Raw genomic sequence first — 116,617 nt, 5'->3', positions numbered from 1 at the left:
AAGGTCCCACAAAAATTTGAATTATATAGTCAAATCCATACAGTATATTGGAATTAAATCATGAAAAAATGATCATTTCTAGCATTTAAAAATGTTAAGTTGTTAATAATTCATCAGTTCTTTAATAATTATCAAATTAATAAGACTTAATCATCAATAAATCATCATAAACATAATTAAATCATTAGCATTACAGTAGACTGGAATCTCAATATTGGAATCTGATGAATTCATTTTTTTACCTGGCTATCATGGCTGTTTTAAAGTAAAACTGTTCCCACAAAGTTGTGATGGCATCAGCTTCCATGTTTGGGAACATAAAGCTAGTTGGCTAGCATCTGATAATTCAGTTGTTATGTGGTTGTAGAGGTGCTTTATTTTCATTATATCATGGCCTGCTGGTTATGAATGCATGACTTGTCCTCACCTACAGAGACAGCAGTGTGCTGTTTTCAGTGTTGACGGTGCAGTTCTCTGTTGTGATAGTGGAGGTAGCGCCTGGTGCAGCAATAAATATTCATTTAGATCAATTCTATACATTTACACATTAACCAGCTTCTTAATTTGTGCACCACAGTTTATTAAAAAAAATGTCCTGGCTATACTTTATCCACCAGTGTAGAACTGTGAAGGCAGAAATTATAATGCATTAATGGAAAACTCAGTGGCACATTTCCTGTAACGGTTACTGTTACTCCAGAGGAAACGTTAATGGAAGCCTTTTTCTGGCTTCTACGTCTCAAACTATTGTTTGGATTTCAGCGTTTGTTAGGTTTTTCTACGTTTTACCTTCAGGGTCATGTTTCTGTTCTTGTCAGCGTTTTGGCAGCTCTCTCTCCACTGCTACATCTCTCTGCAAAAGGGCTTTCCTTACCCTCCTTACACCGAGACACGGGGGTGTGGGGTATGCTAATGACCCATTACAGACACACGCCTGCCAACTGAGAGTGATCCTAACTGCGTACGCACGGGGGGAAACTGGCCGGCACACACCTGATTTTGCATATGGACGTATTCTGAGCGCAAAGTAAGAACATTTCCATGCACATCATCAGTGAACGAGGACCAATCTCTCTTTTGTTTTCAGATTCTGCTCATGTTTCATTTATTAAAATAATTAAGGAACAGCTCAGATGATAACTGAGAGTAAATACTGCTGAGTGCATGCTTGTGTTAAGTAGTGTGCCCTTACCCACCTGTAGCATGTAAATCACCTCAGGTTGAACTCATGTAACTGACTGTTTCTTTCTTGTATCAGTTAAAGGAGCTCTTGCTCTGTTATTCATGTTAAACACCTTGGATTTAATAATCCAATAAATAATAATAAATTCATCACAGTTCACATTAGTTTCTGCAGGAAGTGCCCTCCTGATATCAATTTGTACTCCTTAAATTTGATCAGAAATCGGTCACTTTTCTCTAAAGGTTACTCCCTTTTGAACACGGATATCACTATTCATATTTTTAGGCGCCCTCATTATGAATTCAGGAATTTGTCCACACTGCAGCAAATCAGCAGGTGATAGAAAGCTGACACTGAGCAGGCTGATATTTCATGCATGACTACGTTGTCCTGACTTTCCGGACGTACCACTGAGTAGGATCGAATGTGACCGCCAGACAGTCACATTTGATCACAATTTTAAACATTAAAAAAATAATAATTATAAGATCATTTGTGCCGGCAAAATTACTTCACATTTTACACTTCAAGGGATGAAACTCCATCTGCAACATTGGAATTGATATATTGCTAATAACCACACTGTAAGGAATCACAAGCACATTATAACAGGAGTGCATGATAGCTACTAAAATCATAGCATGAGACAATAATCTCAATGTGCAACCGAATGTATATGACATTCAAAAGAACAGGATTGATTGATGCTTGCCTGATGATTATGTTATAACAAAAATCAATCTATTTCTATTGGGATTATAATCTGCTGGTAATGTATCACAATCACTTGCAACTAGGGTGTTACCAGCATTCCCCCACTATTTTCTCAACATGAGACTTATAGCAAAAATATACTGCCTATGTTTTGTCTTTAATTACGGATATTAGTTATCACTATTAATATAGTTACTTATATTAGGTATTGCACAAAATCATCCCAGGCTATATTGTGTACAACAGACATGATTAGTTGCTGTTTTTTCTTTTATTACAGAGCCACAGAAACAACACCCAGCAGCTGCTGCATTATTACTTGACTTACCATCTTTTGATTTTTTTTTTCCTATATTAGACTCTCTTCTGTTGGTTTGCATTATTTGCTTGTTCAGGGGTTGAGATCAGAGGAGGGATTATACAGCAGAAATGAGAGGCTGGTTCCACATGGCCGACAGCGTGTCAACCAATCACATTCAAAGAGTGAGGGGTCTCTGTTGATCCGTCTCACTCCTGTCCCCCCCGCCCCACACACACACACACACACACACACACACACACACACACACACACACAGGCCAGAAGTTGGAAGTATGACATGGAGGTGTCAAGAGAGGATCCTGATCTTTGACATTTCAGCCATTCAGCTGATGCCCTCACCCAAACCCAGTGTCGCTGCAGACGGCCATAAAGGGCACAATATATAAGATAGGAGACAGACTCCACTGAATGGGCGATGATTTGAGGGTGAGCCTCTGGTCATGAGATGTGGTGAAGGTTCATGTGCTGAGGGACAGAATTAGGCTTTCAGTAATGGCTATGACTATGATTAAAGTTAGGATTAAGGGTGGACGGGGGTGGGCTGAGGTGAAAGCGGGTCAGGGCAGAAGACTGCGAGGCTCCTAATTGGTGATGAATCCAGAGAAAAGGGCTCGGTGGAGTTTTAAAGAATAAATCTTGTTTGTAGACAGCGAGGTGAAGGGTTGATGAAGCCGCGAGGCCTGCGATGACGGAGGGCACGAGTGGGTTTGATAGGTCCAATAGGTCAACTCCTAACGTCTAGTCGGCGTAGATGATGAATCCAGAGAAGGTGCTGTACTTGTTGTTATTGCCGCCGTGCGCTTTGCCTCCGTCGAGCTTAATGTAGACCTCGTCTCCTGGCTCCAGATGCAGCACAGCGCTGTTGCTGGCATAGTCGTAGTTCTGGTCAGCGTCCTGGGCGATGGCACTGGCACGCACCTGCAGGGAGACACAGAGGGACACTCAAGGATGCACAAACAATATGCACAGAGTTAATGTCTCAACACACTGAGCACAAACTGGTGCCAAGTCAGCACAAAGCATGGGTGGAGATTTCAGGGGGGCCAGGTAGGACACATCCCCCCTCAGTGCTGACAAGAGCAGTAGTGGGGGGGATTGTACCCCCTCGGTAATAGCATGTCATTCATGTAAATAATAAATAAAAATACACACATCAAATTGATCTGTGTATATGTTATTATTTGATCAAGAATCCATTTGTCTATTGTTTTTGTCCCCAAAATTTGTAAGTTTTTCCCGCCTTGTTGATCTCCCAAAATGCAACTATTTGGCCATCAGGAACTGTCTGTGAACTGCATGCATGGGGTTGGGGGTGGGGGCTCCATCCCCTGTGCCCCCCAATGTTAAAGTGAAATTGCCAGGCCATAACATTCTTTTGCTATGACAGGATCATGTGACAACAGCAGCAATCAGACACAGAATTTAATCTGTTTGTCATGTTGAGAGGTTAGTTAACAAGGCAAGTAAACCAATTTTGGGGAAGGGGTTAGGGTTAAGCAACTGAAACCAGCATTAAGGTTAGACACCTAAACTAGTTTGATCGCTGATAAGGTATGGTTTTGGTCGTATTGTGATAAAAGCTTTCCAGTTAAAAGGAAAAACAAGAACAAAACATCTCTGCTGAAATAAATCCATCTGTCCCAGCAGAGACCTTGTTGTAATGAGTTGGGCATTGAACCAGGGTTATTGTAGTTCAAGGTAAATGTATGCCCTTCCACTTCCTTAACTGCCACACTTAGTTCCTGTTGCACTATTTCAATATCAAACTACTGCATTTTTCTAGTCTCCGGGGAAATAAATCAGTTCCAAATCAGACCAACTCGCTTGTTTAACAGTAACAGGACTGAATCTTAAAGTATGCATAATGGATCAAACGTATGCACATTTGGATTGAATTGAAATGGCAGCCTGCTGTTATTAGGAAAAAATCGAGGTCTATCTTCTTATTCAAATCAGCTGATAATACCATTCCCCTGTCTCTGCTGCATTTTACAAATGATGTTTAAATGGGTCGATGTTCAAGGTAGTGGTAGTCTAAATTTGTCAATCATTAAAAAAAAATAAATAAATAAAAACACACAAGAACGGGTTTTTAAAGTCTCACAAACTAAGACATGGCTCTCTGCTTTTTATTTGTCACAGCATAAAATGTTGGTTTTATTCCAGTGCTGTTTTGCCGTGCGTTGTGTGCAGTTTGGAGTGGCATTAGCGGGCTGACAGACAGGAGGAACGAGCTCGGTGGAGCGACGCTGTAACAGCGGTTTGGCCCCCGGGGGCCACGGATTAGATCTGCTGCTGACAGCCTCCGTGCAGCCTGATGAGAGACCTCAGGACACTCTTATGGATAAAACATAGAACGTAGCTGAGAGCAGAGGCATAGATTGTTCCATGAAGGGGGCTGTTGGTTTTTTAGGCTGTATTAGACTTTAGAAATGTCATGAAAAGACAAGGAAGAAGAAGCAGAAGAGGAAGAAGAAGAAGCAGAAGAAGAAGAAGAAGAAGAAGAAGAAGAAGAAGAAGAAGAAGAAGAAGAAGAAGGATGGTTTAGACTCATTTATTGACAACATGTCAGTGTGAAATTGATAGAGTTCTTTACAAGCGTATGAATTGGGTCTCAATAGGGTTTCTTATCATCATCTAACAGTTGTCACTCTTGGTTTGATGTAAGTGATGAAAGCTTATTAATACAGAATGCATAATCTATACAATAACTTTATAGACAGTTCATAGTCTACATGGCCATCTAATTTATACAGCTCATCCAGTAATTTGATATTGACAGTTTGTAGTCAATACGGTCAGTTTATACAGATGATTCATTCATTTTCTTTAGACAGTTCATAGTCTATTGAGTAGATTTATTAAGACAGCTCATATAGTTGGTTTACATAATAGAGTTCATAACATATATGCTTTCTATCTATATACACCTATTCATAACTGTGTGTTCATATTCACAGTCATAGGAGTGCTGGAGCCTATCCCAGTGTGCACTGGGACAACCTGAACATGTCGCCAGCCCATGACATGGCTCACACCTAGAAAGACAGACAGGCTCCCATTCATATATAAGGGCAATTATAGAGTCTTCTATCAGCGAGGCTGGGTGTGTTTGAACAGAGAAGAACCTTCAAACACCAGGCAGCAGTGACCAGAGCTCAGATTTGAACTTGAGCTTGTGTTGGCATAGAGGACAGATCTACAGTCTACAGTCTATATAACCACTTTATATAGATTAAAGTCACTGTAGTAGCTTTATATGTGCAGTTTATAGTCTATACAGTCACTAAATATGTACACTTTACAGTCTTTGCACTTCATATATACATTTTATAGTTCAGTTTATATGTACAATTTATAGTCTGTGTTCATTAAATGTATACAGGTTATAGTCTATATAGTCACTTTATATACAGATTTTAGTCTATATAGCCACTTTATATAAAGTTTACAGCCTATATAGTAATTTTAAATCTATAGTTTATAGTCTATATAGTCACTTTATATAAAGTTTATAGTCCATGTAGTCATTTTAATTATATAGTTATGGTCTATATAGTCATTTTAAATTCATAGTTTATAGTCTGTATAGTCACTTCAAATTTATAATATAGTTGCTCCCCTGGTAGCAACTAATGGGCATCAGTTTGTACAATAAACGATAAACAACAGTCTATATGGTCGCTTTATATGAAGTGTATAGTCTATGTAGTCACTTAAAATATATATTTTATCATATATGGTCATTTTATGTTTATAGTCTATATACTCACTTTATATACAGTTTATGGTCTAGGCCTATATAATCACTTCACCACATATATATACAGTTTATGGTCTGTATAGTCACTTTTCAATTTACAGACTATGTATTCATTTTATGTATACAGTTTATAGCCTTTATAGTGGGCTTATATAGACTACTCGTATGGGCTGTTTATACAGACAGCTTATAGCATTTACAGTGCAGTGAGTTGATCCAGACAGCTCCCAGCCCTCCCTCCTGTCCTCCCCTCCCTGTGACAGCCTGGCCTCTGGTGTGTCCGGTCTGGACTGCTGGGGGATCACCCTCTCCATCAAGACGGCACAGTTACTGATGTGTCATAAGAAAAGTTCCATTTACATAAATAAAGTGATTATTATTATTTTGTGTCACAGACTGAAAGCACGTCTCCTCAGGCTCTCCCTTGCCCCCTGATGTCCTGCCCCCCTTTAGACGGGCCATAATTTGTATCACCAACACATACACACATACGCACGCACACACACAATGAATGTTGTTGAATATTATTTATTAGCTTAATATACCTGCTAATTGGAGTGAGTTTTTTATTTTATCGTTTAATGTGGAATTTTTTGTATTCTTCGCACTCGGCTACCTAATTGATCCTTGAGGAATGTTCTTATTTTACTGTTGCAGAAAGTGTAAGTCGCTCTGGATAAGATTCTCTACTAAATGTCAAATTATTTCATAGTCAGTTTATATAGTCAGGTAATAGTCCACGATCAGTCTGTGTAATCAGTTTAGTGAGACTGGAGGGGTCAGGTAGAAGTAAAGCAAATTAATTGATCTCAGCAAAGCACGCGCGTAAAATATCTCTAAAACGAATACAGCCACTGGAGGCGACGTGAAATGAATCCACTTTGAAAACATTCATCAGGATTCCATTTTTCTTTTTTTATTTCTTTCTTTAAAAAAAAAAAAATCTGTGGATCCTCTTAGCATCCTGTGCGTAACCAGAGAGGTGAATGTGGTGCGCGGCGCTGCGCGCGTGTGTTTTATTACCTGGTTGTTTTTGCAGAGATCAGCCCACATGCTGGTGCCGTCCCCTCCGCGCATCAGGACGTGGTAGGTGAAGAAATAAATCCCGGGGATGGAGCAAGTGAACTTTCCCGTGGTCGGATCATAGTGGTTTCCCAGGTTGGTCACCACGTCGTCGAATTTGAGCACCTCGTAGCCTTCATGTTGCTTTTTAAGCCCTGCGTAAAAGGCGATTTTGGGCACGGTGCTATAGGTGGCGGCGCTGATGGCTCCGGCGGCATTGGGTCCTGGAGGGCCCGGTAGACCAGGTCGGCCCGGTTCTCCTTTCTCCCCGGGTGGCCCCGCTGGACCAGGCGGTCCCGGCTCGCCAGGAGGACCCCTGGGACCCGCTTTCCCCGGACGACCGGGTTCCCCTTTCGGACCTTGGATAAAAGTGGGTAAAGACTGGACGAGGCTGTTGTCTCGGACCGTGTCCGCGGTGGCGGTGCTGGTCGGGGATTTGGTGCCGTAGGGGTCACACACCATCCTGCAGGTACCGAGCATCTCGTAGTGCGCCGCCGTTCCAGCTGAGTTGACAAGCACCGGGATGAGGATGACCAGGACCAGAACCATGACGACCCCCAGGACTCCCGCCGCCACCAGCCGCTTCCTGCCGACCAGCCGCGTCAGCGCAGGACGATCCTCTTGTCTGCTTTTGGGTGAAATCTTGCTGGCTGAAGAGGTAACCCTTTAGAGAAAAAAATGTAGCAGAGCTACTCTTCACCTTGTTGGGAATGATAATTAACTTTTTAGGGCCAAACCCCCTTACGCGTCCTTTTTCTTGGTCCCTCTCCTTCCACACTTTTTCTGCTGATGTTTGCTTATTGAAGTCTCACTCTGAGTCTAAAAGTTCAGCCCTTTTACAGGCTGCCTACCAGCTCCCTGATTCCAAAAGCACTGGATTCAGCATCTCTGAGTGGCTTTAGATCCATACACCCAGTCTGGTCCCTACTGATCCACAGGTCTAAACCAAAACTGTAGAGCCCGGAATCCTCCGTGATTCAACCCGGTAGATCTTGTGTCTGATATATACCGCTGAAAGAGCTTAGAGACACACCAGGACGAAGCTTAGAGAAAAGGAGAGCGAGAGAGAGACTGAGGGGGTGGGGTGTGGGCTGGGTGGGAGATAACGCATCGTCTTATAAAAGATGTGGTAGTGCCACCACCCACACCCAGACTGGCCTCTTGGATTAGGGTTCAGAGCCATAAGCACAGAAAGAGATGAATAGGCCTGTGGTAAATATAGAAAGTTACTCAACACATAGATTATTTGGAGCTGAAAGAAATCAGAGTAAAGCACACAAATGCCCCTTTAGTAAGGATTCATATCATTTAGCAGAAAAAAACAGGGGCAGGTAAGTGGTTGCTGATATTAATTGCCGGCGTTAGAAACATTTTTCAAAGTCATTAATTGATTCATATCTCACACTCAAAGCAACAAAGCCATTTGTCTTCGGCATCAAGACAAGGACGCGGAGGGAATGATGCTGTATTGATGGTATTAAAATCAAACTAGCCTGGCAGAGCCTGGCTTCATTAGGCCTCCAATGTCCACTCACCGAGAGTCCCTGAAAATGAGCTGCAAAGGTAACAGCAGATCATTGGATTGGCACTTCACTCAATAGCGCAGCACTGAATGATGAATTGCTGTGAAGCGCTTACAAGAAGCACAGATACGCTGCGAAACTGTGTGACACACAATGGAATAATAACAAATTATAAGTAAACTCAGGGGGTTTCAAACTCGGTCATGTTCTGGACCCCCAAGTGGACTTTGAATAAGCTGCGGGCCGGACCCCCAATTTGAAGTCACTTTGCCCTGTGGGGACCCTGATATTAAGAGATTTTTTCTTTCATACGTGTTTAAAATCTGACGTCATTCCAGCATCACAGCACATTACTGTCATTATGGGGACGAAAATATATGGAAAACCCAGAAAAATAGTTTTTCTTTTACTTTTTTGGTCGAGCAGCTACATACCTTGTCTTTGTAAAGGTTGGATCAGCCTCACACACACACACGCTGCTGCTCGCTGTGCATCAGGCCTGCAGCGGATGACCTCATCAAATTCTACTTTGTCATGGGATTCAGGAACAAGGAAATCCTGCTGATTTTAGTGCAGAATCACAAGATTGTTTTCTTCTGAATTGGCCCATGTCACGGCAATGTCTCTTCAAAGTCCAGATGCTGATGAGAAGATTGTTTTCTGATTTTTTTTTTTCATAAATTTGGCTGTTTGTTTTCTCCCTACAATGGCCCTAATACGACATCATATATCATTTAATAATAGTTCTAAATATAGCTTTACTGTATTTTTTAAAAGTATATATGCTAATTTCCTAGTAACTTTCTTTGTCTTTCTGTCTTTCCTTCTTTCTTTTTCTTTTTGAATTTTTGTTGACAATTCTTTACTGATGATCCAGTATTTTTTATTTATTTATTTATTGTTGATTTGCTAAACACATTTTCCCCCCAGCAAAGTCATGTGATTTCTTTCCAAAGCATGGGCAAAAGCAATGAGTAAATTAGCAGAAAAAAGTGATATATTTAAAAGTGATGCTGAATCAGATTTCTTGCGTTTAAATGTGCTTCTTGTGTCGAAATGCTTGGGAAAGTGCTCAGACAAACATTTAAACGCTTCCTCATTTTGATGAGGACCCCCTGGAAGACTGTTAAGGATGCCTAGGGGTCCTCGGACCTCACTTTGAAAAGCTTTGTGCAGCCAGCTGAGTTCAAATTGAGGAAATTTGTGCACACAAATACCTAAAAAGGAGTTATTGTGGTTTACAGAGTTAAGTGCAGCTCTGTTGCCACCTGCTCTTTGTGGTGCGTACTCTTCCTATAGGGTTCTAATGAATAGCAAGAAGAGCAGCAGCTGTGCATTAGTAGCTCATCCAGTGGTGGATGGGGTCCTGGCTGTTCTGCCCCTGTGTCACCACCCTCATTAAAGTGGCACAGTGCAGCCCCCCATAGACAATCAGGGCTGCCCTAACACACACTCCACCTATAAATCACCCGGTGAAAATCAATGGGCTTTGGTTAGCTGGGGACTCGTGTCCTTGGAAGGCGTGAGATGAATCGAGAAGAAGCAAGAACAAAACAGGAACAGCATCCACTTAAAAAAAGGGGGAAGGTGTGGCGTCTGAGAAAAAGCAGCAGCACCACAACAGCCTGAATTCAACAGGATCAAATGCCGGAGCGACAACTGAGAGAAATACCGGCTGATGGAATTTATTCAATCTTATAGTAAGCACCGGGGTGGGGGAATAACAGTGATAGTTGCTAAAGGTCACCGACTCATCCTTTGTTTCTCATAGCTGACTGGTATTGCCTTCGCATAATGATGCATTTCCGTGACCGGGTTCATTTTTCAGCCCAAGCTTTGCCTTTCTAATAGACTCTGACAAAACAATTGAACAGCAATAGAGGATGAATCAGGTTGCCATTACTCTAGATTTCATCCGAGATGGATGGAGGGCTTAAACTAAGGCTATGATAACGAATGGTCTATTCTTTCAAGAAACTTTGGGAACCACTCCCTCTGTCTTCACACAACTTTCCTGAATTTTCCTCCCTCTCTGCTGGTCAAATGACACATTTGTAGAGTGATGGGTTGTATAGTTATCTGGGCGTTATGTGAGTCCACATGGTGGTGAAAACTCCTCATTAGTTGCTCTGTGCTCTCCTGAGCTGCTAATCCACAAAACTGGATTTCTATCTCTCCATGCATTTCTACAGCAAAACATGTCTCAAAATAACACATTTAGCACATAAAGGAACGCGAAAAAAGGCACATTCTGCAGAAGTGCCCTTTAAGTCCCTGCCTCTGTGGTGAATCAAAAAGTGTTTTACATAAAATTCTAGAGGGGGGGAACCGGATGCTGTTATTTTTCCTCCCATGTCTGCAGTAGGAAATGAAGCTCTACATGTTCGGTCAAGTCAGCTGGATGCTGTTAGCTTGTCACTGTAATAAGAGAGCAGGAGCAGCATGGCGTTAGAATCCAGATGATGATGATGGGGTGAGAAAGAAAGGGAAGACAGAGGAGTGCAAGCAGGATGGGTGTGTACAAGTGTCCTATGGCGTGCCTGCCTCTGCTCTGATGGCCAGACAGATGTACCCGCTGAGCCCAAAAGCCTGGTGTGCGAGCAGGATGAGCAACTCTTCTGCTTTGACGCAAACAAACACACACACACACACACACACACACACACACCTGGTTTGTACAAAGCTTTTCTTCTAATCTGCTTTCATATAACATTCATACCCACCAAAATTAAAACAATACAGTTTCATAATATTCTATGAATCAGGTGAAACATGAGGTGGAGCTCATGTGACTGGATTAGATAGTATTCTGACATTTACATAATCCACTGGAAATTAAGGGTGAAGGTCGGTAGAGTGGAGGAGCAGATACAATTATATTGATGTTTAAGTCCCAACATGATGTTAAGATTTATCCAGGCAATCCACATTGCAACTTCCGTATCGCATCAAAATAGGCCCCCCCCCCAAAAAAACACTTTTAACACATAAAGTGTGAACAAAGTGGACTATGACAGTGTAAGAAACAGCAAGCCCCGGTACCCATTTTTCGAGGAATGAAACAGCTCTTTTCTTGTTATTCTCCAATCGGAATTGGAAAATAGATCTGGGTAATAGCATCTGAGGGAAACGTCTGCATAGCCTTGCACCAGGAAGAAACAACCTGATAGAACCTCCACAAATAATTGTAATTACATGGAAAAATGGATGGGACTTGTTGTTTTGTATATTGACATAACTGACTTTGTTCACATATGTTTATGGGCCAACAGTGTTATTTTAGGAGCTGTTTAGCTACACTGTGGAGGTGATGGAGATAAGCACCACAGGGAGCAACTAATGTGGCTATTTCACCACCATGTGGAGGCTTATATCACCCAGGTAACTGCAAAACTCAACACAGTTTGATTTTGATTTAAGAACATATGAAGCATGAGGAACCTCTGGGTATCAGATGCCATCATGTGTCATCTTTTTGACCATAAACCCCTCGCATTTTGCTGTTGTTTTTTGACGTAGTTGGTCCGAGCTACATTCTCACATTCAGCAAACTTCTCTTCGGTTCTCGAGCGAGGACAAAGATGTGAGTTTTCAGGTGTCTGAATGCACTTATTTGCTGCTACCTGAGTTTGAACAGCACTGGTCTCACCCAGCCAAATGAACCCAAGGATGTCTTGTTACAGAGTTCAAATAAACTGTGCCAAACAGGCCTGGGGGTGATGCAGCATTGGAGGAGAAGTCTCTGCTGTGGCTCCTAAATTAATGGAACATGACTAAGTACTAAGTAGTATTAATGCTACATCTCCCTGGTTCAATGATCAGTGCCAGCACACCGTATTCAGAAAAACCTGAAGACAATGTGTGACAAGCCTCTAGTTAAGGATTTCACCGGTTTCCTCGGCTTTTATGTTCATGTGAAATAAACAATAAAAGGCAAAAATGGAAGTCCAAACAAAACTGAATGCTTTATTAAAAATGGTTAATAAAGCGAGCACATGGAGCTTACAGTATACTGTGGCACATGATAAAAGCATGAGCAATTACAAAAAGGATTACATTCGTTCATTTTGAAAGAGGCTGAAATGTGACGGACAGCTCGCATGGCTTTTAAAAATAACTCCTTGGAGAAAATCGAGAATTGAGGCTACTGTTACTTTGCTTTGTCCCAGATAAGAGAGAGACAGTCAAAGCAGTGCAGAAAAGTGGAACAATTGAATCGAGTCAAACACACTGGTCTCAGACATCAGTGGAATGAACACAGTAATGGGAGCTGTAATTGAATTCAGTTCCTCGCTATTAGGGCTACTAGTGGTAATTGTATTTGAAGGGTTGTAGTTCAGGAGACTGCACTTATATCCCAGTTGCCAGTTTGCGAGGAACACCAGTGTCCTATTGTTGGAATGTACCTGTTCTCTTTTGCTAAACAAGCTCTTGGATCTTTTGGGCCAAGCTGAATGCCATAGGGCAAAGACAGGGATACTGAACACCACAGACAAAGGCAGACTGAGCATGTCTACTTTGGCAAACAAGGCAGTTAAAAATGAACCAAACAAAGTGTGTGTGTGTGTGTGCGTGCGTGTGCGTGCGTGTCTATGCATGGGTGTGACTTTACAACCCTCCCCTAGAGGCGAGGATCCAATAGACAGAGCAAAGCCCAAACTAACCCTCCCAAATCCCACCTAGAACTCGGCCTGGTCACAAGACACACACACAGACACGTACACACAGACACTGCATGAGACGGCTTCATGGTGTGTGTGTGTGTGTGTGTGTGTGACAGAGTGTGAGACAGAGTTGAATCTTCTGCTGGCCCTCGGTGCTTGTTAGAGCAGCATGAAGGGGAAGCGGAGTTATTCTAATGGAGCTTGGTTTAATACTGTGGAGCAGACGACCATCAGACAAACTGTTTAAACACAAGCACAGATGTAAAAAAAAAAAAAAAAAAAAGGGACAAAATGTAGAAAAGGTTACGACAATGATTTTTTTCCATTATTTCTAAAATGTGTTTAGTTAAAAATCATCACAGGGGATAGCTGAATGAAGGCACAATGAACATTCAATAAAGTTATTCGTCAAAAGAAAAACAACAATGTCCCCCTTTTTCAACCGTTGTAACATTTTGGACGTTGGTGTGAACTGGCTGCTGGTTCTGATGGATGTCGGTCCTGGACAATTAACTTGAACTGCTGCTCGTAAGGCATCGTAAATAGATGAGGCAAACTGTGAGTGCATGATAATTACTGTAATCAGAGCAAGATATGATAAACACAATGAGCAAACATTTAAGAGGCTAAATACTTTCAGAGCTGCATTATGCAAGATTTTATGTAAAACTCCAGGCGTCTAATCAGCCAAATCATCAAGTGGCGCTGTAACAGAGAAGAGTGCACCAAATGAGATGCTGTAGATTCATCCTACTTGACTAAATTAAATTCTAGTGTCCATAAGGTTGACTGGTGGGAAATCCTCTCCGCACAGGAAGTCCAAACTTCACAGTGAAATGGAAAAGTCTCTTGAACAGCAGTGAGCGAGCGCTCTGTCCAGAGAAAGCTAAACTCACCAACGTTACATCCGTTACCTCTCGTGTCCCTTTGGTATTCTTTGGTAATACGCATCAGAGACTGGCAGGGCTTTGGCGGTTTACTGACATCACCTCGCAGGATTTCTATAAATTCTCAAAACGTATCCCTCTGAAACCTGAGCAAATTCACTTGATTTCTTTCAAAAACATGGGAAAAGGCAATTAGCAAATTTGGAAAAAAACGCCAAACATTAGCAAAAAACAAAACATAAAAACGTACCTGAAAATTAGCAATTTTTTTTTTTTTTTTTTAAATTACAACAAAACTATATTTAGAATTACTAAAAGTATACATTTAAGCATCAGATTTCCTGTGTTAAATGTTTGGGTTTTTTTTTTTACGAAAAAATGGAAAGAACGGTGTTCAGCAAATTAGTGAGAAATAACCAAAAAATAGCAAGAAATTAGCAAAAAGTTACCCAACAATTACCAGACAATTCTCCAAAAAATGAAAAAGAAATAGAGTGAATTTTGTTAAGAGGGTGACATAAAACGTTTGAAAAAGGCTGCCCCCACGCTCCTGGGTTTCCTCAGCAGTTTGGGGACACCAGCATGTGAACATTGCATAGTGCAGCTTTAATGACATGATATATTTCATGTAAAGTTTGTCTGGTGATTTTCTTATAATAAAAGTGTAGCTCTACGTCTAAAGGATTTCTAATGTGTCACAATGCATATGAAGTAAAGTGTTATTATTAATCACCTGTTTATCCAAGTACTGGAGGCAGATGGAGCCAAAACTGATGGCCACTGGATAAGATGAACAGGTTACATTGTGTGTAGCGCCCCATGAAAACAACAAAGCATATGGTAACAAGAGGAAGTGAAGCAACACTCCTATAACACTATAGACTTGCAATAAACTCTTTGATAGATAGCCAACTGGTACAAAATGGGTGATTAATAAATAGAGAAAAAGGGGGGAAAAGGCACATGCAGTGAGGTCCGGCTGGCTGAGCGGGCAGTCATCTCCCTCCTCATGCTCTCATCACTTGTTCTTGGCAGCTAGAGGCTTGCGGCTAATCTTCTTGCTCTTGTCGTTGCTCTTCTTAGGAGGCTCTGGATTGGCTTGCATGTGCCGACCATAGAGACTGACAAGATGGAGAGAGGGGAGGAGGAGAGGAAAGAAAAGGACAGAGAGGAGAGACTGTTTTTAACATACACAGACAAGCATTTACCTCTCACACAACCAGGTGTGTAGACTGTGTGTGTGTCAGAGATGAACATTTCAGGTTGATGTAAAACTTAACCAAAACCAGATTTCTAAAATCCCTGCAGCTTTGCAGTGATCAGTTTGCTGGGTTGATTCAGACGACCAGTTTTGTAGCAGTCTGATTGGCTGATCACTGATCCAACGGCAGATTAAAATGATGCTTTTTTTTTTTTTGCTGTTGCCAACAGTGGAAAATTCGAACTTGGGCTGGGCAACATATTGATATTATATTGATACTGTTATATGAGACTAGATACTGTCTCATATAACAGTCTATGATATTGTCATATTGTGGTAGGATATGTGTTGTCATTTCCCTGTTTTAAAGACTTCATAACAGTTAAGACATGCAATTTTCTGAAGTAATTACACTGTCATTATTCTCTCTAAGTGATTGTTAGTCAACAATCTCTTGTGTAAACATTTTGAGAAAACACCAGCAGTCATCCCCACAATATTGATATTGAGGAATTTGGTAGAAAATACTGGAATATTTGATTTAGCTCATATCGCCCAGCCCTAATTTCGAGGTGTGATAAACACAGGAGGAGTTTTCCTATGACTTACTAACATGCTTAACCGTGTGAAAATAAGTCCTGTTTTTATCCAAATGTGGTCATTAAGTTACAGTGATCTTGAAAAAGAAAGAAAAGGTTTTATTCCAATACACGTGACTATTTCTGATCATACAGGCTATTAACTGTGTAGCACAGCTCACATTTTGGACAAAATCAATAGTAGTGATGGTAGAATCTTGGAAAATGAGACCTAGGTTCAAAATAACCAGAATTATCCTCTAACGAAAGAGGACTGACTCATCCTCTATTACAAACAACAATATATTCAATTACAGCTACTAAGAATATGATCAGGCAATTCAAACAGTAACAGGTCCAATCACCGATTACATACTCAGGACATCTATCAGACAATTATAACTGGTGGGAAATTGATCAGTGCCTTCCTGGTCATTTGAGGCCAATTTCTCTTGACAAACTTAAACATTTCTCTGTTTTGAATAAGCTCTCTCTCTCCCAGCTGAGGACGATCAAACCAAAGAAAAAGGAGGAAACACAAAGAGACAATTATCTCTGAACTGGGCTGCTCTGGGGAGGAAGAGGGGGGAGGAAGAGGAGGGAGGAGGACAGAAAGACAGGGCCTAAAGAAGAGTCCTTTCCACTCCGCTGAGCTCTCCCTCTTCTGTATGAGCGAGAGACACCCATGGGAGTGAGAAAGTGACAGAGAGAGAGAGAGGGAGAGAGTGAGAGAGGGAGAGAGTGAGAGAGAGCAAGAGAGAGAGAGAGAGAGAGAGAGAGAGAGAGGGAGAGGGAGAGGGAGAGAGAGAAAGGTGTGCGGTGCTCGTCCACCACTGTGCTTAACAGTAACTGACACTAATAAGCAAACCGCTGTGAATGTTGACTAAGTGTCCAATCATTACTGACCAAGCCTCTGCTGCTGTGCCTGTCTGTGTGTGTGTGTGTGTGTGTGCATACTACCCCATACAGCGTGCATGAATTTTTGAACGTAAGGTTACCTGTCTAAGAGTGACGAATGCTTTTGTATATTTTTGTGCACCCTGACAGAGAGAGAGAGAGAGAGAGAGAGAGAGAGAGCTCCAAGTGCAGAGAAGGTAAATGTCATGTGGCCTATTTTGTTTGAGCAGTTACTATTTACTAGAGTTACACTTAGCTAGATGCATGTTCAGTTAGAGAGTAGGAAATAAAACACACACACACACACACACACACACACACACACACACACACACACACACACACACAATCAGATCATAGACTTATTCTTCACCATTCTACAGATGAATTTTGGTCAGAGTTGGTTTTTGCAGTGTAATACAAAATTCCAGACTTTTCATCACCCTAAAATCCTGAAGGGGGGGGGTTGTTGGAAGCGGAGGTCACGTGACTGCTGGATTAGAGATCACAGGAGCACACTCCCGGGAAGCAGGCCCAGGTGTGCTAATTGGGCAGCTGGCACAGGTGCATTAAGTGTCCTGAGTTGTGTCCTGTTTGCACTTCAGGTGAGGAGGTTCCCTTTGTTCTTTATTCCCAAGCGCGTTGAAGACGAACCCACCTAACTGCACCGTGCACTGACTGAAATGCCTAAAGAGAATAAATACTGTCAAAGGGAACCTGCTCATTGCTTATCAATGACGTGTCCCACACTCACCCAACCGGGCTGCCATACGTTCAGCTTTTTTGCTTACCGTATTTCCCCAATTAATCGCCCGGCCGCAAATAGCCGCCTGGTTCTTTTAAACGCCTGGGGTCTGCACCCATTTTGCGTATTAAACGCCCACCCGAATAACCGCCGGGGCGATTATTTCCATTATATTGAGTGAGTGATCTGTCTGGAGAAAGATGACCTCACTGTTTGATCATGTAAGACAATTTGATAACTACATAATTTGCCTCTGTCAAACAAACATTACAGCACTGTGGCCATTTGAAAACATTTAATAATGTCAGCCAGTTGTTGAAATGCTGTTGTCGGTTAACTTATCATAATATTAACTAATGGTGGCATGATAACATACTCTGCGTATTTTCTTCCCTTTCATTCCAATATTCTCATGCATACACACTGAACACACAGCCTGGCCTGCAGTGGCTGTTAACCACTATATGGCCCCAGACACGCCTGACAGAGATCTGCTCTCTCCTGAGTGCTCTCTTCAAGTGTTAAGATGATTTTAGGCTGTCTTTGCTATTAGTTACTGGATGTCATAAAATTGTCCCAAGTTTGGCTCAGTATTATTTTCTACATCTGAGCAATACTGTGAAGGTGAGATCAATTATGCCTTTCTCAAGGAAATGAGAATAATGGATGCCTTTATGCCACTGTGACTTGATCACTGCATTACCCTGCTCACATCTGAGCTGATTTGCAGTGGCCCACAGCTTCAATTACTCCAAAAAGGCAGCCACTCACTTGTCAGTGAAGCACAAACACAGATTACACTGATGCTGATGACTGTGAACAAACCGTGAGTTACATCTTATCATGCCCTCTCTGCTTTTCCCCCTAAGCTCTGGAGCAGCCTTCCCCTACGTACTGGATAGTTTCATTCCATTAATAATTTTAAATACCTTCTGAAAGCTCATTTTATTATCCTCTCTTTTTTATATTTGTTTAGGTTCTCTTATTTTTATCTTTGTGTTATTCTCTTGCTTTTATTTGCCTGCTTTAGTTCTTTAGGTCTAATTTTCTCTACGAGACACAGTATATCTGTTGCTTTAATTTTCTTCAAATACCTTTAGTTGATTCTCTGGTATGTCCTATAATTCCACTGTATGGTCTTTTATCCCTTGTAAAGCACTTGTAAGGTGCCATATTAAAAAGACTGATTGATTGGCTTGTTGGTTGATGTCAGCAAACAAATACAAAATAGACACACAGACACACAGAGGAAGTGTGCAGACAAATCCACACAAGGGGAAGACTGTCAGTCTATGATTGAAGTATTTCCTCTCTGGGAGGATGGGAGTCTCTTTCTGCCCCAGCCCCATGTCAGCACTCTCTCCTGAGACTAAAAGCTGCTGAACTCCCTTCTTCTCTCCACCCCACAACAGCCACACCCATGGAGAGAAAAGGGAGAGAGAGAGAGAGAGCAAAAAGACACAGAGAGATAGAGACAGAGAAATCTCCCCGATTCCTGGAGAGCTTCTTGTCCAGTCAGCCGAGCCATTGTGTCCCAGAGGAGCTGGTCGGTTAGGGTCTGGGCTCTGGGTGGCTCCTGGGACCAGCAGAGTGTCTACAAGTGGCAAGGCCCTGAGAGATGGACAGCTTTTAACTCAGTATCTGTCAGCACTAACTCTACACTGAATCTACTGGTTGGCTCTGGAGCACAGCAAGCCTCAAGGCAATAAAATAACAGACAAATCTTGTGTCTGGATCTTCCATCATACGTCCTGTCACTGCTTATGGATTACCCTTCATCTCCAAAAGGTAACTTTTCAACAAACCTGGCATTATTTACTAGTCGAAACATAAAATGCTTTGTTAATGAGTTGGAAGACATGCATTTCAATACAGACTGCTTTGCCAAAAAACAAACAAAAAAAAGATTTAATTCAAAAGAAGTGGATTTGAGTTTTTGGCTTTCACTTTTTGAATTTTGAACTTTTTGAAGCCTAACAGACCCGACCATCCAGCAAGGTATTCTCTCTCAAAAGGACCATGTAAACCTTTGATTCAAAGGTTCATCGGGGAGATATCACTAAAAGTCGAGTCAAGTACACATGTAGGCATTGACACAACCAGGTGAGACTGTTCAGTGTTTTACATAATCAGTGCAATCAAAGAAAAAACAAGGAAAAAGAGAAAAAGTGAACTGATAGAAAGCAGACAGATGGGTGTAAAGAATGGAGAGAGGAGCTCCTGTATAGGGATCAGCTTGTGGTGACTGATTGTGAGCTCCTTTTAAGAAAAGTAGGATTACTCATTTAGTCTATAAGTTGCCAGTGCAGCGCACTCGCTGCTGTCATAACAAGCCCAAGTGTTAGCATAATTGTGGGTTTGCAGCATTGATGGATGAGTCTAGGAGAGGAGGAGGATATCGAGGAAGAGGAGGAGCAGAAGAGGCCCGATCCATTTATGTGTCATAAAGGGGGTAAAAAATCAATGTGAAGAGAGGAGAATAATACAGCCTAATTAATGAGTGTTTGTTGGACTGGAAGTTACTTCATAGGAGGAAACAACTAATTGTGGATGATTTGGGGGTAAATGCCACCACAGGGAGGGCAAACTGTTTAGCAAAGACAAGGGATTTATGAGCATGACCAGAGGGCAGTAGCTATCAGAGGATCCATAATTGTGAATCCACCTGTGCACTGACTGAAGGTTCAATTACCATGCAAGTACAGCCTGGCACCAGGCCCTGATTCACTTTCACTGGTCCTAACCATTCAGGAGTCAATCTGCAATTCAGAGTCTCCATTAATGGTGGTTTCACAGAATACAATTCTGCTGGGGCCTTTCAGTATCCATTGCTAGCTTGAACTCTACAATGGACATTACTTCCAAATCATCAAATCAACAGTACCAAAAAGTCAAGTCGCGTTTGTAAATAATATAGAAGTTATATGCATATTTGAGACATGGCTCATTGCAAGCACGTCTCAAAGGGCTTGACGGATCATATATGTAACATACCACATTACATTATGTACACTATGGAGCCTGGAAAGTGCAATGAGAGGAAAAAAATATTTTCAGGTCATGTTATAGTTAAGCCATGACCTATAACGCGTTCCCTCAGTTTAATTAACTCTGTCCCACATTTTAGTAAATTTGTGGCTGCTTTACCATGTACCTGGGATGCTGGTATCCTGGAAGAGGATATCCAGTTACTGAGAAGGAGGCGTGACCCAAGAGGTTCTCGTGGACAAACGTTGCAGCTGCAGTTTTCTTCTGGCAAAAGGGCAGGGTACTTCAGACTTATCTTATGGCTACAAATTAACTAAATTGAAAGAGCAAGTTACTTAAATTGAAGGAATGATTTATATCTTGTGGCCACAAATGAACTAAAACATCGCCTTGAAATAATTTTTTCCTTCTATCATGAGAGGAGTCACAAGCTGTGTTTGTGTTGGAACTACATTAGCTAACTGATAGAACACATCCCAAGCCTATATCCACTCAAAAATGCATTAAAAAATAGCACAGGTGCATTTTAGATAACTCAAAAAAAAAAAAAAAAAAAAAAAAAGACCAACAGTAAAAAGGGCTGCCAAAGGCTCAAACATCTAACTTGCATCCAGCATCCACCACATAACGTAAGTTGAAATATATTCAACTGGAAAGCTGCTTATTGGCATATAAATCTTGAAAGGAATTAAAAAAGGGTGTTGCTCAGTACTTCAAATATAGAACTTTGTTTAGTTTTGTTTTTAAATGCATCAATGGATTAGTTTATTTTTGTTAATTTGGATCAATCAGAGCAATGCTTGTACTAACACATTAGTCTGTTGGAGGTCTGCTGTCCAGTACCACACACATCAGTATGTGTGCCACAACTATGTTAGGCTGTTAGCAGTCGTCCTGTAGCAGTGGTGTGTCAGTATGTACTTTACCACAATCTGTTGTCATTCTGATGGGTTATGTACAGTCACTGAGATCTGAAATAACCCTGGGATTTTTGTTGTTTTAGTCTGAAAATCTTTGAAATGGTGAAGGAGAGGAGATGTTCAGTCCCATGGGTCACGCTGGCTGAGCTTTTGCCTTCTGTCACAGTCTGCTGTACACTGGAGGGGCCAGAGCCCAGGAGGAACATGGCATATCCGCAAAGCCACACAAACACACACACAGACACTAAGGCTAGGCGATAAATCAAATTTCATTTTCAATTACAATTTTGGCCCCCGATGATTATAAAAACAAGATAATTGAGATGAAGCCATTATTGTGCTACATTCTGTTTCACAATGATGTTCTTGTTTTGGTCTGTGTTGTAAATCCAGCACACCCCCTGCCTTTGCAGGGGTGTGCTTTCACCACTCCCTAAAAGCCCAAATTCACTCTCATCCAGGCTGTGGGATGTTTATATTTAAAGCTCAAGAAAATCCATTGTTAAAAAGACAATTAAAAAAAGTTCAATACATGCATTATGTTTCCAAAGTAAATTACTAATGGTGTTAAATAATCTCGATCTCAATATTGACCAAAATAATCGTGATTATGATTTTTGCTGTAATCGAGCAGGCCAATACACACCCACCCACCCACACACCCACACCGACACACACACACCCACACACACATACTCTAATGAGCATAACATTACAGACAACAGACACTACAGAAAACAGTTCTCCTTACAGATCAACAAAAAGATTTCCCATTTCTTTTGAGTGTGCTGTGTGTGTGTATGGCTTTGGTGATGAATTGTTAAGGCCAATTAAATGCAGGAGTAAGAGAAGGGAGGCAAATGGATTCAGATTCTGGATGATGTCTTTATGGAGCTCTGCTATTCCACACGGCTTAATTAATCATGGCAAAGCTCGGTGTGTGTGTGGTGTGTGTGTGTGTGTGTGTGTGTGTGTGTGTGTGTGTGTGTGTCTGTGTGTGTGTGTGTTTGTGTGTGAAAAGAGATTGAAAGTTGGTATTTGCTTCCCTTTGCCTTTGTGTCTTTGTGTGGGTATGTATGTGCACAGCATTTTGGAGTTAAAGCTACAATGTGTGCGTCTGTGAGTGCGTGTGTGATAAATGCACAGGGAGGCCAGAGGCCATTGATCTGATATGGGCCTTCCTCTCCCAGCCGGCTCATCTTCACTAGAGCTGCCAGGCAATTTAGTAGCTTTCTATAAAGGCAGAGCAAGATCAGCAGGAAGAGGGGAAGAGGAGGAAGAGGAGGAAGAGGAGAAGGAAGGGAGGAGCAAAGAGGATGAAGAGGAGAGGAGGAGGTAGTAGAGAAGGAAGAAGAGGAGAAAAAGAAAGAGGGAGGAGCAAAAAGCATATGACAGAGGAGAGGGTGGAAAAAAGTAATAACAATAAAGATAAAAAAAAAACAACAACTAAAAATTTTTGCCGTGTGCGAAGGTTCTCTGTCCTCAGCACTATGTACACTTCCTGATGGTCAAAAAATACAGTGAGAGATGCATGTGTGCATCTGCCCAAGTATATGTCAGTATCTTCCTATCCATACATAAAATCAACAAAAAACTTTCCCCCACACTAATGCATATTTTCTTGTACCACTGGCTTCATTCAGTCCCCGATGAAGAAAGCTTTACTCACAAGCCTCCATGGTAAACTTGAATTCCAAAAATGCTAGCTATCTCTAATCCAATTGGAAAAAAAAAAATCTGGCCTGTAATTTTATAGTTTTATAACAGCAAAATCCTAACAAAAGTTTTTGGCTAGTGTTTTTGGAATACGAGTTCACTATGAAGGCATGCGAGTAAAGATTTCTTTGTCAGGGACTGAAGGGAACAAACGGTGAATACTTGATAAAAAAAAAACATAAATGTGTTTTACTGGGGGAAAAAAAAATCCAAGAAAAGCAGTACCCCTTTTACCACCATCACATCAGCTCAATCCCTACAAGTGCTGACCAAACCTCTAAGATTACACCAAGAATTTACCTGCAGTGTACTTAGATGGAAAACCAAGAGTGAGTGTCATTGTGTAGCTGTAACTTACTGTAACTGTAATTGGCTGCACGGATGAACCTACATCCATGGTCTCCTCGGTCTACTCCAAGGAGTTAGACACAAAAGCAAAGTTTTAGACCTCAATCTGGTCAGCATGCATTTTCACAGTAGACATAAGCTGTTTCTAAGGAGATGACTGGGGATGTCCCAATCAATTGGCCAATAAAGCTGCCTTGCCTTGCCAATTGATCATAATTGGCTGATAGATGTTTGGTAATTGGTGATCAGCCGTTCACCGTTAAAGCTACCTGGTCATAATAGTTATGTTTTTGTGCCACAGGGCATAATACTATTTCCATTGTTTAATAGGAAACAATTCTATCCATCTGTTAGGACTCCACAACATTGACCTTCTTGATTTTAATTTCTGTTTCATGGCATATCCATTTTACTGGGGTGTCAAAGTAAAGAGAGACAGGAGCAAACTGAACGACCATCCAACTAGGAATTGCAAGCATGAAAATTGGGTGTCATTTCAGATCACTGGTTTTTCTGATTTCAATTCAAGTAGTATCAGCTCATGCAAAAATGGCAGAAAACAAATTGCTTTTTGTGGTTTATGACAGTTCTCAAACTACTTCAGTGTGGTTGAGAGGGCTGTGGCCAATTTTGTCCCCCTATGAAAAGTTAGTGAATCAGAATTATTCTGAACTGACAGACACATGTCCATGATTTGCAATTAACATAACACCATGGCCCATTCCCTAACATACAGAAAGTGGAGAGCTGAAGCAGTGGAGAAAGCAGAGCAAATTAAGTTGTAAAAAGAGAGGGGAACTAAAAAGAGGAAAAACTGACAAAAACCTAAAGCTGAAACTGAAACAAAAGTTTCGGAGGAAGATGCCAGAAAAGGCATACTATTCCACAGAATCTCCTCTGGAGTGGCCACTGTAAAGAAGAATGAGGTCTGGTCTGCAATAATGGAGTCACTAAATTTTGCATCTCTTGAGGTGGCTCAAGTTACCAAAAAAAGAGGTTTGTTATTAAGGTTGATGCCAAAAGGAGAATAATGTACCAAATAAAATAAAATAAAATAAAATAAAAAAGAAGGAAATATGTAGGTAAAGAAGGAAACAGGGGCCACCTGATCTGTCAGTCCAGAATGAAAGGCTTGTAGCAATTATCTGGAAAACTTCCAAGGAAAGAGACACCCAGCAAGGACTTTCACCTGGTGGTAAATAACATATATAGCCTGCATACCTGTTACCAAACCGAATAGAAAATCTGTGGAACTGACCAATAATGATAAGCCTATTTTCACTGGAATTTAAAAAAAGTAAACCAAACTAAATAAGGCAATTAATTGGTGTCACATTCCTATATGAAAATCGAAACATAGTTTATTGGTAGTTAAGAGTAAGGAAAGAAGGCGCAACACCAAAACATATATATTAAATGGTTTTTAATGCTCTCTCTGCCCTCTAAATAGGCTTTTATGTTTATATCCATAGTTCTATCTTGAACTCTACTAGGTGGACTGTCATGAAGTTTGGTGAGCACATTCATGCTGCCCAGAGGATGAACCCTGTCAGTTTGGGTGACTTCATGTCCCTTCCCTCTAGTGCCACCATCAGGCTTATACACTATATATCAACATCTGTTGGGCGGACTACTATGAAATTTAGGGAGCGTATTTATGGTACCCAGAGGATGAACTCTTGTCAATTTTGGTGACCTTCTGACTTTTGCTCTAGCATCACCCTTTGGGCAAAAATGTCAAATTTGATATTTCAAAATCTGTTTGGAAGATATTAAAGAAATCTAGTGAGCACATTCATGATGCCCAGAGTACGCACCCTGTTTATTTTGGTGACTCCATAACTGTGTATATATTAGAAAATCTAATTAATGACTGATGATATTTGGTGAATGCATTCATACTCCCCAAAGGCAACCGTAGATGACCCTATTGATTTTGGTGATGCTATGACCTTTCCTGTAGTGCCACCTTCGGGCCAAAATGTCAAATTTGATATCTTAAAATCTATGGGGCAGATTTCCATGAAATTTGATGAGCGCATTATGCTACCAACAGCAAACAGTTTGTCAGCTTTGGTGGCCTCATGAACTTTGCTCTGGTGGCACCCTCTGGCCAAACATTTGACTTGATTTATTTTTTAATGTAGTAGACGGACTGCTGTTCAACATGTTCAGTAGATTCATACTTCCAAAAATGAATGACCTTACTGGTTTTGGCGAGCCCATGTCCCAGTTGATTACTGGATGGAATTAAAACACTAACATTACATTTCCTAACCATATTCACAATCAAGACTCCTAACACCTTATTATTCATCTGGTCAATGTAAGTAATCTTATAACAGTTCCTCCAGCACCATCCTTAACTAAAAGTACATACTCCCATTTCCCACAACTTGCATTCCCCCTTCATACACCACACTACCGGGGCACCATCGGCAAAACATCCACTTGCTTTTTACTGACTTAGACTTTTTTGTGAGTTTTTATATATATATATATATATATATGTATGTATTTTTTTTTTTTTTTTTTTTTTTTTTTGGAGCAAGGCCTTTTTGTAGCAATGTTAAACAAACACTGATATGTTAAACAAAATATTTTTGGCCCTTCATGGCATGAGTGGACACTATTTGTGTGAGCACATGGACACAGGCCAAGTGCAGCACAGTTGCTCCTAGTAGGCAAAGTGTCTGCGCTACACTTGACAGCTTCTGTTTTTTTTACAGGTTCCATTTCTTGAGGGTATTGTTGGAGAGTTAACTTCATCCACACTCACTCTCTCTCTCTCACACACACACACACACACACACACACACACACACAAACACATAGCCTACGACAACAGCACTGACTAATGAGACATGGTCAGACTGTTAAATAATGCAAATGGTTTCCCTCATTTAGCCTTTACTAACTACTGATTAAGGTGGGAGGAGAAAGACAGAGAGCAGAGGTGAAGAATGGAAACAGAGAGGATATGGGGAAAAGAAATAAACAAATGATGAGAGAGAAAGAGAAAGCTATGTTAGAGGAGGAAAAAAGAAACATGGAGGGATGAAAAAGATATGGAAAAAGAATAAACAACAGTAAAGATAAAGAGTAAGAGAGAATATAAAGAATAAAAGTGTGTTGTTCCCCTTTAATGAGCTGTATGATGGATGGGCTGCTGGCTCTCGCTGGTCCATGAGAGGCTGGGGGCCCTGGCCTCCCTAAAGCCCCCATAACGAGAAGGGATGGGATGCTGCTACCACAGGCACACGCACGCGCACGCACGCACACACGCACGCACACACACACACACACACACACACACCTTCACTCTCACAGTCACACACAGGCCTGCCTTACATATTCCACATATGTGGAGATGATAATTTGTCATTTAAATGTTACTGTTTTTTCAGATAACTCTGGGTATTATCTGGTATCTCTATCCAATGTAACTGCTTCGGTCACAAGCCACTGGGAGCTGGGTTTGTAACAGGAATGAGAAGCTGTTTTGGTTGATTTTGAAATAAGTCTGCAACAAGAGTCTGGAACAGGATATATCTGAGGGATTTTTTTTTTTTTTTCTGAAAAGGACTCGATCCTGAAGTGGCTCAATACTCTCACTTCCATCCGAGAGGCAGACGTGAAGTCTACATCATTTTTTAAATATAGCTGCATCTCTGCAACCTTTGATCTGTGGTTTTGATTCTATTACCAGTATTACTATTTTGTGGTCACTTATTATTATACTCTCCCTTCACTTACTACATCATCCAGGAGCCCTTATTAAGCCATTTATCCCCTAAAAAGGAGAATTACATTTAGTTTACATTTCCCGCAATCATTTTCAAAGCCTCAATATGCAATGTGTGCAACACCCCAGCTGATACAAAACAGTTCAGAAACTGTTTTGTAACTATTCCCTATCGCCAGACTACAGTGAGCCTCGAGGTAACATGGACCATGTTCACAATAAATAATTTGTTGGTGTGAAATTTACAGTAGCTCAAAATGCTGTCTCAGCTAATAGACGCCCCAAATGAGAAGACACAGATGTGACGAACTGTAAAGGAAATGTTTTTGAGGGTTTCCTGCCAGATTTCCATTTCTTCACTTGGGCTGCAGGTGAATGACAGTGGTCATAGCATAACACAGCACACACATTGATTTACTCAACTAAGGAATGATGAAACAATGATAGGACAGAAAAAACTTGACAATACTGAACTGACATTTAATTCTCACTGTGATACATGATCTAACTTGGGTAATTTTCAACTCTGCAGGAGTTCTCATTCTGTACCAAAATGAAAGGCAGAAAATTCTGAAGGTAATCAAATTAGCCCAAATATGTCCTACTACATTGTATGCAGACATCACCAGGGATAATGTGGAGGAGAGGGCAATCTAGATGACTGGCACAACCTTAAAATAAGACCAGACTTCAAATGCTCCACAGCTGCTCAGTCATTTTACTCATTGGAACGCTCTCATCTAACATCATTTTTATTTCTGAATTTAAAATCAACTGCATTGGATACCATTTAAATTTCATCAGTACTGTTGATGGTACAAGTTTGATTATAACAAATAATTAGTTTTTTGTTTCTTGGACTCCTGGCAGTTGGTGAAAAAGCTTAAGTTTAAGAAGAGTTTTAATGCAATTTTCTCATACAGAATCCCCATCTGGCCAGTTGGTGACAAATTTCTGCACAAGGCAGGTGTAAAACAGAGACTGAGATTGTCTTTGTTAGTTTTATTATAAGCCTTTGTAAAGGGGTCAGTGCAGTGTCCTAGCAATCTGACTAGCTGACTGACAGACAGACAACAAACACCAAGTGTTCGGTGCAAAACAGGTCATACAAAGGTCATACAGATGGTGAGGCTTATTCAGACAGTAACCAGACAGTTCCTGTTCTTAACCAACATTAGATATGAAAACTAGACAGGAACTGAGGCTTAGATATAGCGCCTCTGCTGTGTTCTTAAGGTGTAAGTGTACAAAGTCAAAGGAGTACAGTGGATTTTTCATTCTATCTCCCCTCTTTTGATCATACTTGACCAACTAAAACAGGAAAATTTCACAACACAGTATATACATCATGTGAAAACATCAGTAGTGTTAATTAAACTAAGATTCAAAAGTGGAATTCCTATGACAACTGCTATAGACCCCGATGTCTGAATGGCTGCCATGAAGGTCTGCATTCCAGCACTGAGCCATTACACTGTCATCAAGGACCACAGATGAAACTTACCACAGACCTACACCCTAGGAGAAAGCAGCAAAAGTATGTTTTTCAAAACATGGCAGAGAAAACAATATGGCAGGCCTGCACACACACACACACACAAAAGAGAGTAACTTTTCAGTAACTGATGGGTGCAATTAACAAAAATCAAGGCTTTCCCTATCATTAAATGCATTTTTTAAGTTGAATGAACAGGAAAACACATACACACACACACACACACACACACACACATATTGTGTTATATACATATATATATTTGTGTACACAATACTTCAGCTTTTGTCCCGTGATTGCTGTGTTTCACCAAGGGCAGGGCTCAGCCCCTCTTAAACACACACGCACACGTGCGTGGGCACACACACACAGACACACACACACACACACACACACACAGACACACACACACACACACACACACACACACACACACACACACACACACACACAGAAGCAGTGTGCAAACAAGAGGAGCTCAAATCTGACATGATGTAAATGCTGCACAAGAGCATACGACTGTAATTGTCCTGGCAATATAAAACAAGCAAGAGACTGACAAAGCCCATTTAGATAATTCTATCAGACTCCTCTTTGCTTGCCCAATCTCAATACATTCATTAAAAATGGACTTTAAATACAACCTTTTAATTCAGAATCAGCTTCAGGAGCACACAGCTCTAACCACCAGCCCAATCCCCCTCCCCATGTTAAAGCTTTGTTTTGTGTTAACTTGGCTTCAGAGGATGTCAGGGAGCGGAAACAGATGGGGCAGGGGAGCAAGGGTTGCGACATGAGATGGAGGCTGTAAGTCGGCTTTTCTCACATCCCTTTCCATCACTCCTCCAAAACCCCCTTCCCTCTGTGATAGCTACATGCATGTGAAGACCCAATCACTGCTGGGCCCCTGAGCACCCGTCTCTGTTAGGCATTAATGCGTGAATATAATTAGACAGCAACTGAGTGGGACCACATAGTGCATTCAGCAGAATGTACGCCAGGCCTGGCCAAGCAGAAATGGCTGGGAGTGAGACGGAGAGAGGAGAGAGAAAGAGATACAATATGTTAAAAAAAAATGTTTTAGTGTGAGGCTGATGTAAGCTCGAGAAAGTGTTTAGGGGAATTGCTGGGCAACCTCGGTCCTACATTACACACAGCTGTCAAAACGTAGATTATTTATCCATTTAAGAAGTTAAAAGGTAGTCTAACCCAAGTGAGAATAGCAATACCAAGCACAACAGGACAGTTAGTAGCATACTGCATCTTTACTAAGGATGCAATATTTGAGCGGCAGATTCAGAACTGCACATATCCTGAATGGCCTAAATTTTTGTTACATCTTGAAATCAAACCAATTCAAAATCTTGGAGGTTATCTTGACATATCAGCTGGGTCCAGGACTATGTCAAAAAGATGTGGGAAAATCCAGCTTTAACATCAACCTCCATATGCAAGTCCAACCTTTTACCATTAACCTGACTGGGTGACATCAAACCAGGTAGTAGCTATCTTAATACAGCTTTGAAACTGTGGTGCACCGCTAATGGAAAGATGAAAACAAGTGCCAAAACTGGCACTAAAGAAATGGCCAAAAGTAATTTTCATATTATGTTGCAATGCAAGGTAAATAAAACCATACAAGACAAAAGTGCCATCTGAATCAGTTAGCAAGAAACCTTGACAGAGAGCCAGGCTTGTGTCTTGAGGTCACTGCTGAACTAGAGTGATCGAGATAGAAACCTTGGCTTTGGCCTTAATGACAACCAGACGCCTTGATGTAGCCACTCGGTGGCTTACAGAAGACTACCTGTAGTGCTCAGTTCCCTGTGGCTGACAGTAGCAGACTGTGGTTATGCTGGCACCAAGTGGGAATTTGTCGTCCTGAATGAATGAAGCATGGTTATGCTGAATAAACAGGGTGTGTAACACAAAATACTATCCTTGTTTAAAAAAAAAAAAAAAAAAAAAAAGTCTTAAAAAGTTAAGACTCTCCACAAAATTCTGTTTTGTATACTGGGAAAACCTGTTTTTTTTTCTTTTCTTTTTTTTTTTTTATTTTGAGTGATGTAGGCCCAGCTGAAGCCCAGTCTTGTTTCTGACTGATCACTGTAAAGTCAGAACCAACAGGTGAATATTATTCTGTATTATTGTACTTCCCCTCCAGCAAAGTCAGGCACGGCAACTCAGCACTTTAGAAAAGCACTGAGTCAGGTCTGCCTGCAGACACACAGACACACACACTCACACACACAAACACATCTCCTTAATAGGATGCTAACTGGTTGTTAATAATGAGACCTAATAGCTTCAGCGGTCCCTCTTCTGCTCCACATGGAGGTCCAACTCCATCTGACAGAGTGGAGGAGGAAGAAAAATAATCTTGAGATACAGCTGCATGGTAGCAATGCGTTGGGGTTCACATGAGGAAAAGAGAGGTTTGGAGCATGTAGAATTACAGTTATGCAGTTGGACAGAGCAATTTTGTTGCAGGTCACAGATGAAATTTTACATCTTGTCTTAAAAGGTTCGTTGGTTTAACAACACCTCTTGTGCTTGTGAAAGATAGTGCCAAAAAGTACAACACTGGAAGTCTTTCATCTTGCTTGGTATGAAAGCACTTTTCTAAGTTAATTAATTTTAACAAAAGTTACACCAAGGTCCAGTTTGAAACAGTTGCTAAGCTCATTGAGAAACTTCTCTTCTCACAGCTCTCTGCTTAGTGCATATAATCCCTTGGACGTCTTTCGGTTTAAGGTCAGCTCAATTAGAGATGGAATCACTCTTTCTTCAGCCAACCTCACTACATTCACACCCCATTATAGCCACTGAACATACAGTAGCTGCTTTCTGTCATACTTTGAGCCCCTCTCACTTCTACAGCTAATAGCACATGAACTGGCCAATAAACCAACCGCCTGTCAGCTTGATCCACTTCCTGCAAAGGTGTTCAAAGAAATGGTCCGATACTACTGCTGACAAAGAAAGCTGATTTTAGATATTGCTGTGCCTCATATCAATTTTAAGTTGCTGCTGTTGCATGCTGTGCCCCTTTGCTATCAATGAAATTTTCACTTACCACCACAAGGTCTGCGCTTGATCTGCACTTGCCCAAAATTTAGGCCCTCTATATAACTGGGTTTTCTTCTGTGTGTATTTTTTTTGGCAATTACTTATTTTTTTTGCCAATTATTTATCAGTGTATAAAAGACTTTTGCAGCTACATTTCTAGCCCCATGCCTTCCCACACACCCCCTCAGGTATTGTTTGTGTGTGTGTGTGTGTGTGTGTGTGTGTGTGAGAGAGAGAGAGAGAATTCTAAAAGTACCAATTTCACTCTGATTTGGACAAGGCAAAAAAGGTGAGAAAGCAGCCTAAAACTACTGCTTCAAAAAGAGATACAGTACAAGGGAGGAAAAATTTACTTTGAACCAAAGTTATTTGATAGATTAATTTTCCCAATGATGCCCTTATTCTGAGAGGAAACCAGTTATCAGCTAATTGGTAAGCAGACAAGCTCTATTTGCTAATTGTATGCACAAGCCTGTGTGTGCGTGTGTGTGCATGTGACACAGAGCCAACAGCTTTTAACAGCTGATAGCTAAGGTCTACATTATGAGCCTACAATTTGTATGCAGTGTTTCAACACTACTGCCAAATAGCTATCCAAATTTGCAAACCTGCAAATGCAAATGCAAACCTAAATTAATTTTTTATTACTCTGTAATAGAAAGTAGAATAGCTAGATATATTTTACTGTTTTGGTTACTGCCTGGTTCAATTCTGCTTCCCTGGCCAGGTTTTATATCGACCATTATAAAAGAATCAGAGCAGAGGAAAACCCCCTTTAACCACTTACTCACCTACCCAGTGTAATGTGGTTCATTTATTGCTTTCACTAACCCCCCAAAAGCCCTTCTATGAGCCAGGAAAAACCCTGATTACATTAAGAAAGGCATAAAGCAATGAAATTGAAGTTGTGTCTATATCCACCACAAGTGAAACACAAAAAAATCCAAGATGGGAGAAAAAGTTAGAAGGAAGAGAGCGAGAGAGAAGGATGAATAAAAGATGCTGCATGGTGGAGCAGAGGAGGGGGTTTTAGTGTATGTTAATGTATTATCAGTTAACGTACATGTTCCCGGCCTGTCAGCTCTCTCTGTCAGGAGAACAAGATTCTTGATGAAATATGCATGACAGGTAACCCCCCACCCCTCCACACACACACACACACACACACACACACACACACACACACACACACAAAGGATCAACCGATATTGAATTTTTGGACCAATACTGCTTATTAGTAAATCAGGACACCAATAACAGACACTTTGGGCGATATTCATTAGCAGTAAATATGAAAACTGCACCATCAAAACTCTTAGAAAGGCCAGCACAAACTTTGCTTGGAATTAACAAATGTATATGTTAATATTAGCATAATAGTTAAAAATAAATAAATAAATAAATAAATTACAGGAAAATTACTTTTATCAGATTTGTTTTTTTGTTAAATAATGAATAATGAATTCAGTTAAACTGAAAGGAAAACTCTTACCCTTCTGTCCTTAAGGCAAGCAAAGCACAGGCAACACACTATAACTTTTCTGTCTTTACGTGAAACTTTCACAAATTCAGTGAAAAAGGAAATGAAAACCATATTACTGGAAACTCTGCCCAGCTGGGACTGATAATTGGTCAATCCCTAAAACACACACAAACATTCACACCCCTAGTGTTTAGAGAGAGCCAGTTTCAAACATCCACCCTGCTGAAGTGTCCTTGAGCAAGACAGTGAGAGCCAGCTGGAAGAGCTGCTCTGTAGCTGACTCTGACCTCTGACCTTCCTGTTGGGGAACAGAGGCATTTCCCTACAGGGAGCAACAGAGAAGTGCAGTATCATTATAAATATTTGGACGTCTACACTCAAGATTCAGCCCACTAAATTAGACACTGATGGTGCAGACAGATGTGTGTGTGCGTGTGTATGTGTGTGTGTGTGTGTGTGTTGACAGAGTTGGAAGGTGAAGGACATGTAGTCAGGTGTGAATGAAGCTGCGAAGCCAGAAAGGATCTCTATGGGATAAAGCTGTTAACACCTGTCCACAGACAGATTGTTGCTAGCTGTGCACACACGCGCTCGCACACAAACACACACACACACACACACACACACACACACACACACACACACACAGTCTCCTCTTTCACTGTCACTCTCACATACATCTTTCTCTCTCTGACACACACATTGTCTGATAAAACAGCGTCTCTCTAGCACACATTCTGTCTGTGACACACACACACACACACACACACACACACACACACAGCCTCTTTTTCACACACACAGCAGTATGTGGCAGACCAGCTGGCTCCAGCAGCTCCTATCGGCCTGCAAACTATAAACCATGAAGGCTAGTCACTGAATCTGGTCGACTCCTCCGATGAAATACTCAGCTCTAAAATGTGAGGAAGCTGAGCTGACATTGGAACAAATTGCTTTGCCCCACTCTACTAAAAGTTCTCCGGCAAAGTGCCTGCTACGTCTCAAGCATTTTCATTTGCTGTCCTTGTATATGGAAGAGGACATTTTCATCTCTCCCACTCCTGAGGTAGAACGATGGGAACTGACAATCCTGAGATCATTTAAACATGATTTTAAACCAATGAGAACACTGACCTGGAATCGAGCACAAAAATGCTTAAAACATCATCTGATGGTCCATTTTTGCCAATGGGGAAAAAAGGAAGACAAAATAAATTATGCATATAACACAATTTTAAATAGTTTCTTTTGGAAAAATAGAAATACACACTCTTTCAAAAAAAAAAAAAAAAAAAAAAAAAAAATCAGCCATGGTCTTACAAAATGATCGGCAGCACAAAATCACAAACAAAGGTACTTTTTAAAAGGTAAAGGGATGGCAGGATAAGACACACTATTATTCATATCCATATAAACAACATCAACTTCAAACACCACTCTCCATCCATCAGAGGCATGCAGAGCTGTTTCAGGCTCTTCACTCTTCACACCTGGGCTTGAAAATACGGCTCAGACATGGGTTTGGACTACATAAATAACTTACTTCTTCTGGGCCATGTCATCACTGCTTAAAGGGATACGACCGGCTACTGGAGACTTGGATTATACAACATGACAAGTGTGAGCTTTTCAAATTGAAAAATGTATCATATGCTATACCCTCACCTTCTCAGGGATGTATTGTATAACAATTTCAATCACTAAAATTCCAGCTCTCACATTTCCTGATATACTACTAGGTGCAAATTTTAGACTGAACACTATATAAACAGGTGGCCTGTTTTTTTTTTTTTGTTTTGTTTTTTTTGTTTTTTACCTGTATTTATCTGCCAATGCCTCTAATTATACCTGCATCAAAATTGAACTAATAACAAACCTATTGTTATAGGTTAATAAAACACATGTGACTATAAACTATGTACTCAAGACATTTTAATACTTCCTAAAAGGGTTTAATTTTTGAGAATCCTATACAATTGTAAATACTTTTTACAAGGTTTTGTATGTGTGCTGCTGTTTTTTATACCACTGACTGAATGAGTGAGAAAGACATAAAGCAGAAGTTACAAGTGTGTGTGTGTTTGTTTATGTCTGACATGCCACAGTGCAAAGTGATTTATCATAAAGTTAGAATGAGGATATTGAGTAGCTGAGCTTTCCATCATCCAGCCTAACAGCTGCTGAGAAGGCACACAGATGAGTGATCAATTTGATTAGCTTGTCAATTCGCAAAATTTAATGTGGCAAAACTATGAAAATTTTTAACTACAGCACTCAGAAAATTATTAACATACAGAAATCTTAAGTTAAGTAGCTGATAAGTGACCACTTCATACCAAAGAACAATGAGCAGACGAGAGAGGTATTAAGACTGAATACTTGTGACTTCAGCTACCTCAAAATGGAGCACTTACTCCCTGCTGTTTTGGAAACACCTCACTCTTATGGTAATAACTTCCTGTGCAGAGAAGATTTCCTACTGATATCCATACACAAGATACGACAGACATGTCACATAAAACTAGAACAACCAGGGCTGTGCTTCCCAGACCCTGTCCCTTGGAACCCACTGCAGCCTCCATGAAGAGGCTGCAAGAGGCTATGTTCGGGGAAGAAAAAAAAAAAAAAAAAAAAACAGTCAGTAAATCAGTTAGGTCCTGTTCAGACCTGGTGTTCTGTTTTCAGATGCATCCAGATTGTGTCTAGATTAAGCTGAGACAGGTTGCAGTTCACACCTGGCATTACTATGCATCTTGAGTGCCAACTCGTGTTTGGATACCGCGTCTGCACCCTATGTGCATACACTTACCACATCACTTCTGTTCTGTTCCTGTGCCCATGTGCAAAATCAAAACAATACAAGACGGCTTCCGCCACAGAACGTTTCACGCGCTCTTACTTCATTTTTTTGGACTTTTTAGATTTTGCACTTTATATACCACTATGTACCAAACCAAATTCCCTAAGTACCTCCCAACAAGGTCATTACTAATTCATGCTATCAGATGTGGTGTCACATCACTCTGCGTGGCTACGCACTCGCATTTTTTTTCCGAAAATATTTAAATTAAAATTACAACTCATTTTACATTACAGTGATGTGATGTGTATACGTAATAACTGTTGTAATTAAACAAAATTAGGTCAAACTTTTTTGGTTTTAAGTTAAGGACTTGAGCCAGTTGGGGTGCAACTGCCTTTCAGCAAGGCTCTTATGAACCACCACAGTTTGGGATCACTAGACTAGGCGGTCCTTCATTGTGGCCCGGAACAAATATGTGTTCACATACATGTAGATACTTGTATAGAAAGGCCCAACCAGGGACTGGGGTCGCAAACTAGCCTCGGCTATAAACCCCTTACACAGTGCAACGGTTTCATGTTTTTATAACTTGATACATTGGTTTTTGTATTGTCCCTGTTAAATAAACATACATACATACATACATAAAAAATAAATAAATAAATAAATAAAACTACAAAACATATGTGGACAAACACGTCTCAGGCCACCAACGAATGTGGCTTGAAGGATTAGATTGTGCACTTGTGATCAAATCGCCAAGGACAGCTGTTAATGCCAGGTCTTAAGAGCCCTTTAGTGACAGAGGGAATATAGACCTGTTAGTATGGTACTGTGTCTTAATTTGACAACGTTGTGGTAAAAAATTGGTATAATGAAGAAAGCAGTGGTTGATAGTAGTTGGCGCTGTGTGTTGTGGTAGTTTTATCAGAGCTGGACTTCAGTAATGCACAACCTGCAACAAATTATCGTCACAACATGCGGGTGAGGAGTGAGGACACGCTTTATCTATGAAAAAGCAGAAAAACATGAACACACCCCAAGGAGGGTAATTTCCATACATGCCCGTACACATGTATGCACACACACACACACACACACACCAACAGTGTTGGGAGTGGAGGGGATCAGTTCCAGAGTGTGCTTCAGAGCAGCAGTTTTAAAGCATTCAAAGGGAGGATTTACAGCATCTTCTTCAGCCTGGAACAGAAATAACATGGCTACTATCAGAGTACAAGCCCCTGACACTTTACTCTCCACTGGAAACAAATCTGCTAATACTGACACCCCTGCTCTCTCAAACACAGACAAATCAAACATCATACATGTCCATATAAGACATCATAAAAATACACACATCGCACCACATGCAACTATTCCATTTTTTTCATTAGAGGATTTTTACTCACTGCACATTAGTAACTCAGTCTTTTATATTTGTTTCAGTCTTTGACAATATGTTATTAATGCAGCTAACACTTTAATGAGCTACACAGACTCTGTTCTAGAAACAGTCAACATTATTATCCATACTTTTTTTATCCAGACCATATGAAAGAGCTTCACAGTATGCACAATTGGAAGCACTTTTCAACAAGCACTCTTTTTTTTGCATGTATGGAACACAGGATGTGCTGCTTCTAGAAATCAAAGCCCCATTTCTTTCATCTTGGTCTTACCATTCTCATACGTCCCCTTTGAGTGTAGAATTAATTCCTACTGAACTCACATTCAAATTGAAAACACTGAGCAACCCAGTGGGAATGCTGCAATTGTTGAAAACCTCGCTGTTTTAAAAAGCTCTGACTGATTCAGTGCTATTTCTTATTCTGACTGGTGTCAATATGGGTTTTCTTTCGAAAAATCCGACTGCTGATTCCTATTGTTTATTCTGGCTGGCCTGACAGGTTGAACAAGCTTGTAGTGCTGCTGTAGTTAGCCAAGTCACACCATTATTACTTCAGTCTTTTTTTTTTTTTTTTTTTGAAGGTTTGCTTGTGGGCTCATCACTCTCAGATCTGCTGTTTCAGCCATTTTCATCAATCTGGAGAAAAGTCAGAGGCAGGATTGAGTATTGACAACGAGTAATACTAACAATTCAGTGTTTGTCAGCACTGTCAATAATTCTGAGTACCTGCCCCAGGCCTAATAATTTTGCATAATTATTTTATTTTCAAAGTTGAGTGATTGGATATTAATAGCATATGAGGGCAAATTAATTATTATCTTCAGGAGTGAGTGGTTTAACCATTTCTGTGATGTGTGGGTTTGTTAATCCCAAAGTCATAGCTACTGCCACCCAGCTTAACCCCTTAACATTCTGTCTCCTGTGTTATTGTGGATCTGAGGCTGTAGTGGGCTTAGTTAAAGATATCATATGCAACTGGACAATGTAAGAAATACATATGCCATGCTATGTTGGCAAGGGGGCTAAACATTGCTCCAAAGTCAGGCTAAATGTTGGTGAAGGGAAAACTGGCATGGCCATTTTCTAAGGAGTTTCTTGACCTCTCACCTCCAGATATCTGAATGAAAATGAGTTCTATGGGCACACATAGGTCTCCTCTTTGCAGGCATGCCCACCATATGCTAATCCCAGTTTGGGGCAAAAACTAGGCAACTGTTTGCTTGTTTTTATGTGGCCTACTTTAAAATGGTGTGTTTCTGCATACTGGGGCCTAAACCCCCTGTGATGATGTTTGCCCTTATAGTAGCCATTTCACTGTAGTGAGACCATTTTTGAAACTTGACCTGATCATTGTATAAAATGACCCATTGTGACCTCTAGGATAATCACAACCTCATGAAACTTTACAACCACAAACTAGAGAGCAAAGCCATTCAGAGGACGTATGGTTTTCTAGGTATACTGACAATAAGGGTGGTCGTGTGGCCAAAAATGATTACATTTGCACAAAATCTGTGTAACAAATGGTATCAATTCAAAAATTGCAGCAATAACTTATGACATATAACTGATTATGGGAATGGCTATTGTATGCTTCAATCAAAATGCTCTACCCCTTGTGCAGATCATAAATAAAAAATTAGTATTAGTATTAGTATTAGAATTAGGTGCCTAACCAAAACACAATTTTATTACAGATTTATGACTATACTGTACACACAGTGCCGAGCTGCATCTTAAATTAATCTTCAGGTTGCCAGCTTTTGGATGATGTACAATTCAGACAATCCTATAAGAGGTTAATTCTCCAGTCCAGTCTAGTTTTTGCCTAGTTTGTCAACACGAAGACTCATCCCATCAGAAACCAGATGGTATATGTGATGAATATCCAGATCCACCTTTAAAAGAAATAACCCTGAGCAAAGGAGCAACTAGACCTGGCATGACTGTGTGTGTGTGTGTGTTACTGTGTGTGTAAAGGGCAGTGTCCTATGATGCGTAGTGGTTTTAATGAGATTTAAAGGTTTTCCCAACAAAGAGAGAGAGGCACACACAGATATAGATCTACTAAGAGAGCAGGGCATAAATGCACACATACGCATGCATATGCACACACACACACACACACACACACACACACACACACACACACACACACACACACACACACACACACACACACACACACACACACACACAAAGACATTCAGAAACACTACAGTTCATATCATTAAGGCAGGCTGCTGGTCAGAGGAATGTATTCTCTAAGGGTCCAAAATCAAAATGAGAGATTCAATAATAGGTTTATATTCAAAATGCTGCAATCCAGTGTCAAAATCCATCGTTACCCCAAGACTCACGCAAAATAGCCCACAATATGCTCAGAAATTGAGCAATGGATGGATGGACAGACAGACAGACAGACAGAGCCCAATCCATAGTCCCTTTCCTCATCTTTGCTCATGAAACACAGCCAAATACTGGACCTGTTTCTAGAGGGGACACCAAGGTGTAACAATGTTTTTCTTAATATTAATTCATGAAAAAATAAACACAGATTACTAACAAGGACAGGACTGACTGGAACAGAACAATTGTGACTGCAACAAAAACAACAAAGGCAAGACAATATGGAGCTCAGTCTCTTCATAGGTATAGCTCCACAGTATCAGTATCAACACATCTCACCACCAGGGCTTAGTTGCCTCTTATCCTCCATTGACATGGACATGTGTATGCAGCACATGCTTATTTTTTCTGGCATGCTTTTTTAGATTCTGTAAGGAGTCTCTGTGTGTTGTTACTAGGTCAACATATTGTTTTTTGTTTTTTTGTTTTTTGGCCTGGTCATCATTTTTGCAAGTGAGGCCAACCAAGATTACTTAGTGTCCCAAACTGAATCAATCCATCCATGAGTAACATCCTGTTTCTGAAATATGCATGTGCAAAAATCGATGTCGAGTTTGAGGCCACTGTATCTGGCAAGCTAGATAGACAATTAAGTAAGTTACTACACTGATAATAATAGTAAGCTGTAAAGGTGTGCAGGGATGTATTCATTTACACTGAAACCCAAAAATCTTAATAGCAAAAAAAGCTGGACTCATCACCGTTAGATGTTTTATCACTCTGGCAATAAACATCATAGACCATCCGGGGCTGTATGCCCTTTTTGCTGACATCATCTCACAAAATTTCTTGGAATTGAAGTCCTCAAAATTCAATTAGTTACCTCGCACTGTTACTTGAGGCTACCCACATGCTTAAAAATGCTTAGTGCAGCTTTAAGAACCTTTGTGCGGTTGATCAGTCAGTGTAGGAAAACCACCTGTCTTTACAACTGAGCAGGATAATGCAGATGCAATGAAAATGACTACGAAGACTGCATGTGTGTGTGTGTGTGTGAGTGTGTGTGTACTGGGGACTTACTACTTGTATGTCTCTGAGCGGACGTACTCAAAGACATGGGAGACACCAAGCTGGAACTGGTCGGCGATGGGAGTCACCCAGGGATTATTCTCTGCTTTAAAGACCTGCTTTGGGCCAGTCAGATCGAGGTTACCTAGGGAGAGACAGACAGGCAGCGAGAGAGGGACTTTAACTGATTTAAACTGAATTACTAAATGATGACATACAGGCAATAACCCAAGCTGACAGAAATGTGAGATGAAATTGAGACAGTTTCAGCTAAGATGCACCTTCATAATCAAAGTGACAGCACCATGTGATCATGGATCTTATCCCTATAGTATTTCTGTATTCAGTAGCTCCCTAAAATGATAGTGACATACAGGCCACCACTTCCCAGTGGGGCAAGCATTCTGTGAGAAACACTAATGCATCTACCAATTCATCTAGTTAAATAAATATGGTTTTGAGTTTTTTTTGCAATGGATGGGCCAGGTGTGTGTTCCAAAAGTGTAGTATAAGCTACCTGGTAGGGCTGGGCGATATGGCAAAAAATATTATCACGATAATTTTCCCCATATTGATCGATATCGATATTTATCACGATATATAATTCAATAATGATGCCAGTTTGAAGTATCCTGTATCCTGATAATGTCTGTCACCTGAAGAAACCAAAAGATGTACTAGTTGAACTTAGGATATAGTTTATTAACATAAAATTATATAGTACAGTGTAAAGAACAACACTGTAAACATGCAAACAAAAAACCCAAAACAAAAAAGTAAACAAACAGGTCATAAATAAGGCCCTGAGACATTTAAATACTCAACTGTAAAATAAAATAAAAGTGAATAAAAATAATTTTGTACAGTGGACTGGTTTTAAATCTCAAAATGTTGGAGGTAGAAATCTGAATAAAAGCTTGAGTGCAAAATCTACACATTCACCAGTCTTTATACTATTTTTGAGCTGGTGCACATCAGACGACCTATTTTTTAGGCCGGCTTTGTCTGTGCGTTGTCACTTTTCAAGTAGCCAAACCACTTCCAAATTATTGACATTGTGTGTCCTTTTTTATCCACAATTTCTTCCGTTTTTGATGATAACACGAGTTCTCCTTCATCACCGCTTTGCTGCTCACTTTCACTCATTTTCCCCTCTTTTCGTTCCGTCCACAGCACGCTCTTTTGCCCTCCTCACCTCGACACACTCACCTCCGCACCAATTAACCTTGCAGTGAAAAATGGGCGTGCATTGTGATGCGTATCACCCGTGCCACTGACTGACAGGCGTCTGTCACCCTTCTGCTGTATGACACAGCATATCGAGTAAAAATGACCATAGTTTATCATCGTTATCGACTCACTTTTTATCGCGATGACGTTTCGTCATCGTTTTATCGCCCAGCCCTACTACCTGGTCTATGCTTTGCTGGGGAAAACCCTGGAAACTGATGCTGGAAGCAATGTTGATGAAAAATATTTGTTTTTCCTCCTCCAAAATGGGCAACATGTGAGTCTGGCCAGGAGGGCCAGCCGATATTACCATATAATGCCCATTCATGATAGTGTATGTGATATTCTATAAGTGTGTGTGTGTGTGTGTGTGTGTGTGTATGTGATGTCAGTACCGAGCTCAGGGGGCAGCACCGTCAGTCTGTTGCCTTGGATGTGAAGCTCCTTCAGCTGAGCCAACTCTCCGATCTCTTTCGGCAATGAGATCAGATCATTGTCCCTCAGACTCAACTATACAAGCAGACAAACATGAAAGGAAACACTTAACACACAAACTTTCAAATATTTAAAAAGAAAAATCTGAAAGATTACACTAGTCCACGCAACAGGAACCTACCGTGATTATATTTTAGGTGAGTCAAGATAAAGACTGATTCTCATGCAATGTGTTGGTGTATATAACATGTCTGTGATGCTGGAACTGAGCACAGCCTGCTACAATTATCTCTTCATGATATCATGATATCATGAAGGCTTAAAATGTGTAAACTTAATGTCGCCTGCCAAAAATATCCGAGCTAATCTACTATGCATTAGAGAATGCATCTTTCCAATGAGCAACATTCATGTCTTCATCCATTTTTGCAGGTTGGTCTTAATGAATATGCAATTTGGGGCATGTGTACAACTCACTATCTGTAGCTTGGTCAGCTTCCCGATGTCGGCAGGCAGAACCTCAAAGTCGTTGTCACTCAGATAGAGAGCACGCAGAGTAGCTGAAACAAATGCCCACAGTTCCCATTAGTTTGTGTGTGTGTGTGTGTGTGTGTGTGTGTGTGTGTGTGTGTGTGTGTGTGTGTGTGTTTGTGTGTGTGTGTTTGTGTGTGTGTGTGTGTGTATGACAGAGTGACACAGTATGTGTCTGCGTGAGAGAGAGAACTGAACAGGCTGGAATCTGATCAATAAAACCAGTCACTGCTGATTAATAACGCCTTACAAGCTGGACAGGAACAACTGACACACACACACACACACAAACACACGGGTCAAACATAGATTTACTGCCGCTTGTCTGGCAAGAGAAGACAGTGAGATGTCTTCATAAACACACACAAAAAATCGGAGCAGGTCAAACAACACTTATCTCTGTCTCTCTCTCTCTCGCACACACAAAACCAAGGCTGCAGACACAGAGCTAGTAAACATTAAGTATTTTGACAGTCAGAGGACCTAAAGCTGTTGTCTTCTTTAACTGCTTTTACATGAAACCAAAGCAAACTGAAGATTATTTGGAGTCATATTCATCTTTTAATGTGAAATCCATATTACACTGTAGAACTTCAGCTTACTGTCCAAATACATGCCCCACTGACTACAGCACAACATTAAATGTAGCAATATTGTTCACATAATGGTAAAAAATTACACACATTAAGTAGATAGAGAATATGTTCATTTTTATATTTACTCATTGTATGCCAATAGGCATCCAGCACCGTGATTATATGCATTGAGGCCAATTACGATGACTTATGGCAGCATTTTCCTGAAACCTGCTAGAAGACAATTTACTTCAGAAAAATAGAAACTCAACATGAAACAAATTCAAAGGTTTACTTCGTCATTTTTCATAAGAGAATCACTAGTTTGATAGCAATTCGTGGTGGAAAAAAAGTGCGGGCATGTAAACAAATTTGTGCACAAGATTGTAAGGTGATAAACTTTTGTGTGTTCATTGTTTTTATTAAGATAGCTTTTAGTCGAAAAGTTTCAGCACTATTGCATGCATTGTGGATTTATCTATGATTTCATTTTTATACATTTTAAACTTAAGACCACTGCAATATCAACACTATCAGGAGTACTTGCCCTAAAATTTAGTATGCATCACTTGATATGGGAATGGAGCTATGTGCAATGAATAAATGGGTCATACTGAAGACGAAGGTACATATATTTTCACATTTTCAGCTATGGAACTTTAATTAGTGTTTGTGGATTCGGTTTCCAACTTTATACTTGCATAAAGTTGGAAAACACCAGTCATCACAATTAACACAATCAGAAAGACAGCCAGCAGGCTGGAATATAAAAGACAGAATATACACAAATACCGAGTCACAGAGCCATCATAAATCACTGTCATTAATATTCAATAATGATGTTCACACATACATGCATATTCAACTATGGACACAATTGATTACAGGAAATCCGATAAACTGCATTTCTCATTCCCAGCATCAGTGGACACTGTCTCCAAGGTAAGCACTCTCTCATTTAACCTTTGGGCCATAGTCACCAATCCTGTGGTTCAAACACCTTTTCAAAACCATCATCTTCAAACCATCAACATCTTAGATCTTCAATGCCATGGTTACTTTCAATGAAGAGACAAGCTACCACTGTTTTCCCAGCATAATACTGGTTACAAGGACAAAATAAAAGGTAAATAACACGATCAGTGTTGCAAGAGCGAAGACATTTGATTTTATGGCATTTTTCTGTGGTGATCAATACATGTGTTTGCATCTATAGCAACAGAATGAATGCCATAAATGAAAGAGGTTGTTTTTGAATTAAAAACATCTGCTCTCACTGATAAACCTCTAATGTTAGGAGCTGTTTTTGTGTGAACGAAAGTAGACTTAAAGGAATGGCAAAAAGGATTATGTGTTAAAATGCTTTTTTTTTTCCTTTATTGGGAAATAGTTCTTATATTCTTACACGTTACTTTTTTAGGGAAAAAATGCAGACTGTGAAATACCAATTTTGACAAACTATTTTCAGCTATTTTCTTCTAATATCCCATACTAGATAGCGCCTGCTGGGTAACACTGTTTTGCATGAGTTTCTCAGTCACGCCAAATGTAATCGACATAAATGTGTATTAATTTAAAAAGAGCACATATAGCCTACTAATTAGGATAAAAGTATCATTTCTACACAGCTGTACTGGCCACTTCTCTATTTCTAACATAATACAGAGAAAAACATTCTCATTAATCAAGCAATTATAAAAGCAATCTAAGCTCGAATTGTTTAACTCAGTCAGTGTGCTTCGTGAGGTGGGATTTCATCAGTGCCCATCTTGTCAGTAACAATACATGTGGATGTGATTGCTGACATTGTTTGGTTTGAACAGTGAATTTACTCTCAGGAGTGATCGGCTTGTTGACACCCTGCCTGACTGCACTCGGCTACCCCTGTCAATTTTCCCGGTGAGCTAGAAATCATCTCAAACATGCCTAATTTTAGAATATTAGACTTTGGCTTCTGATTGGTTAAGAACTGTTCAACACCTAAACACCTACAAGATGGAGATGCATGAGTCTCACCCATTAGGTAAAGTCTTAAAGAGAGTCATAACTAAGGTGGTGGTGGTGGTGGTGTGTGTGTGTGTGTGTGTGTGTGTGTGTGTGTGTGTGTGTGTGTGTGCATGTGTGTGCGTGTGTATGAGGTTCATATGAGTTAGACACTGTACTGTACTGTTAAGATTCCATCCAAATGTCAACTTTCCATTCATGCTTATTCCTATTTAGGGTCACAGGCGGCTGAAGCCTATCCCAGCATTCAGACTTTTATGTTTATGTGTATGTGTGCATTAGGGATGGCGAAAATGGAAAATTTTCTTGGTCGACCACCGGGCCTCATTAATCGGTTTATTTCGGTTAACTGAGAATATTATTTGACTGTCTGTAAAGTTTACAGATGGTCAAGAACGCGACCGTGTCCGTTCTGTACCACGGATCTCCCCTCAGCAGGCCCAAAACCAATTCAGACATAAGATAATATGGAACACCATTCATCCCAAACTCAAATATTGTACATAGCCTACATGATATCCTACAAACATTATGTCATTTACGCATGTTGCTTACCGTGGTGTAGAAGAAATCTCTCTCCTCATGAAAAATATTGTCTCCAGATTCCTCGATGAGTCTGCTTGGTGGTTTTATGACTCTTGCAGACTTGCATGACATACTTTGTTCAAAACTATACGTGATCACCATGAGCTTGGCTCGTTTCTCCAGTCTGTCTCTACCGAGCTGAGCTCTGTGCGTAATGACGTAATCCAAGCCCGGCAGAGCGTCCCGTCACCATCTTTACTGTATTAAACTATATGTGGGCTCAAGGGCAACTTCTTAGCTTTCAGGAACAGTTGGAATTTTTTCGATAGAGCAAACTTTACGGAAGTTACAGTATTTACAATATGACATGCACATTTGTGTCAGCGACAACACGTTCGGCCTTAAAATTAACCGTCAAGATTATTCGGTTAAAGTTCAAACAGTCAACAACCGGTCAAACGGCCACTGGTTAACATCCCTAGTGTGCATGTGCACGTGTGTGTGTGTGTGTGCGCCCATACTCACTGAGGTAGAAGAAGTTTCCTGGCAGAGAGTTCTGGTTCAGATTATTGTAGGTGAGGTCCAACACCTCCAGTGCCGGCAGTGAACCAAACCCCCTTGGCAAGGTGCTCATACGGTTCATTCTATACAAACATATAGACATAAATTTCAACATTGTTTAATAATAATAATAATAATAATAATAATAATAATAATAAACTCATATTAATGAGAACACATGACATTTAATCCCCAAATCTTAAATACAAAGTGCCTTACTTTAAAATATTGCCAGTTATTTCCAGACGTGGTACATGATTAATTTACTTGATGGAACAACATGGAGCTATTTTTGCAGTGAAATGACCAATTTACAGTTATCGCGGGAGTTACGTTCTATAAATAACCCGCAACAGGCGAAATCCACGAAGTAGTCAGCTTTATTTTTTACAATTATTCTAGATGTTTTAAGGCTGTAAAACCTCTCACTACACACTTTATACACTTTTCTCAGACAGGCATTAACATTTTCTCTCTTTTCTCTTTTGTTTAAACACTCTCAAAGTTCAAACCTTCATAGAAAAATAAGTCCAGTATTATAGAATGAACGCATTCTGTACTGCACAGGAGACACAGCACGGAGGAGATAGATTGACAATGGTCTACAGTCCCTTAGCCTATCAGGACGCAGAACACAATGCGCTGTTAAAAAAAAAAAAAAAAGCATGCAAAATTGCACTAAAAAAAATCCGCGAAACTGCGAGGCCGCGAAAGGTGAACCGCGTTATAACGAGGGACAACTGTATTGAAATGCTTTCAATTCAATTTGTCAATGACACAGTAGATGCTCAATGGGAAGTCAGCTAAGGATAGAATCCAGCCTAAACTACATTAACATTTTAAAAGAACAGAATTTTCAATTTTCAACCATATTTCTCTGTACCTTAAATTGGTATAAAAAGTGCAGTACACATGTAGTTTTCACCACTCTTCTCTTTGTCTGGGAATACCCAGTAAAATCCTTTTTACTTCTAACTAAATGATTGTTTGTTGTCCTCTCTCTGTCCTTGTTCTTGGCCAAGTCTTCCTTGCAGAAGAGATGTTAATCTCAACAAAACTTTTACTTGGTTAAGAAAAGGTTAATTAAATAAAAAATAATATAAAGAAAACAATGTTTCTCTTATTAAAAACAGAAATGTTAGCTACTAGATTTTAATGTCAACCCCTAAAAATAAAAGAGCAGCCTTTTTGGTAGACTCACTGCAATACAGCAACGTTACAAAACAAACATATAGAGTTAAATCTGGCGTAGAGGAGGAAGAGCATACTTCTTTTTTGCCATTAAGTGTTTGGTCAGTAAACAACAATACTGCAATGTATGTCACTAATCCTTGTAATGTTTTTAGGCTGGGATTTTCCATTAAGCATATCACACAATTACAGAAGGGGTCTTCGACTTTGTTCAGTGGGAATGCAAGGCCAAAAGGTGTGTCCCCCAGAATCCAACTGTGGTCCAGTCCAACTGATTGTCAAAATGTGTGTTCCCATATTAAATTGGTCCTCTATTTAATTGCTATTAAATATTGCTATTTACACAATGTTGGCGCTGGATGGAAAAATGACAACTGCATCTGTTGGAAACTAGAAAAGACACTTGCATTGCAAATGGTACTGCTTTATGTTGCCTTTCCCCAAGTGTAAGATACAGCCCTTTGCTCCCAAATGCAACTTCTTCTCCAGTGTGTATTCTCCATATCAAATCAATCAATCACTGAGTCTGTCTATCTGCACTCCTGTCCTTGGGTAATAACCATTATCCATGTGAGCAGCCAAACAAGTATAGTGGTACAGCTCAAAGACAAGGAATTACCAAGACAGGGAGGATTTGATCAGCAGAGGCAAATTGATTCTGCGACAGTGTCTGCATGTGAGTATGTATCGAGGCAATTTACAGGTCGGAGGGACAAACTGTTTTTGACAAATAAGATAAAGCACTTATAAGGCTCACACACATGCATGTCCAAAGACACACACACACACACACACACACACACACACACACACACACACACACACACACACACACACACACACAGCCAGAATAAACAATCAGACAATCAAAAGTGAATACACAGCTCGAATAGCAGTGTGAGGCTTATACTATTCAGATGATGTTTGTCTGTGGATCAATAACCACAAAGGCCTGTCTCCTAATCCTGGCTGACATTGACATGCTGGCTGTGTGTATGTATCTACACTATGCCTACCAGTGTTACAGATTAACACACATATACAGCATTTCTACAAGATGGGGGAGGAACTCCATCACATGTTTTAACTTTAATTAAGCTTTGACCATCCCAAGAATTTAGATGCTACCACAGCCAGTGAAACATGAAGACAGTCAGGGAGCGGCTTGACTTCAATAGATTAGCCCGTGAAACTTAAGTCCTGACTTAAAAAGGTAAACTCCCACACACAGTTCACCTCTGTGTATTTTATCGTTAACGATTCATAATGAAGACCTTTTTCAAGACATTGCTGTGCTATGTATTTGACACTGTGCCACTGCTTTATCATGCTTTCACTGCCTCAGAGTCAGAGAGAGTGTACAGTGACCAGGAGGCACAACTTTGATAACACACTGGATACAAGAATATAATAAAGGTTTACACATGTTATCATCTCATGCACTCAGTAGTTAGCCTTAGTGGTCTGGGCATCTGGTGAGTTAATCAATCTGTGGGCCTGTGGGCCAAGCCAGCACAATAAAGAATATATACAGATATATTTTCCCACAGAAACTAGAACGGTGGCACTCAGTAGAGCAGGGGTGTCAAACTCGTGCCATGGAGGGCCGAGAGGCTGCAGGTTTTCATTCCAACCAACAACTCCACCAGGTGATTTCACTGATCACCCTACCTCCAAACAGAGAGGCGGGACTAATCAGTGAAATCACCTGGTGGAGTTGTTGGTTGGAATGAAAACCTGCAGCCTCTCGGCCCTCCATGGCACGAGTTTGACACCCCTGCAGTAGAGTGTATTCTTTTATTTCTGTTGCTGAGTCCTACACCTTTTAATGATAAGCCACATCCCTTTGGCAAATTTGAATGAAAGGTTTATCAGCTCTTCCTTGCCCCATCACTATGCTTTCTGTGTAGTGCTACGACTGTGGTCATAATTCTTGTTGTGTATATTTTTATATACTGTGTAGGTCAGGTACAGGTGTGTCTGCTTGCCTACTCTCATGTGAATAGGTGTTTGTGGGCACAAAGAGATGATTGGACTCTGAACCCTCAACGGTGACTGGCTGCTCCAAGACGCTCAGATGCTATATAAAGGGCGTGAATGATGTTGCTGCTGATGCATTTCCCATCTTCCTCCTCTCCCAACCGGCCACTCTCCTTGTTAATTAGCTGGTAGTTCTGTTAACTTGATTTGGAGTTGGTAGGGGTGGACTGACAATTTTGTTTGACCTTGTTTTCTCATGTTTTTGTTAGTTAGGGAGGTAGGTGGTGATCAGTTTCTTTGGCTTTGTTAAGTTATATAGCCTGAAGCTACATCATTCAACTATAGCTTTTTTATTATTATTATCATGTTGTAAAGAAATTCACTGTCTATATATTGAACTTATCTGTCTTTGTGGCTTTTTTTCATGCTGTGTCTCAGACACCCCTAGACGAGGCATAACAAAAGTTTTGCCATGCTACGTAAATCTGTTTGGAAACTGTGCACCATGATAGGTCATACCCACTGCCACGCCCCAATTTGGCTAATCATCATGAGAGGGTCTGTGCCTCTGTGGTTCATGACCAACCTTTCCACAAAATCTTGTGGTGCTATGTGAATCCACTCAGAAATTGCGCACTTGAAGCTGATTGTGCACGTGAAGTATAGGCTATAAATTTTGTAGATATTACACTAAACATGCAAAATGACTGGTATGGTCCTTTAAAGCTTTGTTTTCTGCAGCTTTCACTAATATTATTTACAGGTAAATTAATGCTTTACAAATAAAGTTTTATAAATATTCATTCAATAATTTTATCAGGGGGGCTTTTGGATTATTATTACACAACAATGTCTTGTGTCTTAGTGACGATTCTAATAACCCTACCAGCCCTGTTTTATTGGAGTCATAAGATCATGAGATGTTGTTCAACTGGGAAACTTCTGTATTTGTTCATTAAAGCCCTCATAACAGTCTCTAAAGGCTTTGCATGTTTATGTTCTGCAGCACTCTGAAAATAGCACCCAATTCCTGTACGATCGGGTAATGTACAATAGCTGTGACGCAGATAGGTGGAGATATTAGTGCTGATTGTGTGTGTGTGTGTGTGTGTGTGTGTGTGTGTGTGTGTGTGTGTGTGTGTGTGTGTGTGTGTGTGTGTGTGTGTGTGTGCGCCAGCAGCACGGGGCAGCAGCTGTGGAGGACCTGCACGCTGGTTGTGGTGTGGCCGATCTGGGTCAAAGTCTCAGTCTATCACTTCCTGGCAGTCGATATGGACAGTGACAGTTATTGATCTATCAAAGACAAATTTTACAGGCATTTGGCCACTGGAACCACCTTTAAAGATTTATCCAAAATATTAAACTCTAGTGATTCTTGTGATTGGTGTTCATGTTTAATCAGTCTGCAGTGCGTTCTGTAATATGTGTCTTTTGCAAAGTTGTTGCATGTATTTTGTTTGACTTTCGTCTACTTGCAGTGCAATGCCCTAATGGCCACCGTACTTTCCTGTAGTTGAATAGGATCATTGTCCTGGGGTTGGGTTTAAGATGACTTTATCAACAATGTCTCAGTCAAGTGGCTTGGTCACTGTCTTTGCATATGTCCCAGTTAACTGAACAGAGTGGAAATGCCCCAGGGTCCAGAATAATTACTGTAAACCAACTAGAAGAGAAAACAGCCTTAAGACAGGAAAGGGAAGGTATGCGACCGAGGCAGGACTTGATCACACTCCTCTGTGAGTAGACAACGCAGTGACAAACAAACGGCTGTGTGGCTCTGTGTGGAGGAAACAGTCAGATATTCAGACAGCAGACAAGGCTAGCCCCAGGGCACTAGACAGTCACAGCAAATAAACAAGAGACAAGTTAACAATATACCGCTACAGCCGAGATTTACAGGGAATCAGGATGGAGGAGTCGTGGCAAGCGGACACACACACACACACACACACACACGCATGCACAAAACAAACACAAAAAATGAGGTGTACCCAAGATTGAGGTGTTTGAGTTTCTGCAGGCTGCTGATCTGAGTAGGAAGTTCCTCAATCTGGTTGTTAAACATGTTGAGAACCTCCAAGTTCTTCAGCTCAGAGATGTTAGCAGGCACCGCTGGAGAGAGACAGAGACAGAGGGGAAATAAAAAGAAAAGCATATTAGTTTCCTTGTTTATTCATGACCATACACATGCTCTCTCTAACTCCTCTCCAACATGTTCATGACATTACGTCTCAAACAGAGAAATTTCCTGCTAATGAGCTCATCATAACTATCTAACAAATGTCATGTCTTCGATAGCTCAGCCGTTGTGCTGGTGGTCACACTGGCATTTTAACATCATGGACACATGACTTCTCTTCTTCACTTCATCCATCCTTCCATTCATCCATCCATGTCATGGCATGGTTCTGTTTGTTTTTTTTGTTTTTTTTTGTCTGTGGCCAAAGAGGCGGACACAGATTGATTGGCCAATAACAAATAGCTTGAAGTTTCTATCAGATTACCAAGGTGATCAATAGAATGAGGGAGGATGAAGGAGAGTGAGAGGGAGGAGAAAGGAGGAGAGGGAGGACGGAGGGAGGGCTGTAACCAGGCCCTGATGTGAATGTTGCTGTGGGGATGAGTGTTGGCGAGGTGAAGCCTCGGCATACTGATACCATATCAGAAGGACCTTTCACACAAGCCACTGCAGTGTGTGTGTGTGTGTGTGTGTGTATGTCTGTCTGTCTACATGGTAACACTGAATTCCTCTGTTTGAGAAGCTAGCAAACTACACATGAAAACTTTGTTTCAGACCAAGAGAAGAAGAACCGAGGACTGCCACTAAAACAAACCGTCTGCTAGGAGTTAAAAAAAAAAAACAAAAAGCAACTTGATCATTAAGAGCGCAATCACAACTGTTTCTCTTTTTGATCACAATCACAGCCGAAAATTTAATTTCATCATCACCAGGTAGTAGGGGGGCCCTGCACACTATGTGATGTGTGAACGGACACTGCTGTAATTTATTGTGTTTTTTAAAAATAAATAGAGCACTCTGCACATCCAGATCAGAAATGTTTCACACTGCTGCACAGACTCTTCCAAAAGGGACACCCTGAGACATTTAGACTTGGGAGCCTCCAAAAGGTTAGCCACATAAACAAGAGTAAACACATGCTTTGTCTGAATGTGCCACAAAGTGCAGATGCTGTTGATTCACATTGTTGACTTAAATTAAATTGTGGTGTTGGTATGGTTACTCATTGAAAATCTTTTCCACATAGGAAGTGACAAATCAAATCTTTATGGGATGGTTAAACCCAAAATGAAAACTGTGAAAACTGTGATTTGTTACACTACTTGTCACATTAAAAAAGTAATCAAATTGCTGTAGCATGTTACTGAGTGAGGATGCCCAAGGACTTCAAAGTCAATGTTGTGACGTTTGGAATCACTGGTGAAGACGTTTGGAAAAACATACTCCCTGCCACTGCTGGTGCAATTTAAAAATAAGACATTTTGACAATCAAATGATTGTGTGTGGAAGCTTTATAGGCTGTGCAATATTTGTTATTGACACCATGGCCTGTGAAATGTGTTACAAATAGTTTTCTCCTTTATTTGACCCATCCTTGATACTATAAACAGGGGGCGGCCACAGTTTCGTGACAAGGGACCAACTTCTCCAAAATATACATTTACCCGCCCAATTCATATCATCCACAGTGCCTACACATCTAACTGCAATTCATGCATCACTACTGTGTAGTCTTGTTACATATTACTAAAGCCCATACCTGTTTTTTGTTTTGATCTCATAATCATAATTAATGGGCCCATTAATTCATGCTTTTTTGTTACGTTTTGTTAGTTGTGAATAAAGTCTTGCATCAAATGGGGACTTTTTTGATTTAAAATAAGAATTATACATTGGCTATATTGCTGTGCATTATGATTACTGTTACAATAAGATGTGTTTTAAAAATAGATTTCCCTCCGAGAGGAATCAAGAGGAATTTGTGTAATTCATGTGACCGCTGGATCTTGGAAAATATTACTCATGCTCATCCCTAGAATCTAGTACCAATTCCAGTTTATGAAATAAAGTTAGCAGAGGAGAAAGATGGACTCATAGGATGTGATGAGCACACAAAAACATATCTGTATGTTGCCATCCAGTCTGCTACTAACCTACTAGAAGAACACAAGACTTGATTTTGTGTCAATGTTGCCGAACTCACTGCTGGCCTACAGGTCAACCAGCTCACTGGAAAAAATGCTACTCCAGATGGCCAGTCCACCCTGTTGTGTCCCAACCAGCTTTTATTATCCTTGCTTCCATTTCTTAGTGTGATGCAGGCTTCACCTCCATGCAACTCACAGACATGCGACTGAGGGAAGGTTGCTGCTGATTGGAGAAAACACTGCCACAGGGCAGTCACACAACACTGGTCATTGTGAAATAATGCTATGAAATATATGATTGGATAAGCAGCAGACACCACTTCACAATTACTCTGTGAAGTGAATGTTGTTGCTATGGTGACAAAGTTGAATCAAATCGGGAAAGTATTTTGTCAATCTAGAATGGCTGTATGCTGGAAATCTGGCATAAGCCCAGCAATTTTCATGCATATCCCATCAAAGTTGGCAGATCCTTTCAAAATTGGCTACTTTACTGGCTTGAGCCTTGCCATCAGTGTTACTTTTGTTGACTAAAACTATGACTAAAAGTATTCACCAGCAATACTTTTTACAGGACGAAAACAAGATGAAAACTAAACAAAAATGAAGCTTTGTTGACAAAAACTAGATGAAATATGACATTTGCATGCACAATAAAAAAAGAGATTGCTACAGTAAAGTATGAAAGTACAGTATAAAAACAAAAGACAGATACAAAGTACAATAAACTATAATGAGGAATGTAGATCAATTTATGTATAAAGATCACTAACAAAGGATTTACTGAGGAATTTACAGAGAAAAAAAAGAAAAAAGATTCAGCAGAATTAGACTACAATTACTGAAGTTTTTGTTGACAAAAAAACTAAAAGCGTGGACTCAGTAGAGTGCAGATCTTCACCAGGTGTATGCCCACTGCTCTGGTGCTCAGATTAATTCGAAAAAGCTAGGTGAGGGGTTAGCACTCAATTATGGTATAAAACAGGCTTTTCAAAGGGTCTGAGTGACTGAAACCACAAGGTCTTTGATCATTCCATCGCAACTGTGCACACAAAATAGAGGCCCAGCAGCATGCTAGATGAGCTGCGGACAGATACACACACAGACAGATACACACGACCAACTGCAATATCCCCTTCACGCTGACACCTGGCGGAGGTAACAAACAAAATGGCTCAAATGTGACTAAAACCAAAATGCATTTTACTAAACAGACTCAAATTAAATCAATACTGGCTGTCAGAATTAACAATGCCTGCCACTGCTGCAACAATATTAACCATGTTGTCTTTCAATGGTTGACCATAAAATAGCACAATGTGGGCTTACAGCTGCAGCTATATGTAAAGTTGTATTCTGTAATAACAGACAGTAAAAATTGTAATAACTTCAAGTGGAGTTTATAACCAATGCAGCATTTTTTTTCTACATCTCACCAGGGCCAAGACGACTCAGCATAGAGGACCTCCATCACAGCATTTACATGCACTTTAGTAATCATGTTATTTACCTCATATGGCAGTCATCTGATTTTTCAAATGCCATGTAAATGAGAAAGTCGGTTTCCATAATCAGGTTATGAAATAAAGAGAACTCATAATGAGCATAAGGTAGCTACATTTCTCCTGAAGAAACCTGATTATTGTGCCTTGTAAACAGTTACACCGATTTCTGAACGGCTTTTTAGGTGAGCCCATGTGCGAGGGCAGAGAACAGATAATAAAACTGACATGATAAACACAATAAACACACACTGTACAACACCCAGGAGAGAAAAAACTGCCCATTCCACATTTACTGAAGAATGTTTAATAATTTTATGTCAGCGATGCGCCTGCATCAGCATCTGTCATCACTGATGGGGAAATCACCACAAAAGGCTGGTTGACATGTGCCTTCTGCCGGCTGTGGGATGGCGGGAGCACCGCTGAAGCACCACTGTACTCCGTGAGGAAAGCCAAGGTGAGGGGGCAACCCAGTTATTTGGCGCATACATGTATATGGGGATTTTGATTTATCAGAGTAACTTAACACAAGGAAACTCCTTATCTGATTTTCTGCCATAATCCGGTTATTCACAATAATCTGATTTCTTGTGTGCAGGTAAGCATACTCCATGTTGCACCTCCTAGTCGGTGACGACTAACCCGTGAAAGCAGAGACTGTCTCACTCTCTCTCTGTCCATGGTCGCTGGTTTTAAAGGTCCTCTTGGTTCACCGACGATGTCAGGAATCAATTGCATTTAGCTGGCCTGTCTCTCTGTGGGCCACTGACCAGAGCTGAATCGATAGTAACAACACGATCCACCCCCCCCATCCAGAAGGACAAAACCTACACAATTTCTATGGTCCTCCGTACATTATACTCTATTGATTTCCATATACAGTATCTCCTCAATCTAGTTGTGTGGGTCTATGACCTGGGGATTTGGTGAATTCTGTGTATGTGAGAGTGAGTGCAAACCTCTATGAAGACCGTGCACACAGATATGATGGGTGACATTTAGTGTTTGTGTGTGTTGGGAAATGGTCAGCTAGACTGATGGTAATGACCAGAGTGGAGGCATGTTACAACTGGGTGGTAGCCAATAGGAACTCAACCTTTACACTCTCTCTCTCTATCTGCTTTAATGAAAGACTTTCCAAATGTCACTGTAATTCTTGACTACCTTCCAAAGTTCAGAAGACAGAGACATCACCTCCATCTTTCATTACACATTGCCATTTTTTTTTTTTTTTTTCATTTGTACTATCACCGATCTCCAATCCATCTGGGATAAGATAGGGGAAAGGGAAGGACTAGGGGGGGTGGGTTCAAAACCAAAAGCTATAGCCACACCTCATTTACATCACAATTGGATTTAACAAAAAGCAACTAAGTATGTGTGTGCTTTGGCCGGAGTGGGGATAGTTGAGGGTTATAATAAAAAAAAAAAAAAAAAAAAAAAAAAAAAAAAAAACTAATAGAGCAGCTATGCCATCCTCAAGGCTTGAACTACTGCAGCAGAATTAGTGTACCTGAGAGTGCCCGCAGGTGGGTAACGACACCAATTAGCTAATCCCAGTACTCTTTGATCTGGGCTATAAATAACGAAGAAGTGTCAGATGTGTGTAATCTCTCCGTCTCAAACAGCAGATTAGAGAACAGCAGTCAGACAAACCACAGCAGACCACGAGGTGAATATCACATAATTATGGCTGCTCCAGTGCAAAAAAAAAAAAAAAAAAAAAAAAAAAAAAAAAATATATATATATATATATATATATATCTGTGTGTGTGTGTGTGTGTGTGCGTGTGCTTTTTTGTCCCCAATACAAATCAGAGTTATTAAATATTGACTATCTGTCGATGCTGAATAGAGATCCAGCGTTACTGTAAATAACTGAAACTGATTATTTTTACAATGCCATTACAATGCACTGACAATGCACTGACAAAAGACACTGCAAAAGACATTCATGCAATCCAAGCGGTGAATACACCTTGGTATATAGTTGAGGTCTATGTCTGAATAACAATGTCATGAAGGCAAGTTGTGGTGTGGTTCATTAAAACAGCAAAAACTCACATGGTCCTCTAATGTTTGACCTTTGTGCACCGACTGTAAATATTACAATTCACTCCAGTTTAAAGTAATTCTACACTGCAGACAGGGCTGCTACCCAGCTGCTTTGAAACACAGCTCCACACTGCTAAGACAACACTTGTCAACGGCAAATACCCTTTCATGTTTCATAAACAGAATGGAATGACAAAACTATTAATGCTGAACCGCTTCACTCATTGGTCGTAGGCTGATCAGAAAACCTGTTATGCATTACAGCCCTGATTCCAATACTGAATATCAGATCAGTGGATCCCAAATTGAGTCAAAGTATTCCTACAACCAGTGACATAATCAGTGACATTATTTGACATACTTGTAAATCTGGTGAGATTTTCCACAATTCTTCTTCAACTAAGATGAAATTATCTGAAAACAAGCACTCCTTTTTTGAAGGCAGAGCAAGGGTGCTATCACTGCTGCTGAGATTCTGGCATTATTATCTTGGTCTTTCTGTTCATTTAATATGTTAGCTTGGAAAACCCATCCATGACACTGTTACATGACTTACGATAAGATGATTATGTTTTGCAGGGTGATGGTTTGCATTTATTATGACATTTCTACTAAAACAGTTCCAAGAATATTCTGAGTGGGCAGTGATCTGTACTACACATTAAGTTTATGAGAGAGTCGATCTGCTTCTTAAACATTTGTTTAAAAAAATAACTTCAATAAAATACAATGCTATATAAACTCCACAAATAATAGTACAGTTCAATAACAATACATTTTAATAATATTAAGAAAACAAACAAGAATCTGAAGAAGAACTATGAATTTCCCTCATTAAAAGAGTATGGAAACAATAGAAACATCAGTTCTGTCACTTTGATATTATTTTATGACGAGTTAACAGATGGATTATTCAACCAGTAAGCAGGAAAAACACGAGAAATTAACATTTTAAATGTTTTACGGTGTGTTTTACTCCCATATTAAAAAAAAAAAAAAAAAAAAAAATGCTGCATCTGTCCAGAGGCGCTGAGTTTGTTGACTGGCCTATAGCAACCTCTGGTGGTAGGAAAGAGCATCACATCCCTTCCCTATACTGATTGGTTGGCTGTGGGCTTACTTACAGCTGTTTAACCAAGAAGAATAAAAATGACAGTTCTTCACAGCCAAACTAATTTAAGTCTTTTCCCACCAAAACTGTTGCTATTTTGTCTACAGAGTCTGGTACTGTGTATTTATTAACACTTGCTCACTCGCTTTTACAATGAATCAAGTTTGGAATTCATCACAACCGCGATTACAAAAATATCCCATGACCACACACATATGGTAAGACTGTGACTGAAAAACAACTTTGTTAGTATCTCCTAAACAGTGCAAGCTGTGTATGTAACATGTATTAAAATTTCTTGCATATTAACAGTTCTGTCTTAACGTTAAATGTGTGATAGCTGCTTTTCACTCATAATGCTATGCTAACAGTTCATACCAACAGACTATGATGATATGCTAATGCAGCTGAATGTTATTGCTGCTTTACAGCACTTGAAGTAAGGGTTACTTCAAGTGCTCTAAGGGTAAAAGACATTATTTAAGCATGAGAGATAATATATTCAACACTCTTTTCCTTTTTTTCCCCCTCTTGAGTAAACAGCTAAGATGCTCCAAGTCATATTGTCACTTTTGGCTACATCTATCTTTTCTATTCCTCTGAAAACCCCAGTGTTGTATATCAAGCACTTTCAATTACACCCGACCATGCACAACCTTTGAATGTGCAGGGTGCATCACACCACAAAAACAAAAGTGAAAACCTTCAAATCATGCATGCTTTCTGCCTCAGTGTTGAGCTCCATATTGTTTAACTGCATATTTTAACTGCACTGTACTGTCAGCTAGGGTTCAAATTGTGTTGTTGTCATGAATACCTGCAAAGCTAAAGTGGGTAATTAGCATTAATAACGTCTCAGTCTGCTTAAAAAAAGAAAAAAAATAATAATTTGAATAAACTCAAAAGTGAATACTGTATCAGTGGAAACAAATGATTTTCTTTCCTAAACCTCATACAAATTTTGATTAGTAATAGTGATCACAACATAACTGTGATTACACATTTGCCTTAACTGTGCAGCCCTAATTCACAAGCTCCTGTACAGTTAGCAAGCAAATGACAGAAGCAAATGTTATCACACCAAAAAGAGAGCAGCCAGTGTGGCCTTACCTGTGAGTTTGTTGTGGCTGAGGACCAGCTGAGTGATGTTGGACAATGTGACTGAAACGAGAAGCACCAGAATGTTAACACAGTGCTGCACAGAAAAGAAATCTGCAACTTTACTACTCTACTGCTTGTGAAATTCCTCTTTATGGAGTGCTTTAAATGTGCTCTAAAAGTCTACTAAACTTGCCTGCAGCTTGGAGTTACTGTAAAGAAATGTTTGCTTACAAAACATGGGATAATCTCATGAACACAAAATCAGAACTACCAAGAGGGAACCACCATCGCATTCAAAATGAACTGAAGTTAATTAATTACAAACTGTTCTGTTCTTCAAGGCTGTTTCAGTGTTTATATTCACTGCTGCTTAACAGTAGTTTCATTACATTTAACTACACACAATTTTGCACAGTTAGTAAAGGTAAGTTTTGGGCTGCATTTTGTTGATATTTCGATAAATTCAAGTGAAGATAGTCTTTTTCCAAGTATCTGTAGTAAACGAAACTGTTTTGCCTGAATGCAGCATTTATACACCTCTGTTTCTTCAAATGTGACATGATTGTTACTGTAAAGGACAATATTCTTTCATTATTCCTCATGTTTTATAGAGTATCTTTAGTGTTAAAATAGAAGAATTGTTTGGAAGATTATCTTATTTTGCTATCAGTTTGATGTTTTACATGATATGATTAATGGTACCTGATTCTGCAAATACAGTCTTTATATTTTTATTACAAGTGGGGGAAAAAAGTTCACTTAAGCATAGCAATTCTTATTTGTTATAATTTTCAATCTTTTTTTTTTCTACTGCTAGTGATTTAAAGTAAAGATATGAGGGTATCATCTGAAACTTGATGATCTTAGGAATCTGTTGGACTTGTCGACAAGGGGATTAAATATCGCTCCAAAGATGGGCTAAATTTTGACAGGGGAAAACCCATTTTCAGCTGGGTCCCTTGACCTCTGACCTGCAGACCTCTGAATGAAAATGGGCAGCCTCGGCTCTCCTCTTTGCAGACATGCCCACCACATGCTAATCCCATGCAGCTTTCGGCACAAACCCTGCAGTCCAAATGCCTTCTTGTGGCCTGTTGTAAAATGGTGTGTTTGTGCAGACTGGGGCCTAAACAGTCTTGGAGTTGCGTCAACTGGGATTGACTGGAAAGCTGAGACTCTTGTGGATTCAATGAGCCACATTTGATTCATGTGTGATGATGCTGACATTTCACTGTAGTAACACCATTTTTTTTTTTTTTTACTTGACATCACTGTATAAACTGACATATAGGATAATCACAACCTCATGAAACTTTACTTCCACAAATTAGAGGAGAATTGAAAAAAATAAAAATAATGTTAATACTGAATGGCAAAATTTGCAGAATCACAATATCAATTGAATTGGCACCCAAGTATCCTGATTTGATATGACATCAAACCAGGAGATAAACATACCATACAGAAATGAGAGACTACATCACACTACAGTGTCTGTAGGGGTTAGAGTAGTTTACACTGGGCGGAGTGATACGCCACGCTGTAAAGTGATGTATCAGGTTGGATGTTGGTGTTCTCGGGTCCTACTGTTTTGAATGGACATTAAAGTAAACCCTTTCCAATAATAAAGCTGTCGCTGTGCTGTTACTTATCCGGGACCCGAAATAGACTGAATCAAGTACCAGTTAATATGAATCCGCTTCCAGTGTTATATTATCTTCATCTCCGGGCAGAGGAGTCCTGCCTCCCTACAACACAGATTTCCTATTTTCCATGTGTAACAGTCCAGTAATGAGAGCTAGAGCAGCGGCTTTACGCCACAGTGTTGCAGTGAAAGTTACGAAGCTGTCTTACACAGTCCAGGAATGTCCAGCATGTTGGAAATGCCTCTGTCGCACATCTCCACTTCAGGGAGGTTCTTGTCCCGGGACTCCTCCACTATCTTCTTCAAAGACTTGGACATTTTCTGAAATCATTTATCCAAAAAAACACACCGTTAGAAATGTCTCAAGGCCAAAAGCAGCGACATTTTAACGGTTTTAAGGTAAACTGCCACAGGAACCACACATCGTTTTACAGGAGAAATTTGACCAAGTTAGCTGTGTTGACATTACAGAGGGGTTAACAACGTGTCCTGACTCCGGGAGGGTACCTACACCACTTTGCTGTTGACGAGGCTTGGCCGTCTGGAGAAAGAAAGTTTAAAAAACGGATTTTGTTTGTTTTTAGTCCCGGTCGGACACTCCGCTACTGAGAACACACCCTACCGGAAGCTGCTGTGCCAGCCACCAGAAAAGTCAGGCTGCGTTCAGCAGGCCCAAACAAGAACTACACCTCCGGTCAGGTTTTCCTTTTCAATATAAAAGACTCGTTTTTTGAAACAAATCTATAACACTGAAATACCAAAAGACTTAATCATACACCAACAAAAAGTTCTCAGCTAAATGCAAGTCTAGCAACTGTACATCACCCGAGTCTTTACTTTTATGCTCTGTTTTGTTTTTGCATTGGTGTGCTTCTTGCTATTTCAATTACATTTGCATTTTGATATTCTGTTGTAACTATTACTTATCTAACTCCCTTTCCTGCTACCAACATTACTATTGTTGCTACTGCTACTGTCTTCTACAACATTACTACGACGACGACTACTATTACTATTACTACTAACATAAAGCCAAATTGTTACAGCTGTACTGAAAGTTTTTAAGGATGCAGTGCAACACTCGCCTTAGAGTAAAGAGTTCAAACTGTCAATATCCTGCAACACAGTAGAACACAACAGAACACCACAGAATATAATATATTTTCAAATAATATTAAAAAGTTGAAGGTTCAGGTAAGTGTAAAGTAAATATGTAACATCCACTTGATTCTGCAAGAATCACAATGTTTGATTTTGACAGCATACTGTGTTTTTTTTTTTTTTTTTTTTTTTTTCTTAAACTGCTGGAGTCTAAATGTTACTTATCGGTGTCGATAATTAAATACAAAAGAATTGTTTTAAATTAGTATTTCTGCAAATTTAAACTGTCGTGCTTTTATTTTGAAGAATGAGCCCCAAAAGCGGAAGTCTTTTTCTTTCCTTCTTTCTTTTCCTCTCTTTTTTCCTGGCCAGTGTGTGAGGCATCTGAAAAGTGTCTGCATTCCTTATAAGGACACTTCCTGTTCCTCGATGTTCCTGTTCCTTGGTATTATTTATGTTCAATGTTGGGAGTAATCAGATTACTTATCCTAGTAACAAGGTAATGTATGGGATTATGTTTTGATTTCTGGTAATCAAAATACAGTTACTGTTCTGCAAACTTCTCATTGCCTCTGTCTCTCGGGTGCAGTGAGGTGAGGTGTCAGTCTGACCTCTGTCTGCTGGTCCAGGAGCATATTTTTATATCTTATTTATTGTGGTTTAATATGCAAAACTGATTCTTGAAGTAAAGCTCATATGATTTGGCATGCAGTCTTATATTTTCCTTCTGATGAGGTCTACGCTCTTCTCCATGTGGTTTTTCGGTGAAAATCATAGCCAAAAAGAAAAGAAAAAGAAAACAAAATAATGACCCATCAGCAATAACTATGTCCTGCTGGTAAAGGCAGGGGGACCTGTATGCAAAAACAGAAAGACACACATGGCAACAAACAGTAGAAATTGTGTTCCCCTTCTGGCTGCAAGATGTCTTGCTGGCCCTGGCCTGTGGTTTTCTATTGTATAACTATAAAGTAAAGTAAAGTAGGCCTAAATGGATTTGGTGTTGAAACATAGTAGTGATACAGCTGAAAACAAGGAGAAAGACGAAGTGAGAAAGTAGCAAAAACATGAACAACAAAATGTCCTCAGTATCAGGTTGTTGTTTCACACACTGATGGAGCTCGTTTGGACCTCTTTACATTTTTTTTCTTTTTTGCCCTGATCAGGGTTTCTTGGCTGAAAAATATTTCAAAGGGGTACATTACTGAAAAAGTTTGAGAATGACTGGATTAGAAAAACTGAAGTTATCATATACACCGAGACACCATCACCTGTTGCAATAGAGATGAATTGGACTGAACTGTCTTTCTGTGTTGTCTGTGTCTGTCTGTTCTTGTCTCAGTCTCCTCCCTCTCATTCAGTTATGATGAGCCTGCACATGTCAGTGAGGGAGCCTTGGCAGGACTTCAGCACACTTAGTGTTGCAGTTGAGGGAAAACTGAAGTGAGGAGCGGCTGAGGCGGACCTGCAGCTAGCTCTGACTTCATGGGCCAACCTGGTACGTTTGGTTTTTCAGGAGCCACCCCAGCCTGTGGCTGTCCCCACCTACAAGTGGAGGCTGACAGAGTGCGGGACATCCTGAGCAGGCTGAATCCATCAGCATCATCTCCAATTTGGCTCAATCCATTTACAATGACAATGAAAGCATTGGTTGATGGTAAAATGAGTAAAACAAGGTTACATGTGAAGCAATGGCACGTCTTAATTTTTTTTTTTTTTTTTCAAAATATCAGACAGACAAATTTAAATTTAGATTAAATTTATTTTACCAAATATTTATCTTGTTCACCTCTGTGCCTTGCATAAATATATCTTTGTATATTTTATTTTTTTTATTACTCTTATGGGGTATGCAAAGGTTTTTCTTTTTTATTATATATTTTTTTTTTGAGTTACAGTTTTTTTTTTGTTTTGTTTTTTTGAGTTTAGCCACTATATTTATTTATTTATTATATATTTATTTATTTTATTTTTTGTTACTTGTGCTAAATTTTTCTAAAGACCTATATTTAACCTAGAGTGGACAGGTATAGTTAGGGTAGCTTTATATTGTTCTTGTGCAATGTCTGGACAACCGTCTGTCTGGAACACAAGAATTTCCGAATTTAGGATCAATAAAGTTCGTTTGTCTTTCTATATCAATTTTGAAATACTGCAGGATTATGAAAATGAGGGGGCACCCGGATTTGAACCGGGGACCTCTTGATCTGCAGTCAAATGCTCTACCACTGAGCTATACCCCCGCTTGCATAAACTGTATTAGTTAGTGATTAAATAATATCATAGTAAGTACAAACTATGACCGTGTACTAAATAAGAAATGCCATTCGTTTTGTTTTCTTTTAATCAACCTGAAAGTCAAATAATTACCTTCTATTTAAAAGTAAAAATAGCCCTACAATGTTCTTCGGGTGTTTTGTGGCTAAGTGTGTCGGATGTTTCGTCATATGTATGCGACCCAACAGGAAGTTCGTCGTAATCTGAAAGGAAAGTGGAAGAAACAAACCCACAATGGTATGTTAGCATTTTGGCTCATAAAACATGATTTCCAGTATCGTAGACCTATTAATGGCTGTGTAGCTGTGTTGTGCTGTACTAAAGGTGTGTTTGGACTGTATTCGGGTTTGCCTAACGCTACCGACTCCACCCGCTCTGTAGCCCGGTTATTGTGAATTTGATTAGTCACTCAAGCTAAAGCTAACAGTGACTGCCAGTTACCTAGCACATTTTCTTACTGTTTGGGAGACAGGAAGCTGTTTCAAAAATGTAGCAATTTAATGTTGTCTCTATCTTGGTAGAGAATGAATTAATGAGAGGTGGAGTGTGACTCAAGCCGTGATGTGCGCTAACGCTGGGGCTTTCCGGTGAAGTGTGCACAAAGTCTCGTTCAGTAAAATGTCACTTTGAGAGACTGTTCATCTGTTGTTGCTCCGCACGAAATGACTCGGCGGTCGTGACTAAACCAGGGATAAAAATAGTGAATTTACATGAATAAAGTTGTGCTTATGGGGTGGTTTCTATGCCGACATGTCCATCAGACTCTAACATTGAGTATAAATGTCTGCAGTCATGTTGGTACAGGGTGAGCTCCATGTGCCAATAGTCAAAGCCACTTTCAGATGTAAATAATGTTAAGACTTTGGTTCTGAGGTTAGCATGGCACTATTTCAACACACCAACAGACTGTTTTACCTTTTAGCTACTATTTGGAGTATATATCTGTTTTCTCATGTATTTATTTGTTTTTTACTTTTTATATATTACTCGGCTTATTGCTACTTTTATTTTCCTATTTTGAGTTTTATCTATTTCTTATTGGTTTAAATCCAACCCCATCCCAGCTCTTTGTCTTCGGTCCTGCAGAAGTCCCAGTCTCAGTAAACACCAGCAGCAGCGCCTGACACACTTACACTGAAGATTTGTTCTGTCTGTTTTTATTGTGTTTTAGTTTTGTCAGTACACAATGTGCTTTCAGTTAGTTTTTCTAAAGTCTGTTTTTTTTTTTTTTTTTTTCAGTTGACTAAAATGTTTCTTCACACCCTAGTTTTAATTTTTAGTGTAGTTTTAGTGAACGACAGTAACCTTGGTGCATTGTCTTGTGTGTTGTTTTTCCTCTCAGAATACCCGAGGACTCCGCTCTCAGCTGAAGGACAGTGTACCAGTGGCAGGTTTGTGTCCACAGGGGACGTATGGAGTCCAAGACACTCTCCGCGGCGGGTAAGATATTAGCACAACAAAAAATAATAATAAATCTTCTAGTAGGTAGAGTTTACAAATTTACAGTATCAGTGAAGCAGTACTTTCTATTGACCCAAGAAGTACATTTCTGAAGTAAAGAGAAAGTCATGCTAGACTTAAAAAATAAATAAATTAAAAAAAAAAAAAAATATATATATATATATATATATATATATATATATTAGTATTAACTAATTATTATTACTAAAAGTAATGATAGGACATACCATGGAACATTTGATAAATACTTTGGAGTGGGCTGTTCTACAGTTTGGCATACATCCAATACACCAAACTTTGCTTGTCTCACTACCATTTTAAAAAAGTAAAATTGTGAAACTATGAACCTAATTTAAGTTTTTGAGTTTTTGAAGTTAGGTAAATAAAAAAAAATAGTGCTTGGTGGATAATCCATTTGTGAAACTGACCAGGACATTGCAATGATTTGTAAAAGGTTTTACTCTCTACTTCCACAGAATGTGCCTGTAAGCAAGATAATAGTAAACTGACAGATTTTTAAATGGAGCGTGATGTGATATACTCTCCATGCAATTTGTCCTGTAAACTGAGCCCAAATCAGCTTCTGTTTGAATACCTGATGGGCTGTAGATGGTGTATGTGATGCTTTGTAAATAGCAGCATAGAGCGGTGTGTCTTTGTAATTACTTTTGACATTTCCAGCTCAGGGAAGACATTTAACTGCACAACGAATGAAACTGATTTGCATCTGCTCCCTCTGCTTCTTCTTGAACTCCCCACACAGCTTTACCAGCGTGAAGAATGAGCTGCTTCCCAGCCACCCGCTGGAGCTGTCTGAAAAGAACGTGAGTAAAAGGACGACATTTCTCGAGCACATTATTGGGGGGGCACTAAATGAGCCTTTGGATAAGGGGTTGTCTCTTACGAGTGGTACAACATCCAAGTGGGCATATCGATGACCATTCTGAGTGAAGCACAAGTCAGCACAAGACTTGACTTATGATTGTTCATTGCTTCAGCGCCTCCTCAAGCAAAAGCATATCATTTTGTCAATGGTGCATCCTAGCAATATGATGCACCATGAATGCAAATATCCTCAAAATTTAGCTCTTCATTTTTGTTATCCTATCTGATGAATAAACATGCTCTCAAGTCCAAGCCCTGCAGACTCCAGTTTCATCATGGCAGCCAACAAAGGAATGAATGGATAATGACTAGAGCTGGTGTCCTGTGGTCTCTGGGTACTGAATGTCTGTGTGTTTCTGTGGTGTGCAGTTCAAGCTGAACCAGGAGAAGATGAATCTGTCCACACTCAGGAACATCCAGGGTCTCCACGCTCCACTCAAACTGCAGATGGAGTACAGGGCAGCAAGACAGGTATGACACATGCATATTGTAACCATGTTCAATAATATTACTGAGCCATGTCAGAGTTCATATTTTCCCATCAGCACCTTCCCTCTCACTCTTTGATGTTTGTCCCTTGTACTGTCTGTCTAATTCTGCTGGAGATATTTGCTTCTCCCCACATTTAATGTTCTGATTTTTATTTTATTCTGAAAAGACACCATGAAATGGACTCTTTGGGCGGGACAAAGGATGTGTAAAAATCATTTTGATTGTCATTTTCTTTGCTCATTTCTTTCCTCCCTATGTTCTCTTCCAGATCCAGCGTCTGCCGTTCTTACAGAGTTCAAACCTGGCTGTGGACACGTTGCAAGGGAGCGACGAGTACATCGGCTTCGAGGACATCCTCAATGGTGAGCGACCCCCCTCGCACAAATGTAACACACCTCCATTCCCTTTGGTAGTGGATGTGATGCTAACCTGCCACGTTGCGCTTTGTGTGTTTACCTTGCAGACCCAGCTCAGAGCGAGATGATGGGCGAGCCACACATTATGGTGGAGTACAAGCTGGGCTTGCTGTGAAACAGGACACATACACATCACATTACTTAGATACACATTTACTATAGGTGATCATTTGTGTGCTAACAAGAGGCACTGACTCAGGTCCTGGAAAATTACAAAAGCAATCTTTCACATAGAACCAGGCTTTTACTGAGGAGAAACTGGCACCTCAGTAAATGGCTTGATGATGAAGAAGTGTGCAAATTGCATGGATCTGAGTGACTGCCTCTTGAGTTTTATCAACATCTGCTGTCGGGGCAGGCGTTCAAACTTCAGCAGCTCCCATGAGACACATTGCATTCAGCGCTGCTTTTGTATGGTTGGATTCCCTGTGATATTTCTAATAAACTCCAGAACAGTCTTCATGGCGTGAATTCATTTGACAGGATGATGATTACAGTTTTGTCACTGACAATTAGAACTGTGATGGTGCTGACATGATGTTACAGTGAAAGGCTTTGATGTGCACAGTGACAGCTGAGCATTCTTATTGAACTTGGTTCTAAAAAGCGCTACATCATGACTATGAAATAAAAGAATAAAGACTCGCTTGAAATTGAATTAAAACTACTCTAATTGTTGCATGAATAAATAAATACCTAAATGAGGGGGGAAAAAATCAATAATTCATCATAATAGATGAAGGCAAAAATGAAAGTAAAACATCAAAGACATTTGAAAAAGATTCAACTTGAAGGTTTTGAGTTATTGACATTTCTAAATGTTACTTGATAGTATTACTGTGTAATTCTAAAATATGGAATATGGGTACAACCAGCCTCAGCTGCAGCTTCCATCCATAACAGGACTGCAAGCACACACACGCAGTCCAGCCTGATATACTGAAAGAAGAAAAGCAGTAGTTACAAAGTAGAAAAAGATGGAAGATTAAATTCCAGCCTCTTCATGTTGTTATGCATTCTCAGCTGTGCACAATTTTATTCCAAAATGCTGAAAAAATGACTGCAGGTCACACTATAATCAACACAAGTAACAGACAAAATCACATTCAGCACAAGCGTGTGTTAAGATTGTCTCACCTTTTCTGCTTCATGACTATAAATGTGTAAAATTGTAATGAAGACTGAACACTCCACCCAAGTGGAAAGCAGATACATAAAGGCATCTAAAACCTATGCACAAGCCCACGTGTTGCATAAGGCCCATATGGGTATGAATAATTAACATTTTAATAGAAAAGTCGTAATTTATTTCCATTTTCAGTCGGATCCCGCTTTTAGCAGCCTATTTTCAATGGTAACTTTTATACACGAGGAAACGTCCTAATGCATGTTCGCTAAAAAAAAAAAAAAAAAAAAAAAAAAAATTGAAATTTTTTTCACCAGAATTTTTATTTTTATGTGTTATTCTCCTGTAATGAAATAATACAGTGCTGACGGGAGAAAAGGCTGGTCAAGGCCGGCGGTGAGGGAGGGGAGAGAAGAAACGTAGAGGTTCTGTAACTCACTGTAGCAATCAATTGAAATCTCACCACCATCGGACCAACCGTACAGCACTGTTATAGTCGCTGTATTTATAGTAGTGTATCGAAATCTGTTTCTGCATCACGGTTGCAATATATAATAGTCGACTTATTACCGGTGTATATGAATTAATCGAAAGCGACAATTTATATACAGAAGTAAATTGTAGCCTATACGTTTAAAATGCTGGTTAAAACGTCAAATTTAACATGCTTTAGCTACCACACCGCAAAGCTCACTGGGAAATACGTCACGAGGAAGCAGGGACACGCTGTATTTCATGTTTCAAAGAGTATTAATGCAGACTAAAGCAATTATGTCTTTAAAACAGCGCGGAGGGGTTACACTGCGGCATAAATGCAAAATATATTTCAATATGGTGCTTCTTCTTGACCGTTATAGCACAATTGTGTTGTCTCTTAATCGTCGGAGATGATTAGTAGTGTAGAGAAAAATCCGAGCACGTCTCAGCCCACCCGCTCGTTTGCTTACAACGTTACTGGATGTACAAGTGTTAAAACAAGAGCTAATATTCAGCATTGAGTGTAGGCTGTAGCTGTTAGGGTTACACTGTTACACTGTTAGCTGTTACACTGAGTCGAATGGACGTCTGTAATTTAAATACAGTATAAAGCCAGACATCGTCACATTGCGCATGCGTAACGTGGGAACTACGAAACAGTTTCCCTACTTGAAGTCGACTTTAAAAATGTAGTACACGCCGAGTAGTTCTCAAAGAAACGCGACGTAGAACCACAGAAAGTAATCTGATAAATGAAAGTGGAGCGGTATGGTCTACTCTGCGTTATGGATAAGAGAATACGAACTTTATTACGGATTTCGCTCTCGCTCTGCTGTGTCTTCTTTGAGCCTGTGCTGCACGCGTATTTTCATGTAGGATGGGAATCGTGTTTTTTTTTCGCCCACTGGTTATGGTTAAGGTCAAGGTTGTGATAAGGGTTAGGCAAAAGTTGGATGTGGTTAACACTGAAGAAAAGCTGTAACGAAACGATGTAGGCCAATTCAAAACTCCTTCGCCATCCTAGCAGAAAAAAATCACGTGCAGCCCGAACGCGCTCAGTAAATAGCTAACCTGTTGCTATGAATTGCTCCATAAATAAATTAAGTAACAAATACATTAATAAATAAGACTTACAAATAATCACCAAAGAGCTTTTTCCACTGCCACTCTTTCCAGCTTTTTTAAATGCATATCTTCATCTGTAAAGTTCACTAAAGACCTTCCACATTCCTCCACCCTTTGTTTCTTCATTAGTCACGTTGCCAGAGGAATGTCACAAAATGTTTGTCAAAATAAAGCAAAATAAAGGATATGACTGATAATAAATATCATTATCTTCAAATGTTTTCTCTGTTTGCATTGGCACCAGTGATTCATAAAATGACCTCTTGTCAGTGAACATTATAATTTAGGTTATGCAACATTATACAATAAATCAATTTAGAAAAGCCATAATTTATGCTATTTTGCTATAACAGATCCATCTTCATGTCAGTAATCAGTCTGGTTATTAGACACATGATACACACAACAAATTTATGTTCTAAAAATAAATTGTGTCAGTGTGAAAAGAAGAAGGTTTTTTTTTTTTTTTTTTTTTTTTTTTGGTTTATGAGTTATGTTGTGCCAGCTTGACTGAACAGCAAACACTGTACAGAAGACCACCAGGGCTAAACTTGAAATTAGGCTAAACCCTTCCCTCAAATGACTCTGGAACTAAGCATTAACAGCTGCAAAAAACGTCCTAGGGAGCCACAAACACAGTCTAATAGGTCACGTATTTCTTATTTTCACTTGCTACAGCTGGCAGTACTGTGATCATCCCCACTCCCACTGCTGCTATTGGGATTGATATAATATTGTTGTGATCTATGCCCTCTGAAGAAATATTGTAGAATGTAGAACATCAGGGTCCATGGCCAACCCAAACCCACCACCATGATAAAATGTTGAACCTCAACTGAATGAAGCCTGAGAAATTCGGTCCAAAACTCTCCATCACCAGCTGGAGTCTCAATAAAGCCTGACATTTTGTATTGTATAGGGACTTATCGGTAGGCTGCTCCATAGCTGTAACTGCCTAATTTAACTTTAGGCTACATCAGTCAAATCCATCCAATAACTCAATGCAAAATTAAGCTGGCATGTCAGTTTCACAAATGCTTTCATCAGTCCATACTTTCTGATTACACATAAACTCATCTAGTATCTATTTAAAGTTCAAATAAGTAGGAAGACATGTCAAATCTGAAATCGAGGCTGCGATTACAGACTGATGCTTTTATTATATGGGCTGTGGTTAGGCCACAACATAGACATATTGCTTGTTCACCCATAAAAGTGACATAACACATATCCACATAACACAATGGTACAAGCACTCATCTACCCAAATGAGTAAAATATAAATAAATCAGTCTTATTTTTAAGTAGCATGTTGAAAGTTATTTAGAACCATTACATTTAAATTTGGGGCGAAATGTCCCTCTTCTCACCTTTTGTGAGAGGTAATTTGGTGAAAACTCTGGTGTTAAAAATTTTGCGAAAAACTACTTCAGTGAAAGCTCCTAAACATGGCAAGAGCACACCCCCACGTGTCCAGACATTCTCAACTAGCTCTGGTTGTCCTGAATAAGAGGAGGTGAATACAGAATGATAAGGGACTTAGTATTGCAAAAGCGCAACTTTCAGGTGGGAAAGATACATAAAAATGCAGGTTGACCAATGCGCCATTCTCCCAAAAACCTCCTGTCAGGTATCAGGCATGTTCAAGTTTCATCTTGTCTAGAAACCAAGCTGAGGAGGTCAAAGATCTAACAGATAATTCTCTTAGCATTAATGAATAACTTAAATATACCTTAGCCATACATTAGACAAATTACCATTATCATCTATAGAATGATACAACAAGCACAAAAATAAAATTAGCAGCAGATTTTTGAACTAAGCTTGCATGTCAAACTAGACAATAAGCTGTTAAAGTGGAAATGGAAATCAAAATGGAAATGGAAATGAAAAGCCTGATGATGGCACTGAGTGAAAGGCTAAGTGGTCAACAAATAAATAGGTTTCTTCCACTTGGGGCCATGCACAACAAGTTTAAAAAAATCTAGTCATAATGATAGGTTAATAATTTAATATTGAAAAAAAACAACTTAATGTTCTAACAATTTTTAGGGCAAGTCACAAGACCTTAGAATGATCCAGCACTCAGGCCTGGAGTGTTCTCTTGGTGGACGCGCCCATTTGTCCACCACATGGTGAAGGATGACTCATCTGACCACATCATCATTTTTCCACATCGACACCAGTGCTACTCAACTCTCAAATGTGCATTTGTCTTTGTAATGAGGGCTTTATACACCACAGCCCAGCTACACTCTCCCTCTCTATGCACAGGATCTTTGGGAATGGAGCTCCAACCCTCCAGTGGAGATTCAGAGACTTGGAGAATCTATGCCAAGGAGCATTGAAGGTGTTCCACACCTAGTTAAGACATTTTATGTAGTTTATTCCTGTCATTTTGTCATACCTCTGTGTGTGTAACCCAATAGAGTTATTTCTTTGTTTGACTCCAACTTCACATAACCTGACACAACAACAGGACTCCAGAAATGATTAGATGCTGCACTGCTATAGCCTAACTTGGAAAAAAAAAAAAAAAAAAAACAATCCCTCCAATTCTCTAATTGCTAAATATGTTGAAAATGCTTATCATAGTAAAAACAACAGTAAATTTTGGTGTTGATATCCATTGTTGCCCCTCAGTCAGTATTATCCACATGCACCTATTGACCACCAGATGGCAGTATGTATCTACACTGGGCTACTCCAGTGCCTGTTGGCTGACAGCAGATGCAAGGCCTCGCTCTCCTCCACCACACTAGTTCAACGGGTCCTGTGCTGGTAAAGGTTCAGTTGCGGACAGTTTGTGCTCAGTGCATAGGAACTCAGCTGAGAGCCTTATGTCACTTTTCATACATGGCTGGAAAGCAGCTGAGTGTGGGGTTATTTAGGGCTAATGGAGGCTGCTTTTGAAAACAAATAACACTCCGACTGGGTCATTTCAGGGCAGCCCGCAGCCATAATACGTAATACATCTGTTTGCATCTATACATCAAAGTGCAGCTTTATTCATCTAATCCCCAGTGACTTATCCTATAATGCTGCATGTGATTGTACCATTTGGACTGCAGCAAACCTAAATCATTAGGGACGTGAAAATGATGCTGCATCTTACCCTGCACGCACTGTCTTTAGTCATATATTTACACAACTTTTGAACTTATTCAGTTAAATTAGATATACACAGTTACACAGTTGGGCACGCACTGATGAAGGGATGCCAATGTTTTAATAAACAGTAAAATGATTGAGGTTTTAAAAACAGAACAAATTTGAGAAGATGACGTTGATTTAAATGGCTCATCTGAAGGAGTCGTGTTATGCGGCTTTATGCTAGTGTAATACATCCACCAAGTCTGATCCATCAACTCCTTCCCTGTCTCACAGAACGGGATTTTAACCTGGAGTGTTCTGCTCCAAAATGAATGAAGGAGATAAAGATAAGGAGTAAAATGAATTTGTGAAGGACCAACAGATGCGAGAAACCTGGTGGAAATGAAACTAAAGTTCATAGCTCAAGGTCACAAACTGCATCAAATTAATTCTGAGACTGAAAAAACTGCCACAAAGTGGAGATCTGATCTTATCCCCAGAAAGCAATTTAAAAAGAAGCCTTCCATTGTTTTCAAAATTAAATATACAATGTGCTCTGAGCAGATAATTAAAATGTCAAGAAACAGTACAAGTGTAACAGCACACACTCATGCACACCTTTCAAACATCTCCAAATGGCTAAAATATTAAACATCAAAGGTATTATTTCGCGCTCCACAAAAAAGTGATTTTTATGATAACCTGCCCTTGCTCTAAATTTTATATTGCAGTGACATCATGTGAACTGAGAAAGAATCGCAGAACACCATAGCACTATCAGGTGTAAAAAATCTATCTTACCCTCCTTCTTCTCATTTTGTAAATCATCCTGCATCCGCATGGAAATATACTGACATTTAGAGGGTTGATGTTCCAAGGAAATATGGACAAATTAATGCAGAAAAGGGAGGCATTATGGATTCATTACTGAAAAACACTCATAGCTTCAATAGATAATTTAAGACCTTTCCCATAAACATAACTTACTCTGTTGTAGGTGTATTTTTATGATGGTTGAAAGCTTGACGTTTAATAGACCTTGTAACCTGTTGTCCATAAATATTTGTAAAAATGTCTTGTAAAACACTATTGTGACTGGTTGGCGTGACCAGGGCTGATGGCTGATTGTGAACAGCTGATTGAACGCAGCTTATGAGAGAGAATATTTGAAACCTGAGTGAATTCACTTGATTTCTCTCTAAAATATGGGGAAAAGGGTGACGAGCAAATTAGCATGAAATGACTCAAAAATTAGCAAGAAATGTGTTTAAAAAAAGTAAATTAGAACAAAAAAAAACAAGAAAACTATTTATAATTATTCAAGATATATATTTAAATTAAAGGACAAGAAAATTACCACAAGTATTTGTAAAAAAACACCCCAAAAATAAATAAATACTCAATAAATAAATAAAAAATAAATGGAATAAAATAAAACTTACAATTTTTGACCACTCGAGAACTGATAAAAATTGTCAAAAGTGCCTCTAAAATACCATATGGGGAGACCAAGACGCTGACGAACACCACAGAAAAATTCAGGCTGGCATGACGATCTAGCATGACATGCTTGGTATCAGTGAATTCTTTCGGTCATCAAGTTTTGTTTGATATTAGTATCTTCACTTTAGCTAGCTCTACCTATCAAAACTCAGCACTTTATAGCCTCCAAAAGACAAATTGTTAGCCGAGGACACCTGTGTCCACAGTGGAGTTGAAGAGGTTAAATGGAAAAAAACATGGACAGGTCAGTTATTTAATATGCTGATTGAAGTACATACCCTGATCAAAAATAACACCAGGAATTCTAAGATTAGACCCTACAGCTGGGGAAAGTACACTGAGCAACCATGGGAGCTATTCTATGTGAAGCACTGATAAGAACCTCAGTCTTATCTGTGTTTAGCTGTAAGATGTTGTTAGACATCCAGTCCTTAAAGGCAATCAAACTGTTATGCAAAGTGTTTGTTGGTTTTATCAGGCTTAAACAAAACACAGAGCTGAATATCATCTGTGTAACAGTGATAGGACCTTATGGGAAGCACATACAAAGTAAATCATATAGGACCCAAGACAGAACCCTGGGGCACACCACAGGAAAGAGCTGCAGTTTCAGACAGAAGGGACCAAGCGACAGAGAAAAACTCCCAGAAACACACACCCATTGCCTAAACCTTTCAATCAGGATTCTGTGATCTACAGCATCAAAAGCTACACTAAGATCCAGCAGCACCAAAACAGAACAGTCACCCACATCAGAAGACATCATTAAGTCTTGGAGTCTCTGAGAAGAGCTGTTTCAGTGGAACACTTCTGTTGGAAACCCGACTGGAATTTATCTAAAATGTTGTGTCTAGTCAGGACAGCAGTGAGCTGTTTGGCAACAACTTTCTCAAAAAATGTCTGCTATAAAAGGCAGCTTAGATATAGGCCTGAGGTTTTTGGAAAGGGATGGATCAAGGTTAGTTTTTTCCAGAGGGTGCTGAGTAACTGCATGTTTAAAATAAGTTGGGACACAGCCAGATTGCAGGGGCTACTTATAATAGAGACCAGGCATGGACCAATAGACCCAAGTATAAGCATAAGAAAAGTTAAGCATAGACGTTGGTAAGATCTACAGGACTTGAGGAAGATTTCACGCCGCCCGCTAGAGCAATGAGGTCTTGCAGGAAAATGGGAGAAAAGCAGTCCAAAATTGACGGCCGAGTTGGATAAGTGTACAAGGGCGTAGAGGAGTCGATAATACTACCCCTGACATCTCTAATCTTATCCACAAACAAAGAGAGGAAGATACTGCAATCCTTATTTGAAAAGACAGGCACATCAGGAGTGACAATGCTGTCAGTGTTGTCTGCATCAGCATGTAAAGACAACTCTGCACTCTGGTCAAATGCTGCGGGAAACTTCTCAGCTGAGAGGCGATTTAAGATGCAAGAGCACTTAAAACGTTTACTGGGTGGAGAATCTAAATTAAAAGACAAGGTGAACAAAACAAATTCATGGGCTGTAACAAGCAGCTCATCAGTGTAAATGGAATCAATATTTAAACCAAGTGTAAAAACAAGGTCCAGAGGATGACCCCTCTAAGGTGTATGGGACCAGACACACATTGAATAACATCAACAGACTCAGTGACAAGAAACACCATCATCGTGAATATTAAAATCACTGAGCATTTTGTTTATTTTATTAGAGATGGACACAGACAATGATGATTTCTCAAGTGTGGTGTGTATTCTGATGGCATTGTAAGTGTGTTCTTCTATGTAACACTCCACCCTCTAGGTTAAAATGTACATGCATTAGATTTATAACTTTTATGGTTACTTTCATGACTATTGCTAAAATGACTTTATTCTTATCATCACTGATCCACGGTGTTGACCTAGTTTATGTTTTTTCTACTATTTGATTTTGTTTCTAAGATTGGTTACCTCAATCTAAAGACGTCAACTTCATCTTTTCTCAATAGTGATTCCTTTTTTCTACTTGTGTTTGTGCTGTGTTGTGCTTCGTTATGATTGTTTGTGTGGCATTATCTATTTTATTTCTATTTTTTTCTTTTTCTCCTGTTGTCGTGTAATAATTATGGTCATTTGATAAGGCCAGGTGCTCCTTGTTCTTGTGAGTGGCACTTGAGACACATGAGGTTTTAGAGAGTTTTTTTTTTTTTTTAGTGTTTGTGTGTCTCTCTTCTTTCTATAAGGGTTTTACAAAAGTAATGCTTCTGCATCTTTGCTGCCTTTTCTTGAATATCGCTTGTGTGCTTGAGCACCAGTTAAGTCATTTATATACCTATACAGTTGCTGCAGTGTTGATAATGGCAGGGAATATATATCATTAGCCTTTGCATCAAAGTCAGCCAACATTTCCTTAGTTTTATTGGTGTTGGGTATATAGACAAAATTCCTATAGCTTGGTGTTTAACGTGCCACTGTGGAGCAACAGCTTAACCGATGCACACAGGTGAACTAGATATGATTTTGCCAAGTGTTAAACCCTTTATTCAGCATTAATCAAACAGGACAGAGATAGTTAAATGTTGGGAACTACAAAAAAGAAGCCAGTCAAGGCTACTCTTACAGTGATGTTAAAAGTATTACATTTGTTTGAAGTGATTTCAATTTAAAAAAATCTTTGTTGTAGTTTCATGCAAATGTCCCGGTGACAAGTTTTCTCATGGAAGAATGGTTTTTTTTAATTCACACTTAAACCACCACACTTGCAGCTTGCCTCTGGTTTCACTTCTCAGCTTGGCTGTACTACTTTTCGCAACCTGAAAATGCACTCATTGTGTCTTTGAAGTAATGTCTGCTAACCCCAAAGCAGACTTAACTGCCTCCCAACACACACAGCACATGTGGTTTTTCACTGCGAATGAGGTTCTTGCAAACTTGGTGTGTGTGTGTGTGTGTGTGTGTGCGCGCGCTGCCAGACACGGCGAGACTGTTTCACATTAGGCAGGACAGTGACTCGTCTTGGTGAAGTGCTCCTTCTCCTCTCGTTGTCTGGTAATTGCTCCACAAATCACAAAGACTGCCAGGGGAGGTGGGGAGGCAGCAGGCCTCACCGCCGCTCACCATTTGGGAGTGGGTTGCCATGGCCACAGATGCACTTCAAGTTGCTGGGAGTAAGATTAGTCTTAATTAATGCTAATAATCAACAAACACAAGTGCATGTGAATGAATCCACAAACACATACCGCAAAAACACTTTTCCTCCTTTACAGCTCACTATACCCTTTTGCCACCCTTCCTATCCATTTGTATCAATATTTTCATCTATAGCCTGTATGTCCTCAAAAAATGTGATTATGTGCACAGTAACATGGCAGTGACACAGTGGCTTGAGATATAAAAACACATAAATCAAGTGAAATAGCCAGCTTCCTTTTCTTCTTTCCCACCAAACAGGTGTGTGTGTGTGTGTGTGTGTGTGTACACATACAGGCTGTATACACCTCACTACCTCACTTTCAAGCAGAGCTGTAGTGATAGCTAATGAGGTGGTTATAGGTAGAAGGAAGTAAATGAGTAGATCCCCTAGGACAAAGTGGCTATATCCTCCTATGAATTTCAATGGCTTGTTGGCTGGTAGGTGTATGTACTGTAAACTGCCAGAAAAAGAGGTAGATGTAGACCTTAAAAGTTGCATGCAGCATGGATTTCCGTGACTACAGGGAAAATCCATGGAGTTTTCATATAATCATCACTGTCATGATCTGTTATTTAAGATGCCATTCAAAACTTGGACGTTTTTATCTGCATGATTCTCTCTTAAATGGCACTGGATTCACCAAATTGTGCTGCAGCTTTCCAACCAAAGTACTTATTTTACCAGCGAAAAGCTTTATAAGCATACATTACAGCTGGATGACCTTTGACCAGCATAGCTTTGCTTGCTAAATTTGGATTACAGTCATTCTGGCTCACTACTGAGGCATACACATGCCTGGTTTACAAGTATATTTGTGTACAAAAACGATCCACGCTGGTCCATGCTGGTATAAAATTACACTAAAGGGTAGATTTATTTGCGCAAATGCCACTCAATACACCGAGTGTGATGTTGTAGTTGTGAGATGAGTCAATGCAGGTAGCTACCCACTTAGCTGTTAGAAATTTGGTTTTTAAAACTACACTGATCACTTTCAGAGTATTAAAACAAAAAAAAAAAAAAAAAAAAAAAAAAAAATTGAGAAAATCTTTCTTTTTTTCTCCAAATGTCCAGATCACAGACAGTGAGCGGAGTAGAACGTTGCACTGTTTGCCGTGGTCAGTGTTGCGCTGTGCAACTTAAAAGCAGAAATGACTAGAAGTGTGAAATGCAAAACTGTGAACATTTGAATTTGTGTTTCATGCTGTGTTACACAAGCGCTTACACAACAGACAAAACTCAAATGACATCTGACATTAGCCACATGGCATAAAAGTATCTACTAATGTGAGGTATATGACAATAGGGAATGGATAAATAAAATCCTTTTTTTCTTTTCTTTTCTTTTCTTTTCTTTTTTTTTTTTTTTTACTATGACATTACTGTTTAGCCCTGTATAGTAAAGAGCAATTTCAAACATATTTCAACTGTCTAATTTTACAAGTTCTTCAAGTGCTTGAACTCACACTTGGTACGCTGCGGTCTTTAAATAGCTGTTGATTGGAGCTGTTGGACTCAAATAGCCACGTTCCTGTGGAGCCCCTGTGGGTGGTAGATGCTATTATCCATGCTGGTTCACTCAGGCTCTTTATCGATGGTCGACGCCTCAGTAGCACCCACTGACAGGAGAGCTGGAGGCTTCTCTCTTCCCGTTCTGTCAGTTTGAATGCATAAAAGATGTTGCAGTATTTGATTCTTTAAAAATTCTCAAATGGGGGGGTCAATAACAGAAAAAATAGACTGCAGCATCAATACATTTGTATGAGGTCATTGTATACTTGGTGCCCATCGTAATGACAACATAGTTTTAAGGAATATATTACACTTGCAATCTAAATGACCTAACTTCCTTCCTCTTTTCCTGGGGATTTTGATTGATGGCTTGCAGCTGAGCATCAATTTGATGTGGGTGGTAAACTCTCTCTTTCCGTCTCTTCATCTCTCTCTCTTGGTGGGTGGTGAACGTCTCCCATCAATCGCCGCACAGTAACACAATTTGAACCAGCATCCCACACCTTGTAAAGGACAGGCCCCCCTCCCACTCTATCATCAAATGCCAAACAGCCTCGCAGTCTTGCTTTTGTTTCCCCGGCGCTTCCGCCTGACGCCGAGAACACTTTCGCCGCATCTCGCAGACACAATGCCACGCTATTTGTCTCTCACCTGCCTCTTTTCCTTTTAAAGATGATTTTTTTTTTCAGCGTTTCTGCTTTATTAGATAGCTACAGAGGGGAGAGACGGGGCAGAAAGAGAGGGGATGACATGTAGCAAAGGGCCTGTGCTGGAACAGAATTCTGTCTGCTGTGACAAGGATTTAACTTTAATGGTATGTAGCTCCACCAGGTGGGCCAGTGGGCTGCCCTTCTTTTCTTTACTTTTCTTTTCTGTTCTTTTCTTTTCCCATTCAAATCAACATAGAAGGGATGGTCACAGTGGAGGCCATATTTATGTGTTGTTGTCATTGCAAAGAGCTGTGGCCATTGTAAAAGGCTGACTTCTGCATAAACTGACCTGCAGCAAATCACTGAGGTGAGAGGTTTTGCAGCAGCGACCAAACGAGCAGTGGAGTCCGGAGCGTGGAACTGTTAATGTTGATTACTGCTTTTAGCAAGCAGCCACAGCACAACATATGTGATCAGTTCATAAGGTTGTGTGACGTGCTTTATGGTCCCACTGATGTGTGTTGTCACCATAGCAACTAAAAACAATCGCCATTTTATTCTGTACCTGCCAAATGACCATAAACAGATCCATGGTCGTTCTACGGCATTCAAGTTCTGTAGTCAAATCCGAGCCACTTCCACGACCGGGTCCAATCAACTCTGAGTCCAGACCAGTTCCGAACATGGCTGAGACCAAATCAAGTCAGCGACCGTGGCAAGCACAGACTTGTTCAATCCCGAAACAGGCAGCTCTGTACTTAACTCCTCGACATCCAACTAATGACATGAATTTCTATGAAGAAAGCAAAGGCAGAGCAGGTGGAGAAGAAACACATCTTAGAAGATTTTTATATAGAAGGGAAAAAAGTTGAGTCAGCACCCAACAGTAGCTGATATAAAGACAAATGCAAAACGCGAGAAAGGTGATCTGGAGGTTGACACCCTACTCGAGCGCCGCGTCTCAGAAGTTTTTGCACCGGGAGGCTTGACTGTTTCCTCAGCAGCACAAGTTCGCTGTCAGATGGTGGCATGCCAACCCTCTCAGTAGCACCATGAAAGCTACGTGATAGATTTGTTTTTATTTACCATGTCAGATACTGCTCGGCTGCGCTCTGCCGACTCTTTTAGCGCTGTAGAAAAGGAGGCGCGTGGATGTGGGCCACATGCAAAAGTGTCCTTTTAATAAAATATACACACTCAGATGCACTCGGGGCACGCACAGCACAACAGTGACGGCTTGACTTGAACGCCTCTGCCGGCTAGACTGCCGATGCTTTTAAAGAAGCACGTCACCAAAACTACAACACTTTATCTAAAACACAATTAGGAGATGAATAACCCGACATGAATCTCTCTGACACCGCAGGATGTTCCCATTCTCATCTAATGTTGTCTTTTTAATGAGATGGAGGAGAGAACTGCTTTGCCTAATGTTATGTGCTTATCCATCTTTATCAAGCACGTCATCGAGTGCCACGCCGGCATCCTCCACAGCTGAACCACTGCCAATAAAACCAATCAGAGCGTGGAGAAACCCTCCTCAGGCTACCTAGAGATGGTGGGAGGAAGAGAGGGAGGAGAGAGGGCGACAGAGATAGCAGAGTCGCAGCGAGAAGCGCCGAGGACGGGAGGAGGGAGGAGATGAGGAAGCAGAGGAGGAATAAAAAAGTCTTTAAGTCACACTCCATAAGGCCTCTCAAGGACACAGAGAGGATTCCTCCGAGGCACCGGAGTTGCGCGGAGGAAACTTTGAACTTGGATGTCGTTTTCTTTGGTATCCTCCTCACATGGAGGCAGCTCCACAAATCACAACAAGTCATGATAAATCAAACACAGAGGAAAAAAGCGGTTTTGAATATGCGCAGAAACACGAGGAGGGCTTGATTTATCGCATATGGCGGAGGGTGTGTGCGCTATTGATGTTGTTTAAAAAATCCACTTGGGAGCCTTTGCAGGGCTAGACTGTACGTTTAAATCTTTAAGGCAAGTATTTAGTTTCTGAACACCATGGGACACTAAACTTTCCATTGAAATAAAAAATAAAGAATTAGAATCATTAGAATCATTTCAGGTTAAGGTGTTCTCATAGACAACCAGTGCAGTGCTGATGAGTAGGACAATGTCCAGTTTCACTCCCACTGACACTGTCCACTCACCCAGCCTGGACTACTGTGACGGACACTTTCACTGAAGACTGGTAAACCCCTGGTGATCTGCTGTTGCTTCATGGAAATGCACTTATGGCTGCAATACATTTCCTTTATTTACACTGACCTTCATCTAGCTTCTAGCTTTGCTTCTTCGAAACACAAAGAACAAGAAGGGCCTCAGTGTTTGCCAGGATTCCATGATCAAACCAGCCAGACCCACCGGTCCTGCAGTTTGTTAAGAAGTTAAAGCAAAATTGACCTTTGGCAGAGTGTTAGGTTACCCAGATGTGATCCTCATCAGCTGCTCCATGCTCCCCCGGGCTGCTAATCCAGACTATGTTATTTGTGTCTCAGAATTTACCACAGTAAAACAGGTCCAAAGATTTTTAGATCATAAACAAAAGCAAACACAAGTGAATTATAATAATATAAAAGACAACAAGCCCCAATGCCCATTTTTAAGGAAATTAAATGTCTCTTATCTTGTTATTTTCCAATTATAACTGGAAAGTAGATCCAGCAGTCAGCCTCTGCAGGAAGGTTCTGCATAGTAACCTTACACCAGGAAGAAACAACTTGGTAGTTTTTTTTTTTTTTTCACAAATAATTATAATAAGAGAAAAAAAAAATGGGTACCAGAACTTGTTGTTTTTTATATTGGTGTAATTCACTCTCTTCTTGTTTGTTTATGTGCTAAAAGTTTTAATTTGAGAGCTGTTGTAGATAACAATTTTTTTTAAGGTGCTAAACAGTGATATGGAGGGTAATGAAGAGGTGGGTAAAACACCCACTTACAATATATGAACACAAATAAATTACATTTTTCATTAGCTCCAGTTTGATACTGCATACTATGATATATACAATGAATTTACATTTGAAAGATTTATGTCAGCCCCCCAAAAGTGGGTATACTCTATTATGCACTGAAAAGTGAAGTTTCTTGTCCACAGGTTTACCTTAAACCCTGGATTTGGTGTGTGAAATTTCTCAACAGAGGAGCATGTGCCTGGACTGGGGCTGACATTTTTACATCACAGCAGAGAGCATGGAGCCGGGCAGCCTCAGGGTAGTCCTCTGGGCTCCTTTCTGTTTTGTTTAGTTTTGTTTTTCTCCTGCAGATAGAGCTAGTGTCCACCTGATTCCCCATAGAGATGACCTTTACCAGGAAGGAGGGGACATTTTTCGTGAAACATGAACCCTGTGCTTGTGCCCTTAAGCATCTCCTTTGCTAATTCCCTCTCCACCTTCAGCAGTCCTAGCTGTAGGTGGAGAACTAGCAGTAAAGTCTGACGTTATCTCTTTAGCTGGTGATTTGCCAGCTTCAGCTTATCCATTTCCGGCTCCAATCTCTGTCACCCTATTGGTCCTGCCCCCAGCCCTTACATACTCACCTGAGGCGCTGCTCAAAAGCAGGGTTTCACACCAGCAGTGTACTATAGCTTCAAAGTGCTGCCTTTTGTACTGTAGACAATGACCAGTTTTGCCCACGTAGCAATTTGCGTTATTACAATGATGATTAGTCTTTATTGTGTGTGGGAGTGTGTTCACTTACATGCACCTTTGCAAATGAAGGCATGCGCTCAGCTGTGGGCTTTTGAAGTGTTAACTGTGTGCAAATTGTGTTTGAATGTGTGTGTGTGTGTGTGTGTGTGTGTGTGTGTGTGTGTGTGCGTGCGTGCGCGCCCGCCACTGATTAGGCATAGCAGCAGTCCTTGGCAGCTGTAGTGAACAGCTCAGCTCTGAGTGTGCCTTGACCCTTTTACTGATTACACATTGATAAGCGTCAGTTTCTCTAACAAATGTGTCTTTTTTTATCCATGTAAAGAAAGAAAGTGTTGCAATGGGCAGCAATTAGTTGATTTAAGTGACTACCTGTAATGTGTATATGAATCTTAAAGAGACAGAAAGACAGTACGCATTCATGCATGAATGAATATGAGTTGGTTTTTTTTTAAACTCCTTTGTCACATTAAACATCACATCCAGCAAGCTGGCATTAAAAGGTTGGAAGTCATCTTCTCGATGTGTTGTGATGAAGCCCCCCTCCTCATGATGTGACACTTTTCATTCAGCAGAGTGCTGTCTAATCTTTGGCTTGACTTACGGAGCTGAGTGCTGCCTGTTGACTTCCTCCCGGCAGTGAAGGACATTCAGCAGACGTGAAGGTAGTTCAACTAAAGGAAGTGCTAGTGCAGCTTTTACTTGGAGAGGTTCAGTGTGATGTGCTGGAGCTCCGGGGCTAAAATCCTCCACGAAATCAACCCTTCCTGCACAAGAACACTTGTCTAAATGAATGGGAGTGTGAGTATGTTGGTGCATTTTATATAGGATATATGCCTTTATAGTTGATACATTTGACTGTTTATAACTACATGTAATTATTTTTATGCATGAAAATAAGATGTGTAACCTTGTAAAACTCACTAAGACATAAAGTTATGTAAATTGTTGCAAGTTTCTAATGTAAGTTCAAAGAGGTACCTTGTCCTTTTGAATCATTTATAATGTTCTGACAGGGCGTCACGGTATTTAATGCCGGGAATTGTATTTCCGTTATCTTTGTTGAGTCCTTTGTTCCATCTGCCTTTACGGTAAACCATGACTCCTCAACCTCTTTGACTATTGCATCAGTCACAATGTCACCCATCAGTTCTATAACCTGATTTTTAATGACATGTGAAGTGTTCCTTTTTTATTGACTTGAAAGCTTGGGCTAGTTCTTTGCTTTGTCTCAAGGTGACTTGTAATGAAGACCAATCCCTCCCTTTCCTAGGATCTTAATCGAACAGTTCCCCTTAAAGGTAACTCATGTGAGGCAAGGAATTTAATAATGTCAACAATTACAGACCCAAATAGCTAGTCTTGACCAAGCTGATTGGCATTAACTGGCATATGTCATATTGGCACATTATGTTGGCGGATGCATGCACTCTACTGCGTGCCACCATTCTAGTTCCAGTTTCCAGTTTCTAGTTCTTCATAATTAAAAGCTGTAGAGAACTGAGACATTGTGAATACCTGCAATCAGCCTCTTGTCCATTTTGTACTTGCCAGGCAGAGCTATTGCTCATGCAACAAAACCACATAAGTAAGGAAACACAGAAGCACAGGCACTTGATTGGTTATTAATGGGAAAAAGGTCTAGCATGGCACACTTCTCATCACGTTGGCAGGTTTTCCTGATGCTCAGCTCCGAGGTTAATGCTTACTGTTAATCATGTTCTTCACAGCGTGGATGTATGGTCTGTGTTTAATGAACTGACACTCTTGTTTTGATTGATAATGGTTCTCTTGGATGTCCTCGCTCTACGTTTCAGATTTGTTACTGTTACTCTCTCTGCCTCTGGCTTGTCTGCTCCTCCTCTTTGTCCTACTTGTGGGTATGGTGACTGTGTTTGTCTCCCTCTGGTTAGCTGTGGGTGGTGAGGTGTTATTCTTATCAAATTCTTGTTGCACCACCATCACACCCTCACCACCGCCACCACACGCCCTATTACACCATCACTACCCTTCTCGTCTCCCATCCCTGGAGGCTGTCCTAATCCAGTTGAACACCGGCCCACGCTGAGAGTCATCCAGGTGTTTTTTTTTTTTTTTTCCTTTCTATTTGGTCTCGCTCCTGTCACTCCCTTTCTCTCTCTGGAAGGTGTTGTTGGCACCTCTCTCACTACCTTCAGTACTTTTACATTCATCCAAAAATACTGAGGGAGCACTTTGTGTCAGGAAACCTAAATTTGAATGGAAGGAGATTGCTGGGTGTTTATTCTGAGTCCCTAACATAAACATTTTCTGTGAGGGTGAGTGAGTTCTGGAGTCCTGGACCACCTGCTGCACACTTTCGTGACTCATATCTGTTGCCGCCCCGACTAACCTTTGAGCAAGCGTGTAATCAACTTGTCAAAGACGTCATTAACAACATTTTGAGTCACTGTATGGATGTATTTTAGTGCCAGATTTGAACAAAGAATGCATGTTTCACCCATACCCTATGATTCAAGTGTTCTGTTAATACAAAACACCATTAACAAACAAATTGTGGCCCATCACACAAATCTCAGATTTTAATACACTTGTAGAGTTACTTCTTGCTTTATAAAGCAGTAACTTGTGGAGTTCAGTTTTCATTTGAAATAGTTTAAAAACATAACAAAGTAATTGTTGACCAGCTATAAACACAGCTAGCAGTTCATTTTAAATTAATCTATTAGTGCTATTGTCTGGAGGAAAAAAAAAAATACAGAGCTGGGGGAGGGGAGGTAATATTGAGAGAATTTCCAAGATTAAATCTGTAAATTTATTAAAAAAAAAAAAAAAAAAAAAAAAAAAAAAACTCATAAAAATAGTTTTCCTCCCAGTATGGGATTTAGTGAGAAGGAAGTCATCAATCCTGGTGATTTTGGCCCAGAATCGCAATATTCTCATCAGCATCCAGACTTTTAAGAGACTTGCTGTGACTTGGGCTGATTCAGAGGAAAATGTGTTAGAAATCAATTGTTTTGCATGTTTTGTATTTGCAACACATGTTTTGCTGTTTGTTAATGGTGTAAACTCGCAAAGCATTGTAGTTGAATCGCAGGGCACTTATAAAACATGTTTTGTTTGTTTTAGTTTTTGCACTAAATTACCTCCATATAACTGTATCAGTGCATCTAATCTGGCTAAGCTAGAAAGCCATGTGTTGGCAGAGTCAAAAGGGGAAATAAGTGATTTAACTCTGAAATGTATTTGTGCAAGCCAAAAAAAAAAAATAAAATATATATATATATATATATAGGACATCATGTTAAAGTATATGCCTGCTCATTTACTTTTCATATCATCTTCAGATCCTCATATTTGCCTGATTTTGTTCCCTCTTTTATGATGTTACCTGTATTGAAGCTTAAAATGTTCAGCTGAGATTATTTGGCATCTGTCTGGCATTATACAATTTCAGGATGTTATCTACTGCAGCTCCCATCACCTATACTGAACACAGTGTGTGACCTGGAGAAGGCTCATTCCTCTAGATATGATTATTTGTTGTGCACAAGCCTGCCAGAAAAATCAATCCATCACTTTCAACTTCTTAAAATGCGGTAGTGAGGCTTTCAACCTCAGCCAAGAAATACGATCACAGCCCAGCTATAGTCTCTTTACTTTGGCAAGGAAGGCTCATTGTATTTATTAGATTTGTTTTTGTATTCTGATAATAATGTAATATTATCCATTATTGATTACAGGGTCGGCTACACAAGGATTCAGAGTTTTGCTCAAGGACACTTCAACACAAGGGGATACTTAATAACACAGCAGCTTTGAACCTGGATTTTCCGGTTGAAGGACAAAGATATGTACTGGCTGCTTAAAAAAGTTGCTAGAAGTCACCAGATAACATCATACACAATTTTGCACTAACAGCCCCTTTCTTTTTGGGCTGAGGAACAGGGTACTCTGTGTATGGAAGGACTTGTGATGATTTATTAGGAGGATGAAAAAAACAAGTAGCACAAATGTACTTACATTGGAATGAGCTGTATAAATTGTGCAACAGGGGCGTTGCAACAGGAACATGGTTCAAAAGGCTTGTACTGAGTCTCTTTTTAATCCTGGCTGTGTTTTGAGCATTACATGCAATAAACCAATCAGAGTGCCATCTTCCACTCCCTTGAAAAGCCAGGTGTGTCACACCTTGGTGGATTGCTGTAATAATGGTGGATTTTCCAGGTAGGAAGGAAGGCTTCTCTGCTGAGGAAACGGATCTGCTTGTGCACCAAGTGAAAGTGAACAAACAGATCATCTACGGCGACAGCAGGACTCCATCTGAGCTCCCTGAAGTGAAGCAGCATCCCTGTGTGTGGAACAAGCAGCGTGGCACCATAGCGCCCCCTATGTGGGCACACATTACAATCTTGATGAGCTTCAAATAACAGGGAAAACTGCACCACTAACGTCACACCTGTTTTTTTTTTTTTTTTTTTTTTTTTAAGTGAATCACTTTCAACTGCCCCAAGATATCAGTGCACCAACAATGTGCCTGACCACAGCTCATTTTAAGATCAACACACCCATGGACACTGGGTATGGGTACAAGTGCATTTACACAACGTTGGCACTCGATGGAAAAATGACAACTGCATCTGTTGGAAACTAAAAAAGACACTTGGGATGTGCTTGGCACTTCTTTCCACCAGGTGTAAAATGGGCCCCAGAAAGTTTGCTGTGGCAAAGTATTAAATAGAAAGCAGTAGAAATCAGTCCATTAATTTTTCCTTACAAAATTACCGATTGCCATTGCCAAAATTTGGGGTGTGGGCGGCATCGTGGAAAACATCATTACGTCGCATGCGGTCAAAAGTTCGACCATGTGTTATTTTTATAATTTAATTTTTAATAATGCACTACTGTTAACTTTGACAGCCCTAATATCTATCTATCTATCTATCTATCTATCTATCTATCTCTATGTGTGTGTATGTGTGTGTGGAAGAATATAAAGTCATGCCCCTGTCCACTGTGGTCACCTTAATCCTGGGATCCCTCTGTAAAATAGAGCCTGTTCTCGTCCAAATCCCAGCACTGGGAGAAATCAGCCATTTGTTTCTGTTTAACCTTTCACATAAATGTGACACACAAGGCATGAAATTGGCGCTGGCAGTTAATTTGTGTTCGTGCAAGGCATTTCCACTGGTGTGTGTGTGTAGGTGTGTGTGTGGTGACTGTTTTATTATGCAGTGCTTTACTCCCCCATTCCTCTCTCCCTAATGCAATGAGTGCCCTGGCCCATCAGTCTATGGCCAGAGAGACTACAATGCTGCATCAGGCCTCTCATTATTCTCTTTGCCTCCTCTCCATGCTTGGCTTAGTAACAGCGTGAATGTGTGATTACATTTTGGAGCTATTGTATGTCTCCACAAAAGAGCACTCATATAGTTCCATATTTTTTTTCCTGACACCTGAAGTGGTGTAGAGCATTGTTGATTTATGCATGCCATTAATTCATGTGCCAATATCCCTGGCATGAGTGAAAGCATGTTTTTGGAAGAGAAACAAAATGCAAATGAACACAAGGTGCACCATTTAACAGAGTCACGCTGCACACGAAAGAAAGAGACAAAGAATTCTCAACTAAACAGACCTAATGCAGGCACTTTTTCAGGCTCCGTGGTATTTTCTATGCTTTGTGTTCACGAGGCTTTTTCTTTTCCTCAGGATCCTTCCCTTCAATCTGCGGTTTCTACTTGGCGCACACCGAAAAACGCCGGCGATTGCAGATGCAAACTGTGGTCAGCCCATTCTTTCCATAGCACTGGTGCTACCAGCAGAACCACAGCAAACAAAATAAAACCTGTTGCTTTTGCTTCTCTCTGCCCATGAAGAGTGTCTCCTCTGCCTTATAAGGCGAGAGCTTGGTTAATCGCCTGATGGTATGGATTTGGCAAATTGTGAGGGCATCAAAAGCGATGAAGCTAGCCAGGGCAGATTCCATCTGGAGGTCTGGAGCGAATAATTGAGAGGCTGGATGGCACTTTAAGTTGCAAACAATGTCAAACGCTGCCTGACATGTAGACCACCGTAGGGGAACAGGGATGGTTAGTCTTGGAGTTGTGGCTAAGAGTAACAGAAAGGATTTACAGTGGTTGCTGTGTATGCATGCCTATGTGTGTTTCTGCAAACATTTGTATGTGTGGGCACAGTCGTGTGGGCAAACAATACAGGCCTAATAAAAGCTTTGGATCATCATCCAAATGTCTGCATGACAAGCTCTTGACAAGTTGACAGCCAGCACATTAAACAAATCTGACAGGAATTCAATTACAAGATACGTCACTTGTCTCCGCACTGCAAACGGATGCCATTCTCGGAAGTGCCTTTCAAACAGCAGATGCAAAAGCAATATTTTGGGCTGCTGTGCTTTAATATTTTTTTTCTCTTGTGTTTTCATTTGCTGAAAAAAGTCTCCGTTTTAAAAGCTGAAGGCGGATGAGGAAAGCAGCAGGTTACCCACTTTGAGAAGGTTGAAATTAGCCCTCTCTTCACTTAGCATGGCACATTTAGACTCCTGCTTTGATTTATGCATCCCTTGGGCTCAGTGTATGTATTTGTATGTGTGTGTGTGTGTGTGTGAGTGTGTGAGTGAGAGAAAGAATAAGTGTGTGTGAGAGAGAGAAAGAGACAGAAAGAGAGAGAAAACCCTTCCCATTTTGTGTAGGAGTTGTCTGCGGGTGTAAAAGTTCTTTGTTCCTGCCTGCCAATAACCACACTTTGATTCCCCTGGCTTGGTGCAGCTGGAGTGTTACAGTGTATTTTGGGATTCTGAGACGCTCTTTGTGTTTATGAGTGTTAACGTGATGAGCGGAGTCATTGTCATGTCAGCGTGACTGAGGTAATTTCATGGCAATGGCGGGGGTCACACAGTTGTCAGACTTGCATCACATGTCGGACCAAAACCCATTTATTCTAACACTAATCTTCAAATCACGAGTTTAATCCCTTGCTCCCTTTAATCTGCCTTGGTCAGTGATGCAAAAGTGAGCCAGGGTTTCCTTGTGATATGGAAAAGCTTATTGATCATGGTCATTCTTCGTAATATATATAATATAATATAACTTACAGGTCAGGTTCAGCGTTTTTAAGCACAAATTGATTGATTCCCACCATTTTTAATCGTAAATAGCAATCTCACCGCTTGCTTTAATGGCGAGAAACTTACCACTCTGCTGCAGCTTCTTGCTAGGAAATTCACAATATAGTAAAATACATTTTGAAATTGTCCTCTGAAAAAAATATAGCTGCAAATGATGCTTTTCTACAGGTTTTATTCGGCATTTATGACAGTTCGTTGCCTTGTGGTCATTTTCACTGTTCTGCCGCTGGCTCAGCTCCATTCATTTGCTATGGAAAAAATGTTTTGGTCACGGTCATTGACCTTAACATAAAATTAGGTCCCCTTTTGACTTTTAGGTGCACAAACATGCATGATTTCATGTCTTCACGTTCATGCCAGATAAGGTCAGACCAAACCAGAGGTGCTGTCAGTTCAAAGGATCTCTCAAGGCTAGACGAGTTGTTGTGTTATTGTGCTTCGTATCAGATGCTGAGGTGAATTCGGGCCATAGACTTGATTGTGCTTGTCCTAATGACACAGATTGTATTTACACTGGAATCCACACAGGCTGTTCGGAGATCAACGGTCAACCCCCTCCCCAAGTGTTGCTCTTAATCTTCCCCTGAAGTTGTGATGAGATTTAAGTCCCAACTCTTCACAATACAGCGACCCACAGCTTGCAGAGAACAGGGAAGAGGTAGAAAAAAAAAAAAAAAAAAACAGAATGTGTCCCAGCATAAATAGATTTTGAATCAGACAGGGATTAGGGTCCATGCAAACCTTCTCCTGACTTTGTGGACGTTAAGGCATAATCCATTGGGCACAGAGTCGTTGTATTCTTCATTTCACTTGTTTGAAGAGTTCATTTGGGGACTGAGGCTGGGAGGGTTTCCCAGGACACTGAGACGGATTGGAAAAGTTAGATAGTCTATAGTGACCGTTCTTTCTTCTGGTTTCAGTAGCACATAAGCATATTCACAAGTCCTTCTTGCATACATTAATAAGAAACAAAATTACACTGCAAACACACCAGCTCACAGAGATTCGTGTTTAATGAAGGCCAGCATGTCTTAAGGCAAGACTGAGCCATGGGAGTGCTGGACTGTGTTGTTACATGTGCGAGATATGAGTGCACATGGTGGTGAAATATCCTCAGGAGATGCTTTGTGCTCCCCTGGGCTGTCAATATGAACAACAACATGTCCCATGGTGCAAGGTTACTAGGACGTTTCCTGCAGACGCTACCCGCCGGATCTACTTTCCAATTCACATACAGAAATAAGAAGAAAACAGATGATTAATATCCTCAAAAGATGGGAACTGGATATTGTTGTTTTATATATTGATATAATCCAACCTGTTTGCGTTCATTTATGTGCTATAAGTGTTATTTTGTTTTGCCGCAGTATGAAAGTGGATGAAGAGATTAAACACAGTAGCCTGGATTAGCAGCCCAGGGGAGCATGGAGCATTTAATGTAGATATTTCACCACCATGTGGACTCATATAACACCCAGTTAACAATACAACCCAACACTCTACCAAAGTTTGAAATTTTGCCTCAACTCAGAAGCAATGCCATCGGGGGTTGTGGAAATACAAACAGCCAGAGAAAGTGGTAAATACAATAGGGAAAGTCAGATATGTGACAGCAGAGAGTTTTATTTATGGGTTTGCTACTTCTCAATTTGTGTCTTATTTAGATGGCAATGCCAAATTCACAACCTCATTACGCCGTCAAATAGAGAAACCTGTTTGACTACCGGGGGAAAACGACAGAGCTGCTGAGATGTGACCGTTTATCACGAGAGAAAACAGGCAGAAAGCGCCGAAGCTGTGTCAACAACTGAAGGTAAAGGTAGTGAGAATGAATTCAGTCATCATAGCACTTGAAGGCAGCAACAGACTGTAAATGCATTGTTAATGCCACGTGTCTGACTCAGTGGATTAATGTGACTAATGAGATGTATCGGTTACAGAGGGTCCTATGATCATTTTCACTACAGTTACTGTAAGTGGAGATCATTTCAACAGAGAAAGAAAAAGGAATCAAGAATATGTATTATTTGTGTTGTGAAAATTTGCCTGACTAGAATCAGATAAAGTACATTAAAAAAAATCCAAGATTCAACAGAGAACAACAGAAAATGTAAAATACATTTTTATAAAAATGATAATTAATTGATGACTCTATGCTTAATTGCTTGTTTATTGAACTGCCTAATTTTGAGCCCACTCAACCTTACCCTGATGCAGGTTCCTCCATACAGATGGTTGAATGATGTGTCTGTGTCCACAGGACAGAGTGGAGGAAAAGATATCATATCATGACACTCTGCATGTTCAACAGATGCCCAGGGTCAGACACTGATGCATGTTGCTGCCTGTGAGGTGGGACAAATCAGCTCAACTCGCGTTAAGCCGCCACTCTTATTCCCAATTCCCCTCACATTTCTGTCTCTGCCCGCTGTAAGCTGAAAGCAAACGGAAACAATAACCATAAACACATCATATGAATAAAAGATTGCCTTCCCCAAACACTTTGTGCTCCCCCTTTCATCATTTTAAAGGTGCAGGGCTCAGTCAGGCATAAACAGATCCAAAGGAAAAACAAAGATTATAAAAACCAAAGAGATGTGCTCCTGCAGATAAACATAACAGACAGCAAAGCAGCTTAGAATGCACTGGGGGATTTATAGAAAAAGGGGTTTCCGATGCCAAGTGGAGTGGTGTTGCTTGTGACTTTAGTGTGCATGTGTGTGTGTGTGTGTGTGTGTATCTGTCTGTGTATGTGAACGCTTTTTAGAGAAAATAAAGAATAAGAGCTGTCGGACATCAAGTCAACCGAAGTAAACAGCGTCATAAAATAAACAAATCCATGGAACGAACAACACCATAAAACAAATGAGCAATGCAAATAAATAGCCTAATTGCTGCAGGGCATATATCATAAAAGCACTACTTGGTGCTTATTAAATTTAAATTGTACAGCAAGGCAAATGACTCTGTCTCTCGGTCTCTCCTACTCATTATTAAAATATCCTGATTTTAATTGAGTTGTTTATGCGTGCTCCAAGCCACATTATCCTCCTACAACTAAGCATGGATTATTGCCAGCTAATCTAATCAATATTAATTACAGCAGAATTAACAATTCAGAATGCTGCTTATCATCTATCATTCCCAGTGTGTGGCTTTACGTCTCTTTTGAAGCCATACAGTAATTTCATCATCAGAGTGAATCATCAGGCTGGAGCTGTGAGGCGTTTGGACCGAGAGAGCTTTTTAGATTGGTGATCCTGCTGTCTTCTCTTCTCCTCTCTCTTCTCTTCTCTTCTCTTCTCTTCTCTTCTCTTCTCTTCTCTTCTCTTCTCTTCTCTTCTCTTCCCTTCTCTTCTCTTCTCCTCTCCCCTCTTCACCTCTCTTCTCTTCCCTTCTCCCCTCCTCTCCTCTCCTCTCCCCCCTCCCCTCCCTTCTCTTCTCTTCTCTTCTCTTCTCTTCTCTTCTCTTCTCTTCTCTTCTCTTCTCTCCTCTCCTCTCCCTTCCCCTCCCCTCCCCTCTCTTCTCTTCTCTTCTCTTCTCTTCTCTTCTCTTCTCTTATTCTCTTCTCTTCTCTTCTCTTCTCTTCTCCTCTTTTCTCCTCTCCTCTCCTCTCTCCTCTCCTCTCCTCTCTCCTGTCCTCTCCTGTCCTCTCCTCTCCTCTCCTCTCCTCTCCTCTCCTCTCCTCTCCTCTCTCCTCTCTCTCTCTTCTCTCCTCTCCTCTCCTCTCCTGCCATGCCCTGCAGTGTTAAATGTCATGTTGCAGCTAAATGTCCAGTTGACTATTGTTGAGCTGACCTTTTTTCAGCTGATGACTCACAGGCCTCTGTCTGAGCTCCTGCTGGGGTGAGTCAGCAGGCAATCACCACTGATAGCTCCAAATATCACATCCCATCAAATGAGACATCAACAGATGCTTCATGGGAGTTCATGGGGAAGATGGGAAAAACAGCTCTTTGGCGGGACAAGGGCGCGTCGTCTTTCTTGCTCAGGGCTTCGAGTTATGTCCTTGATATTTTCACATAAACGTCAGGCGTCCTGCTTTCCATCACAAATCAACACTACAGTGACGCAACCTATGTCTAGTTTATGACAACTTATATGTTTGCTGTCCTAAACACTCAGTGTCTGGAGGCTGAAGTGAAGAAAAGAGCATCACACATATGACACAACCTATAATCCAAGGAAAAACAAGAACAATAATTATATCAAATTCAAATTTAATCAAAATTAAATTACAAAACAGCACACTTTCAAATACCACAAGATTTCTTATTGATTTGAAAAATTACCATGACATTGCCACAAAAACAAAACAAACAACTCAAAAAAGTAAAAAAAAATTACACAAATTACCAGAAAATGACAAGAAAAAAAAAAAAACACAGAAAATTACCAGAAAATTTAAAAAATTACTACCAAAATTACCAAGCTTTATTTGGAAATATTATAAATTCATATTTAAAAGTAAATTACAAGAACATTACCACATAATGACCCCTACATAAATTAATTAATTAATTAATTAATTAATAAAGTGAAAAAAGTGAGTTAGCTACCCAATGACTGGAAGAGCCTGCATTTTATTTATTTGGGTCATTCAGGAAAGTTTTCTGTAGTTACAAGCGACATGACAAACTCTTAGTCCACCTCATGAAAATGTACCTGAAAGTTAAGATAGAAAATTTACAAAAATGTTCTTGCACTAGACCCCGTGACTCAGAGACCACGAATCAGATTTTGATAAATTCTAAACAAATCAAATCTCATTAAGGTAAATGAAAGGTAGCTCAGGTGTCCTCAAGGCTTCCAACACTGGTTTGGTATTTGGCTGAGCTTGCTGCGCTGAAAGCTCATACGTATTTGAGCACTGCTTTAATGTAGAATGTGGCAGAAGGCTAATCTTTACCACTCCACTGTCCTCCTACTCCTACTCCCACTGCCAGACAAAGACTGGAACCTCATGCATAGATGGTTCGCCGGATTTCAAAGACGTGGGCAGATGTGGGAAGTAACAAAGTAAAAATACTACTATTCTTTCACATAACACGTTTTCCTTTTACTCACTACATTTCAAAAGAACCTATACTGGAAGTCTTTGTACTCCCTCAATGCCACATGGTATACAAACTTCTTCCTGTGGGTGTCTTTTCGCACTACCCCCATTGAAACAAACGGGAGGACTGGCGTTTTTCCTGCATTGCCGGATTTGGTCTGAATGCAGCTTTAGGAGGTGGCTGAACTTCATAAAGGCTGTTACGTGGGCTGCTAATACTGCAAAAGTGATTAGACTGGTAGGAGGTAAGTAGTGTTGGTGCTGCCCCATGCGCAGTCCCATAGGATTTTGAGCTGGTGCATGCACTCATGAACGATAAGAACGCAAAAATGTTCCGTTTTAGTGATTCAAGCTGCAGGGGTGGTTTGGCTTCAAAAAGTCCAAATTTGGATTCAGAGTTTTGATTGTTATAATGGAGAGCAAAGATCCAGCAAAAGGAATTCACAGCTGAAATAGAAAATAAGCATTCAGGCCCACTGTTCCTTCTCAGCTGATTGTTTGATGACATGCAGTTCAAATTTTACCAACAGTTACCAACAATCTTGTCAGTTATTGGTCATTGTTCCACTGTGTTACTGGAAATTTTGCGGTTTTATAAGTTCTGTTGGCAGATTATATTAGATACTGGTACTCATAGATTAGTGAGCCCCCTGGACCCTCTCCCCATGGTTAACAAGGTTTCACATCACGGTATGCAATGCATGTGTGTGAGATAACAGAATTATTCCTCAACATCCCTCTATCTGTGATGATATCATGTTACTAAAGTGGCCATGGATGGTCTCATAGTAGCCTAAGAGGTTATGAGATAGAAAGAGAGTGATGTCATCGATTGGGGTTCAAGTGGCTGGGAACACTGCTGATCAGCCTGTTTGGCCCTGTGGATGATAACATGATACTCCATCTCTACATGAGAGCACCTTGAGTCACAGCAGCTTGACATCATAGGCAGCACAGTCATTGGAAAACAAAGCTTAGAGTCTGAACTTATCCAAAAGTTTCTTCTCAGGTAATGTATCTATGTGTATATCTAAAGCAAGCAATAAGTTTAAGACCTGAGCAAAAAATATACATCTATACATATACATAAATATAGACATATACAGGCCAACATGTAAGAACCAAAGCAACAGTAAACAGATCATCTCTCATGTATGATGCAGACCCCCCCTCCGGGCCAAACAGTGTCAAGTATGTGAGGGATTATCCATGCTGACATGTGCGTTAAGGGCTTTTAATGTACGACATGGAGGCAAAGAACCTCCAAAGTGGAGTGCATTAAAACCCTTTAACGCACACCTTGGAGTGGATTATCCCACTTATACCATGGCCACTTGCCAACAATGAAAAATAGGGAGAGATAATAACATTTCATTATATATATACATATATAAAATTGAGGATACATCATTTCAACAGGAAAAAAAAACTGGCTACTATGTTTCTAAGAAAAAAAGAAAAAACTTACAATCGCTATAAATATATGTATATGTAGGCCTGCCCTGTACACACAAACATCCATATCTGTACACACCCACATGCATGCCCATAAATGCACGCCTGCATAATGAAAAAAGCTTTCCTGTTTATCCCACCCTACAGGAGGGTGACTACAAAGTATGGTTTATTACTGAACTGACCCATTTTTCCTATCTTTCTTCAACAACTTGGACTTTTAATTCTCATAGTTATGTTTTTCATTCATTGTAATTTGAATATTATTGCTACCCTTATGCTGTGTTCACTTATAGTAACAATATGCCATCATCTGATTTGTAGCGTTCACGTCAACATTCAACTCATAATCGCAATTAGAAAAATTGTATTTTGCTGAAAACTCCATTTTATCCACCCAGGGAGTAAATAATGCAGAAGTAGAAATTTACAACTGTTGGACACATATAAATCCAGATTTAATGCTACTTTCATTATGCATGTTTTTTGAACCAACTAACCAACTCTGCCATAAAACTGAGCATATTTTGTAAAACGTTTAATCGTGCTGCATTTTCATATAGATTTAAAGCATTGTAACATTAGTTTACTTTATTTTCCAGTTCACTTACTTTACTTTCCAGCAGATCTGAACACTTGTATTAATGAGAGAGACGTCTTTCATTGTGGGAGCAGCAATGATCCATCAAGCAATGAAAACTACACAATTAAACATCTTAGCCATATTTTGACTTGAGTACTCATAAATATCCTTTCCTTGACCTTGGAGGAAATTAGTCAACTGATTTTTCTTTGTAATGATGCCTAAAACCCAGACACCAATAATGCCCCATGAAAAAAAAAAAAAAAAAAAAAAAAAAAAACATACAACCAAATATAGAGAAAAAAAGGGCCTTAGCCTGACTTCTACTACTACCAGTCAAGCCAAAGGTAAAAGCTGTTCACTGTTGTACTATGCAAAATCTCCCATTGCAAGCCCCTCTTAGTCAGTGCTGTTCTGTGGAGTAATAAAATAAAAAGAGCAGCATCTTGTTTCACTCATACTCATGAAATCAGCATGTGCTGACATAACCGGCTCAATATCATAGGGGATAAAATGTCTTATTTATCTGTATTGTGACTCTCCCAATCTAAATATGTGAAGATGTTTGACATCACCCGTTACATCAAACCATATGGGAGCAACGCCACGGGCCTAGAACATGCTGATTCCTTTAGGACGTTGGGACATATTGGATTTCACATGTCCCTTCCTTTCCATACATATTTAACATATGAGCATATGGTTGTCATCGGAGGAGGTCAGCTCTAGAGGCAAAGCCGTGGCTATGTCCTGTTGGCTATACATCTGCCCTCCCCACCTTGGATGGGCTGAAGGGAGGGGAGGTTAAACGCTCTAAGACCTGAGAGAAATGGAAACAGAGAGAAAGAAAATATGGAAATATGAGTTAAATTCTCGAGACATTTCAAGCTGCATATCTTTGAGACAGCGTGCTGAGTGAGACGTCCATTAAATGCAGCCAAAAACATAAGCTTAGGTTTGCTACTATTTGAACATACTGAACTCCAGCATAACCCGAACCTTTGTACTAATATTTATTAATCATTCATAGATACTTAAAGTGCTTAACATGCATAATGAGCAACAAATTGCAGTGGAAACAAAGTAAGGCTGACATTACAACAGGCCTGTTCAGAACGGGTCGATCACTAGGCCTCTGGTGTTGCTGCTTCCAGCTCATGCACGCTTCACACTTGACACTGGACTGCCTTGGGTCCTCAGCAATATACCCAGCAAGTGTGAATGGTGAGATGGCCAGTCTGTGTGTACTGTACACGAACACTTGTGTGTGTGTACTGTAATTGAATAATTTATGCATGAATTCCTCCATCGACAGTTTGATTATCAATAATAAATAATAACTCCGCAATATACATTATATCACCTTTTAACAAGGAAACAATGTAGGAATTTTTTAACTTGGTTGCTTATTAGCCATGTAGTGATAATAAACCAGATCTCCTACTGATTAATTCACATTTCCCAGTTACAGTAATTGCCTCTGCCAAAGAGGTGCAACCTCTACCAGGAGGTTATCTGAGCCTCTGTCTGTCTGTCTGTCTATCAGCAGGATAGCTCAAAAAGTAATGGATGGGTTTGCACAAAATTTTGCAGACATATTGGTCATCGCCTAGAGGACAAACGGTTAAGTTCTCAGACCAGCTGGCCTAAGGGAGGCATGGAAATGGGTGGGGCTTAGTACAAACAGTGTCCTAGTTTCCATTTCCATTTCCACATTTCCATTTAACATCTTGGCACCCAGTGGAAATTTTTGTCATGGCTCAAGGTAGCACTGACCTTTATTTGACGCTGATTGGTCACAGAAGAGGCGTGTCCCATGACAACAACATTGCCAAAAGGGTTTTAACCGGATTTTAACTCCCAGCTGTGACCTTGACAAAGGTCTGTTCTCTCCTTAGTGGTATTTTGTTGGAGGGTATAACCAGTGATAGTCTACATGCGGAGATACTCCCCCTTCCAAACATATGTGACCACCAGGTGGCAATGTAGAGCGCTAAAACTAGGCTACACAGTCAAATGAACAGCAGCCAATGGAACTTTTCCAGAAAGTCAGCTCTTTAAGTTTTATACATGGTGAAAATGACCAGATGCTGGTTGAAAGGGTTAGGGTTAGGGTTAGGCTGGCTGACTTCATCTGAAATTGCCATTGACATTTACAACTCTCGATTTCACATGAACTCATAATTATGTCTTCATCATAAATATTGGGCTGTGTAACAATGACAGTAATAGTCCAAGTAATGAAAAATATTTGGAATAAAATGTAGGGATCATTGTACCCCCATATATTCTAAAATGTTTGGCAGTTGCTCAACACTGCCCCCAATGGACAAACAACTGTGCAGCACTTTTGATTACTGTTGTTTGGCTTTCTCTCTCTGCAGGCTTTGGTGGTAAAGAATACACATACATATGGTGTTAAAAAGAATACCCTGACAAATAGTGTGAGAAATACCTGGTGTCGGTCTGTGGGCATCCCTGCCCCATGTAGCTAGCTTGCTCTTTGACACTTCACACACTGTATTTTTTTTTTTTTTTTTTTTTTAAATCATGATGAAGCACATTGTGCAAAGCTTGAAAACATCTCACAAAAATATCCAGAAAAGTACAGTGAAACACACACCATGATACTTGAGAATATGTTCATTCAATCTGAATAATGGGAAGCCTTAGCCGCTAAAGAGTAATTAAATCCCCAACCCAAATCTGTGCAAAGCCTGACCTCTAATAGTAAAAAGTCGAGTGCCTGGTCTTTGGTGGCAGGTGGTGTCACTATTAGAGACGCATCTTTCGGATTTAGTTACTCTTTAAAGGAGGAATCCAGTAAATTTGAAGATTAGTTACATGCTCATTCCTGGGTTTGTTCATTTTGCTCTGTGTATTTCGTGTGCAAGAAAACTGTAAATACATACATGAGGAATGACTGGAGTGCTGCTATTGCGGTGCTGCACGGAGAGATATTACGGCTTTAAGTGGACACAATGCCCAAAACACACACACACTCTCCCTCTCTCACATACTCACACTCACACACACGTGCAGGACTTGTATGTCCAGAGCTGCGGGGTGGCAGAGGTTGACGCGGTTGATCTTCCTAATGCACCCTCTTCTGCAGAGGTCATAAATTAGTCTGAAATATGGAGCAGAGCGCCACTGCCAACCTCATCTGCAAAGTGAGTGAAGTGAAGCAGAAAGAGGCAGGCTGAGATGCAGCGTCAGGTCCTTCTCAGTGCAGCAGGCTGGCATGCGTGCGGCGCTGGCCCCACGTTTCCCACTCGCACTAACAGAAATTACATATTACATTCTGTCATCTTTCGAGTCCTCACTGCTTCACAGTTAAGGCTGCAACCAGCGCCTACTGTAGATAATACTGAGTGATTGGCCTCATTTCCTAAACCCAGCATTAATTAGAATTTTTATGAGTAATAAAATATATTGGATTCCCATTATTATGGAGAGAGAGAGATAAGGACTTCCTTTTTTGTCTGAGAGGATTTTCTTTGCTTTGCGCTGCTGAAGGAGCGAGAGACTCTTAAAAGCGGAGAATGGAAAATGAGATATGACATGAAGCAGACGGTGCTGTTTTAATTTCGATTGTAATTTCATTTTTGTAACCTTTTGAACCGTCATGCAAATTGAAAATCAGGCAATCCAGAAAAAATGTAAATTCCATTTTGACCCGAAAAAGCAACCCATTATCTACGCCTTTCTATTATGCTCTCAAATGGTCTCTGTTTGGTGTCTTTATGAAGCAACTGCATTGATTGATTGATGTAAACTGAAAAAAATAACTGTTTTTTTGTCACACTTCTAGACAAAGTTGTCTGTTCGAATCATTTCCTTTCACCACCATCTATCATAATTAATAGGTTAATAAAGTATTTGTACAACTGCTTGCTGTCATCAATTCATGCCACAGGCTAACATAAATCAGTACATTTTTTTTCCAGCTCATTATTATTGATTTTAAGATGCTTTTATGCCATTTGCTTTAATCATTGTACATTATTGAGATGGTATGCTTTTTTTTTTTTTTTTTTCCAGCTGCTGTCATTGCAGCCATTCTCCATAAAAATATAGTTTGACTATCTTGGCCCAGGTGACTTGTGTCCTTATTTGTTCTTGGTTTCACAATTCTCTCTGCATGCAAATTAAAACCATCTCTATCTGGCAGGTTGCAGAAACTTGCAGGAGGCAGCCTCCTCAGCAACACAATAAGCAACACTGTCAGTATTTTATAGAACCAATCGAGCGTAGATTTTACACTTATAAAACTTTATTGATCTCACTTGAGGCGACGCAATACATGAGCAAAAGTAAACAACAATGGGCAAACAGCATCAGAGTATTCATCCTTTGTGACTTTGTGCATATTTTTTATTATACTATAAAACTTGAAGATACACTTTTTTTCAGGATGGTCAGAAATCTTTAAAGCTATGTTTAAATTATTTAACTCGGTTAGATAATTCAGAAGATGAAGATGAGGAAGAAGTGCAAATCATAAAATGTTGCTCAAGACGTCTTGCTAGATGATTTTTCTCCGAGTGAGTTGACGAATACTTTTGAATTTTCCTGGTTTTGAAATGTCGCACTTTCAACATGCCTGTGAGTCCATTAGAGAGCAAGTCGCTTGAATTTCCTCGTCCACTTTGACAGAAAAACAGATCTCAGACCCAAAACAAATATGTTGTGACGTGATGCTGCAACTCAAGGAGAAAGAAGAAAGACGAGGTGAATTCTTTCCTCAGAATGACAGCACTCGCAATCACTAAAATGAACAACGCTTGCCCGTGAAGTGCAGGGGAAAGCAGTAAATGCAGGTAGTGCTGAATTAATATGATGCATGGTGATTAGATTTGGCTTGTTTTCTCTTGTCTTTGTGTTTTGGACGAGGTAATTAGAGGGATTTGGGGAGAGGGATGGATAGAAGGTCACATGCGGAGGCACAGGAGGAAGAGGAATGCTGCGTGGGCGGAAATGTTGTGAGATGTGGAGTTTTAGGTTCCGATGTGAAGATATCATGGTAGTGATCAGGCACACGCATCATAGTTAACAGTGGGCTGTTTCCTTCTTTCACACCGACTCATTTTCATCAAAAGTTTCAGTTTTCCCATTTTCTTTTAACCTTTTCTTCATTTTCGATGTTGCCCACGTCTCTGAACGCAGATAGGGCTCGGTATGAATTATATAACATGCTACAACTGATACTACTGATACGGGAAGAGGAGCGTGGTTGTACAATCATAAAATGGCTTAAGGCAAGAGATGCAGTTCTCGTTAATCATTTGCCAGGGGGAATTAATGTGAAGCAAAAAAATAGAAAAGAACCTTGGCAGGAAAAGGATAAATAAGTAAAAAAATATTACCCCTGTTTTGGAGCTTGTAGTGTTTTACTTGTTTGCTGCCATTATGGATTGCTGGCCAGCATGTGGCTGGTAGGGGTGTGTGTGTGTGTGTGTGTGTGTGCCTGTCAAGCACAATGTGATGTGATCTCACTTCATAAAAAAGAGAGTTCACTCCCAAGTTAAAATACTGCACATACTGTACAAAACCAAGTCAAGGATAGAGAAGTCAGCACTTCCTTCACATCGCCTTGCTGTGAATACCAACTGACACTGAGCATCTAGCCATCTACACACACACACACACACACACACACACACACACACAGTGCATAGTTTCTCTTCCTGTCTCACCGTAGCAGCAGTCACCATTTAGCATTTAGGATGTTTAATCAGCAGAAGATGAAGGACGCCAGTCTCTTACAAGATTAGTTTAATTAGCCCCTTCCTACTCTTCTTCCTGGCTCATTACAGCTGAGCCACTGATGGTCTGATATGTGTCAAGATGCACACCAAGAGGTGGGGCCGAGCACCTCCTTATCCAAGGCGCATTTCGATGCTATCTGTGACTTTTGTTTGTCCTGATCGCGAAGCACTTTGCAACATTTTGTTTTAACGAGGAGCTCATCAGATAAACGTCTTATCCCCTTCATTTTGGGCTCATTACAGTCTTCACTACTTCCAAGGACAGCGAGCAGAGGGGCTCCGTTGTCCTTCTTGCCTTCAGCAGGGACAAACTTAGGTATGGAGCCGTCCTCACTGCCTGTTCCCTCTCGCTTCAGTTGTTATTCTAAAGAATCCCAGCTACCTGTCAAATCCAAAAACTCTGTCTTGTAGTCTAAAAGTGATCTTGAAGCGCTTGCAGTGTGTTTCACATGCGATTAATGGAAGTCCTCAGTTAGAACAAAATATTATATCTGATTCATACATGACATGGGGAGCCACTGGGGGTCCCGGGCAGGTGCCCACCTTGGTTAAAGGTAAAGTCCACCCCTGGCATTCAACCTCCTATTGATGGGGGAAGGAAGAAGGCTTTGATTGTTGAATATTGATGGTGATAGTGGCAGATGGGATAATGAAGATTCTTGGCTTAGCAGTGTGGTACAGGTGGTTTGTTGCAATGCAGCCACCTTATCTGAGACATAAAGCAAAAGGCATTATGTGTAAAAACTGAGTAAAAAAAATAACTGTCAGAAATAATCGTCATACTAAGCTACCTTATGTGAGAAATGACAGAAAGAGTTAGTTTTATTGTATATACATTATTCCAAATACAACACATCCATGCTGTTTGGTTTCTATACAGTAAAATGAGATGCAAAGTTGCTATTTCTGAGGAATTAAAATGCGAGTTGTGTAATGGATTACTGCTCCTAGGGAGTAACACGATATTGCTTTGAAATGAGTAACAAGTAGTAACAAGTAATAAATAATACATTAACATTACTCATTCGGAGCAACAACACTGACAGCAAAGAGCTAACAACCCGGCCTTGTCAGCCATCTTGATCAATCACATGGCCTCCATTAATCAACAGTGTCCTGTGAGATCTTCTCGTTTGAAGAGCTTGTTTCAGCAGTCTCTTCCATCGTGCATCTCAGCGATCCCTGCTCAGTGTCTGCCGCAGACACACTTAAGATAATGAATAGCCGGAGGAGGCTGGCGTTCTTTACAGCAGCCTAGTAAAAGGCCACTGTCTGGATCCAGGAGGCGGAAAAAAAAAGACAAGAAAGAAAACTTTGGCAGCGTGTGGTAGTACTGGACATGTACAGTTTGTTTGTTCGTATGGGTTCAGACGGTTGTGTTAAACACATAGTTATGTGGCAAGTAAAGCCATAAAAAACAGAGATAAAATAGACAGATCCTCATCAGATTTCTGAAGTGGGAATTTTCTCACACACCTCATAATATAATCATAGATTTACACAACAAAATTGGAGTAATAGCTGTTTATTACCAGTAACTGAAGCAGGTCCAGGTGTTCATTTGACTGAGGCTAGTGGAGTTAATCCTACCCTGCATTTTGAGGCAAACTCAAAGGAGCTTTTGAAGGGGGAATTCATGAGAGTCAGGCTTTTGAAGAGAACTTTAATGGAGGCAGATTATATCATCATATTCATTTAACAAGATGTTGTTCAAGGTGTTTGGTACTAATGAATCTGTCGTGAGCCAAGCTCAGGAAGTGGTGTCTTGATTGGCCAGCGTGTGGCGCCAGCTGTGATGAGCATTGTAATGTACAAGAGACCGCAAATTTAGGGATTTGGGTTCAATTAATTATCACATATTGACTTTGACTCTGATAACCTTCACAAGTTATGGATATTTCATAATGAGCGCATGTGAATTTACTTTGTAATTTTGTCCAATATCACCTATTCCTGCACACAAATCAGTGCATCAGAAGAAAACCTTGCATCTCCGATTTGAATAAATCATTTTTTAGTTGATTAAAATAATTAAAATGTTATGCTGTCCTTACTTTGCTTTTGAAAGCCGCCCAGTGTCTTCAACAAGGACGATTCAGGGGGAGGGAGGAGGTTTATCTCAGGTCAAAATGAATGAGAGACGATGTCAACAAGTTCGTTGCTGCCTTTAATAGAGTCATGGTACAGGTCCTGGTACCCATTCTTTGAGGAAATTAAACAGCTCTTTACTTGTTATTTTCCTATTTGAATTGGAAAGTAGATCCGGCAGGTAGTGTCTGCAGGAGACATCCTAGTAACCTTGCAACAAGCAGAAATAACCTAATTGTAATTACATGAAAAAAAAAAAAATGGATACCAGGACTTTTTGTTTTTAATATTGGCAAAATCCACTTAATCCATGTTTGTTTATGGGCTAAAACTGTTATTTTGGCAGCTGTTTTTTTCATAGAACACCCAGGGAACTATACAACCCAACACTCTACCAAAGTTCAATTTTGCTTTAAAAATGATGGTAAAATAAAATGACCAAATATTAGCAGTATTTCCAGTCAGTACTATACATTGAGTATTTACAGTATTTTGCTGTTCATTAAATATTGTTTATTACAATAATTCTATGTATTAGATGTATCACACCTGGCAGATGAATGGTGCTGACTGTTAAATATGCTGGTTTGATAATTATTAAGTCATGTCTTGTTTGCCAGGTGGGATGGTCTCTGTTTAGCTGTCTTCTCTTGTTAGAACCCTCTTTTGCTGCAATGATTTAATGTGTGATTTGTTCTCGAATTACAAGGCTGTTATTCACCAGTCCTCACACTTTGTTCTCCCAGTATTACCATTTAATGTTTCAGGAAAAAGGAAGGCTTATTCTTCTGGCATCTGCATCGTCTCGCTCATGCCCTATTTGACCACATTCCCTCACAGCGAGGTCTGGTGTTAAGGGGAGATGGGATTAAAACCTTATGGTAATGTCTTTGTGTTAAAGCCGCAGAAAGGGAAAAAACAAGAATGTCATTAAACTCTTAGACTGTTGACAGTATCGCAGTGTTTACCCCAGACTGCCTTGTATGCAAGACAGTGAAAATTGTCTCCAATGAAAGCCTCAAATGGGTCAGGGGATATTTAGGGACAAGACAGTGTTTGGGGAGTGAGGAAGGGAGGATTCAGAGGGATTTAAAAAGCTGTTTGTTTTATCGCCATTTGTTCTTGAAGTGGAAGGGATTATAGTGGTAGGCTTGCATTTTTTTTTTTTTTTTTTTTTTTTTATCATCATTTCTGACGGCATGGTGACTGGACATTTACTATCACAAGATGAATTAGGCCAAGGGGCAAAACAACAACAGAAAATGACAGCTTCCTGTTTCCCATATACTCAGTGCTCCCAGGCAATGGTAACTAAACCTATACTATCTTATGCAGGATGGTATAGATGTGTATACCATGTATATATAAATAATTTATACACAAATATGTATTTGTATTATTTTAAATGGCTGGACTGAGAAATCTACAGTGGTGTGGGAAGACTTCACTCAACAGATTCACGAGCCTGGTCTCACTCCCGACTTGTCAGACACAGCCACTTGGGCAGGAACCATGTGCATCAGAGGCTGGGTGCACAAAACAGCCTGGGGCGTCCACATTTGATGCTTAGGGATGTGGACCATGTGGACTCTTTCAGATTTAGTCAGCAAGGCTTTTTTTTTTTTTCAAGAATAGACAAAATATGTCCCACCCAATTACACTTTGGTGTCATATTTTTTTCTAGTAATGATGACAGAAGTGGCCAGTGAGTGAACCTGATACAGTCCACATGGTCTATGTCACTGCCCAAGGCTGCAAACAAAGGCCATGAAACATATTGCACGCTTGGTGTCCTTGGTGCTCCATTTCATCGTAAAACGCTTTGTACTTGACCTTCCTATTATTAATTTGACCCCATTCAATGTTTAACACCTCTGAGTACATGATTAATGTAGTTTTTTTTTTTTTTTGCTTCATATTTAATGACTTTTCCCAATTTAATGGGGACAAGTGGGTAAACATGGAATTAACATGATGATGTATTCAATGTCCTGGGTGAGTGGGGAAGGTTATATTTTTATTTAAAGGGTATTTAGGTAGCCAACAAGACACATAAAGCACAAATTACAAATTACAGTACAAACTGACCCTAGCTGATTAAAAAAATGTTATTAAATTTGAAGATAACATGAGTGTTAATAGACTGTCACAAACTCTGGATTCTTCAAAATGAATTAATTCCAACCTTTTGCCACGTTTGCCACGTCAATTTGGAAGTTGTGTTGTTGCAGGTTTGACAGGACATGATGGGAGGGGTGGAAGGGGATTGCTAAAAAAGTCTTGGACTACTGGTACTCCTCGTTGGAAACTTTATGTACTGGTATAGCGTGAAGTAATAACTGGAAATATGCAATTTTGCAGAGAGAAAAAACATTTTTGTACATTCTGGCCTTTATTCTGACAAGAGCACTTTGCAAAACTGAGGGCTGAGTGAGGTAAGGACTGTTAGGACTCAGCTGGCAAAAACAGGGAATCATTTATTAGTGAGTAAGGCCGACGGGGAGAACCATGAAGACTCAAGCTTCAGATTTCATCCTTATTACTTGTTTTTTCTGAAGGGTTCTCTGTTTGATGCAATTTTTCAGTGCACCTTTAAATAAGTACACTTTACGATATGGAGACTTAGTTAACATCGTGTTTCATTTCATTGTGAGTTTAAGGAGCTGCCAAGAATTTCATTAGTATGGATTTTAATGGATGGCTTTAAATGCTGCTTCAGAAGTTTTTGTGCCCTGACAAGAATAAAAATCAGGGGAAGTACCTGAGTACTTGACATTGTTGGAATATGTTGGTATATATATTCATTATGTTCACTCCACTTCAACAAGATATTTTCAAAAAGCCAAATCTTCACATTTTTCACCCACACACTAAGTACCTTAGGGTCTTTTTAACCGCCTCCACAGCATCATGAACTGCCAGTAACACTGACACGTCCCTGCTGACCTACTGGAGTCCCAGTATGCAGGTCAGGTGGTGAGACATACTGTAGCCCCGAGGGCCGAGCACCAGATCTCACACACACACACACACACACACACGGCCATGCATGCATGAACTTGTGAGCACACACAAACAGGCATGTACGCATACAAAACACACATATGCAGCCTTGCACTTATGAGCACAAACACATACACGGCGTCATTTCTTGGTCTGGCAATCTTCCATTCTCTGAGACACACACACACACACACACACACACACACACACATAGGCACATTGACAGCGAGAGGGCCAGATGGAATCACAGCGTGGGCTGTTGGCCTTTCGCATTGTGGAGACTCTTGATTTCTCCCTGTTTCTTCTCCTTCACTGACCCTCTTTCTGTCTCTCGTCATCGCACTCGTCCTTTTTCTGTCTAATTTTCTCATCTTTACTCTCATCTCTTACTCGTCACCCCATCCTCTCCTCGGTTTCACCTTTTCTATTTGACCGTTTCCTTTGTTCTCTCAACTGAAGGCCTCTGCTCATTTCACAAATAACAAAATAAATGGTCCAGAAGCGTTTAGCAGATTCGTGCTCAGTCCAGCCTCTGAAGTTCCTCTCCAAAGGTCAATGACTGAGAAGTCGGACATCAGGCCACGCCCACCTGTTCTGAGCCTTAACCAGGAAGCACTTAAACTCTGGCTGCAGTCTGCCTTTAATCAAATCAGAGGCAGTGGGAGAGAGGGAGAAATGCTTATTCCTCCGACCCTTTGGGTTGCCTGTGCCATAAATATTGATTACAGGTTAAAGGCAATTAGAATAATGGAGAAAAAAAACCTTGTAGCTCCTGCCAAAACATTCTTGGCTTTCGCAGCGCAGTTTGAAGAATAAAGATGGGAGAGAGGGGCTAGCAAGCAGCCTGGGTTCTGATTTAAAGAGCTGGAGTGTCTTACCGAAATAAGCCTTTAATACGTCTTACATTGGATAATGCACATTATACACCACCGACCAACATCCTGAGCAAGGGAAATCTCTTGCCAATGCCCAAGAGCTGAACTTAAAAGGCAAAGTTAGCCAAGTAAGTGTTTAAGGAAATCGGCTGCCCGAAAGCACTAAAGGTTTAATTAGCGCAAACAGGCGAAGGTGTTTTGAGTCTCCATAGCCCCCACGTTGAAGAACGGGAAGCAAGATTAAAGGACCATTCCGGTAATTTTGAACGTGAGGTCGATTTACAGTTAACCCACATTCTACATTTGTAAGAAACCATTTGGCGACACAACATATAATCAAAGTCCCTCGATTTTCAGATTTAAAAAATACCCACCTCATAATGTTCTGCTTCTGTGGCTAACAAAGTTGTCAACATTCATAAAGCACAAAAATGATAATCTGACATTTCCCCGGGAACTATTTTCCGTCAGAGAGAACGTTTCACTCCGCCCAATTTCAAGTCGTCAAAACACAACAGTGCTGCTGCTCTCAGGAAAACTAATGCAGACGACTTCATTACAGTGATGCAATACAAGTCTGAAGTCTCTGAAAGTTCATTTTCATATTGTAGTGGGATGAATGGAAACCAATGGCTGGATAAAAGGGAGGAAAAATGATATTGGATTTCTGAAACACAGTTCAGTACCCCGCTGATGCTATTGATGTGGGTTAGAAATTAGTTCCAAGTTCATAATAAGTTCACTTGAGTACAACAGCCAGTAAAATGTTGCCTTCAAAAGTAGAGTGAGTAAGATGTACGAGGGAGGCTGTGAAGGTCTACTCTAGGAGAATGGCCCGTCCTGATGGCATATCAGGACATAATCTGTATGGGGCCTCCGGTTGCCAGGCTGCAGATGGCAGACACCCCAGGGTCCTGATACAAAGCAAAGCATGGTGAGCAGTCCCGCTCTGTCTCATAGTGTGCCATACAGCTCTGGGCAAAGTCTGCCTCACCCACACTCTCCATGCACAATGATCCCTGTCTTCTCTCCCTCTCTCTCTTTTCCACACACTCTCTTTCAGTCACACACACACACACACACACACACACACACACACACACACACACAGACAGACACACACAGCCTCTATGTCAAAATGTCATATAAATATTTAAAGTGTGATCAGGGGACAGTCAAACAGCCAGAGAGTGCTGGTAGACGGCAGGTTGCGGGAGGGCCCTAACTCTCATTTCATCAGCTTCAGTGCAATTCATTTTCTGGTCAGACGCTGCACATTCCATCAGATCAGATGGAGTCTAATCGACTCCAACACACACACACACACACACACACACACATACACAGACTTTCTTTATCAATACAGCCATTCACTCACCGGTGCAGTAGGGATACTCTGAAATATACTTCACCGCCCACATTGAACTAAGAAAAGCTTGAAACTAGACAAAACCTCACTCGACGCCAAAACTTTTTTCCTCTTTAAAATAGAAATTTCTTTCTTTTTCTTCTTTAGAACAAGGTCTCACCCATCTATGCAACTGGCCCAAATATATTCAATGACCATGATTTTGCATGACCCTGGACTTTAGGGGGATAAAAAAAAAAAAAAAAACTACCCTCTTTTTAGTAAGTAACCATTATATATCCCTTCTCTGTAAGAATCATCTTAACGTGAGTCATTGCAATGGGGTTATTTTCTCCAACCGAGCTCAAACAAAGCACACTATAAAGATACACATTTTACAAACCAGCTCAGCTCTGCTCGTAAAAATAAACCAGTCTTTTGTTTAGAGTTGACTCACTGGCTGCCGCAGCACAGGGTTCATCCATTCAGTCACACCAGAGGCAGGAAACTGGGGGATGTTTTCTCCTCAAATAAAAAATGGGGATGCCTCGGCCCCCTTGTCCCCTCCACCTTTAAAGGCCCATCCTACTGATTTTATTCATTCATTTTTTACAATTTGCCTACATTTTACACTGCAACCAACCATTTTGCAATTTGGTGTGCAAAGCCAACATTTCCCAGGGGACTATTTTCCGGCGGAGAAAGTGTTTACATGAATATTTGGTAGCGTTGCTGAGCTGATGTCCTGCCTGCAAAGACAACAGTTAGTATGTAGCAAGCAAATTCATTGTCATCTATATGGAGCTCATTGTCATCGATATTGCGATCAGACATCATTTCTGAAGTGCAGCTCTCGTCAACAGAAGTATTCAGGTCTGAGGTCAGAGTATGTCCGAGGTCAGAGGGGAGTTGTCCATTTCTGTACTTTCAAAATATGGAAATAGATGAGCATGTTTACCAGACAATTTTTTGGCCACTTTGATTAAAAACGGTTAAATTTTTAACATCATACTCTCAATATCTCAACGACACAGCTCATGAATTTGATGCCGTTAGTCAGTATAAAATCCGCAGTCTACTATTATCAGACACACCCTGAACGCACCACCGGGTAGGCTTTCAGATATGTTCAGATCACTCTGCCCAATTTCAAGTCATCATAACACAACAGTGCTACTGCTTTTAGGAAAACTAATGTGGATGACTTTATTACAGTGATGGAATATTGGTGTGAAGAAAGTTTGAAGTCTCTGAAATCTCATTTTCATATCGCAGTGGAATGAATGGAAACCAAAGGGATGGAAATGATATCAGAGTCCTAAAATACCTCTGCTAGTGTTGGGAAAAGATCGGCAGAAATGTAAAGCATATACAATTTGTAGATACTAAGGATGACCTTACATATAGTTACTCTCTGTGATTGTGTTCATAATTGTGTGTATGCATGTGTGTACATGTGTGCTTGCATTTGTGTATGTATTTACCCAATGTGTAGTTACATGTGAATGAATATGTACGGTATTTGTGTTTCAATATGTATGTATGATAAGGTACACACACACACACACACACACACACACACAAAACCATCCGGTATGTGAGTGGACAGTGGAGGGCCTGTAAAGTCCGGTCCAGCAGTCTGGTGAGGCTCTCGCAGTAATTGGGCTAACATTAGGCATTTTGCCAGCGCACTACACAAATCAATAAAATGCACTTATGAAATATGCAGTTTCTGTCCTTTGCTGCTCTGATTCACTGGGGCCTGACGACTGATAAAGAAAGCAATCTAAAGCAGTCAGTCCCATGCATGTTAAGTACTACACCACTTACCTTAATGCTGAATAGACCTGCAAAGTGTTGTGGTCATTTTGTGGCACTTTGGAACACTTCCAGACCGTTTTGTTTTTCACCCATGGTGAAAATGAATAGGGCTTTCAGGTCCTCTAAGCCATGAGTGTATTAATGAATTGATAAAAACTATATGCTAACAAACACTGTGTGGGTGTTGCATCACTAGGCAATGAGAACATGCTGTTTGTTAGGAGAGTCAGTCTTTGTCGTTAGTCTTGCCACCGCTTGTTCCACACATCTAGTCTACACTCTAATGATTTTCCCACTTTTGGCACATCTCTGATCTTGTTTGAAAAAATAAGTGACACTGTAAGAGTGTAGGATAAATGCTGAAAAAGAATGGTCAAGGTCAGTATGTTCAGATAAACCTGGCTGTAATCACTGCTTAAAACGTGATTAAAATCCGCCTCAGCTAATCTAGAAACGAATAAGAAAGCAATCATCAAAAAGCCACCAAGAGGCCATTATCAGAGGTCATCACTTTGCACTATTTTGTCATTTGAATTGCATGTCCGCCACTTGGTGTGTGTGGTCCGAAATGCCCAGTGAAAATATGAATTAGCTCTTTGAAAAATTACAAAAACTGTTGTATTACTATTCCCTCAGTGATAAGAATTTTGCTTGTGACAATCAAAAGTAAACTATAGCATCCAGAGGCATGCTTGCTGGACGCAGTCCCGAAAACGTTTGCTTGTCACCACTAGGTGGCTCCACTTTGTTATTTCTGAACAAGTAAGTGACGGGCCAGTTTTTAGCCACTAGGCCTCTGTGTAGCACAGTTTCTATTTTTGGAGTTTTTTGCAAATTCTTTTGATAATTTCCATAGTGATTTTGGACTACACACCAAATGGCAGGCATGCTAACTTTAAAAACTCCAAAAATACATTAAACTTTGACCACTGAAACAGCAAAGTCCCATGTCTCATTGAATAATGGTTTCTTACCTGGGACTATAAGTGTCACAGTCACCTAAAAACACACAGCAAAGAGAATGGAGCAATCTCATGGCATGATGCAAGGAAAAACATTGTTTACTAGTGTGTTTAAAACACTTCCAAATTTTAAATGTGCTTTTAAATGGCGGTGTGCAATTTGTTTGGGGAGCTCGAGAGTGTGAGACATAACCAAAATATGTGCCAAAGAGTTTGGCAATACTGGACAAGTCAGTTTGTTAATTAGAAAATTACAGTATCTGGTAGGCTAACGATTATCGTTTTTTTGTAAACACATCAGAATCGCAGAGCCAATTCTCCGGTGGACCTCGGTGATGGCACCGATATAAAGATGGCTTATAACTCTGTGATTTTTGTGCAAGTGGGTGTAGATGAGCTTTTCATGGCTCCAACTCCCAATAGCAACCAGCCATGTATAAAAACAAGGGTCACGCACTGAAAGCACCAACCAAAGTCACAATAGGGCTGCTTGTATGAGGCTTTACAGTTGAAACGGATCATCTTAGAACTGACAAGAGAGCATCCCAGATCCCTGAGCTGATCTCTAAACAGCTGAGTTCATTCACTTTGATCCCTTTCACCCTCTCCCTCCCCCCAAACACACACACACACACACACACACACACACACTCCAAAAACCTCCAAAAGTCTCTGAAACAGAAACAGAAACAGCAGATCAAAAAGGGACTCTTCAGTCATGAGAGACACACACAACGTAAAGAAAAATGTATGCGTGTGTGTGTGTGCATGAACTTAACTTTGTGTACATGTGCAATGTTGTGCGCATACGAGTGGATACATGTATGTGTTTCTGCATGCATAAAAGTTTGCTCATGTGTGGGTGTATGTTTGTGTGTGTGAGAGGGAGGTGGGAATGCTTACAGTACGTGTGTGTTTGCATAGGGCAAAGTTGTGTGATATTGGATATGAACATGGAGTATAAGGGAAAAGACAGAGAGGGCGAGAGAGAGAGAAGGGGAGCTGGCAAATCCACTTGGCTGAAATTGCTTCCAGCTTTTAAGGAAAAGAGGAAATACCATTCTGGGAGTGAGATCCTCTGCGTCTGTGTTCGACATCATTGCCATTGTTCCTGTCTGCAGAGTTTAAGCTGAAACACCTGCTCAAAAAGGCCCTGTCAAATTGAAAAGCTGGTTTCTCCATGTTCATTATTGAAGTTTGTCTTTCATACAAAAAGATTTAGACTGGAGCGAGAGTGTTTTACTTCTCTTGTGGCCTCAAATTGACCCGCTGGAGCCATTAGCATTTAACTTGAGTCAGGAGCACAGACGTGTTCCACAGACTCGAAGAGGATTGGCAGTTTAAGGAGGAAACCGCAAAGGATTCGCTTGTGGTGAACATGTGTTGCTGACAGAATTTGACGTTTTCTTTTATTCGCTTTCTTCAAGGCTACACCCCAGCAACCATTCTTCCATTGTTATGCTGGATGTAGAGACGTGGGCATGCAAAGAGCTTACTGTACATAATTCACAAATGTTGATTCAGTTCTTTGCGCTGAGTTAACAAACGAAAAAAAGGCTTCAAAGCCCCTCTTCAGCTTGTCACCCTCAGCTCATCTAAATCTCTCCTTCAAAAGTAGATTTAATAGATGAAATGTATAATGGATCACATCATTCACTTACATTCAATTTGTCTTTTTCCAGCAGCTTATGTTTGAACTGCATAAATTTGAATTTGGCATGTGCATGTTGGATCTTTGAATTAAAAAAAAAAAATGGAGAAATTCAAAAACCTGAAAATGATTTGAAAATGACTGAAATGAATCCAGTTGTCTGAAATATAATGTGTCAAATTTTAATTTTGATCGTAATTTTTAGTTTTCTTCATTCAGATCCAGCTTGAGAAACGCATCCAAGCATAATGGGCTTTTTATGTCCAATAAGCACATGAATGTATGAGAGTGAGGCAATCATGTGGAGGAGGCAGACCATGAATTTAGCTTGTCTTTAAAGGTGCATTATGAAAAATGGAGGATTGATTCAAGTAGGGACCACTAAGCCTCGGCAAAACGTCAGCCCAG

General features: G+C 40.2%; 3 protein-coding genes and 1 non-coding gene across 7 annotated transcripts; 1 reads left to right on the top strand and 3 right to left on the bottom strand.

The window, feature by feature from the left end:
• Nucleotides 1-2,956: 2,956 nt before the first annotated feature.
• On the bottom strand, nucleotides 2,957-7,616 carry c1ql3a (complement component 1, q subcomponent-like 3a). Its single transcript, XM_030079480.1, has 2 exons — nucleotides 7,005-7,616; nucleotides 2,957-3,136 (listed from the first exon to the last, which is right to left on the bottom strand). Exons 1-2 carry the CDS (start codon nucleotides 7,590-7,592, stop codon nucleotides 2,957-2,959), a joined length of 768 nt encoding a protein of 255 aa, XP_029935340.1. The 5' UTR covers nucleotides 7,593-7,616.
• A 4,896-nt stretch (nucleotides 7,617-12,512) lies between these two features.
• rsu1 (Ras suppressor protein 1) lies at nucleotides 12,513-62,186 on the bottom strand. 4 transcript variants are annotated; one of them, XR_003930191.1, is made up of 10 exons: nucleotides 62,058-62,186; nucleotides 61,756-61,867; nucleotides 59,911-59,961; nucleotides 51,954-52,074; nucleotides 46,756-46,874; nucleotides 43,073-43,155; nucleotides 42,556-42,670; nucleotides 40,943-41,075; nucleotides 14,851-15,238; nucleotides 12,513-14,263 (listed from the first exon to the last, which is right to left on the bottom strand). XR_003930191.1 is itself a non-coding variant. In XM_030079745.1 (9 exons), the coding sequence occupies exons 2-9, from the start codon at nucleotides 61,862-61,864 to the stop codon at nucleotides 15,136-15,138; spliced, it is 834 nt and encodes a 277-aa protein (XP_029935605.1). In that variant the 5' UTR covers nucleotides 61,865-61,867; nucleotides 62,058-62,186; the 3' UTR covers nucleotides 12,513-15,135. The 4 variants fall into 4 exon arrangements, 3 of the variants coding, with proteins under 3 accessions (XP_029935605.1, XP_029935607.1, XP_029935606.1); XM_030079745.1 differs by having other exon boundaries at nucleotides 12,513-15,238; XM_030079747.1 differs by having other exon boundaries at nucleotides 12,513-15,238; nucleotides 62,016-62,178.
• A 2,632-nt stretch (nucleotides 62,187-64,818) lies between these two features.
• On the bottom strand, nucleotides 64,819-64,890 carry trnac-gca (transfer RNA cysteine (anticodon GCA)). The gene has a single exon. It is a non-coding gene; the product is annotated as a tRNA-Cys (tRNA).
• A 193-nt stretch (nucleotides 64,891-65,083) lies between these two features.
• pomp (proteasome maturation protein) lies at nucleotides 65,084-68,636 on the top strand. Its single transcript, XM_030080013.1, has 6 exons — nucleotides 65,084-65,161; nucleotides 66,267-66,364; nucleotides 67,149-67,209; nucleotides 67,640-67,741; nucleotides 68,031-68,124; nucleotides 68,226-68,636. The coding sequence occupies exons 1-6, from the start codon at nucleotides 65,159-65,161 to the stop codon at nucleotides 68,291-68,293; spliced, it is 426 nt and encodes a 141-aa protein (XP_029935873.1). The 5' UTR covers nucleotides 65,084-65,158; the 3' UTR covers nucleotides 68,294-68,636.
• The last annotated feature ends 47,981 nt before the right edge of the window (nucleotides 68,637-116,617 follow it).

The sequence above is a fragment of the Myripristis murdjan genome, chromosome 20, assembly GCF_902150065.1.
Source record: "Myripristis murdjan chromosome 20, fMyrMur1.1, whole genome shotgun sequence".
Lineage (NCBI taxonomy): Eukaryota > Metazoa > Chordata > Actinopteri > Holocentriformes > Holocentridae > Myripristis > Myripristis murdjan.
The sequence above is the reverse complement of the archived record's forward strand: the minus strand, read 5'-3'. Positions and strand labels throughout refer to the sequence as shown.

Excerpts from the sequence above, each read along its gene's own strand:
- rsu1 (XM_030079745.1), bottom strand. The coding sequence starts at position 61,864 with ATGTCCAAGTCTTTGAAGAAGATAGTGGAGGAGTCCCGGGACAAGAAC. Across the intron at positions 59,962-61,755 it reads GCTGGACATTCCTGGACTGT|TCACATTGTCCAACATCACT; the intron begins GTAAGACAGCTT and ends TTCTCGTTTCAG. Across the intron at positions 46,875-51,953 it reads CTCAAACACCTCAATCTTGG|AATGAACCGTATGAGCACCT; the intron begins GTACACCTCATT and ends ATGTTTGTATAG.
- c1ql3a (XM_030079480.1), bottom strand. The coding sequence starts at position 7,592 with ATGGTTCTGGTCCTGGTCATCCTCATCCCGGTGCTTGTCAACTCAGCT. Across the intron at positions 3,137-7,004 it reads ATCTCTGCAAAAACAACCAG|GTGCGTGCCAGTGCCATCGC; the intron begins GTAATAAAACAC and ends GTCTCCCTGCAG.
- pomp (XM_030080013.1), top strand. Across the intron at positions 66,365-67,148 it reads CAAGACACTCTCCGCGGCGG|CTTTACCAGCGTGAAGAATG; the intron begins GTAAGATATTAG and ends CTCCCCACACAG. Across the intron at positions 68,125-68,225 it reads CTTCGAGGACATCCTCAATG|ACCCAGCTCAGAGCGAGATG; the intron begins GTGAGCGACCCC and ends TTTACCTTGCAG.